Source organism: Xenopus tropicalis, chromosome 5, assembly GCF_000004195.4.
Source record: "Xenopus tropicalis strain Nigerian chromosome 5, UCB_Xtro_10.0, whole genome shotgun sequence".
In the NCBI taxonomy this organism is placed as follows: Eukaryota; Metazoa; Chordata; class Amphibia; order Anura; family Pipidae; genus Xenopus; species Xenopus tropicalis.
The window spans coordinates 35,332,190-35,476,368 of record NC_030681.2 but is presented as its reverse complement, the minus strand read 5'-3'; the positions used below and the strand labels follow the sequence as shown (position 1 = coordinate 35,476,368).

At 38.6% G+C, this 144,179-nt stretch overlaps 1 protein-coding gene and 2 non-coding genes across 3 annotated transcripts; all 3 read right to left on the bottom strand.

Moving 5' to 3' along the window:
• Positions 1-33,184: 33,184 nt before the first annotated feature.
• Positions 33,185-92,643, bottom strand: efemp1 (EGF containing fibulin extracellular matrix protein 1). Its single transcript, XM_002936826.5, has 11 exons — positions 92,477-92,643; positions 81,628-81,706; positions 78,883-78,931; positions 78,505-78,795; positions 51,215-51,337; positions 49,094-49,213; positions 46,048-46,164; positions 42,600-42,719; positions 40,543-40,669; positions 37,754-37,949; positions 33,185-35,878 (listed from the first exon to the last, which is right to left on the bottom strand). The coding sequence occupies exons 2-11, from the start codon at positions 81,703-81,705 to the stop codon at positions 35,717-35,719; spliced, it is 1,383 nt and encodes a 460-aa protein (XP_002936872.1). The 5' UTR covers position 81,706; positions 92,477-92,643; the 3' UTR covers positions 33,185-35,716.
• Positions 92,644-109,831: 17,188 nt separating this feature from the next.
• mir217 (microRNA mir-217) lies at positions 109,832-109,914 on the bottom strand. Its single transcript, NR_049614.1, has one exon. It is a non-coding gene; the product is annotated as a microRNA mir-217 (primary transcript).
• A 280-nt stretch (positions 109,915-110,194) lies between these two features.
• Positions 110,195-110,285, bottom strand: mir216 (microRNA mir-216). Its single transcript, NR_049613.1, has one exon. It is a non-coding gene; the product is annotated as a microRNA mir-216 (primary transcript).
• Positions 110,286-144,179: the final 33,894 nt, after the last annotated feature.

Below are 144,179 nucleotides of genomic sequence, written 5' to 3'. Positions count from 1 at the left end.
GACCATTGTGTTTTGGATTTCTTATTTATTTCTTATTCATGAAATTTGATAGAAGTCCAATATGAACTATTGAGGTATTGACATTTAGGCAAGCGTCACATGCAGCTATTTCATATGTTTCATAATTGCAGAGAAAATTAATGACATGGATCTATTAGTCAAGTGTCAGCTTAGACATTTAAAGGTTTGTTTATTAAAGAAGAAGTAGAGCCACCTCAGAAGTTCAGCAGCCTTATAACAGTAATGATCCATCCCTAATTTAAAAATGGAATACATTTTGACTGATTTTGTAAAAATGTTTATGCTTGGACATGTTTATTAACCATTTTTTGCTCTTCATTGACTCCATGACTTTCCTGTATTGCATAGTCAGTACAGGACCTGTTATCCAGAATGCTCTTGACCTGGGGTTTTCCGTAATTTGGATCATGACTCATTGAGTCAACTAAAAAATAGTTTAAACATTAAATAAACCCAATAGGATTGTTTTGCCTCCAATAAGGATTAATTATATCTTAGTTGGGATCAAGTACAAGGTACTGTTTTATTAAAGAGGAAAGGAAATCATTTTCAAAATTTGAATTATTTGTATAAAATAGAGCTTGTATAGAATTTGGAGCTTTCTGGATAATGGTTTTCTGGATAACAAATCCTGTATTGTGTGCGTTTTGTCTTTATTCAGTTTCGCTTTGTAATGGGTTAGGTATGTGCCACTTTGTGGCATAAATTTGCAAGGTGGCAGCAATTCCACTGATTTTCAAAAATCAACATAGCATGTTTGTAAAGTGTAGGCCTTTGCTCAGAAAAGTAGTTATGAACCGGAAATTCATTTATTGCAGGCTTCTCAGAATGCAGGGCAGGACAGACCAGAGTAAACCAACCAGGAAACTCTCACAAGTCACACGCACACTTCACACAGTGTTTTTCACCTGAAGCCTTCAGAGCCCCTGTGTCTTCTACAGTGCACAAGCTTCATTCAGTGTGCCCTCTATGAAGGAATATGCAGGAGCACCTTTTCACACAAGTACTGCCACAAGGTGCAGTGCTGTGTTAAGTAACAGCCCCTCCACTGCTACTTGGAGTGAAAGTACTAGCACATTTTGGTGCCATAATCTTCTCCGTGTGTCTGCACCAGCCCGATGCAGTGTCTCTGGGTGCAGACACACCTGAGAGAAAATTGGAGTGGAAACTGCCTTGTGTTTCAGTAGGCTAATTAATAATTTTTTGAGCAACTGACTGTGGCAAATTTGCTCATACACAGTTGCACTTGTGCTTTGTAAATAAGCCATGTTATATTCTCCAGTTCTATCTTGTTTCTGGGACTTACACAAAACAGGGGCAGGGACTCACACAAAAACTCTCTGGTTTACCCATAAATACAGTTCTGTCTACATTTGGCACTGTGTTTGACAGTGCTACCTCAATAGTCGTCCCCCATCCTGCCCGCTATCAGCTCCCTAACTTGCATGTCATTCAGAGGGCATCTTTGAATGACAAAGATGCCCTCTAGTCTTTGGAAACCAGTTTGCGCTGGGTTTTCAATAAAACACAATTGCAGTGCTTGAGATGTGCTGAGCAAATGAGCACTAAGAGGCACAATTATGCACCCCTTAGTACACTTAACACTTGCATCAAGGGTATTGGTATATATTTGTGGTGATAGTTTATTGTTAGTATTATGCTTTATAAACACTGTAGCCTCTAAGTGTCACTGTTTAGCTATCACAGAAATGTTGCAGTACTGAGCAGTGCATTATTGTCACCTTGAAGGATTTTCTCATGAGAGAGAAGCACAGGAGGAGAATATTAAGGCACTGGGAAAGAATAAAAAGATTTTAAAAAGCCAGTTAGCCCAGGGGCCAGTTAGCTTCTAGGCAATATCACTTCACTGAAGGAACTGAGTCTGCTAGAAGTGCACTTTGTACACTCAAAAGGCCGCTGTGCCTGGTATTTTATAAATATGCTGCAGGGTGCAAAAGGGCCTACAAATGGGTCTCCTGTAATTGGCAACTGTCTGTCTTCTCTTTTTTTGACCTGGCTGACTGGTTGCCCTTGATCTCAAATCAACTTTCCGGCCTTGACTCATAGCCAACAGGCCTGACCGTAGACTGCCTTATTTTCTTTACTAGCCTTCCCACTACTCTCAGTAGTACAAAAATTGTATTGTTCTTCTGTTCATTTTCAATGAATATGTAAAGATTTTACTACTTTAGAAAACCGATTGACTACCGAAGCACAACATGTTTTATCTGCCAAAATTTTACATTTTTTTCATTGGTTAATCTCAAACATTTGTCTTTGGAAAGGTCGAATTTGAAAAAAATATTTAAGAATCACAATTTTTTGCCATAATTGTTTCTGAATAGTGGGAAAAAAACATGCATTTAAAAAATGGGCAAGAAAGAGAAGAACTAAAAAAAACCAAAAAACTTTAATTCCATTTAAATGTATATATCAGAGAAAACAGGATATAAAATGATTTTTCTAAATCAAACAGTATTACCATGTTCCTCGATTTGAAACATGAGAACACTTGTATGAGCATCATGTTTTGGCTCATTGAGCTTACAATACAGCTTGTGCTGCTCTTTCTTTTTCATCTTGTTTTCTTTAATATTACAGGAGCTGGAGTTCCATAAAACTGATTTGCAACCAGCCATGTTAAAAGTTATTCTCTGTAGGTGTGACCTCTTTACGCTTGGGGTGGTTCCACTGTGTAAACTACTAATTGTGAGCAAGTAACAGTTGAAAGAAATACCTTTGGGCTAACAGGACTATAATGGCACCAAAACTAAGCTATAATCGCTGAAAAATATAGCCATGGAAAACATTCAGGTAAAACAAAGGTTCTTATTTCTAAGGCCTCAAAGCTATTTACTGCAATACTTTTTTTTTTTTTTTAATCTGAGGGGCCCTTATACTAAAAGGCCAAAATGTGTTATACTGTTTATTTATTAAGAATGTTTTTCAAGGGGTAATATGTTTCTATTTAATTTATTTTTTCTTCATTGGATGATTTTTTTATGCTAAGTCCAAAAACAGTGAAAGCTAATATTTTTAGGTCCTACTCAGACCTAGCATAATCCCGTTATAATCAATGGAATAAATATTATTGCACATTTTTTCAATAATATGTTTTTTTGAGAACAAAAAGCACAGACAATATATTCTTATCCAATAAGAACAAGAAGAAACACAATCAAGTTGTATTATAGACAAGATCCAAACGTTATGATGATGATTAAATATTATTACAATTTTAATTTTTTATCAAGTTATCACTTTAAGAGAACTTGATATTTTCATGTTTTGTATTATTTTTTTTCAAATTTCTTTCACAAGAACATTAGACCACAGTAAATCGTTTACAGTTTTGGTGGGAGAAATCTAATGAAATAAGCTAAGGAAATAAGTAGAGAGATCTGTTGCTGTAGAATGATGTGCAAGTTAGGGGCAAGTAGGGGGCAGAAGGTATGGATGTCTGTGCGCCTCCCTCTGCCTTCCCCTTTAGAATCAAATGCAGGCCACACTCGGTTCTAGACACAGACTACAGGTCTCTGCTCCAATGCCCCCATGCAGTATGGAAAGTGCAAAAAAATGGCAGATTGCGGCTCTTTATTGCGCTTTGCACACTGCGTGGAGCATTGCGAATGCCCCATATAGTGCATAATGAACATATGCAATTTCCAGGCTAAAGAAGTGTAGAGGGGATGTCCAGGGTTGGACTCCAGGGTCAGACTTGGTTGGAAAAATTCCAGTGGGCCCAGAGCCTGTTCGACCCTGCCATCTGCCTGCAAGTCAGCTGCCCTTAGATACCACTGCTCCCTGCTCCACTGCTGTGAGTTCCACTGTGGAATGCATGGCCATCTTTATTTCTCATCAGTGAAGTAAGTAGCACAGCGGGCTGGGAAACAGCAGTGGATGGGTGGTGGGCCCTTCGGTGGTTTCTGAAGTACAACCAGCAACATATCAAGAGAAGAATACTGCTGGGAGCTGTAGAGCACCAGCATCAGGGATTAATACTTACAGCAATGATGTTCAATAAAGCTTTCCCCTCACTCTCTGGGTTCTGCAGATAAACTGTGCATTATCTATAATAAGTCAGTATGTAATCATTATTGTAAGTTTCCACTAACTTAGTGTAAATCTAAAGAAGGATACTAAAACCATAAAGCTAAGGTGAAACTGATGTTATATGAAGAACTTCCTTGAAATTTAGTCTTCATCTAATACAAAGAAATCATTTATGGTTTTCCCAAAATGAACTTATACTACAGTGTACAATCCTATCAAACTCATATAAAACATGAATTACAATGTGTTGATTTAACTATTGGTCCTGGGAAAATCAAGTTGGTTATAGTTGGTGATAACCTCTAATGGACCAATTTATTACACGTTTATTTTTAAATTGGATCGCAGCATATCTTGGCAGACTTTAGCATAGCAAATGTTATTTGAAGTTTCCCAGGGCTCTGCAAGCAGCAGAGGGGATAAAATTAAGACTCTCATTATAGAAAATGGGGATTTAAAAAATGTTTCTTGAAGAAATGAAGAACTGGGTACGATGCCAGAGAGATGCAGAATCTGTAAGTAATATTTAGCACATTCCTAGATGTAAAAATATTTCAGACAAAATTTTGGTGAGATCCACTACTGACCGCAACCGCAATCTTATCTTGTCCATGACAGCAATTCAAAGTGAAAGTTTTCAGATATACAGTATCTAGTAGAATTAAGTCTAAAACAACTGGACTTTTCTGAGTTTTTCTTGAAAACGTTTCACCACTCATCCGAGTGGCTTCTTCAGTTCAAATGACTGGTAGGGAATTCCCCGGTATTTAAACTCTTGATGGTAGTAGAGTCACAGACATCCAATCACAATGGTTCCATTGAACTTGTTCAGTTAGGTGTTAGCTGAAACTGACAGGTGTAAGAAGGTATGATCCAATCACAATGGTACCAAGATTCTCATTGATGAAGGTGTTAATCCTTCAAAGTACATGACTGGAAGTGTGAACTGTTGTGAAACTGCCGGGGTAAGGATGTCAACGCGCCATTGTATGTTGGTGACAAGCGGTGTCTCAGGCCCCCTCCTCTGTTCAGGGATGGTTTTTCCAGGTTGGCATAAATGGCCTCTTTCACACCTCTTTCAAACCATCTGTCCTCTCGGTCCAAAATATGCACGTTACTGTCCTCAAAAGAGTGACCTTTTTCTTTGAGGTGTAGATAGACCGCTGAGTCTTGTCCTGAGGAGTTTGCCCGCCTATGTTGGGCCATTCTCTTACAGAGAGGTTGTTTTGTCTCCCCAATGTATAAGTCTGAGCACTCTTCACTACACTGGACAGCATAGACCACATTACTTTTCATGTGCTTGGGTGTTGGGTCTTTCGGGTGCACCAGCTTCTGTCTCAGGGTGTTGCTGGGTTTGAAAAACACAGGAATGCGATGTTTGTTGAAAATTCTCCTAAGTTTTTCTGATGTTCCAGCAACATATGGAATGACTATGTTGTTTCGCCTGCTGTGTTCCTCCCTTCTGTTTGTAGGTCTGGTCTTTCTGTTGGTCTTTGATTTGGTTTTGATGAAGGCCCAGTCTGGGTACCCACAAGTTTTCAGAGCTCCTTTTAGATGTTTATATTCTTTCTCCTTGGCCTCTGCATTGGATGCCACAGTTTCAGCCCGATGATGTAGAGTCCTAATTACACCCAGTTTATGTTCCAAAGGGTGGTGGGAATCAAACAGCAAGTACTGGTCTGTGTGGGTGGGTTTCCTGTATACTTCAATATCCAGGTCCCTCCCCTCTTTGATAACTATAGCACAGTCCAAAAAAGCCAGTTTGCTGTCTTTCACATCCTCCCTTGTGAACTGCTTGCAGCACCTTGAGAAGGAAAAGGTCATCAGTCCAGCTTTGTATCGTCGCCTTTACCCAGGCGAAGCCACTCCATGCCTATATGGACTCCCAAAAATACACAAAGAAGGAGCCCCTTTGAGGCCAATTGTCAGCAGCATTAACTGTGTGACTTATAACATTGCTAAATACGTGGCCAACATCTTAGCCCCCTTAGTTGGAAACACAGTACATCACATTCAGAACTCCATGGACTTTGTCAAAAAAGTGAAGGAGTTAAAGCTGGAGATCGATGATACAATGGTGTCCTATGACGTAACATCTCTGTTCACATGCATACCCACTGCCGAGGCAATTGATACAGTGAGGAAACGGCTGAAACAAGACACCACCCTCAGCAGCAGAACAAAGCTGACCCCAGAACAAGTTTGTTCCTTACTGGACCTATGTCTCAATACCACTTACTTCAAGCACAAGGACGTTTTCTATAGACAAAAACATGGCTGTGCCATGGGTTCGCCTGTGTCTCCAATTGTAGCGAACCTTTACATGGAAGAAGTGGAAAAGAAAGCCCTGGACACCTTCAAGGGAACAACACCAAGTCATTGGTTCAGATATGTGGATGACACCTGGGTCAAAATTAAAGAACGCGAGGTTCCAGCCTTCACCAAACACATAAACTCGGTGGACAAAAACATCACGTTCACAAGGGAGGATGTGAAAGACAGCAAACTGGCTTTTTTGGACTGTGCTATAGTTATCAAAGAGGGGAGGGACCTGGATATTGAAGTATACAGGAAACCCACCCACACAGACCAGTACTTGCTGTTTGATTCCCACCACCCTTTGGAACATAAACTGGGTGTAATTAGGACTCTACATCATCGGGCTGAAACTGTGGCATCCAATGCAGAGGCCAAGGAGAAAGAATATAAACATCTAAAAGGAGCTCTGAAAACTTGTGGGTACCCAGACTGGGCCTTCATCAAAACCAAATCAAAGACCAACAGAAAGACCAGACCTACAAACAGAAGGGAGGAACACAGCAGGCGAAACAACATAGTCATTCCATATGTTGCTGGAACATCAGAAAAACTTAGGAGAATTTTCAACAAACATCGCATTCCTGTGTTTTTCAAACCCAGCAACACCCTGAGACAGAAGCTGGTGCACCCGAAAGACCCAACACCCAAGCACATGAAAAGTAATGTGGTCTATGCTGTCCAGTGTAGTGAAGAGTGCTCAGACTTATACATTGGGGAGACAAAACAACCTCTCTGTAAGAGAATGGCCCAACATAGGCGGGCAAACTCCTCAGGACAAGACTCAGCGGTCTATCTACACCTCAAAGAAAAAGGTCACTCTTTTGAGGACAGTAACGTGCATATTTTGGACCGAGAGGACAGATGGTTTGAAAGAGGTGTGAAAGAGGCCATTTATGCCAACCTGGAAAAACCATCCCTGAACAGAGGAGGGGGCCTGAGACACCGCTTGTCACCAACATACAATGGCGCGTTGACATCCTTACCCCGGCAGTTTCACAACAGTTCACACTTCCAGTCATGTACTTTGAAGGATTAACACCTTCATCAATGAGAATCTTGGTACCATTGTGATTGGATCATACCTTCTTACACCTGTCAGTTTCAGCTAACACCTAACTGAACAAGTTCAATGGAACCATTGTGATTGGATGTCTGTGACTCTACTACCATCAAGAGTTTAAATACCGGGGAATTCCCTACCAGTCATTTGAACTGAAGAAGCCACTCGGATGAGTGGTGAAACGTTTTCAAGAAAAACTCAGAAAAGTCCAGTTGTTTTAGACTTAATTCTACTAGATACTGTATATCATGACCTGGATGAATGAGAATCTTCATAGACATATTTTCAGATATAATAATTCATGTTATATTGTTGCGTGGTCTTATTATAAAGCACCCAGCCTATGTAATAAGGATAGCAATCAACTTTGTATAAATAAGCCTATTCCTTTCTACAGCTTCAGTAGTGTGTGTCTTAGGTTACTAAAATATCCTTAGGCCTTGGTGGCAACACCCCTGGCTCTTAGTCCTGTTTAGCACATACACTGTCATAACCCTAAAATTCTGCACTCACAAAACAAGAAGAGACTGGCAAACAATTATTCCCTATTGTAGTAAAAGGATACAGGGTAAATTGTGTCCTTGGGTGACATTGATTCATGCAAGTTTGGTGCACTCAGATGACGCTCAGACACCTCACACTGGGGTTGGGTGCATACATAAGGACACTGCTATAGATTATTACTCAGTGTTACTCTACCCAGCTGCTGTGTGGCTTTGTAAAGTATTAAGGGAGTTGTAAAAACTCTGGTGCAATAATTGAACGATAAAATATAGTGCCTCAATAATGATCATGAAACTGACTTTGGAGGCAACACCCCTGGCCCTTTTTAGCACATGCACCTCCATAACCCTAGAAATCTGTAGCCACAAAGTATTCCACAATTGCAATGGACAAAGCACATTTAGAAGCTCAATTGCAATGTTTTTTTGTCCCATAATGCAGTGCCCTTCCCCCCAGAATTCTGGTGTCTGTGGTCACATGGGGGTGATGCTCTTGACTGCAATTTGGGTCTGATTCACTTGCATTGACATACCTGGCTTAATTTAAGGTGTTCTGTGTGTGTGTGACATTTCACCCTATTCTTTTGGCGCAACTGAACTGCACCAATTGATGCAAAGGTTCCCCTCTGTCAATTGCAGCACTTTATTCAGAAGACAGGAAGGACTAAGCGGCATAAAGCACCACCATATGGACGTGCAAAAAGCTCATTTGGCGCAAGTACCCCACGGGTATGAATCAGATTTTAGGGGATTATGAGGGTGTTGAGGACTACTTTGGAAAGGGATCATTCTCACACTACTCTGGCAGGACTCAGAGACTGCAGGAAAGTGCTAGACATAAACTCAGATATAGTCGCAGTACTCAGTTCAGGTGGCAAGGCTAAAGGCTAATAGTCTGGTTATGATATTAAGTTAGGAGTTGTGAAAACTGTGATGCACCCAGTTATAGTAGGAAGAGATTTTCCATTGTTTTGGCACTTGGGGGGTTTAGAGAATGAACATCTAAGGGAGTCTTCCCTTGATGTAGAGGAAACCAAGTTGTCCCTAGACCCTGCTGATAATACTGAATTAGGCAGCAATTTGGAAGTCAATCGCCAAAGCTCTAAAAAGAAAGATATGTGGTGTGTCTTTTGGTAGCCACAGTCAGTGTCCCCTGACAACCAGGTAACATTTTATGGGCGGTTTGAAACAGGTAAAACATGAAGTCTAATAATTCAGAAAACATACAAAGTAAAGAATGAAGACCACTTAAGTGGCTTTGTTTAGATCCATCTATAACCTACTAAAAGTTAAAGGGTTGTTCACCCTAAAATTAACCTTTATTGTATTGTAGAGATTGCTATTCTGAGACAATTTGCAATTGGTTTTCATTTTTTATTATTTGCTTTTGTTTATATTATTTTTTTTATTATATTAGCTTCTTGTTCATCAGCTCTCCATTTTGGAATTTTAGCAGCTATCTGGTTGCTAGGGTCTAAATCACCCCAGCAACCAGGCAGTGGTGTTGGTGTGAGAGATTGGAATATGAATAGGAGATGTTCTGCATAGAAAGATAAGTACTAAAAAGTAACAATAACATTTTAACCCCAAAGAGTTTTTGGCTGCCAGGGTAAGTGACCCCCATTTGAAAGCTGGAATGTGATTGATAACACCAATGCCAAACCCTATAAGGGATGAATGTATATAGGGGTTAGTAAGAATATACTGTAAAAGTGACCCCATATTCTTTTGGGGTCTGTTTTTTTGCAGTATAATGTGTATGAACATTATTATTATTATTATAATTTATCATATATTGAAGCATCAACATATTCCATAGCACTGTACGTTAAAGGAAGGCTACATCAAGCATACAAATTACATACAAATACAAAAAGGGGGCCCTGCTCAATAGAGCAAAAGAACATGTTTCTAAAGCTAAAGAGAACTATAACCTGCAGAAAAACTAATCTCAGAAAAACTGTATTATATATTTAGTATTTTTAAAGTATAAACTATAAATCTTCATTTTAGTAAACAATCGTTATGGTAGCCAAAGGTTTTGAAGCTGTAACCAGGAGTTAATAATATATTTTGCACTCAAGAATTTGCAGAATGTGCAGAACCGAAGGATGAAATTCTTTATTTCCCTGCCAAGTAGCTCAACTTTATTATTACTTTCACTGCTTTATATTAACTGACATGTTTGTTTCCTTTTAAAGGACCACAATGTGTTAAACTAAGATTTGCTTCTGTTACCCTAGAAAGGGCTTGCTTTATGGGCCACGTAACAAGTCAATATTTTCCTCACACTTATGGAAATTTATAGTTATTTATACTAGTCAATCTAATTAACCTTTTTTTCACCCACAGAGTAAATTCCCTTTTGTCCCAATCTGCATTCCTTTACGGATGGATGAGTTTCATTGCTATAAAGAATGCTCTGCCTAGAGATATTTTTATTGTACAGATGCAGACAGTGTGTGTGTGTTTTATACAAGAATTGTTGGGTTGTGGTTGCACCCTAGCTGTCAGCCTGGGATCATTGTGGGACCTACTGCCTAAAATGAAGAATTGACTATTTTCACCCGAATCAGCAAGTCAGGCTTACTAGACTTATGTTACCAGATCATTTAAATAAAAAAAAAAATCAGGGACATGGCTACTGAATCTTTTTTTGGGGGGGCTAAACTGGTTTCAACTTTGAAACATTTAATTTAAATGCAAGCAGTGCAGCCCTGCTTGCTAGAGTTTTTAGAAATGTCTGTTAACAGTTACCTAAAGGTTACTATGCAGATTGCTATACTTATTTTTTAAATGAGTAAAAAGCTAGGGTTCACTGCTTTGGTGCCTTCAGCTGCTATTATCCTGGCCACAGCTGCCCAGTGTCTGCCTTCAGCCTACTTAGCCCCCTGCTCTGTACTCACTCACTACCCCTTATAGGTCAAGTTTGCTTGTCCCTATGTTCTCTGGTTCCTTTTCTCATGATCCTGTCCTTTGTGCTGATTCCTTTGTTTTGACAACATCTTGTTCCTGATTTTGAGGTTGTCTGATGATTCTATGGTTATTTGGTTCTAACCCAGCCTGCCTATGTCCAGCTCTGTCCTTATTGACACTGGCTGCAGTAGTTGAGAGCCAGGCCAAAAGCCAAAGGCGGCTGTTATAGGCAAAAAAACAGTGCCTAGACGGGAATCCACATACTCCCCTGGGGTCTGAGTTTGCCATACTTGACTGGGTCCCTGGGTTTCCATGATGTTACTTAAAAACTTTTTATTGCTGTTTATTTAAACTCTGCTGCTTTCTGCCACCCAGTCCACTTTGTACAATGAAGCCCGTGTGAACGTGCAGGTTCCCATAGCTACATACCCAATTGTTCCTCAACTTAGGATTCTTCCTACATTACAGGCAGATGCGGGTTCACTGCAATGGCATTTCAGCAGCTACGATATATTTATAATGTGAAGCATGATATTATGTCCAAAACTAGTCACTGTATGACTAACCCCCATCTATCAAGTATCCCGGCTTATTATTTTGGGCTAGAACCAACTGTTGCGCTTTATTGGCTCTCAGTGTAAGGAATTTTTGCACTCCAAACCTCTAACAAAAGTGTATTATGTAGTAGGTATAAAGTCTTCGTGAAACCTTGATTACCAGTCCTGGAAGCTGGCAAGCTTTTAAGCGTGTTTTCTAACTGTTAAGTATTTTGGAAACACATCTAGAATAATGATTATGTTATAAGCTCTTTTTTCTGCTGTGGCTGGACCGGTGCTTTCACTAAAACTGAAGTAGCTCTTGACAAAAAGTGTACATTCATTTTAGTAGTAACAGAATTAACAACTAATATAAAACTGAACATTTAGAGAAACTGTAGGAAGTTGCCTGAAAAAGATATGATTAGGCATGGTAATTATTTGCAATATACTTCATTAAAATTAAAAATATTTACTGTGTAAATGTTTGCAAACTGAATATACTGTATATACAGTATATTCCTAATATGAAGGGTGCTGTCTTTTGGGCCTTTTAATATCTGTCCTTGGGTGTAAAGCTCCTGTCTTACTAAGCAGGGCATCACACTTGGGTTGCCACCTTTTTTCCCCCTAACACCAGATTTCAGTTCTGGTTGGGGTGGGCCATGATGTCCCTTGGGGCAGAGCTTTGACAAATGGTGCATGAACATGGAAGGCTGGGTGGAAAGAGGTGAAAAAGAAGCCTGTGGTTATAAGGTGGTGATTGGCAGTGGTGAAGGTCAGGGAAGGATTTATAGGACATACATTTTCTGGATAAATTTGTTTTACCAGTGCCTGCCCCAGCTTGTGATTTACCAGCAAGGTGGTGGATGTTTTCAGCATTTCCCACCCAAGGTCAAGATAGCATAGGGGAAGGTCATGTGCAGGCTACAATGGTTGTATATAGATTAATATTACAAGGGATTTAGCAAATGCATCTTATATACAGATCGTAAAAATCAGTTACATACCCAACTCATCGGCTACGCTGATTTCTGAACACAGGTGTAAAAATTACACCAGTGCAGTTACACTTAGCAACCAGTGAGTAGGCTGTTCAAAGCTAATTATAGATTGGTTCTCTATGTTCAATTTAAGAAATGTTTGTAAATCAGCCTTAAAAAAGAGCAAAATGCACAAACATTGTGCAATATGCCATGTTTTTGCTCAAAATACAAAATTTGTTCCCGGGACTCCAGAATAACTGTCTATAACAGTCAGGCAACATTATGCACCCAGTACCAGAGACACAAAAATTTGGGCTGGTTAAAAAATTGCATGCAGTATGGTCCTCGACCTGACAGGAAAATCAAACCTGGCCGATCATCATCTGGCCAATTTTACGTCAGATATCGATTGGGCAGACCTGTTGGGGGTGCCTACACACAGGCATATACCTGTAAGCTGCCGAATCTGTCTGAAGGACCTGAATTGATAGCTTTAATCTGTTCATATATGGCCAGGTTAACGCCCCTTGCAGCAAAACTACTGGCAAATTAGGGCATGGCACTAGGATAATTGGGCACAAGTAGGAACAAGTGGATTATGTATGCCATTTTATTGGTGCCTAATTGTAAACAATTCCTTATGTTTCTTACATCTGAATGCTGCTGGATGTAACAGATTTGAGACACACGTCAAATACCAACATTTCCAGGTCCTAGCATTTCATTCTTACTTGGGGTCGAAGGCAATAGCTAGTTGCAGATGTTGGGATTTGTCTCATAACGCATATTTATGGACCCAATGGGAAAATTCCAGTGTTAACCTCTACAAATGGGATCTCTGCTTCACTACTCGGTGTCAAAATTCTAAACACTAATGTCACAAGCAATGAACATTCTAACAAGTCATGTTCTATTGTTTGGATTCAGTTATCAGTGCAAGTGAGGGGGTTAACTCCCAGGTGTGCAGTTATTACATGACTTAGCATGTGCATATAATTCAAAAAATACTACTAAGCTAAGAGTTCTCTGTGATTAAAAAGCCACGGGAATGGAATCCTGCAAGACGGCTGTTCCAACACGTTTGGGAGATTGCTGAGCGGTTTCCCGTTGTACCTTCGACCTTTTATTTTTTTGCATGTATGAAATCTGAGATCAAATTATTTCATTCAGTTCAGAAATAAGATTTGTATTAACATTTCTGCTTTCTCATTCCTTTCAAAGTTTTTTTTTGTAATTCCCAGCTGGACAGAAATATTTTCCAAGTAGTGATCAATTGGCAATGCTAGTGGAAATTATTAATCAGATACTTAGCTTTAGTGTTGTGAACTGATTAATAGTACAAGTATTCCCCTTTCTAAATGTCAAATAAAATATTGGTGGAGTTTTCCCTTTTCTAGTCTTGTGCAGGGATAAAAAAAAAAAAAAACCTGCAAATGAAATGACCGTCGATTGTACTTTGTTCTGAAAGGATACAGATGATCCCAGAAAATTCAACAGCTGCATTGTTCTATTTTTACCAACAATCGTGGGAATGAAACACATAGTATTTGTGTCTTTCATCCTGATATTAAACAGAATACATAGAAATTGAACTATAAATAAAAACATCATACACAGATTAGGTTGTTTCTGTTTCAGTTATATTGATAGAGATGCTCAGGATAGATCTCAAGGCTATATAAACCCTTGGAATTTACCCCATCTTTGAGTGTAGGGGTTTTAGCCATAAATGTTAGATGTGGTAACTAAGCTGTGGAATAATAATGTATGTTTATTTTCTAAGCAACCTTCTATTGCGTTAAAAAAAAAGTTTGATGTCTTCAACAATCCTGTTAAACTTTTTTACAACCCCTGTTTAACAAGTGCCATCACCCTCAAATTGTCAGAACCTTTGGCAGTTTCTGATTTAAAGAAAGGTCTTAAGCTGTCTAAATCTATTGTGAGCTGTTATATTTGGGCAGATATTTGGGCAGATATTGGATATTAATATGAGCATATGCAGAGATCTAGAAGAAGATATTTATATACTGAATAAGGTCTCATAAGCCCAGTAGAGGTAGGCATAAATCATTTTGCATAGACACCATTTTTGTCATGGACTTATAGGGGCCAATTCACTAAAGTGCGTTTAAACGACCACTATTTATAGCATGCGTTAAAAATGTTATCGCTTCTTATTTTTTGCGACTTAACGCATGATTCACTAAAAGGACAGGCATCATAATTTAGATGCAATGTTCTTTGCGTTATTTAACTCGCGATGAGCGTTTTTCTTGCGTTATTTTCTGCTGCATGCGATATATTTTACCACGTGCTATATTAGCGCACGATTTTACGCAGGTAACCATTACTTTCGGAAAACTACTTTTCTGTAAAATACCATTTCCCTGAAAACTAGAGGATGTATCACTCTAGGGCGTTAATTTTCGCACAGACTAATGCGATATTTAGGGCATTTAACACTTCTTATGTGTTTGTGAATCATGCGTATTGAATCATGAGTATTATACCCTGTTTTCCCGAAAATAGGACATCCTCCAAAAGTAAGGCACCCCCCCGATTTTTCACCCCCTCGGAAAATAAGGCACCCCCCGAAAATAAGACACCCACCCAAACGATGGAATAAATGTGTACTGTATTCTTCTTCATGGAAAAATAAGACAGCCCCTGAAAATAAGTTCTAGTGCATATTTTGGAGCTTAAAAAAATATAAGACAGTGTCTTATTTTCGGGGAAACACAGTATATATGCGAGAATTAACGCAATGCGAGGTAAATAACGCGTGCGTTTTTTTGTGTATGCAATATGCGTTTTAACGCATGCAAAATGACTTTGATGAATCGGTACTTCTTTATCGCGTGCTTTTTAACGCAAAAAAACATGCGATAAGCGTTATCGCACTTTAGTAAATCGGCCCCATAGTATTCATATAATAATATATTAATATAATTACAATGATATAATATTATTTCAACAAGTACATTGAATAACAAAATAAAACATTCAAATTAGCAGGAAGCCTCTTTCTCCTTCATTTTACTTCTTTTCTTATTAAACTGGGCTGGATCAACATGATTATGTTTGGAAACCCAGAACTATGTAGATTAGAAAAGTAAACACATTACAGCAATAGAGCACAAACATTTCAAGCACATGCTCCTTACTAGCTGTCCCTTGGGGACCTTAAGACAACGATGACTTTAGCAAATCATAAATTCAATTGCATGACATGTTACTGTTATGCAATTTGCTTTGGCTCTGAGTCAAATGAAACAAATTACAAAATTGCCATTTAAAGCATTTCTTTAAAGGCATATCAACTGATAACAATTGGAAATTATTGTTAAAGACCTAAAATAATATTATTAATGTATTATTAATAATATTATTTCAAACATCTTATTAGTTGCCTTCAGCCACTGGGATCTTTAACTTAATATCAAGTTGCTTCTTCAGTTGTAACATAGGGACATCAGGATTAGTCAACTGCATTCATTTGTCTTTCTGTAATGTGGTTTTAGGCTTTCACTGTTCAGTAATTGAATCTATGTAATTGAGTCCATCACATCTGAAGCCTGGTTTGCTATAGATCTATTATTAAGTCATTTGGCATCAGGACAAACAATGTGTTATTTCAATATATGACCAGTACGGGGGTCTATTTATAATGATCGAAATGGTTAGAGCAGTGATCCCCAACCAGTGGCTCGTGTTGCTCATCCCCCCTTTGATGTTGCTCCCATTGACCTCAAAGCAGGTCTTCATTCTTGATTTCTTACTTGGGGTCAAGTTTTGGAGCCATAAAGACTATGGGTACTACCAAACAGAGCCTCCTGTAGTCTGCCAATCCACATCGGGGCTACAAAATAACCAATTACAGCCTTTTTTGGTCACCCCCAGAAACTTTTTTTCATGCTTGTGTTGCTGTCCAACTTTTTTTCATATTTAAATGTTGCTCACGGGTTAAAAAGGTTGAGGCCCCCAGGGTTAGAGATTGAAAATAGCTGTAAAGGGGCAGTTCACCTTAAAAGTATCTTTTAGTGCTGAAAATACTTGGCAATGTTTTTGGCAGCAGTCTTTTATCAAGCCTTCACCCAATGCTACACAAAGGGGCACATTTACTAATCCACGAATCCGAATCCCGAATGGGAAAAAATCGGATTGTAAACAAAAATTTTGCGACTTTTTCGTCGCCACCGTGTTTGTTTCGTATTTTGAGCGATTTTTTTCGTCGCCGTCACGACTTTATCGTATTTTGCGCAAGTTTTTCGTCGCCGTCGCAATTTTTTTGTATTGAGCAATTGTAAACAGCGGAAAAACCAATCCGATTTTTTCGCGACGGCGACGAAAAAGTCACGGAAAATATACAATAAAGTCATAACGGTGACGAAAAAATCGCGGGACATACGAAAAAGTTGCAACGGCGGCGAAAAAGTCGCAAAAATACCGATCATTACGAAAAAACGCGTTCGGACGCTTTCGGCCCGTTCGTGGATTAGTAAATCTGCCCCAAAGTGAAATATAGTGAAAGCAATTTTCTTTTTATTTTTAGTATGAATTATGATCTACATAGAGGAATTGAATGAAAATTGCTTAATAATTTTCATTTCTTATATTTGTGTTTTTTTTTTAATTATTTACATTTTGGTTTTGTAGTTGACCAGCTTTATTACCTTACAGACCAGGTATCATTTGAAAGACACAATGAGCAATAAGCCTAAACAAAAAGGTATAGTAATAGAAAATAATAATATTGATAAAATGGAATCCTTACAGTAAATAGTTTTTTTGCATTCTGCTGTCCATGACAACTAGATAGCATTATAATTTGCTGACCAGAAAGTAGCAGAAAAGAACAAAAATTCATCTAAAATATACTAAGGGGCAGATTAATTTACCATCAAGCATACATGACGGTTGATGAAAAAACATATGATTTTTCTGATCACACTTAATTTAAATTACATTTTTTCCCACAAGTGGGATGACAAAAAAAAAAGTGCCTTTAATTTTTGTCAGAAAGTTGTATATGAAAGAAAGATACTTGTTTTTTTTAAATTTCATTTTTGAGCATGCCAAGAAGCACTTAATTACAGAAAAAACAGGTAAGGAAATCAATGTTTTATAATCAATCCATTGCCCAACCATGGGTGCTCGAAGGTAGGTAAATCTGCCCCAAAATGTTTATTTAAAGCTAAGCTTCCCCTGTTGTCAATTAGAATTTGTCTTTATCAACAACTCTCTGATTAGGGTTGCCATGTAGTTCTGGCCTTACTATCAAATGACACAAGTTGCAGGGCCAGGGCAGAGTTGTGATGTTTTGGGCGGAGTTTGATGTTTCATAGGTAAGGTGTGATGTTTCGTGGGTGGAGTCGTGAAGTGACTTTTGATTTGGTAAGTAGGCAGGGTTATTATACATTTACTGGCCCTGGCCTATGCTGATATTTTACCAGCTAGGCCAGAGAAATACCAGCCAGGTAGCAACCCTGTCTCTGGCTTTGAAGGAAAGCACGTCCACCATTCATTGCCATTTTAATACCAAAACTAGAACTATAGCATAAACCTTCTGCAGGCTGTGCCAAGGCCACAAAAGAAGCAGGGATTACCGGGTAGGTATGGGGGCATGTATGTGTATAATTCTGTATGGCCTTAAATATTCTCATTTTTAACTACTGATGTTTTGATGTATACAAAAGTGACAGGGGACATACCATCTTTTGAAGCATTAGATGTTCCTGAATATCCGGTATTGACCAAGGGTATACTATATAGGGCCATCAGAGAAGTCTTGAAGAAAAAAAGGGGGCAAAACAGAGACTGCACTAATAAACATGTTATTTATCTGGGCTGAGCTTCCAGTTAGGCGTAAACAGGGCTAATTCTGTAACTATGATAGTCAGCTGAGGAAATGTTATGTTTTGTTAAGTGCTATGAATAAGTCCCCAGGCTTTGTGTGTGGCTGCAATAAACCAGATTATCTCTTTGCAATGACTCACACTTTCCTTTGCTTCTGCTTTAGCCACAGATATTTACATCTGATTCTGCGAATAAACCAATGCTAGTAGCAGGTCAAGCAGATAGTGCTAAATGTCCATCTATTGGTCATTATTTTTGAACAGTAAATGAGCAGCTGTTTCCACCTAAATAAACTAGTGTCACACCAGAAAGTTTGTCCATATTTTGTTGCCACTAATTTCTTGGGTAAGTAATGGTGTTAAAACGGGTGCAGTTGTTACCTCTGATTCCTATAAACATCAAAATGGGTGCAGTTGTTACCTCTGCTTCTTATAAACATTCCAGCTGCTACTTTTCCCTGGAAAGATAACTGCTCCTAAATTAACAATGTGGCTTTAGACTATCATGCCGCATTGCTTATAAAAATAACAATTAGTATTGTCTATTATCCAGAATTCACATGACCTGGGATCTTATCCTTTTCAGATAAGGGATCTTTCCAAAAATTGGATCACCATACCTTCTACCAGTCTACTAAAAACATTTGAACATTAAATAACCCCAACATGATTGTTTTGCCACCAATAAGGATTCCTTGTACTTTATCCTTATTAAGAGATAATTAATCCAAATTGGAGGCAAAACAATCCTATTGGGTTTAATCAGTGCTTACATGATTTTTAGCAGACTTAAGGTATGGTGAACAAAATTATGGAAATCTGGAAAACCCCAGGTCTCGAACAGAAATTAGAACTCTGTATCAGATTTTACCAGGAGTGGCGAACTGTCAGGGGAACTACAGACTAAGGGAAATATGAGGGGTGGGGGTGGCATTAGGTCTGCTGCCCCAGCAGAGAAAATAGCAAAGGACAGACAAAAACTACTTTTAATTGCAACATCATTTATAAATACAGGTATGGGAACTGTTATCTAGAATGCTCGGGACCTGAGGTTTTCCGGATCAGGGATCTTTCTGTCATTTGGTTTTCCATAACTTAAGTATACTAAAAATCATTTAAATATTGAATAAACCCAATAGGATTGTTCTGCCTCCAATAAGGATTAATTATATCTTAGTTGGGATCAAGTACAGGTACTGTTTTATTATTACAGGGAAAAAGGAAATCATTTTTAAAAATTAAAATTATTTGCTTATAATGGAGTCTATGGGACATGGCCTTTCTGTAATTCGAAACTTTCTGGATAACAGGTTTCCGGATAAGGGATCCCATACCTGTATCTTTAAAATAATTGGAAACTTTTAATTAATGTCTCTTGTAGGGGACCCCAACCTTTTTTAACCGTGAGAGAGTTGGGGAGCAACACAAAAGTTAAAAAAAGTCCATGGGTTGCCAAACAAGGGCTGTCATTGGCTATTTGGTAGCCCCTATATGGACTGGCAGCCTACAGGAGGAGGAGGATCTGTTTGGCATTATGCCAGATTTTTATGCAACCAAAACTTTCCTCCAAGCCTGGAGTTAAAATATAAGCACCTTTTTGGAGGCCACAGGAAGCAACAACCAAGGGGTTGGTGAGCAACATATTTTTCCTGAGCTGTAGGTTGGGAACATCCCCTTTAAACCTAGAGGTGAAAAAGCTATTGTAATATTATAAGTGTTTGGCCCATACGACTGCTCTGGTGGTCACTTTTTTGTAAATAAAATCTTGACTGAATAATTAGTAGAGAAATTAAATCTTATCTGAAATCAGATTTTTCTGCATTTTAGGTATGTAGCTAACCCTTTCTTTCTCCACAGAACTTTTAAGTGTGATTCAAGCAGGTGTTACTCCAGCTGGTAATTGTGGGAAGTCACCGTCGAGCAGGGATGATGCTGGAGGTTAGCAATGTGAGGGCGTAAATATCATTTCAAGTGTTAACAGTGGACTTAGTCCCTGGTGGGCTGTGTAGAAAAATCATGTCATCAGTTCAACAGCTGTTCTGTATTTTTTACGATAGTTTGAGAGCAATAAACATCCATAACTAGCGAAAAGTGAGCTCTGTTTGTTGTTAGAGGGAACAGTATTCTCTTATGAACTTCTATTTTTAAACCTTTCTTGTTAAATTATCCCTCTATGACACGCTGAATCCTTGCAGTTTATCAAACTCTGGCTGAGCAAGGCTACATGCAGCTATTTTGTTTACTTCTAGTAAATCCTGTTTTTCCAGAGTAAAAAGGAATCCATATGTAGTCATGAGGGACGCTCAGCTTATCACGAAAATGACCTCCAAGCAGTTCTGCATCATTTCTCTGTCATTAAAAAGAAAGGAATTTATAACATCAGTAAATGATTCCATTTGTGTTGTAGGAGGATTCTCCCCAAAGAACAGATTAAAGTTGTTTATATCAAAGGAACATGTCACTTATAAATGAGTGTGGCAGAGATCACACAGTCACATTTCTATAGAAGATCATTCTTTTAAATGCAAACAATAAACACCCAATACATCAAATGGATAGGAAGTACTGTATGCAATCCTGTTGGGTATCCTGGAACTTGTATCAGAGTCAGGTTAAATGCCAGTTCTTGAGAAAAAATTAGGACAATGCCATCAGCTAAGCCATTTCCATTAATGTTTTTGAGAAGGAAAGAACTCCTGCTTACTGTTACTTCACAATGGACAACAATAGCTTTATACTAATGATAGAAATATAACAACAGAATGGAAAATAGGCTCTGCTGGTCTTATTTTGTTTATTTTTAAGATTTATAAACCCTCATTTTACCCCTTCCCTATTATAGACTTTGAGCTACTGTATATATATAGCTTATATTAAATTTTGCTTTGTCTCTGCCCCTTCCCTATATTAACCTGTCTGCCACTTTCTGTTTCCTCTGTTGAGTCCAACTCTGCCTTTGCAATTATATATGTGGCCCTGATTTGTATTTCAGGGTTATTTGCAGAGTCAGACTGGTCTACCCGTGGCCCACCAGGTACCCAATTTAAGGGCCTACCCTTCAATGGACACTCCCGCTCCATTGTGGCTGTGTGTTCAGCAGTAGAATGCACGGCAGCAGAAAAGAGAGCATTGGTGGCTGGGGGCAGTTGGCTCGTGGGCAGGTGTTAGGGCCCAAAAGGCTCAGGGCCCACCAGGACTTTTCCTAGTCTTCCTGTGGGCCAGTCCTACCCTGGTTATATGAAGCTCTTCATTTTATATGGCGCTTTGAATCATAAAGCTGGAATATGAGGATTTGTATTGCACTCTTGTGGTATTTGTGGTTCTCCGTTATACATCTGGAATTTATAGTACAGTATAGTATATTATAGTATAGTATAGAATTTATCATAATACTGCATTATATGAGGCTTTGCATTAAAATGAGATGAGAGGCAGTTTACAGGTTTAACAACTGTTAATTTAGTAAACATAAGTTGCCTGTAGCTACCAATTAACTTGGAATAGTCAACAAGTAAGGCTAATGCCACACTGCCGGTGTATGCACCCAGAGGCACTGTGTCAGCCTGCACAGAGATGAATACTCACACACTTTGGCACCAAAATCTGAGTGTCTGCACCCAGGCTGACACCGTGCCTCTGGGTGCAGACACAGGAGAGAGAGGATGCCAGAGAATCAGTTCAGTGTGGCATTAGCCTTGAAAAATGCAAGCTGTGGCTGGTTGCTATAGGTAACTCCCACTGGTGCAATTTACCACCTGTGTTCATAAATCAGCCTTCATGTACCTGTAGGGATTTTTACTTCAACCAATCCTTATAAAACCTAATTGAGTTCCTCGTGTAAAATAACAAAGACTGTTCCAGTTTGGTACTGAAAATGCTGAATCATCTGATGTCCGAAAGTGATGATCAGAAAGTGAGGGATTGAAACAGGGAAAGAGAGAGCACAGTTTTGCTGAAGATGAAAAGAAACAAAGAATGCTCAACACTTGCATGGAATATGTCCAAAATAATGGATTTAAAAAACCTGTGGATGGAAATACAGGGGAAATGAAAAGCAGCAACACATTTAAGGATTTTTTTGTCTTATTTGTTGCCATCATTTTTACAGTTGATCAATCTTCAAAAAATTTTTTTTAAATAAAAAGAAACATTGGGATTAAACTGAATGGCTATTCAAGTTAACTGTCTTTGCCCAACATTTAGCATTTTTTTGTAACATTCTTGGGGGTTGTAGAAACCATCTTATTTATTTATTTATTTTTTAAATAAAACTCATTTTCTTACTTTAAAGATATATATGTGTGTGTGAAGAGATACTAAGCACCCCCATACTTTCTACGCCCCCTCACTTGAGTCTCCTGTAACAGTACCATATCCCTCATGTTCTTGGCAAAGGCAAAAGCCTCTGGACATTAGTATGGTATAGTAGAAATGGTTGGGTATGTTCCAGAGCTGGGAGCTGGACAGAAAGCATCAGGAGATGTCAGCAACCATTGAAAAGGACTCAGAGAAGTGGTGTAGCTCCAGTTTGTGCAATTAAAACTGGGAGGAGTGGGAGACTTGGTGACATCTAGGGGCTGATTTACTAAGACACGAATTCGAATCCGAATTGGAAAAATTCCGATTGGAAAACGAACATTTTGCGACTTTTTCGTATTTTTTGCGATTTTTTCGGAAATTGTTGCGACTTTTTCGTAGCCATTACGTTTCGCTCGTATCTTGTCGCGACTTTTTCGTATTGAGCGCTCGTAAGCGGCGGGCGAAACTTTCAGACTTAGCATGATTTTGGAAGCCTCCCATAGGACTCAATGGCACTCTGCAGCTCCAACCCGGCCCAAGGAAAGTCTCCCATAGGGCTCAATGGCACTCTGCAGCTCCAACCCGACCCAAGGAAAGTCTCCCATAGGGCTCAATGGCACTCTGCAGCTCCAACCCGGCCCAAGGAAAGCCTCCCATAGGACTCAATGGCACTCTGCAGCTCCAACCTGGCCCAAGGAAGGTCTCCCATAGGGCTCAATGGCACTCTGCAGCTCCAACCTGGCCCAAGGAAAGTCTCCCATAGGGCTCAATGGCACTCTGCAGCTCCAACCCGGCCCAAGGAAAGTCTCCCATAGGTCTCAATGGCACTCTGCAGCTCCAACCTGGCCCAAGGAAAGCCTCCCATAGGGCTCAATGGCACTCTGCAGCTCCAACCTGGCCCAAGGAAAGTCTCCCATAGGGCTCAATGGCACTCTGCAGCTCCAACCTGGCCCAAGGAAAGCCTCCCATAGGGCTCAATGGCACTCTGCAGCTCCAACCTGGCCCAAGGAAAGTCTCCCATAGGGCTCAATGGCACTCTGCAGCTCCAACCCGGCCCAAGGAAAGTCTCCCATAGGGCTCAATGGCACTCTGCAGCTCCAACCCGGCCCAAGGAAAGTCTCCCATAGGGCTCAATGGCACTCTGCAGCTCCAACCCGGCCCAAGGAAAGTCTCCCATAGGGCTCAATGGCACTCTGCAGCTCCAACCTGGCCCAAGGAAAGTCTCCCATAGGGCTCAATGGCACTCTGCAGCTCCAACCCGGCCCAAGGAAAGTCTCCCATAGGGCTCAATGGCACTCTGCAGCTCCAACCTGGCCCAAGGAAAGTCCCCCATAGGGCTCAATGGCACTCTGCAGCTCCAACCTGGCCCAAGGAAAGTCTCCCATAGGGCTCAATGGCACTCTGCAGCTCCAACCTGGCCCAAGGAAAGTCTCCCATAGGGCTCAATGGCACTCTGCAGCTCCAACCTGGCCCAAGGAAAGTCTCCCATAGGGCTCAATGGCACTCTGCAGCTCCAACCCGGCCCAAGGAAAGTCTCCCATAGGGCTCAATGGCACTCTGCAGCTCCAACCTGGCCCAAGGAAAGTCTCCCATAGGACTCAATGGCACTCTGCAGCTCCAACCTGGCCCAAGGAAAGTCTCCCATAGGGCTCAATGGCACTCTGCAGCTCCAACCTGGCCCAAGTAAAGTCTCCCATAGGGCTCAATGGCACTCTGCAGCTCCAACCTGGCCCAAGAAAAGTCACCATACTGAAGCTTGAATGAATCCGAATGTTTCATACTCGGCACGAAAGCTGCGAAAAAGTCGCAACTTTTTGCACAAGTTTTAACGCTATGAAAAAATCACAACATTTTGCGCAACTTTCGGAATGGCTACGAAAAAGGCGCGACTTTTTGCACAAGTTTTAACGCTATGAAAAAATCACAACATTTTGCGCAACCTTCGGAATGGCTATGAAAAAGGCGCGGCAATTTTCAGAAAAATCGCAAAATACCGATCATTACAAAAAAAACGCAATCGGACGCATTCGGCCCGTTCGTGGGTAAGTAAATGTGCCCCCATGAATAGTCCTGGAGAGTAGGGATTTTCTGTTCTAAACTGAAGGCTGGGTTATATAGAGAAGAGCAGTGAGACAGCACAACGGAAGGCACTTGTGTGAGACACTGAATCATGGGTAAACCTAAAAGCCTTGGAGGAGGACTGTGCTATTAGGGATGACAGATCTTGGAATTCTCTGAAAGGAATGGTCCAAATCAAATTTGTGGGTGTTGCTTCAATGATGCCTTATGCCTTACCTTGGAGAAACAGGAAATAAGTTAAGAGTTATATATTCATCTTTTTATTTAAATGGACTTTTTGCTATGAATATGCTGAAAGGATCAAGTAGGTCTCATTAACTCACTATGCATTTTAAAAATAGAAACATTAATTTTTAGAATAAATTTGTTACATTTAGATAAATTCAAATAAATAATGTATGTAAATGTATGCAGAGTGGTCCTTAGCAATTTGCATTCATTTTTGTATTGATTTTATGAGATATTAGCAATTTTGATTTATAATAGCAGGATTTTAACTCTTTTTGAAGATCAAAGTGCCAGTGACCCAAATTGAAATTGTGCACTTTCTGTATTCAGTTAACCTTAGGGTTGCTCAGTGGGGCAAACAATGCCTGATATTAGTCTAAAAATACTAATATCTCAGAAACCTTCAAAAATATGTAGCCCACTTTATGATTAGATGTGGCACTACCTGCTGATATATCACTGTACTTGGCGCTTTCAGGAGTCCTGAGCCCCGCTTACTTTGGGGAACAGCTATGTTTATACTTTGGCGTGCCTCCACCCAGGATAGGGATAGAATGAACTATAACTCCCCTCCTGAGAACTTAATACTGTACTGCTGTGTGGGGACTCCCAGCACTCCTGGCACCTTGCCCCCTCCCTGGGGTAGTTGCTTACCCGGCAGTGTGGATCCTCCAGATATGCAGAGACAGGACACTGGATGGATGTTTAACCAGTGGAACTTATTTACTGTCACAGATGTATCAGACAGGCAGGTTACACACAGGAGCAATGTTACAGTCAGGGTATACTCCCTCTTCCTTAAGAGACCCTCTCTCCACGAGATATTAGCAGTACTCCCGCCAGATGATTCCCTTTAGGGGTTCCCTCCGGTACTTCTCGCCAGAAGCCCCTCTCTAGGGCACTTCCCGGTACTACACGCCAAGCGGACACCCCCTCAGCAGACCTCACCCCGGTACTTCCACTTAGATACCCCTGGATTAGGCAAATCTCCTATACTTAGCACTTTGTTCCCTGACTCCAGCTATGAGTGCTGGTGGATCTTAATCCAGTAATTCTCCTGTCGGGGCCAAGCTGCCCAGCTAGATAACCTGCCTACCACTCCTAGAGCGGTCTATAACAATTACTCACTGTCTAACTCTGACCTGTTGTTAACCTCTTCTCCAAGAGGGGTCCCAGGCTGAAAGACCTGCAGGCACATGGCTGCACAGCCTTATATACTGTGTGCACCCTGTGGCCTAACTATTGAACTGCAGGGAAGCTAACTCCCTGTTAACCCTTATAGTGCCAACCACCCAAGGTGTCCTACTACTAAAGTACTACCCTCCCTTGGGGTCTTACCTGGGGGCAACCATCCTAGGGGACCCAATTTTGGGGAACCCTACATTCTCCCCCCACAAGAAAAATGTCACCTCCCGGCTGACATACCTTTTACAAAACCATATACATTTTACCCACACAAATACTTCTACCAAAATCACTTCTTTCACAGTTCCTCACGGTGTCTGCGCAGAAACCTGTATTACCTGGGAAGGAAACAGTAAACACAATTTTACCTTTCCCACCACCCCCAAAGTCTTGGTATAAGTCCCAAAAAGTTCTTGTCCCTGTAAGAAATTGCACACATAACTCAGAAATGCTCAGGACAATTATTTCTCAAAGAACAAAAGAATTTTTATTGAACTGCTCCTTGTTACTCCCTCCTCCTCCTTGAGGAAGTCCATACCCCCGGGTGGTCAGCACCTCCTGGGGTCTTCCACCAACGGGTGGGTACTTCCTTAACACAAAATGGCGGCTCCAGCCGGCAGCTGCCAAGCCCTCCTTGGGCTATAACTCGGGGGATCTCCCCTTAACTGATGAACACTCCCCTTTTTGGGAGAAGTGGCAGGCAGTCCAGGCCTCCACTTGTTTAGACAGACAAGGCAAAATTTTCCTTAGGCACCCCCTTCACAGGTGAAGCGCTGCTTAACATCCTCATAAGGGGTATAATACCTGGGATGAGGTTTTTCCACTGTGCGACCACTCTCCAGAGTGTCCTCTATACTGAAATAGCGGGGCTTGGGGTTGTACTTCCCACAGCTCTGCACCGCATGTTTAAGAACTGTGCGGCCCCACCACCACTCCTGTTCAGTGGCCCGCACATACTTCCAGGCTTGCCTGCGCTTGGCTCTGTCAGAGCTACTTAAAATATTGAGGGGCATTTTCTTTTTCCTTTGGATCTCCTCCACGACCCACTCTTCCAGCATATGCCCCATCCTCTCGTATACCCACAAGGGGGCATAGGGCATGTAGTAGCCCCACATCATATGCACCCTGAAATTAATCACCCGCTGGATCCTGGATACCGAACGGAACACTGCTGGGTCTGCCTGTCCAGGCAGCACCCAAAACTGCTTTTCCTCCTGTGGACTTATTTTAGGAGGTGCCACAAAGCTGGAAGGGGAAGCAAACATAGGGCCCACGTCTGCTGTGGCCTCTTCCCCAGAGTCATCACCCCCTGGGGTGTACTCACTAGATGAGTGAATCCCTCCCCTGTGATAGGAAGATGGTCGCCTGTCATTTGTGGCATCCCTCAAGGATTGCAAATACGATGGGGGTGCAAGGACTTCCTCCAGGCCTGTCTCAGAGGGCGCTGGTGATGGGGGCCCCATGAATTCCTCCCACTCCTTGTCCCTAGTGCCTTGGTAGCGGCCCCTCCTGGGTCCCCGCCGGTTCTTCCGGCCCCTGGGGAAGGTAGCCTGGGTAGCATCCCCCCCAGCCAATACATCGGGCCTAACCCAAGAGTCACTCAGGGTCCCCTGGGTACTCACCGCCTCGGCTGCAGCTTCCACCGCCCAGTCAACAGTGGCGGGAGCGCTGGCCCACTCAGACACCGCCTATGCAGCAGCTTCCTCCGGTTCAGCCTCTGGGTGGGTTATCTCTCCCTCCGGTTCGGCCGCCGGATCAGTAGCATCCCCCTCCTGGGTGGAACAAGGGAGGGCAGCGGGGCTTCCCCGCGAATCCGCCTCCTCCTCATCACTGAGGGTGATAGCGGCATAGGCCTCTTCCACGGCCTCAATCTCTAATACCTGCTGTCCACGGGGGCCTGCCCCAAACGGGCCGCTCCAGTAGGGTCGGTCACAGGTGGCACACAGGGCTCCAGGATGCTTCATTGATCCAAAGGACTCGGCTTCACAGCCGCCACAGAGGGGCACCATCCAGTGCAGGGTGTCGTGCACTTTCATTTCAGCAAAGCTGCCGGCCCAGATGTACCGCCGACCGGTGTCCTCCATCCGCACCGCCGGTTTCTTGGATGGTTTAGGTAGTGTTGGGGATCCAGACCCCGATGACATGGGCTTGCTAAGATTAGGTATGCTGATGGTTCTCTTCCAACGCGCAGCTCCTTCCCTTAGCGCTACCACACACGATCTGCTCAAAATGGCCGTGGTGACGTCACCAGCCAATTCGCGCCCTCTCAGTTTGGCGCACTTTTTCAGCCACTCGGTTGGCTAGTCGCTCTAAGGGGCGGCTCCAACAATCAGGAGGGTCCTGTCTCCTCCTCCTCACGGGGCCTCCCACGTTATCTCCCGGGTCTGTTTGGCGCCACTAGCCTGCAATCTGATTGGCCCAGAGCTACTCCTCTGCTCTTTTGGCGCCAATTTTTCCTCTTTGGATACAGATTCAGGGTGCCCAAAATTTACCCATACGGAGGTCAGGCTTCCCAATTCACACTAGGCCCAAATGCTGTTATGGCCCTTCTGCACTGTACTTGCTGTTCTTTTTCTGCTGTTTCGAGATCTCAGCAGTGCCTCCAAATGTAGCCCACTTTATGATTAGATGTGGCACTACCTGCTGATATATCACTGTACTTGGCGCTTTCAGGAGTCCTGAGCCCCGCTTACTATGGGGAACAGCTATTCCTTTATACTTTGGCGTGCCTCCACCCAGGATAGGGATAGAATGAACTATAACTCCCCTCCTGAGAACTTAATACTGTACTGCTGTGTGGGGACTCCCAGCACTCCTGGCACCTTGCCCCCTCCCTGGGGTAGTTGCTTACCAGGCAGGTGGATCCTCCAGATATGCAGAGACAGGACACTGGATGGATGTTTAACCAGTGGAACTTATTTATTGTCACAGATGTATCAGACAGGCAGGTTACACACAGGAGCAATGAGACAGTCAGGGTATACTCCCTCTTCCTTAAGAGACCCTCTCTCCACGAGATATTAGCAGTACTACACGCCAGATGATTCCCTTTAGGGGTTCCCTCCGGTACTTCTCACCAGAAGCCCCTCTCTAGGGCACTTCCCGGTACTACACGCCAAGCGGACACCCCCTCAGCAGACCTCACCCCGGTACTTCCACTTAGATACCCCTGGATTAGGCAAATCTCCTATACTTAGCACTTTGTTCCCTGACTCCAGCTATGAGTGCTGGTGGATCTTAATCCAGTAATTCTCCTGTCGGGGCCAAGCTGCCCAGCTAGATAACCTGCCTACCACTCCTAGAGCGGTCTATAACAATCACTCACTGTCTAACTCTGACCTGTTGTTATCCTCTTCTCCAAGAGGGGTCCCAGGCTGAAAGACCTGCAGGCACATGGCTGCACAGCCTTATATACTGTGTGCACCCTGTGGCCTAACTATTGAACTGCAGGGAAGCTAACTCCCTGTTAACCCTTATAGTGCCAACCACCCAAGGTGTCCTACTACTAAAGTACTACCCTCCCTTGGGGTCTTACCTGGGGGCAACCATCCTAGGGGACCCAATTTTGGGGAACCCTACAAATAGAATCAATTTTGTTTTTTGTTTATATTCCTTTTAAGGCATATGTGGCATATTGATGGCTGGTCCTCTGGAACTTGAAGGATTATTTGGGTTGCTGTGGTGGTAAATGTTAGTCATACGACTGAAGTAAGTTTAAATGTTTACTGAATGGGTTAGTGGCTAAACAACAAATAATATACAGAGAAAGAGACCATCTAATAGTTATGTCTCACAGATAGGTCCTGAATATAAATATAATTAATCAACAAATTTAACAGTGAAGAAGACAACCATTTATTGGCTCAAATTGTTAACAAAAATACAAAAAGCAAATCATACTATACCAAACGACAAACAGGTGCTTCCCAATGCCTCATGGTCCCCATACTCCGCCCTCCTTACGTGTTTTGCACCATTGGGTGCTTCATCAGAGGAGGTCAATGGGTTAGTGGGGCTCATTTACACATTCATCCTACTAGGGGTAAACACCATTATTTTAGGCATTGGGGATGGACCACCTACATGCGGAGTGGTAACGGTTCATTCTCTAAGTAAATTTCCTCAGTGCGTCTCTGAAGCCTAAGGTTTAGTATATCTAGGGCTGCATATGGAACTCTTTTTTTCTTTATTGCATTTAATCTGATAAAAAATGTTAAGAATGCGTGTCTCTGTGATCAGCAATGTTTTAATAATTATACTCTCACTCAGTTGGCATCAATGGGATTATTTGCTCCAGAGTTTCCTTTCAAACTCTCTTATTGCTCTGTTACTTGTTGTGATATTCCTGTTGGTCATTATCTCCTTTGGCTTCTATCTCTCTGTACTGATAATCGCACCCACGCAATACCATCAGTTCTGGTAAAAGTCACTGATTTCCCTTCTTTTACGGTTTGTAGTGAAAATATGTTCAAGATGAGGATTTAACAACCCCTCCTAAACACAGACATTAAAAATCCTTTGTTCATGAAACACGTGAATACAGTACAATATACAACCAGTAGACCCTTTAAAAGACTTTATATTAAAGATTTTATTAACTTTTCCTTGCAGATAAAACCAATGCACTTTTCAGAAACTGCTTAAACAAATATTTGGGTGTACATTTTGCACAGGCAGTAACTTGCAGGGTTGGACTGGGCCCGCGGGCCACAGCCCTCATGAGCCCCACTGACCCAGACCCAGTCAAAAGCTCCCCCATTGACCTCCTTCCTCACAGCAAGGTTGGGAGGTTGGGTGATCGGTTGGTGGGGGCCTCTGGGGTGGCAGCCCTGGTGGGCCCTGCACACCCCAGTCCGATGCTGGTAACTTGTTAGGGATGTAGGGCTAGAAAGTACATTAACACTTAACTTTTAATCTACTGTATCTATAATCAGTTGCCAATAAGTATATATAAAAACTACACTTCTCACATTTGGGGGTGAATGAATGTTCCCAAAATAACTAAAACTGAATTAGGTAAATGTCTGTTGCAAGCATCTTGTAATGGTATTATAACACCTTAAAAGGGGATGGGGAATAATAAGTAAAAAGTGGACATAGCCTAAAACAGTGGCAGCTTTTCCAAGACTCAAACTGCAAACTTTCATTGAAACTAGGTGACAAAAGATAAATTAGATTATTATTAATTTACCTATTTCAATAAAAGGAAAGTTAGAATCACTGGGGGTGGGGGCAATATGTGACCCTAGTAACTTACCTCCTACCTCAGTGCATTATTTTGAAAAAATGGAGTGCCAACCCAGTGTACTTTATTTGTGGCCCCATGCCTCCATTTTCATAACAAGTGCAGTAAAGAAAATGGCAAAAACATTATGTACTGCACTTGTCCATGATGCTGCAAGGAATGCCCACAGGTGGCTCTTGCAACTTCAGTATGCTAGGGCCAGTGCATTATTTTGAAGACTAGGACATCCAGGAAGAAATTCTTACTTAATATATTCAGGGGGGGCCTCCTTAATTTAGTATCAGTCAGTGGCTACTAAAGCAAGTGGGATGAAAGGGATCATTTGAATTCTTTATAGATCCTTGGTAAGGCCTCACCTTGAGTATGCAATGCAGTTTTGGGCTCCAAAAAAAATGCTTTACTAAAGAAGTAGGGCAGAAATGTTCTACATTATGTTTTTAGATTCTGTACCAGCCCAAGGCACCGCAGCCCTTTAATGGGGAAGATCTGTTCCTCTGAAGATGCCCCAGTAGCCCCCCATCTTCTTTTCTGCTGAATCCCCGCACATGCTCTGTGCTGCTGTCACTTACTGAGCTTAGGGACCCACTCCCAATATACTGTATATACTGAATATAAATGTCACAATATAAGGCTCATTAGTACTTACCACAGATAATGACTACATGGCAGCTCAGAAACCAGTGCAATTACCATCAGAATTGAATATTATCCCTGTAGCATCAGCTTATATGACAGGCAAACCTCATTTTCTAGCTGATAATTTGCGACTACCCCTAAGCTTAGCTTCTCAACAGTTGCTCAGAGCACACGGGGCATTTGCGTGTTGCAGACACTTTCCAAGTCCTGGATCACTGCTGCTAATGAGATGCTGAAACTTTAGGCTGGTGCGGTAAGTTTAGTATATAACATACGGCATTTTTAGCCATATTCATTTTTAGCTTTGTGTTCTCCTTTAAGAAGGATATTGAGTTGAGTTGCAGAGAGTGCAATTAGACAGGTGAAATGGAACTTTCTTTTCTAAAGAGGGCCAGTCTTAATAAATTGAAATTTTACTTAAAGCAATGAAAATGGGTCTTTAAGTTGAGGCTAGGGGCTGTGGGATAACCTGTCGGGGGATACTATTAATGCTTTTAAGAGGTTTTGATAACTTCTTGGACAAGTCAACTAGAGCTTAAAGGAACCGTAAAGAGTTTTAAAGTAAATGAAATATAATGCACTGTTGCCCTGCACTGGTAAAAGTTGTGTGTTTGCTACAGTAACACTACTATAATTTATATATAATAAGCTGCTGTGTAGCCATGGGGGCAGCCATTCAAGCTGGAAAAAAGGAGAAAAGGCACAGGTTACATAGCAGATAATGGATAAGCTCTGTAGAATACAATAGTGTTTTATCTGTTATCTGCTAAGTGCCTGTGCCTTTTCTCCTTTGAATGGCTGCCCCCATGGCTACACAGCTGCATTCTTTATATAAACCATAGTAGTGTTTCTAAGGCAAACACACCAGTTGTACCAGTGCAGGGCAGCAGTACATTATATTGGAATTTCTTTCATACACTTGAATTTTTTGGTGTTACTGTTCCTTTAAGATCTACAGTTTGTTTAGTATAGTTTTTCTGGAAGGGGTTTAACTTGACGGACTTTAGTCTTTTTTCAGTTTAAAATAAATAAGCGATATACAGTATCCTTTGTTAAAACATGCTGCATAAGAACAGCCGCTCCCCACAGCCTTCTGTACCTAACATTCACAATAATTTGTTTAACAGTGTATACTGTGACACAGGTTAGAATCACAACATCCCAAATCTTACCCAAGACCGCTTCACCTACACAACAGCTAAATAATTCCACATTTTATTTAAAATAAAAAATGTTTTAATTAAAAAGTATTGACCACGTAAGTACTTTATAGTTTTACATTTATTTTGCTAAAAAAACTTTGTACAATAAAGTAAAAACAGCAATGGATTTTACAATGCCCCACCAGTGCATAAAAAAATGTAATTGCTTTTCATTCACAAAACTCAGTAACACTGTAAATAATACAAAGTAATGAAACAAACTCTATTTTGTTATAAAAAGAGTGTAGTGCTTAAGGTATTTTGTTTAACAGAATAATACGGTACTTGAATGTTGAAAAATTATATATATATTTTACTGTTAACATTAAGAAAATATATTTTCTTTGCTATGCATTAAAACAAGGATATTAAAACCCTGGTAAAAAAATCCAGCTTTTGGCATCCTAAAGCTCCTATGGATAGAAATTTTAGATCAGAAAATAGTAGTTTTTTTTTTTTTGTTCTTTTATTTTTAAGAAAACTAAAGTTTTTTTTAAAAACGGGTTAACAAGTAAAGGGAATATAAACTGAACATACAATGTATGGTTTCCAAAAGGATGACAAAACAAACATTGTCAATAAATTGAAATTAATGTATCAATATTAACAACATAATATTAATAGAAACCAGAGGAGGAAAAAAAACAAAGAGAGAGAGATAATACAGGTATGGGACCCATTATCCAGAATGCTCGAGACCTGGGGTTTTCCGGATAAGGGATCTTTCGGATTCCCCTACCTAAAGTCTGCTAAAAACATTATTTAAACAGTAATTAAACCCAATAGGATTGTTTTGCCTCCAATAAGGATTAATTATATCTTAGTTGGGATCAAGTACAAGGTACTGTTTTATAATTGAGTCTATGGGAGATGGTCTTTCTGTAATTTGAACTTTCTAGATAATGGGTTTCCGGATAAGGCATCCGATACCTGTAGTAAGTAATACAAGCAATGAAGTTAGTTTGCACAGAAAATCAGGTTAACTAAGATGAATATCAGGAAATGTTTACTAACTAGTATAAGGAAATACTAAAAAACTTGCACATAAATAGTTACTGTAAAAGATCAGCTAGGCATAACAGAAACTGGGGTTTTGAATTTTGTAATAGAGAGTGCTATTCTGAGACAATCTGCAACTAGTCTTCTTTTTTTATTATATGTGTTTTTTTAATTATTTAGCTCTTCAGTTTGGAATTTTAGCAGCTATGTGGTTGCTAGGGTCTAAATGAAACTGGAATATGAATAGGGGAGGGTCTCAATAGAAATTTAAGTAATAAAATTGCAGCCTCAAAAAGCAATGGTCATTTAAAAGCTGGGAAGATTCAAAAGAGAAAGGCAAATAATTCAAAAGCTATAAAATATAATATTAAGAACAATTGAAGAGATTGGCCATTCTATAACATGCTAATAACAGTTAAGTTAAAGGTAAACCACCCCTTTATTAGTATTTATACAAAAACTATTATTATGATCAAGATCATAAGCAGCAGAATGATAGACAGTTAAGTCTAACATCAAAAGCTGTGAAATATTTTGAAGGACTTTCAATATATGCTTTTCAGAAAACATTATAGGCATTACATGATACTGATAATTAATTCATAAATATTCACTATCAGTACTACTTTGCAGCACTGGCAGAACCGGTGCAAATGGTACCCTCTTATAACCACAGAGAGTTATCTAGTAGGTATTGACCAGTAGGTGCAGAGACCCACAGTATGGTGTTTACTATGTGTCCTGGCACCTATAGTATAAATAAAAGGGATATGATGCCAGACCCCAACTGCCCAGACAAGCTTCTAAACCTCATTGAAAATAAATTGAAGAGTAAAGTAATCTTAATAAGTTGGGGTTCCTCTAACTACAAATTTATTAGGCCTACAATGCAATGTGCTTCAGACCACCCTTACTACAATAGCAAAGTACATTGACACATGCTGAAATGCCAACCCAATACATTCAAATACCCTGGACATTGCTTGGATTTGTTGAGTGGATTGGGAAACCTTAGAAGCCATTGACTAAAAGCTTTTCTCTTTCATATTCAGATATGCTACTTGAAAATGCATCAAATAATGGGGCAGATTCAGTTCAGTGAGAAAAACTGTATCATCAGAAATCATGAGAAAACCCATAGGCAAGATTCAATTCAAGGAGGAAAAAACTTTTCTCCAAATCCAGTTCCAGTTTTTTCATGTGATAAGCCTTTTTCTCACTGAACTGAATCTGGTCCAATATGGAGAAATCAGTATTATAAAAACCTCCTATACGTTCATTAAGTACAGTATAGAAAAATCATAACAAAATTAGAAAATTCAATTAATGTAGTCCTACTGGCAAGCTATTTACATAATAAAAATATGATATTGTTTTAATACACTTGATATTTTTGTAATTAGAGCCCAGTTATTATAATGCTGAACGCAATTAAGAAAAAAAAGCCAAAAACATGTATATTTTTGTACATTATAGCTTTTTTTTCAATACTTTTTCTAATCTGAGCTTAGATTAATGTGTTTCAATGAAATGTATAAATAATATAGTAGTGATGTACCATAGATCATAGTATTTGGCAATTCCCAGTACATATTTAAAATGAGTATGGTCCCACTACTATTGTTAACCTCAATATGGAGCTTGACCGATAATTCATTAAGCTGTTAACCGTCACCATTTCCAAATCAACAATATATTCTCTTGGTCCAGTCAACGGTTTCACCATAACGAGCATTGCACTGATTCCACTTGTATGCTGCAAAACATATAATAATGTATGGATTTACAAAAAGCAATTCAATATCTTTAAGTTCATCCTTTAGATTATCTCCTGTGAGCTTTTATTGCCATCACTGCCACCTGTTTATATTAATAAGAACATTCTGGACCCCAAGGGTTTTAAAGAAATGTGTTCCAAGGTTTCCAAAAAGGCAGAGTTCAATACAAGTATATTATCCTATGCCCTACAAAATCCCGCATGTGATGTTCAACCTGCTGTACCACCACAATCTCATGGCTACTAGAAGTAAATTTACACCCACTGGTAATTCAGTGAAGACTTCATAAATGTTTAACTTGTGGTGTGAACATCTATTGTGCATCGTATTGGGGGTTGTGTGTATATCTATTGTGATCATTCTGTTGTCTTCTGCTATTCATGTCTAGGAGCTAAAATCACATTCTGGTCATAATTTGGAGTATGATGTATGGCAATGAGGCCACTTGGGGTTGTTTGAAGTTGTAGACACTGATGGAGTGACAAGATGTGGGCAATAAAAATAATCAGGTAAAGGTAGAGGGCAGCATTATAGAAAAGAGAGGGGGAACAGAAGTACAATAAGGCAGGGTTAATACCTGTACTGAAAAAATGGGAAAATAGGCTTAGTGGAAGAGAGGTAGGCAGAGAGTGGGGAATTCTTGTACCAGAAAAATATGAATACACAAGGAGAAAGAAAGTGGTAGCCAATACCTCCAGAAATAAAAAACAACACCTGCTGGAAAATACTGATTTTGCTCAAGCCCACATCTTGTTTATCCTCCCAGTTTTCTAATGTGCAGTACCCATTCTACCTCATATATCAGATTTTATTTGTATGTAAGTATGATTTAATATATATACTCCACACCTATTGTGCGGAGCTGTGGAATATGTTGGCACTTTTTGAATACCTGTTTATTATATTTATTATATTATTATTAAAGAACATGTAACACCCTCCATACAAAAATGTAATCAGTGAACAACCTCTTTAAAATCTTTATCTACCTGCCACTCTGGTTGTAATAGGCAGCAGCATCCCTTTAATAAATTGGGATTTCTTCTCCACCTGTAACTCACTTTGCCCCCTCCATTAGGAAATGACTTTGGCTCTTAACTAACTGAACATTCACAGTTGTCGTCAACTCAGGTTACCAAACATGCCCTCCAGTCTAGCAGCCAATAAAGAGATGACACTGCTGATTTCCATAGCATCTTCTCTCTAGCTGTGCACTCTGCTGGAAAAACATGTTTTTTCCTCTAACCTCCTGTCCTCAGCTCGACCTGAGCTTTAACCATTACAGGGCACAATTCAAGCAGGACTTTTTATGAAAGTAAGTTCTGCCTGTGTAAGCCTGCATTCTTTATTACATGAACTTTACAGCACACATGTGCTGTTTGTAGATGTAAATGTCACTGAAGATGTGTGAGAGGAAGAATGACAGCTGGGTGAAAACTGCTATTTGTTTTAGAAAAATGTGATGGTGCTGGCAAACGGAGGCGATATATGTGGTTTGGGTGGGGGAAATGTTCCCAACTTAAATACATGGTAGAAAAATGTAGGGTTTACATGCCCTTTAAGTATCTTGTTGTTTTGTGGGAACCCTAGATATTCACTTAGGGGCAGATTTATCAGTTTAATGGTTTGCAGTAAAAAAAGTGTTTTCTTCCTCTGTTTTTTTCTGGAATACCGTAAAAACTCAATCTTGTATTTCAATTAATTTGCCATAAGGTGTTTATATTTATGTCAGGAGTGATCTGTCACCATCTGTTATTCTCTTTAAAACCTGGTGCAACCTTTCTGCTATTCTCACATTTGTAAGGAACTGTGTAATTATTACTGTATTTGTGAACCATTTCAGGAACACTTACCCGCAAGTAAAAATCTTGATTTTCATTTCCAGATTTAATCCTGAATGTGTTGATTGTATTTGAATAAATCATGGTAGCCTGAATTTGGAAGATATCAGCAGGAACTGGTCTGTTTGAGTGAATGCTCATGTATTTATAGAGAATGCTGTATGGCTGGTCTCGGCAAATAGGATTTGCAACAGGGCAGACACACCGACTGAAAAAAAACAACATTCAGTATTAACACTTTGCCTTTGTGTACATTTTAAAACTTGCATCTTCAATGCAAATTTACCGATAAGGACAAATTGCAAATAGTTTTAAAATGCCCCAACCTACATCATACTATGGGGCAGATTTACTAATCCACAAATCTGAATCCCGAAAGGGAAAAAATCTTATTGGAAACAAAATTTTGCGACTTTTTCGTCGCCGTCGCGATTTTTCGTATTTGTCGCGACTTTATTGTATTTTGTGCGACTGTTTCGTATTTGTCACGACTTTATCGTATTTTGTGTGACTAAATACGAAAAAGTTGCGGAAAATATACGAAAAAGTCACAAAAATACCGATCATTACGAAAAAACGCCTTCGGACTGTTCGTGGATTAGTAAATCTCCCCCTAAAAGTTAATTTTAAGGCAAAGTACCCTTTTACAAGTCTCACTTGAAAGCCATGCTCTTCAAGAAAGAATGTTGCACAAATGGTTTAATAAGGATGAAAAATACTATGTGCATAGAATATACTGCTGCAAATATTCACACATTACTGTGGAAAAAAAACATTTTCATCAGTATTCTAGCAGCATATTGCGCATATGTTTCCCCGTATTATATCATTGTCTGTGTAGTTGCTTGAGGATAGATGCAAGGGAAGAAGATGCTGGGACTTACAGAAAAGGACTGGTGGCCAGTGTCTGGTGTTTGGAATTGTATTGTCCCACTATACATCATCAAGGTTTAGCATATTAATAAATGATCATTCTGGGGATATGGCAACTAGCCTAAGAATACATGAACACCTCTGATGCAGACTCAAGCAGAGACTGCATAAAAATAGTAAATAGTACCATCTATTATAAAATATAAGGATATTAGAAGTCACAGAGGAGTTTCATTAACTGTATACATTGACCATAGACCTATATAAAGGTTATGGAACTCCAAGGTGACTTCTAATAGTCTCATAATTTTCAACTGGGGGTACCTTATTTTCTATAACTGTCAGGATTACTTACTGATTTAACTGACTGGAGCCAACCAGGAAGTTCCTGACAATAATGCACAAGTTTTACTGAGTCTTGTCACACAAATTACATCCATAATAAGCACTGATGACATCACTAACTGCTGTTTATAAGTATATATATATATATATATATATACATACTAAAATATATATATGCACACAGATATAAATATAACATGCAGGCTATAAGCTACACCAAGAATATTCTAGACCAGTGCTGTCCAACTTCTGCGGTGCCGAGGGCCGGAATTTCTCTAGCATACATGGTGGAGGGCCGCTAATGGAAGCCAGTTTTGGCCACTCCCCTTTTTTGAACCACACCCACTTCAAACCACACCCATTTTATCACAATGGTGGTAGTGCAGCAAAAACCCAAATGCTTGGTCCTCACTGCGGGGATATCAACAGTTATTCATATATGAAAGAATTATATTATGTCATATTAAGACACACCCTTAAATCCATATGCCTCCTCCTCCCCTGTGGATAGCAGAGCAACCCCCAGCAACATAATTACACACCTTAGGGACCATTTAATGGCTGTTTCCAACTACTAACAAACTCCCAGAACAAACCCCTGCCAGGTTCACCTCTCACAGGCAGCATAGGGCAGGCACACACAGGCAGCACTCTGCCTCCCTTATGCTGCCTGTGTGTGCCATACTCTTCCTGCCCCATGCTGCCTGTGTGTGCCATACTCTGCCTGCCCTTAGCTGTCTGTGTGTGCCATACTCTGCCTGCCCTTAGCTGTCTGTGTCTGCCATACTCTGCCTACCCTATGCTGCCTGTGTGTTCCATACCCTCCCTGCCCTATGCTGCCTGTGTGCCATACTATGCCTGCCCTATGCTGTCTGTGTGTTCCATAACCTCCCTGCCCTATACTGCCTATGTGCAATACTTTGCCTGCCCTATGCTGTCTGTGTGTTCCATAACCTCCCTGCCCTATACTGCCTATGTGCCATACTTTGCCTGCCCTATGCTGTCTGTGTGTGCAGCATAGTCCAGGCACTACATACCATGTCTGAGGTGTTAACAGGGGAACAATGTGGGTGATTACAGCCTGAGCCTGAGGTGTGAACCCTGCAGGGGGTGAACAATGCAGAAACTAAAAGGTGTGAAAAACACAAGGGATTACATGTTTAAACAATACAGAGGGATTACAGCCTGAATCTAAGGTAAGAACCAGGGGGGGCCAGTTAATCTCAGTACTGATACCATTTAAAGCTTACACAAAGGTAAGCCATCAAAGCAGCCAGACAGGTGGGGGCCCCACAGAGGGGGGTCACGGGCCGCATCCGCCAGTTGGACAGCACTGTTCTAGACCATCAACCTTGGAACTGTTTTTCACCAAAAATGATTTCACACAGCCTATAAATTATACAGAAACAGAGCAAACCCCAACCCATTTATCAATTTATTTGTATACTGCATTTGAACCTTCCCTTCATACACTCATCATGTTGCTTTTATGATATGGAAATTATGTTTTACTTTTTCTGCCAGTTCACAAGAAATATTAAGAGTTTAACTTGCATTTGAACCTGCTTAAAGCAAATGCTTACTTTTCAGACATGCGAACATATGGCTCTTGGCAAGGGTTTCTTGGGTAACATCGATATGCACCATAATAATTCCAACACATGGTATCTTCTCCACAATCATGAGCATCAGTATCACATTCATTTATATCTGTTTATATTACAAATAAAATGGAGTTTCAAAAAATGTTCATGGGAAATCATAAATTGGCCAGTATGGCTACGAGCTCTTGTGTATTTTTCTGTACTCTAGAGCCTGTGGCTCTGGGCATCTTGAACCTTTCCCAGCTTTACTTGTGTGCTAACATTTTGTCTTACATTTCTTCAAATTCAAATAAAAGATTCAACCTATATTTCTCTTAATAGTTCTTTATATCCCACTGCTTACCATTTTTCTCAGTTATACACCACTGTTGATCAATCCATTCCTTCTTACTTTTGTATAAGTAGTCCAAAGGCAAAAATATTAAAACAAGTTGGCACCTTAGTATCATAAAGAGCAAGTAAAGTAAAAAGTGCCCCCTTAGATAACCTAAACATTTTGTAGAGCTGACACATGCTTCATATGCTTCACTTACTCTTTCTTCCAGCCCTGTTATTATCATCATCATTGTCATTTGTTTATGTGACAAAAACACATAGACAGAGAGCAGGAATATTACAACAAAGTTTGGATTACTAAAATAAGCATTGGAAGTCCTCCAACTGCCAAACTGCAAATCTAATGTAGTGGTACTACCAAACAAGAAATAACAAGAGTGAAAAAGAGAACCACAAACACAATAATGCAGCACATGATGACATTTGATAACAGAGATTATACATTATCCACATCAGTTCCTGCTCCAGTGGGGTTTACAGTCTAGGGTCCCAATTACATTTATGGGTTAATTTAATCAGAAGCCAATTAACCTGCCTGTATGTTTTTTTTGGAGTGTAAATGAAAACCCATGCAGACATGGGGAGAACAGAAACCAAATTCAGCACTCCACAACTGCAAAGCAGAGGAGCCCTTACTTTGTCACCATGCTCAGTGAAAAATGTACAGGACAATTAATCTCTTTTAGGCATCCCCATAAATATTATATTTATATTGTAATCCTTTGAGACTACTAGGAAAGGGATTCTCAGATTATTGCATAATGTTCTTCAAGTTCTAATTTAGATTAGGCTTGGGAAGAAGCTTTATTTAGTCTGAGTCTGAATTGGACATTCTCATACAGAGAGAAAGAGGAGAGGGAGCTAGGGGGAGATTTACTAATCCACGAATCCGAATCCCGAAAGGGAAAAAATCGGATTGGAAACGAAAATTTTGCGACTTTTTCATCAGCGTCGCAATTTTTTGTATTTGTCGCAAGTTTTTCATTGCCGCCGTGACTTAATCGTATTTTGCGCGACTATTTTGTCGCCGTCATGATTTTTTAGTATTGAGAGATTGTAAACGGCGGAAAAACCAATCCGATTTTTTCGCGCAGGTGACGGAAAAGTCACGGAAAATATACGAAAAAGTCGAAAAAATACTGATCATTACGAAAAAACGCATTCGGACGCTTTCGGTCCGTTCGTGGATTAGTAAATCTCCCCCCTAGAGTAGTTAGAACTACTATTAAGGAAATTGTAAATAGAAGCTTGGAGGAGAACCACAACCTAACCTTTAATAAGGAAATAACTCAGTACTCAAGTGCAAGTGCATTTGTGTGTCTAGGGGGAACGGAACCAATTTGCACATTTAGAAGCAATGATCTATTATACTTATTGGTCATCTTGGGTAGAGGAGCCCTATGGTACTTTAGATATAACTTTCAACAGCCTGCAACCCTTGGTTTCTTCTATAAATCATCTCCACATATTGTATGATATCAGTACACAGAAGCAAGTATTATTAGGCATGTTTGCAGCCACTACTTTAATGGAACTGAAAACATAAGGTATGTGTGATTTGGAAAGCCGCATCTCAAGTTGTATCTCAGTCTTAGCTTGGGCAAAATGTAATAAATCAGTACTGTAGATTACCAAAGTCAAATTTTACATATTTCATTATCTGAAGCAATACAACACCATTATTAGGTGATCAATCAAACCTTGACATGTTCGAGTTCCAGCAAGTTGATAGCCTTCTGGACATATGCAGGAAAACCTTCCTGGTTCATTGACACATTGATATTGGCACAAATAACTAGATGTTCTGCATTCATCAATATCTGTAAAATAAGACACAATACAATACAATTTAGAGTAATGTTTAATTGTCATACTTGTTAAAGCAGATTTTTTTGATCTACAGTTAGCAAAAAAAAAAGAAAATCTGGAAACCAGGCTGTTGACGAAAATTATATTCAAAGAGAGGGGAGAAGTATAGGAAAGAAATAAAACTAACATCTTAGTGAATTGACCACTAGTTCCAGGTTCTGTGATAGGTTTCATGGAAGATATCCAGTCAACAATTTCCACTGATAAAACTCGCTTATGTACTCTGTACATGTACAGGTAGGGAGGAAGCGGAGATTATAGAAAGAAAAGGGTTGTTCTTTTTTCCCATAAAAAGGATCAGCACACCAGAGGCCACCCATTTAGATTAGAGGAACAGAACTTTCATTTAAAGTGTAAGTGGTTTTTCATGGTGAGGGCAGTGAGGTTGGGGAATGCCCTTCCGAGTGATGTTGTTATGGCTGATTTTGTTAATGCCTTAATGAGAGCTTGAATGATTTCTTGAACAAGCATAATATAAGGCTATTGTGATACTAATATCTACAGTTAGTATTGATGTTGGTGTATATGGTTTATGGATGTGAGTGTATAGATAGGTCAGTTGAGGGTTGAACTCTTTTTTCAACCCTATGTATGTTCCTTGCTCCTGGGTGTTAAACCACATTTGGAGTTATCCAGTGTGAAGTTGGCCTTAACAAAGTCTATGATTATTGTGTTATAAGATGGGAAAACATCCAGTAGAGCAGGAGAACCCTACAAATCCAAAATACCTCATGCATTCATGGTAATTAAGAACCTGTGTAAAGTCAGCCTATTATAATCTGAGCCAGTGATGTCCAACTTGTCCAGAGTAGTGTTATGATCATTAAGTATCAACCATGGAAGCCTGTGGAAGCAGGATGGGGGCCTTGTCCACCTAGTGGCCCTTTGATTCTTAAGCCAACAGAACCCTACTTTTATAGCCCATTGGATTATCATTCTTTTTGTGTAGAGGGTTAGTTCATCATAGTTTATTTTGAAAATAATTCATTGTAATGATTGTCGAGATGGTTGTTTGTAAACTGCACAGAAATATAACACAATACTAAGAATATTATGTCTCAAAAATAAGAAAATGCAGTATATCAAACCTTTGGGAACATGTTTTTCACCAGATAAATGATGTATTGTTATTCTTTAGCCACCACAATTACTTTAAGCCTTTTAAATGTCATGTTTTCTCTAAATCAAATGCTGTATATTCCCTGAACATATGCTCTGTAAGCTAAAATGCCTCTTCAGTTGAACACTAAATTGGGTGATTTAACAACATTTGCCGAGACTATGAAAATATTTACACTTTAAATAAAATATCTAATTCTGTCAAACGTACTCCTTTCATGCACAATAAGAATCGCATTTGTGCAAAGAAAAGTCACTTTCAATCGCTCAAAAGCAAATAAATCTTACAGGACTAGCAAGTTTAACCTTTATTTGACATTCCAAAAGCTTCCAGAAGTTTTGTAAATTGGTTACCTTAATAAACTTTGTTTTAGTTATCATTGCATATGTATAAAAAAAAACTATTATGATAATTATGGTATCAGATATAAAGCAGCCAATAATGGATTAGATAGGCATTTTATATAGTGTAGCTTTTAGATTTATTATTTAGAAATACCAGGTCTAGATATTGACCTAATATGCCAAAAATCCAAAGCAACATAAACTGAAGCCAATATTAGCTGTAAGTGACACAATCTGTGACACATGCACAAATTTAAAAATTGTACTTAACATTTAGATTGTATGTAATATAGGCAATATTGCTTTAATAAAATATTGTGTAACTATGGAGAGCAACAGAGTACTACCACCAGATGAACCTCAGATTACATCAATTTTTGACACCAATAGAATAGGCATAGCCCAAATTTTGGCTTCCCTAAAAATGTACTTTGCTTTTAGCTAAAAGCAAAGATGAGTGGGGATGAGCGAAATTATTCGCCAAGCATGGATTCGCTGCAAAATTGCGTGTTTCGCCATTGGCGGATTTTTTGTGTGAAACAGCTGTTAAAATTCACTGGCTAGTGTAAAAAAAATTGTTGCGTGTGGCAAAAAAAGGTCACGTGCGTCAGTTTTTTGCTGTGCACATCAATTTTTTGATTGTCCCGTGCATTGTTTTTTTTTGACATGCTTCATTTTTGATGTTTTGCAAATCTTTTCAAAGATTCTTGAATTTTTCAGCAAAGTGAAACAGGACAGATTTGCTCATCACTAAAGATGAGACAATAAAAATAGTAAAGAATACATTAGCTGCTCTTCTGGTAAGGGTTGGCTGCTAGGAAATAGTGTTGATAATTATGTTGTTCATCATCATGTTGTTCTATCACAATATTCATAATGTTGTTTGTCCTTTATATACTGGATTCATGGTTGCCATAGTTTGTTGACTTATTACCATGAGGCCTATCTATCAAAATTTGTAATTGTATAATGTGTTTTGTTTTACTTTTGCCTAAGCAGCTCCCACTAATTTCTAGATGTCTTTGAAAGCTTTCAGATGCTACATTAGAATTTTTGCTTAATGAATATCAGAAATTTGTGTTTTTTAAACAATTATTCAAATTCCTGATTTTTAGTGCAAAATCATGGGAAAAAATACAAATGTTGACTAATAACTCCCTAAGTGTATAATATTTATGGGGTGCTGGTCTTAACAATTTAAGTAAGTCTTCATTATATAAAACTGTAATAAGAGACAACTTTTTTATAGCAGGGTTTATCTTCTATTCAAGCTAAGAAACCATCTTCTAACTGTAACAGTGAATAGGCAAACTGGAGTATAAACTAGCTAATCTAAAGGTCCCCATACAAGGGCCGAGTATAGCTGCCGATATCGGTCCCTTGGACTGATTCGGCAGCTAATCGGCCCGTGTATGGGCAGAACAGAGCTGCCTGGCCGACCGATATCTGGCCTGAAATTGGGCAGATCTCGATCGGCCAGGTTAGAAAATCCGGTCGGATCAGGGACCGCATCGGCTCGTTGATGCGGTCCCCAAACCGACTGCCCCATAAGCTCAAATGTAATCCGATCATTTGGCCCCAGGGCCAAACGATCGGATTATTTTTTTTTAAAGTCCCTTGCTACCCGATATCGCCCACCCGTAGGTGGGGATATCGGGTTAAGATCCGCTCGTAACTGGAGGCAGATACTGATACTTACTGTATATACTGTAGTAATTGCAACTATGCCTTTTAAGATGACCTAGAATATATAACTGATGATTTTAAGTTTAATTTAAACTGAATTTTGAAACATTTTATGCTTAATCATCTTACCTTCACAATTAACTCTATCTCTGCTCAACTCATATCCGGCGTTACATTGGCAGAAGTATGATCCAACCATGTTATAACATTCCTGCGCACATGGACTACTAGCGCACTCATCGATATCTGAAAGAAATGTTAAATAGTTAAGTTCCTGATAACTTTTAGGAATCACTATAGCTGGGCCAATAGATTTGTTAAATTCTTGAATTCTGTGCTTGTTGGATTCCTGACATTTGGTTCTCAGCATGCAGCGAGTAACAGAAACAAAAGCTGTTTGTCATGGTAATCTGCAGTTCTCAGGCATATGTTGCGCTAATGTGTTCGGTGTAATATCTCACTTTGCAAAGATCATGATCTTTTGGAACAAGTTATTCACAATATGTTATGATTGATAACATAATGTAGAAATAAAAGAATAATGTTTATTTTACTTTTACTATAAATTAAATATCTTCTGATCTTGGGAACCTGATATAATGGGTCATCTGGCACGGAAAGTGAAATTAAATTAATGTGAGCAAAAGTATTTTTGATTAAGGCTAGCCAAATTATGGCATATAAATACTTAAAATGGTGTTGAGCCCCTTTTCAGGCTACTTAATATTCTGAATATACCATTTTTTAAATATTTTTAGAGTACAGAAACATGTGGAGAACTAGATCTATAGGCCTATTAGTTTGATATCAGTGGTAGGAAAGCTTTTGGAATCTGTAAAAAGGGATACCTAAATACGCTGAACATAACAATATTATGAGTTTGTGCCAGCATGGTTTAATACCCAATAGATCTTGTCAGTTGAGCTGGAACTAGATTCTCGGATGACTGTGAATGTGATCAACTTAGACTTTGATAAAGCCTTTGATTCAGTAACACACAAGTTTACTGGTTACATTAAGGAATAATGGTCAGAGCATAATATTTGTACTAGGATAGACAATTGGCTGAAGGAAAAATTACAAGAAGTGGTTGTAAATGGAGCATTTTCTTGAACCAGTGGAGTTAGTGGAGTACTGCAGGGGTCTGTCCTTGGTCCTTTGCTTTTTATCTTGTTTCTTTATGACCTGGAGATTGGCATTGTAAGTACTGTCTCTAGTTTTACTGATAATATTGAATTGATCAATGTTGCAAGTTTATGCACTTTGGTAGAAATAACATAAATGCAAGTTATACACTAAGGGCTCTGGCACATGGGGAGATTAGTCGCCCGCGACAAATCTCCCTGTTTGCGGGCGACTAATCTCCCCGAGTTGCCATCAGAGAGCCGTCAGTTGCCATCCCACCGGCGAACATGTAAGTCGCCGGTGGGATGGCACACGCAGCGGCGCGATTTCGGCAAATCGGCGAAAATGCCTCGCGAGGCAACTTCAGCGATTTGGTGAAATCGCCTGCGCAGCGTGTACCATCCTTACATGTTCGCCGGTGGGATGGTAGTTCGGGGAGATTAGTTACCCGTGACAAGGGAGATTTGTCGTGGGCGACTAATCTCCCCGTGTGCCAGAGCCCTAAAAGGCAGTGTGTTAAAAAGTATCTGGGGATTTTTGTGGATAACAAGCTCTAGACAGATTCATTCAGTGGCTAAAGCAAATAAAGTGCTGTCTTGTATAAAAAAGGGCAGTAACTAGAGGAATAAAAACATAATTTTGCCTCTTTATAGGTCCCTGGTAAGGCCTCACCTTGAGTATGCAGTGCAGTTTTGGGAGTCCCTAATAAGAATATTAATGAGCTGGAGAGAATGCAATGCGAGATGTGCAACTAAACTAGCAAAAGAGATGCAGGATTTGAACTATAAGGATTGACAGTCAAGGTTGCAGTTGTTTTCTCTGTAGAATAGACCCTGGTGAGAGGATATGATTACAAGTATATTAAAGGACATTGTAGCGAAATGGCAGGGGTATCTTATTTCCCATAGAAAAAAAATCAATGCACCAGAGGTCACCCCTTTAGATTAGAGGAATAGAACTTTCATTTGAAGCAGCGTAGGTGATCCTTCACGGTGAGGGCAGTGAGGTTGGGGAATGCCCTTCCTAGAGATGTGGTAATGGCAGATTCTGTTAATGCCTTTAAGAGGGGCCTGGATGATTTTTTAAACAAGCATAGTATCCAAGGCTATTGTGATACTAATATCTACAGTTACTTAGTTGGTATAGCTTTTGGTATATATAGTTTATATTTATAAATGTGTATCAGTTGGTTTGTATAAGTAGGTGCACTTGGGTTTCATTTGACGGAGTTCTGTTTCAACCCAACTATACTGTAGAACTATTTTGTTAACTTTGGAATTTTATTATAATAAACCAACTTGTATATGAGAGGGACATTTAAAAGGGGCAGTATACCCCCATGCTCAGTAATTTGGGAATGTTCTGAACATAATTTCTGCCTATTGTTTTGATCACAACAAATCTATGGGCCAAGCAGGGAAACAAAAGCTGCTCCATAGTTGGTCCTAGTGATGTAGACTAATAGATTACCAGTATACAACCCCTTCTTTCCCCTTTGTTGTAACTGTTTTGTTAGCAGGAGTCCATTATGTAGGAAGATTATCTATGCACTGGCAATCTAATTTTCTACCTTACAAGTACCAAATATAGAGTATCTTCAATCTATGCTATACTGCCAACACTAACTAGAGTTGTATGACAATTGATTTAGGAAATCAAGATGCTGCAATGCTGGTTAGCAATTACACTTGCAGACTGCAAGAATTTCTTTACAGCCACAAAATATTTAGATTAACTGGATTTCATGGGGTTGCTTGAAACAAACACTTTTTTAGATTATTTGTATGCAGTTGTTCGCACAGTATACATATATACTAATATTCAAAAAGAAATGATCAGACTAGACCACTCTAGTTGTATTATCTGTAGATACGTTATGCATCTAATTGTAATTAAAACAAGCATATATTTTATAGCTAAATATGTTTTTCAGGTTTTTAAATATTTCTCCTTGTAAAAAAATAAACGGTCATACATAATGTATTCTTTGTGCACTGACATTTCTTTCCAAAAACTATGCATATTTAAATGTAAATATATTTATACTCACCTGTGCAGCTATAGTTGTTGGCTGAAAGCTGAAACCCAGGATTACACTGGCAATAGTATGAACCAAATGTGTTAACACAAAGATGATGACAATATGACGATAATGCACACTCATCAATGTCTGTTTAAGCAGGAAAATAGAATCAAATGCAGTTGCTGTGCAAAACAAATCTGATGTCATGGCAAGTTTTGTAAAATATAACATGTAATCACTATTATAACTCTTTAGTCACCTTGCCAAATCAGTGGCCTATCAAGCACTTTCTAGCACTTTCACCATAAAATTTACCTACTCAAAAGCAAACAAGTTGCAAAGTACAGAAGAGCCATTTTAATTCACTTAAACTCTATGCCAGTTTAGATAATAGAGTGCTTCTCATTTTTAACAGAATTGGTAACATAATTGTAATATATACTGTAAATATATATGTATTAGATACAATTAGATATTAGGGTATTTGAGATTAATTCCACACTTGACTCATTGAAAGAGTAGGGCAGAATGTGATTTCACAGTATACGAGTTGTTTCTTCAAATTTTTGTGATTAAGTTTCTGAGTTCTGAGGGTTTTCTAAAATCAGCGCATACTTGAGATTTGATGTTTTTTTTAAATATTTCCACGTTTAAAAAACCTTGAAAATGTGAATTATGATAAATCTTACTGTATAATACATTTGTTGTTTTCTTTTAAAGTTGTGTATTGTGTATACAGTACAGTATCTATAGTTGTTGTAAGTACAATACTGTAAAATTTAACTACAGATAACTATGTTTTATATTTGGATATAAAATAAGACAGAGAAAAGGGAAAGGGAGAGGGTGTTATCATGGGTACAAAAACCCATGGGTAAAAACAAATGAACTGGTCAAGAGTTTGTACTTGTGATGGAATACAAATAAACCCAAAAATAAGTCAAGGGCAATGCTGGGTTTGTTAAAACTAATGGCAGTTTTAACAAACCCATGGGTATAAAAAAAGTTGAGGGATATTAGTTAAATTTGAGGTTTCATCACTGTAGACATGGCACAGAAAAGTCATACTGTCAGAGATCATGAGCTCAAGGAAGGATTGGTAAATAGATGAGAGGCTGAAAGGAAGCTTTATTGATAGATGTAAGGAGAGGTAAAGCTCAACTCATGAAGTGGTGATAGATAGTTAGGCGGGGATTAGTTGTAGTGATGAGCAGATTTTTTATCAGGCATGGATTAGCAAATAAATTCTGCATTTTGCCATTGGCAAAACTAGAGCAAAATTTTGCAGCGAGAAAATTCACAGTCACTTCAAAAAAGGCCCAGGCACGGCAACAGTCGTTTAAGAAATGGCAGGGTTGTGACAAAAAGGGTGCGGTGGCGGAAAAGAGGTGCAGTCGTGTAAAAAAACTTGTGCGCTTCAAAAAAGTTGTGCAGTAGCCACATTTTGCAAGTTTTTGCAAGTTTCTGGAATTTTCATGTGAGGCAAAATACAGGGATTTTGATTAGGGATGAAAGATGAGTTGCGTAAAACCTCCACAGAATCAAGATAAAGGAGGCAGTGGATAAGATATGAACAGGCTTGTATCTTCCACATCAATACTGTATAAAATTTAAGTGGTTAAAAAGGTTAAGTGTAGTAGATGACAAATGCAATTTACTATTAAAAAAATAATAAAGAAAGTGTGAGTAAAATTACTGGAGACAAGTATTTTACCAGGGAAATTAAAACAACCCTATTGCTGCATTAGCTGCAATAGATGGTGTTTCTCAACCAGAAGAATGCTAAGTAGCATTATTATTATTAAGGTGTCTACTTTTGGAGCACTGCTGTGATTGAAATACTACTATATACTATTAATGCCATGGGTGTTCCGTTGAAGGACTCTTATTTCTGGAAATAGTACTGTGTGAGTTGATCTAATGAAACTAATTCAGCAGAGTTTGAAATTGAACATCTAAGAATGTAAGATCTGCTGGTGCCAGTGCTGGTCTGTCCTGGGGCTCCATATTCACCTTCTTACCATGCAACACTGCTTACTGACATCTTACATATAATTTGCAATTTAAATATTTTAGTGAGTAAATGTTTAATAAATAGGCTATTAGTTTCTGTACAATTTACTCTTTTTGCAGCAATGGCACACTCACCAATACATTGGTCCCCTCTTCTTTGAAGTCCTCTGGGACACTGGCAACTGAAAGAACCTCTCAGATTGGAGCATACTTGATCAGATCTGCAATTGTGGGTGCCTGCAGCACATTCATCTATGTCTGTTATGGAAAATATAATAGAAGTTATTCATTTTGTTCCATATCAGAAAATTCTAAAATATTTATGACTTCAGGTCCAGTTTTATATGCCACCTCTTTATATATATTATATATACAGGTCCTTTTCAAAAAATTAGCATATTGTGATAAAGTTCATTATTTTCTGTAATGTACTGATAAACATTAGACTTTCATATATTTTAGATTCATTACACACAACTGAAGTAGTTCAAGCCTTTTCTTGTTTTAATATTGATGATTGTGGCATACAGCTCATGAAAACCCAAAATTCCTATCTCAAAAAATTAGCATATCATGAAAAGGTTCTCTAAATGAGCTATTAACCTAATCATCTGAATCAACAAATTAACTCTAAAAACCTGCAAAAGATTCCTGAGGCTTTTAAAAACTCCCAGCCTGGTTCATTACTCAAAACCGCAATCATGGGTAAGACTGCCGACCTGACTGCTGTCCAGAAGGCCATCATTGACACCCTCAAGCAAGAGGGTAAAACACAAAAAGAAATTTCTGAACGAATAGGCTGTTCCCAGAGTGCTGTATCAAGGCACCTCAGTGGGAAGTCTGTGGGAAGGAAAAAGTGTGGCAGAAAACGCTGCACAACGAGAAGAAGTGACTGGGCCCTGAGGAAGATTGTGGAGAAGGACCGATTCCTGACCTTGGGGGACCTGCGGAAGCAGTGGACTGAGTCTGGAGTAGAAACATCCAGAGCCACCGTGTACAGGCGTGTGCAGGAAATGGGCTACAGGTGCTGCATTCCCCAGGTCAAGCCACTTTTGAACCAGAAACAGCGGCAGAAGCGCCTGACCTGGGCTACAGAGAAGCAGCACTGGACTGTTGCTCAGTGGTCCAAAGTATGTCATTCGGAAATCAAGGTGCCAGAGTCTGGAGGAAGACTGGGGAGAGGGATTGCCAAAATGCCGGAAGTCCAGTGTCAAGTACCCACAGTCAGTAATGGTCTGGGGTGCCATGTCAGCTGCTGGTGTTGGTCCACTGTGTTTTATCAAGGGCAGGGTCAATGCAGCTAGCTATCAGGAGATTTTGGAGCACTTCATGCTTCCATCTGCTGAAAAGCTTTATGGAGATGAAGATTTCATTTTTCAGCATGACCTGGCACCTGCTTACAGTGCCAAAACCACTGGTAAATGGTTTACTGACCATGGTATTACTGTGCTCAATTGGCCTGCCAACTCTCCTGACCTAAACCCCATAGAGAATCTGTGGGATATTGTGAAGAGAAAGTTGAGAGACACAAGACCCAACACTCTGGATGAGCTTAAGGCCGCTATTGAAGCATCCTGGGCCTCCATAACACCTGAGCAGTGCCACAGGCTGATTGCCTCCATGCCACACTTCATTGAAGCAGTCATTTCTGCAAAAGGATTCCCGACCAAGTATTGAATGCATAACTGAACATAATTATTTGAAGGTTGACTTTTTTTGTATTAAAAACACTTTTCTTTTATTGGGCGGATGAAATATGCTAATTTTTTGAGATAGGAATTTTGGGTTTTCATGAGCTGTATGCCACAATCATCAATATTAAAACAAGAAAAGGCTTGAACTACTTCAGTTGTGTGTAATGAATCTAAAATATATGAAAGTCTAATGTTTATCAGTACATTACAGAAAATAATGAACTTTATCACAATATGCTAATTTTTTGAAAAGGACCTGTAATTCCAAACCCCTAAATCATCTGCCAGAGGTTTTTATTAATATCATCACTACCAGAGTGATATTAGCCATCTCAATTTCATTCAGGTTTGTGAAATAACTGTACAATGTTAGATTGCCAATATAAAGGGGCACATTCATTACAGTACTACAGGTCCAATTACAAAAAAATTCATATTTTTTCAAAAGTTTACAACTTTTGCGTATTTTCTGCGATATTTTTCGTACTTTGTGACAATTTGTGAGACAAAATCGTATTTGTTGCAATGAGTACGAAAGTTTCAGATTCATTCAAGCTTCGGTATCGTGACTTTCCTTTGGCCAGGTTGGAGCAGCAGAGTCCTATGGGAGGCTTCCAAAATCATGCACTGAAGGTTCAAAGTCAAAAAGGTTTTTGCGCCATTTACGATCATTCGGATATAAAAATTCTGTCACTTTAGGATCATACCATGATATTTTTGTCCAAGCACGGCGCAACTTTTTCGCAAAATCAACGCACATCAGAAATTTTCGTATTTAATGCCAATATTCGCAAATCGTACTTGTAATTCGTAATTAAATGGATCTGGCCCTAAGTGTAATCAAAATGCAGCACGGTGTTTATAGTGCTATTTAGGTGTTCAGCGTTTGAAGATATATATATGTATGTATAACTTTATTTGTAAAACGCTACAAGGATACGCACCTGTACAATCTTAAAAAAAGTACAAAAGTACACACAGGAAGGACACGCATTATTATTCTACTAGATACTGGACACGTATTATAATAAATTTAATGAATAAATAAAACAAATAAGTATAAATACACCATGTGGTATGAGACACAGTAAAAAGGAGGTCCCTGCCCTGTAGAGCTTACAGTCTAATATGTTAAAAGTCCCTGGAGATGAAGAACAGGAACTGAAGTGTACACAGAGGATTTTTACAGGAGCAGCCTATATTAATTAAGCCATTGGCCCTATATAACTGGGGAAAGGTTTTTATCAAGGTGCTGATATTTGTAGACTTTAGAAGCCAGTGGTGTAACTGGTATATAACTGGTTACATGGGGATTTATGCACAGCCCATTAGATATGTGGAGTGGACAAAAAGTAAGAAGAATGTGTTTAGGCAAACCAACTTCCATTGTACAAGGAAACCTTTGCTTTTCAATCTAACAAATAGGCTAAGCATGACTTTGCAGTACAATTTTTAATCTGGAGGAGATGGCTTTTTTCATGATATAGGCATGTGCTAACACTTACCTTAAAGGAACAGTAACACCAAAAAAATTAAACAGCTTTAAAGTAATAAAAATATAATGCAATGTTGCCCTGCACTGGTAAAACTGGTGTGTTTGCAACACTACTATAATTTATATAATAAGCTGCTGTGTAGTCACGGGGGCAGCCATTCAAGCTGGATAAAAGGAGAAAAGGCACAGGTTACATAGCAGATAACAGATAAGTTCTGTAGAATACAATAGTGTTTTATCTGTTATCTGCTATGTGCCTGTGCCTTTTCTCCTTTGAATGGCTGCCTCCATGGCTACATAGCAGCTTATTTATATAAATTATAGTAGACTTTCTGAAGTAAACACACAACTTTTACCAGTGCAGGGCAGCAGCACATTAAGTTTTAGTTACTTTTATACACTTTCATTTTTTGGTGTTACTGTTCCTTTAAGGTTTGATGCAGCTTTGAACTACCGCTTGGTACAAATACGGTATACGGTCATGGTGTTAATGGAACAGTAAAGTTGACTTTGGTTTTGGAATTTTTTAAAAAGTTTTTACTCAAAGGATGCTTTTTCTTGTGCAGCTGGATTCAGGATAATAGTGCTGCTAGTTTGGTTGAGAAAGGAGTGGGATTTGCACTTATTTATGACAAGCAGGGGGCGTTGGTTGACTAGGGCGATACAAGGGCTGGGCTCTGCCTCAGGCACCCTTGCTATCTGGCACGGGACTGTGAAAAGCAAAAGTAACAGGACTATAAATTAAGCAAATTTTCAGCTGACTAGAGCGGCTATAGAGGAAGCAGACCCCGCTGTCTGGCCCCCCGGTCCCTGTTGTTATGCTGATGCAAAGCACAAATACACCACTTCTTTTTGGCTGTAATCAGAGAAATGTCCAACTAGTGATAGAGCATGGGATGCATTGGAATCCCTTTCCACAGGATGGGCCTTTGCTATGTGGAAGAGTATATGTATAAATGGTGATGGTGAACTACACCTCCCACTGCCAAAAGTTCTTATGCAGCAAACTCAAACAGAACCAGTTTATTGTCCAAGAGAACGCAATGCAGGGTATAGCACAAATAGTGGCAGGTTCAATGCAGAGCAAGCAGAATAAGGATGCACCACTGCAGAGAGTAGCATGGGTAGAAAAAGAATGTCCTTAGGGTTTCCACCTTAAGTGGTCCAGACCCCAGCACCTCCACAGGGTCCCTGCACCCCAACTTCTCTAGCCGTGATGGATTCCCCTAGGGCTGAACACTAATGGGTGTTGAGGATCTCAGGCTTCCTGAAGCACATCCTTCTGGTTTTGACCCGACAGCTCAGTTTTCGGAAGGACTCTCCAAAACTGACGAGGTGATCGAACAATCTCTGACCGCATGTCATAGGCCCACCCCCGTGACGGCACATCCCCACCCCCTGTGACATCACACCACACCCACTGACATTGCGTTGCCACCCCCTGCCCGATCTATGGCCACGCAAAGGTGGCAACCCTACACACATCTCGACTGCTGATGGCCAAGAAGGAAGATCCACCCCTAACCAAACACCATATTAAATTGGGGCAGGAAATGGTCATAACCTATGGGCCAATAATCATAGCTATATGCTAATAGCAAAATAGATACATGGGCATCTGCCTAGTAACAATGGAAGAAAGGAAGTGTAGTGTTTAAAACCATAGGGGAATATTAACCTTAAGGGTCCCTACTTTAGCATTTGTGGTTGTGGTTCTATTTTGCCTGAAATAGAAAATAAGATTAAAAAGTTTGCCTTTATTGCATTTTGTAGTGCATTTATACTTAATCTAGTACAGCGCAGTGGTATGTATAAATTCTTAAGTATTTCTGGCATCATCTAACATTTTTCATCTAAAAAAGTGCTGGAAAAAAGAGCCAAGGGGTTAGCACAAAACCAGCAAAAGGTAACAAACATTCAACAGAAAACATGTGAAAATGATTTTTGCAGTTAGTTTAAGAGCAAATTCCTGACATTTTTCACCTCTCCTTTCTGCAAATCCCAGATCTTTTTCAGTCCATGTACACAGATTAATCTCGAAAAAATTGTGTATTGGATTTGTTACAACCGTATCTATGGCTTTACTGCAGCCAGGTGTGATTTTTACAACCATGTGTGACAGAATTAAAGGAATAATCAGGCCTTTATATTGTCAGGTGCATGTTTTTTTAGAAACATTTATTTCACTTTATTGTTCTTATCTAGGCAGTCTGACAAATCAGGGTCTGTCATGGGGAGAGAAACCAGAGCACGTAATGAAAATGTTTGCGTTTACCTTGGCATTGTGAAGGAGTACTGATATGTACCATAAGCAGCTGCTTTATACTATTATAAAACGTTTATATGGTATAATGTACCAAAAGTCAAACATTCAATCTAAATGAACATCCTAAAACTTATAGTAATGACCAGATAATTATTTTAAAACAATACATATTTGTGGGTATTCCTCTGCCAAATAAATCATTGCTACTCCTATGTATGTACTTTGTTCCACAACTTTTCATCATGAACATTTGGCCAACAGAGATAACTCATTCTGAGGGAGGTTACCTCCTAAAAGCAGTCATGGCTGGTTCCATTCATATAAAACAAACACATGTATGTTAACGTGCAAAATAAGCAATTAATATATTCACTTATTATAATTTGTTTTAAGCACATTTTGGGGCTAACACAAAACAAAAGCTAACAAAAGTAAGGAGTAGGTATATGTACAACAAATGTATAAACCCATGTATTTAAACCAGGGGTGTCGAACTCAATCAGAGAAGGGGCCAAAATCTAAAATCCAGCCTAAATCGCGGGCCGAATGGTTTACTGAACCCCCATACAAAGTACCCCCAATTGCCCCCATAAACAGTGCCCCCAAAAATAAGTACCCCCAATTGCCTCATCATACACAGTACCCCCCATAGACAGTAGCCAGCCCGCACACACAGAGCCCCCACAGAAAGTACCCCATACAGACCAGTGATGTCGGCGGCTCCTTCTCTCTTATGCCGCGGCAACAGGCACTACTATAAGGTTGCGCCTCATCGCTGACGTGTGACGTCATACGCATGGGCGCAACCTTATAAAAGGGCCTGTTGCCGCGGCATAAGAGAGAAGGAGCCGCTGGCGCTGACAAAGAAGGTATGTTTTTGCGCGTGCGTGCAGTGATGACAGCGCGGTGCGGGCCACATTGCAAGGCCTGGCGGGCCGGATTTGGCCCGCGGGCCTTGTGTTTGACATGTATGATTTAAACGATGGAACCTAAGCACATGGGCCTAGAAAAAGGACACTCAGCATTGTTCTTAATTGTTGTTAATGTTTCATTTAACATTAAACAAATATATTGCAAACATTGCATTCCCAGTCATTGTCATTGAATGGGTGTGAACTGAACATTTTGGCAATACGATTAGTTACCAACAACATGTTTGCTTTTAAAAAGCAGAATAGTAAATGACACCTATATTTGATATGTGTTATCAGACCTGGAGTGAACCTTGCTCTTGTTTCCCCAATAACCTGTAAATGTCAGTCAGAATCTCCCACATACTATACTTTCTGGAAAATCTGCTTGTGGTGTTTTTTAGCCTTACTACAAAGAGCACACACTGAACAACTCCTCAGGTTCAAGAAACTGTTCTGGTTTCAGGGCTAGTAACTGTATTATCACCCTGAATCCAAAGCAGGCCACTTTTTAAAAAAACAAAAAAATTACAAAAGCTTGATGTAATAGATTACTTTATTATAAAGGCTTTATACATAGAACCTGAGTAGATACTGTAAGTTGTATTCATATTTGTCAACCAAACTAGGGATGCACCAAATCCAAGATTCGGGTTGGGATTTGGCCAAGATTTGTCTGGGATTCATCTGAATCCATGTTTCTGGGTGAACCGAATCCAAATCTTTAAAATCATTTGACTTTTTGTCATATAAACACTGAAGTTTTTTTACCACACTCTTCAGATTTAGTTCAGTATTCGGCTGAATCTTTTGTAAATGATTTGGGGTTTGGCCAGATCCTAAAATAATGGTTCATCCCTAAACCAAACACATATGATTTTCATCAAGAAAAGGTCATTGCCAGTACTAAAATAACGGGTTGTGTATAGAACCCATATGTATATAAAACTACTACAGTTATAGCATTCTCTATCTGCAAACCTGTTTTTTAGAAAGGCCATGTCCCAAAGAGTCTATTTCAAGTATATAATGGGTTATTATGCATACCCCCAGCATTCCGCAGTTCTGGGATAAAAGAAAGTGAAAGAGAGGCTGTTCCAATTTTTTTGATTGCTTTATTCAATCTGCATATTGAATTAAGACCAACTAGCTGCAATCTGCCTTCTATATAAAGTTTGCATAGAAGGAGAGTCCATTGCTAAAACTATAGTGAAAACTAGAAGTTCTGCTTATACATTTAAGGGGACATTAACCTTCCCATCTATGCACTATATTTCTCCAGAAGTGATAACAAAATTATTTACGAATGCAAAAGGATTCTCCATTGAGAATCATCCATAACAGCACTATATCAGTCACCTTGTATTTATATAACACAATGAAATTATCATCTTTACTATATGGGTCACCTTGCATTTCTATATCACCCTTATTATCATCTTTATTGGCTTGCTGAATTTACTCTGTAGCCAACCATAACAGAAGAGTTATTGTTTTAGATGGATTATTGAATATTCATTAATGCTGAATGCGGAAAAATATGTGATATACAATATATGTTTAATTCCTTCTGCAATGATTGCATGAAGCAAGAAAAAACAAGAAGCTGAATGTACACAGGGATCTCATTGGAGAATCCTCTTGCATAAATTCCATATCTGTCCCAGGAGAGCTGGGAAAACATTTATTGGATAGTATCACTGTAACTCTACTTCTGTATGTTATATGACCTTAATGAATATAGAAATATATATATGTGCTAAAATAAAGCTGAATGGTAGTGCAAAAATACAATGGTAGTGGCAACAATGCCATAAATATGTATAGTTTAAGAGAGACCCTGATTTATATAGGTCAAAATTCTGAACTAGAAATAAGTATAATTTGGATTGTAAGACCAAAAATGACCCCAGTAAACAATATATATATATTTGGAAATTACAGATTTTGACAAAGTAAAAAGGAGTAAATTGATTCTAAGCCAAGATTTTCTAACTTTTATAGAATATGTGTTCATTGACTCAAAGCTTGCAATTAACAAGAACTTATCACACACACATCCTAGGTACAAATTTTGTGTCACGGTCGGCACCCTAAACCAGAACAAATGCCAAGTTCCTTGGTCTCGGCTCGGCTTCACCAGTAATGTGACCGCCTTTGGCTTCGGGAGGAGCCCTCAGCTACTCAGATGCCACCTGGACTTAACGAGAGGAACAAGGCAGGAGTTCTGGCAAGCAAAGGGGCACGACTGTAGATAAAGTTAGTTAGGCCGAGATCACGGTACAAACAGGGTTTAAACAAGTTCGTCGTCAGGCAGGCTGGGTCGAGGCAGGCGGAAAACAGGGATCGTCAGACAGGCAATGGTCAACCAGATAATCAAGTAGCGGGTTTAGGCAAAATCGGAGTCAAAAGTACAAGCCGGGGTCAGGTTACGGATTTCAGGAAAGTCAAGAGCAGGCCGGGTCAAAACAGAAGAAATACTATCAGAAATACAGGAACAAGAATGCACAAGGCTCAGGAAGGCACCAGGAATCGAATCCTATCACGGGCCACAAAATGTAAACAAACGTCCCTTTAAATATCTTTGAAATTCGCGCCATTGCGCGCTGACGTCATCACGTCAGCGCGCATGCGCCTTTAAATGCGGGAGCGCGCGCGCGCGCGCCCACTATGAGGAAGCCGGCGCATGAGGAGGACGGCGCGGCGGGCGTCCCCGCTGACGGCGGCGCGGCGGGCGTCCCCGCCGTGCCGGTAAGGCATTTTTTGTTACATTACCCCCCTCTCTAGGGGGGGCCACTGGACCCCCAGGTTTCTCAGGAAACCTAGAATGAAATTGCTTCCTGAGGAGATCAGCTTTGATGTCATCAACTGAGACCCAAGAGTTCTCCTCAGGACCAAAGCCTTTCCACCTGGTAAGATATTGTAGTTTACCTCTCACCAGGCGGGAGTCGAGGAACTCCTGGATCTCGTACTCAGGCTGACCTTCAACCAACACCGGGGGAGGAGCAGACAGACACCGAGAATTAGAAGCAGGTTTTAGAAGAGAAACATGAAAAGTATTAGCAATTTTGAAATTAGGAGGTAACTGAAGACGGACAGAAGATGGGTTCACTATAGCACTGATGGGATATGGACCGATGAACCTAGGACCCAGTTTGGGAGAGGGAACCTTCAACCTAATATTCTTGGTTGATAACCACACAAAATCCCCCACCTTGTACTGGGGAGCCTCCCTACGGGCTTTGTCAGCAGCTTTTTTCTGGGCTAGGGAAGCTGCAGACAATGAATCATGAACTGAAGACCAAATTTCCGAAAATTTCAAAACAGAAGAATTGGCAGAGGGTACAGAGGAGTTAGGTTCAGAAAAAGAAAATGCTTTGGGGTGTAAACCATAAACAATAAAGAAAGGAGACCTCCCTGAAGAGGAGTGGGTAGCATTATTATATGCGAACTCCGCCCAGGGAAGCAATTCAGACCAAGTGGACTGATTATCGGATACATAGCATCTGAGATACTGTTCAAGGGACTGATTAACCCTTTCAGTTTGACCGTTAGTTTGGGGGTGATAGGCAGAGGAAAAGGACAATTCCGTACCAACCAGGGAACAGAAAGCACGCCAAAATCTTGACACAAACTGGACCCCCCTGTCAGAAACAATATTCACAGGAAACCCATGAGACTTAAAAATATGAGTAATGAATAGATCAGCCAAGGTCTTAGCAGAAGGGAGGTGTGGGAGAGGAATGAAATGAGCCATTTTACTGAATCTATCAACCACCACCCAAATCACTGTCTTACCCTGAGAAGGGGGTAACTCCACGATAAAATCCATAGAAATGTGGGACCATGGCTTCATTGGAATAGGTAAGGGATTTAACAGACCCTGGGGCCGCTGATGAGATGACTTAGACCTTTGACAAATTGGACAGGAATTGACAAAAGTTTTAGCATCCTGCTTGAAGGATGGCCACCAAATATGGCGGGACAACAAAGAAATGGTTTTTACAACACCTGGATGACCTGCCATTTTAGAATCATGAACCTCTCTTAATACTTGTTCCCTAAGCTCCTCAGGAACAAACCATTTACCAAATGGAGTTCCAATAGGAGCAGAAGTTTGTAACGGGGACAATAAGGAAGAGAGGTCAGACTCCAAGGTTGCAACAATTAACTCCCTGGGAATGATGGGAGTGCACTCACCAGAGTCGGGGAAAACAGAATTGAAACTCCTAGAAAGTGCATCTGCCTTAGTATTCTTTGAACCAGGCCTAAAAGTTAGAGAAAAATTGAACCTTGAAAAAAATAAAGCCCACCTGGCTTGTCTTGGATTCAGGCGCTTAGCAGATTCGATATAAAGTAAATTTTTATGGTCCGTATAGACCGTCACCAGATGCTTAGCACCCTCTAGAAGATGGCGCCATTCCTCAAAAGCTAATTTGACAGCCAACAATTCCCTGTTCCCTATATCGTAATTTACCTCTGCGGGTAAAAACTTTTTAGAAAAAAAAGCACAGGGATGTATTTTGTTGGTTATCGGGTGCCTTTGAGAAAGGATTGCCCCAGCTCCCACCTCAGATGCATCTACCTCTACAATGAAAGGGAGTGCAGAATCGGGGTATTTAAGGATTGGGGCAGAACTGAATTCTTTTTTGAGGGTTTCAAAGGCTTGCTCTGCCTCAGGAGACCACAAGCTGGGATCAGCGCCCTTCTTAGTTAAATCTGTGATGGGGGCTACAATAAGAGAAAAATTCTTAATAAATTGACGATAATAATTGGCAAATCCGAGAAACCTTTGTACAGCACGTAAAGAAAGGGGTTGTGCCCAATCCAGGACAGCTTTCACCTTGCCTGGGTCCATTTCTAGACCCTTACTGGTAATAATAAACCCCAAAAACTGGACAGAAGAGACTTCAAAGGTACATTTCTCTAGTTTTGCATACAGATTATTCTCCCTTAGTCTCTTTAAGACTTCACAAACATGATTACGATGTTCCATTAAATTAGAAGAGAAAATAAGAATATCGTCAAGATAGACCACTACGAATACCCCCAGCAAGTCACGAAAAATGTCATTGACAAATTCTTGAAAAACTGCGGGGGCGTTACAGAGCCCAAAGGGCATTACCAAATATTCGTAGTGGCCGTCCCTGGTGTTAAAGGCAGTTTTCCATTCATCCCCCTCTCTAATACGGATGAGATTGTAAGCACCCCTAAGATCGAGCTTGGTATAGATTCTGGCGCCTTTAACCTGATCAAATAGCTCGGAAATCAGAGGAAGGGGGTAGCGGTTTTTAATAGTGACCTTGTTTAAACCTCTGTAGTCTATACAAGGACGGAGACCACCATCCTTCTTACCCACAAAGAAAAACCCTGCACCTGCAGGAGAACTAGAGGGCCGGATAAAACCTCTTTCGAGGTTTTCCTGGATATATTCCTTCATAGACTGAGATTCAGGTAGGGAAAGTGGATATGTACGACCACGAGGGGGAGAGGAACCTGGAATCAGATCAATGGGACAGTCATACTGTCTGTGTGGAGGTAAGGTTTCGGCAGCCTTTTTGGAAAAAACGTCAGCATAAGCTGAATAGGCTGCAGGTAAACCCTCAAGTGAAGTGGCTGCTAAAACTGGGGCAATACAGACATTTCTACAACTAGGACCCCACTGAGAAACCTCCCCTGTAACCCAATTAATCTGAGGGTTATGAACCTGGAGCCAGGGTAACCCCAAAATGAGTGGAGAAGAGGCTCCTTCAATAAGGAAAAAGGTTATCTCTTCAACATGAAAATCGTTCACACATAAGGATAAAGAAACAGTTCTCTTATTTACCACCCCTGTCCCTAAGGGTCTTTTATCCACCGTTAATATCCTCATGGGGACACTCAGGGGAACCACCGGAATACCATTTTTGGCTGCAAACGTGGCCTCAATAAAATTACCCTCTGCCCCAGAGTCCACGAAAGCGGACAAGTTAATGGAGCCCATAGGCCAGGACAATTTAACTGGTAGCTGAACCTTGGAGGCAAATTGGGGAGAGGAAACGCCTGCACCCAAATGAAGCTCCCCTTCTTCATTTAGGCTGGGGCGTTTCCCGGCCTCTTAGTGCATTGCTTCAGAAAATGACCCTTGTCCCCGCAATATATACATAACCCAAGGGTCCGCCTGCGTGTCTTTTCCTCAGGAGAGAGGTGGAATAGACCTAGTTGCATAGGTTCCTCCTGAGATGTAGACACAGGGGAAACCAAAGACTTGACATTGGGCACCACGTCAGGTCCCTTATAAGTAACCCCAGAAAAATTAGCATGACCCCTCTCAGCCCTTCTCTCCCTCTGTCTCCTATCAATCTGGATGACTAGGGACATGAGATCATCTAGACTGGACGACAAGGGGTAATTCACCAAGCTATCTTTAATAGGGTCAGATAGCCCGACACGGAACTGACTGCGCAGGGCCGCATCGTTCCACTCCGTCTCTCCTGCCCACCGGCGGAACTCTGTGCAATATATCTCTACCTCCCGTCTCCCTTGGCGCAGTTTACGAATCGCCGAATCAGCTGATGATGCACGATCTGGGTCATCGTAAAGAACTGCCATAGTATCAAAGAATACATCCAAGGAAAAACGGGCAGGATCAGAGGAAGACAGTCTAAGGGCCCAAACTTGGGGATCCCCTACCAGAAGGGTCATAACAAATTTTACTTTTTCCACACCAGAAGGGAAAGAATGAGGGAAAAAGCTAAGATACAGTTTACATGCCTCTTTGAAGACGAAAAATTTGGACCTGTCCCCAGAGAATTTCTCAGGAAATGCAATTTTGGGCTCCTGGGGCCTGAAAGTGTTACCCCCCAAAACGAACGAACCCACAGGAGGGGAAGAACTAGGAACAGGTTGCTGCTGCGGAGATTGCGTAGTCTCCAGCTGACGGGTTAGATTGTGAAAACCCTGCAGGAGATAATTCTGCTTTTGCTCCTGATCCTCCAAGCGCTGTAGCAGGGCAGTAAGAAGCGCTTCAGTAGTAGCAGACGGAGTGGGAGGAGCAGCAGCGGACTCAGCGTGATCTTGGTCCTCCATGGCCCGTGATAATGTCACGGTCGGCACCCTAAACCAGAACAAATGCCAAGTTCCTTGGTCTCGGCTCGGCTTCACCAGTAATGTGACCGCCTTTGGCTTCGGGAGGAGCCCTCAGCTACTCAGATGCCACCTGGACTTAACGAGAGGAACAAGGCAGGAGTTCTGGCAAGCAAAGGGGCACGACTGTAGATAAAGTTAGTTAGGCCGAGATCACGGTACAAACAGGGTTTAAACAAGTTCGTCGTCAGGCAGGCTGGGTCGAGGCAGGCGGAAAACAGGGATCGTCAGACAGGCAATGGTCAACCAGATAATCAAGTAGCGGGTTTAGGCAAAATCGGAGTCAAAAGTACAAGCCGGGGTCAGGTTACGGATTTCAGGAAAGTCAAGAGCAGGCCGGGTCAAAACAGAAGAAATACTATCAGAAATACAGGAACAAGAATGCACAAGGCTCAGGAAGGCACCAGGAATCGAATCCTATCACGGGCCACAAAATGTAAACAAACGTCCCTTTAAATATCTTTGAAATTCGCGCCATTGCGCGCTGACGTCATCACGTCAGCGCGCATGCGCCTTTAAATGCGGGAGCGCGCGCGCGCGCGCCCACTATGAGGAAGCCGGCGCATGAGGAGGACGGCGCGGCGGGCGTCCCCGCTGACGGCGGCGCGGCGGGCGTCCCCGCCGTGCCGGTAAGGCATTTTTTGTTACATTTTGACATAAGAATTTCACGGGTCTTATGAACATTTTGATACTCCAAAATGAAAATAGTGCATATGAATTTTAGTTCATACTTTGATGTCTACTGCAAAACAAGCCTACTGCTTTTTTATGATGTATGAGCCCCTAACAGTAAGTTAACCCCAGAAAAACATATATGTTTAAAAGTATTCTTACAATTTCAGATTTAATATGTCTTTCTACTCCAAACTACCTGCAACTGCAAATATAACTAATAATAAGATAAAGTTAGTGGAAATGGCATCAAAGCTTGTACTTTGCAGCATTTTAGCTCCAACATGTCTTTAGGAACATAGATAAAACATTATAAATATAAATGCAAAATACTTTCTCAACAGTTTGATACTAAGGGGTACATTTACTAATCCTCGAATCCGAATCCCGAATGGGAAAAAATCGTATTGGAAACGAAAATTTAGCGATTTTTTCGTCACCGTCGTGATTGTTTCGTATTTTGTGCAACTTTTTAGTCGCCGTCACGACTTTATCGTATTTTGTGCGACTTTTTCGTCGCCGTCGCGATTTTTTCGTATTGAGCAATTGTAAACGGCGGAAAAACCAATCCGAATTTTTTGCGACGGCGCCGAAAAAGTCGCGGAAAATATACAATAAAGTCATAACAGCGACGAAAAAGTCGCGGAAAATACGAAAACATCACGAAGCGACAAAAAAAATCACAAAAATACCGATCATTACGAACAAAAACGCATTTGGACGCTTTCGGACGTTCGTGGATTAGTAAATGTGCCCCTAAGTGTACATAAGAGTACAAAACTATGTTGCAAGTAGAGACCCCAACATCAAAGTTTGCACATATTTTTTTAATGGGGGAAAACTAGTAACTAAGAACAATACACAATGCAATATAATCACTAAAAAGCCAATAAAACCAAAAGCAATAAAGCAAAATGATCACACTGAGAGATTGCTGGTCAAAATCCTAGTTGTCTTGGTGTGCAGTGAGCGTTTAACAAGCAGTATACACCAAAGTGATATTAAAAAGGCAATAAAATTGGTAAAAATTCAATAAATCACTGAAATACAATAAACAAGTAATTAAGCAGTCTGTTTAAATCTTCCATGCTAGTCACAAAGGGCCTTATTTTATCTAGAGCAACAAAAAAGAAAGACTAAATACAAAAATGGAAAAAGTACATTTTTATTGTGTCTGTGAGTGCTCTCACATATTAAATTGTGTTTTGTATGGAGGAATTTGTGTGTGCTGTAATTAACAAAAGGCATTGGTAGCAGTATTAGAGGCTTATTTATCAATGGGTAAACATTAGAGTCTGATAAACTTTGCTTCTGAAAATTCCATAGAGAGTCAGAATTTAATTTTACACTGCCCCTTGATTTCCAGTTTTCTTTTTCTTCTTAAAAATCGTGGTTGCATTGAAAAAGTCACGGTCACCTCAAATAAGTCACGGTCACATCAAATAAGTCATGGTCACATCAAATAAGTCATGGTCACATCAAAAAAGTTGCGGACGCGTCAAAAAAAGTTGCACATGTCAAAAAAGTTGTACAGTAGCCGTTTCATGAATTTTTCAGCAGTTTCTCAAATGTTTGGGTGAAACAGGACGGATTTGCTTATCACTAGCTATGTATGGTTCTTGTGTATTATATATAATGTATACAGTGATAGGCTCTCCCCAATACATGTGTTATAACTGAGAGATTATTTTTTCCCTGATCATATATTGTATACACAGATTCCTATGATAAAATGAGCTGCATGCAGAGAATTGTAAGAGTATTATCACTTCTAATTTCTCTGTGTGCAACATGAAAACTCACTTGTTTATAACTGTTTGTCAGATGTTAACAAATTTAACTGTCAGAAAAATAAACCCATGAGCTTTTTCTGGGGTTTTTCAAAGCAGTGTTTTTTTTGCCAAAGCTAAATGTTTAAAAATGTCTGTATGACTAGAAATATTCTATGCGAGCCTCCCATGTATTCATTACTTGGGTTCTCCTGTTTTTTGATAGGTACAGGCGGTTGAATTAAAATACAGTATGTTGTGTTCTTTAGATTGTGATGTAAAAGAAATGTAATTATATATTTTCAATGTTTAGTAATCATAACTGGCAGGGATTCTGCTTCTGGACAGGTTTTATTTGATGTATTATGAATTATGTCCTAGGGTAAAAATGGTGCAAAATCTTATTGCAAAATAGTGCCCCCCCCCGGAGGTCCATTTCCAACACTGATTTTTTTCCCCCCAATTTGGATTTTTAAGAGCTACAAGTCGCATAAAAAAAAGTTGCAAATATTTTGAGATTTACTGTGCACAAAATGGCTAAAAATCAGAATATGACAATTTGACAGCTAAAACTTGCCAAGATCATGTAGAAGTCAATAGCAGATGTTCCTTTGATTCCCTGGATGTTCCTTCTTTGCTACGAAGTAGAGGTTTTTAGTGTAATAAATTGAAAAATTCATGCTAATCCCACAACCCTTCTCCTACTCCTATGTCTTCATTATGAAGGGCCAAATGAATACACATTGTCATCACTGAAGCAGTTATAGGCATATTAGAAGTAATTATCTCCAAAGCAATGTCATTAAAAGTCTTTGAAATCAAATAACCAATAGAGAGGCATCCAAGAAACACCTACTGGTACTATAATGGTGTTTAGCAAGTCATGGAAATTGCAAATTTGAATGTGGTAGTGACTGATTTGAATGAATTTCAGTGCTTACTGTCATGCTTGGGTTTTCAATTAGACAAGGTCTGCTTCTGCTGTTATTAATCTGCCCACAGCTGCTCTGAGTTTCCCACCAGCTTCCATATATAATCCCTTGTTAACAGGTCTTTTACAGCCTGTTGTAAGTTAAGTCTGCTTGTACATAAGTGCTCTGATTTCTGACTCCTGCAGTTTGGTTCCTTATTCCTGTTCCAGCCTATTCTTGGTTATGGCCTCAGCCTGTTTCCTGTGCTGAAGTTAGCCTATTTCTGGTTCTGATCTGGTCCTTCTGACAATGTTTTGCTTTCCTTACCAGCTCCATCCCTGAGCTCTAACTTTGGCTACTTTGCCTGCCATAGTTGAAGTCTCTGAATTCTAATTCAATATGATTTGCACCTGAGTAACTGAGGGTCCTATCTCTCACTACATAGTCTCTTCTCCTCTTTCCCCAATTTCCATGCCTTCTACCCCTCCTGTCTGGTGTTTTCCTGATCTCCATGCATGCTTCCCATCCTTCGGGTTGGGGGGTTGGATTTTATGGCATTTGGGACAGGGCTATGCCATAAGGGGCGGGCAAATTGGCGGGCTGGGCAGGGGATACATAGATGGGGACCATGAATGGATGGAATGGGCCAGATTATAGGAAGAGCAGAGGTGGGCCTCTGATTATTAATTGTGTTTGGCAGTGGAGAGGGTCAGGGGAGAAATAACATTCACCTAGAGCTAAAATTAGCAGAACTGTCAGTAAGCAGCTATGCATCACTTTGGGGTTATATTGGAGCAAAACATATTAGGACATATATAGTATTGATACACACATCAGAATTGCATCCATTATAGTGGCATAAGCAAAATGCTTGCACTTATCTATACTAACTCCAAGGCACCAATATGCTGGTTGCTCCTCCCTTGGTGCTTGATACACAAGGCTTGTGTAGGTTAGCAGTAAATTTCAGTATTGACTCTAGAGAAGGCACAGTGTTAGATTAATATCTATGGAGATCAATACAAGAACACTCCAGGGAACTAACCAAACAGGAAGCAGCTGCCACAGTTCAAGAGGTACTGTAAATAAAGGTTTATTGGGAATTCTTCACTTAGAGAATCAACAAAGTATATCATTTCAGGCTCCCTGTGTTAAAAATGATTACATTGTAAGAGTGAGCCCATTCATGATTTCATTAGCACAGGGAGATCAAAGTGATTTAATATTGTGAGACATGGAACACTTGAAATGAGAGCCTGTGAATATTGCTTGGTCGCAGGATGAAATATTGTACAGTGGTGCTGCTGAGCATAACAAAAAATGTTAAAGGGATTATATCATGTATCTGTATTTAGCACCGTGAATGAATTCAGATAATGGCTACAAGTGAAAAAGACTAAGGATGTCCCCTAAAAATTCTATCATAAAGCAGGGCGTCCCTTTTAATGCAAGATTGCTGGACCCCTTCTCCAAAGGGTAAAAATTACAGTAATCAGGGATGTCCAACCACAATGTCCGCTGTCATCAAACTACAACTCCAACATTCCTGTTGATGCTAAATGTTGCAGTTTAACAGTTAAGGGATTCAGTATGGACATCTTTAAAGGACAAGGAAAGTCAAAATCTATGAAGCACACTATTAAATAGTACTGCTATTGCTGTGTAAAAACCCTATAATTCTGGCTTGCCTAATGAAAGATTTACAGAGATACACCTGCTACATTCTACATACTTGTGAACGGCGCCGCCATTTTGTCAGCACCCCCCCCTCCTCCTCTCAATCTCTCTCTCCGGTCTGCTCCCTCCTTGGCACTCCCCCCACCAGCACCTGCTTGCCGGCTGTCTCACACCACCCGCTCGCTTCGCGTTTTGTCAGCACACATCCCCACACACCCCCGTCCGCTCGCTCTCTCTCTCTGGTCCGCTCCCCCCTTGCCTCTCCCCCCACCAGCACCTGCTTGCCGGCTGCCACACACCACCCGCTCGCCGCTTGCCTCTCCCCACCTTGCCTCTCCCCCCACCAGCACCTGCTTGCCGGCTGTCTGTTCTTCTTCTGTGCCGCTGCATACACGCCATGGCAACTGGACACTAGGGGGGGTGCGCATGCGCCGCCTACAGTCCCAAGTCGCCAAGTCTGGGCAGGAGCGAGGCATTATGAGAATCTTCTCTACCCTGCTCAGCTTTTTTTCTAACTGTTTGGCTTCAGATCTTCTGAATGGGAGAAATATGGGGAGACTATTGAGACAACTGAAGGTATGCCTGCAGCTTGAGATTAACTCTTTACTAGCCTTTCCTTCTCCTTTAAAGGGTATGACCACATGCGGAAATATGTTGGTGTAAAATAATTCTAGGGTAAACATGTAGGGTTCAAGAAAAATATGTGTATACATATAGAAAGCTCAGTCTCTTAACCAGTTCTTTGCTTAATTTTTCAACAATTAATACACACAACTTGTGGGCTCCACTCTTGGTCAGAAAAAATAGTTTTTCCAGGCCTAATCTCACCCTACAGAAGATTACTTCTCTCCCTATCACTGACACTACCAGAATGGTCACCCTTCTTCCACTTCTTCTTTCCTTTAATCCTTTTTATTTCAATCCACTTCATTGCTTTACAGTTGTCAGAAACCCTTCTCTGGGTTCACCTCAATAACATTGCCACTAATTATATTACTGAAATAGCTACCTTTTTTCCTTTGGGTCTAAGCGTAATGGTGCACACTGTGTTTTGACCACTGCTGCCAAAAAGGTGTGACATCAAGGACTGGCTGGGCATTTTCCTGATATTCTGGCAGGTCAGTCCAACTCTGAACCTAACTGGTGACTGTTCGCAACAGGCTACAGAGAACACTTTCAGAATGGCTGAAGTCTGAAATTGCCAATGAATTTTATATTTAAACTTTGCTTCAGGTAAAACATGCCTTTGTACTCTATGAGCAAACATTGAACTTACAACTCTAGACCAGCAGACACGTTCTGCCCACGTTAGATCCCTGAATTGACATAAATGGTATTTTTTCACTTGTAATATAGCCACTCCCAAAGAAAGTATTACTCTATTCCCCTCTCTTTAGACTGCAAATAGTCTGGGGTCTTCCGAAAAATAATCTCCATACCTTAAGTCTGCTAAAACATTAAATAAAGCCTATAGGATTGCTTTGTAACCAGTATGGATTTATGCAGTTTAGTTACCATCAAGTACAAGGTACTGTTTTATTATTACAGGGAAAGCAAATAATTTTTAAAAATTAGAATTATTTGCAAATTATAGACTTTCTGGCCTTTCTGTAATTCGGAGCTGTCTGAAGGTAAGGGATCCCATACATGTGCATAAAATCAGTTTCTGCACCCTCCTTGCACAACTTAATGAGAGAGAGAGAGAACAATAGATGGTGTGGACTTAATTATGAATGATCAAAAGGAAAAGGAGAAGATAGGAAAATCCTGAAAAGTACCCAGCACAAATTGCCCTACCACTAGCATAGTAATTAGGAAAAGGAATGCACCATGTTAAAATGTTACTTTTAATTAATTACAATCACTAAACCCCATAATAACTAATTAAAAATAGCAAGAATTATTAAATTATGCATAGAATGTAAAATGCATTGATTGTGATAGCGAGTGTGTGGGAAAAAGCCATTGCCATAGAAAGAAATGCATATTAGCCAACTAGGAATACCTTCAAATCTCTCTATCCCTCAAGCAAATTTCTGCCAATAATCCCAAACTCACTCACCATTGTGCCCTTAGCCAAAACACAAATTCCCTCCCACTACTGGAAATGAACTCTTAAATCTAAATAAGATGTTAAATGTAAGCTAGAAGTTAAATATAACAAACTGCCTGACCTGCGTTTCACTCTGATTTGAGAACTTTTTTAAAGGTAAGGCAACTTTTTTCAGGATTTTCCTTTATGTTTTGATAATGAAAGAACATGCTAATAAAGAATTTATTATAAAGATATTCAACGTATTAAATATCCATAACAGTTTAGAATCAGGTTTCTTGCTATTCAGGTTCTCCTTTCAGAGGAAATCAACAAAATATTCCTATTACTACAAAATATGCCCAAACGATTCTGCAGACAGGCCAAGAAAGTCAGAGCTTTTGTTTTCTTCAGGATTAGATAAAAAGCTTCATGTTATTTGCCCCTCTGGAACAAACACTATTCCTTAAAGGGACAGTATACCCCTCATTCATGTCATGCTTGCCCTTTTTAGCTCAAGAAATACATAACCCCCCCCCCCCCCCCCACAGATTTTCCATGATTAAAATAATTGGCAGAAAGGGTGCTCATTGCCCTTATGTTCAACAGGGGATATGCTGCCCCTTTAGTACATGCTAAAAATTGATATCAGACAGAATACAGTCACCACAGTAGCATGCCATTTCCAAACAATATAATCAGCAATTACATTCATGCTTGTAGGTTAAACACCTGTTCAAATGCACCTTAATTTACTGCTTCTTTACTACAGCTCCCTACATGCCTTAGTAATTTGGTAAATCCTAGTGTAATTTATGAGAGTCATTGTCATTGCCAGACCTTATGGCTCACAAACATATATAGGGTTATGTCATGTGGGCATTTTGGCCACCACTACTGTCTAATAGAGAAATGCCTGGGAAGATACGTGTCCCTACCCACTGACTGCACTGAATGAGCTACAAAGACACTTAACCTACATTTGCCCCCTTTCTACTGCCATATTTGGTCTTTGCCCAATTTACCCAATGTCCTCTCTTTTTCACTTTCCATCCACAAGCTTTAGCAATTTTCACTTCTGTATTCACCGACCTCTTGTAAAGAGCATTGGTGTCAGTGGGGCCTGACACCAATAGGGGAGTATTTTTTCCTCATACCAAGTATGGCATAAGTTCAAACATAAATATGCACTATCCTCTACTCCATATGTCCTCCAACCACTTAAACAGAACCCAGACTTTCAACCGAGCCTGGATGGCAACTACAGAAGATGGCACCGCTACAAAGAGAACCCCACTAAAATAAAAGACTTTGTTATGAACAACAAAGTAATCTCACTAGCAGAAATACAAAAAAGATGGGGACCCCACCCTAGAGATGCCTGGAACTATCAACAAATTCACCACTATATTCAAACCAAACAAGGAACAGACTGGAACAGACCTTTAACGAAATGGGAAACCCTACTAGTACCCCCAAAACCAATAGATAAAATCATTTCCACCCTGTACAAACTTTTACTCAACAATGCTGAGCACCCCAACAGATATTTCTGCAAAGAATGGGAGAGAGAACTAGAAATGGAAATAACAGAAATAGCTTGGAGCAGAATATTCAAAGCCATCCACAAATCCTCAAGAGCCGTAAGAGTTCGGGAAATGAACTTTAAACTAGCCACTAGGTGGCACTACACCCCCACAAAGCTAAAAAAAATGTACAAAAACACAAAGGACACATGCTGGCGATGCGATAACGACTCAGGAAATCACCTTCACATATGGTATACATGCCCTCAACTGCAAGCATACTGGCACAAGATTCTAGAAACCATAACACACATAACCAAGTTCACAATTAAAGAAGACGAAACTTCCACCATACTCCTAAACCTAATTCCCAAGAAAAACTGCGTAATACCTGATACTCTCACCCAACACCTACTGAATGCAGCAAGAACCCTTATTCCAAGACACTGGAAAGCCAAAGAACCCCCCACATTCCTAGAATGGGTATACCTAGTAGAAGAAGTTAGAAAACTCGAGGAGATAACTTTCACTCACCAAAACAACAGCACAGTATACAAGAGAGTGTGGGAACCCTGGCTAACATTTATTAACAATTTTCATACACAAACCCGTTGACATAAGACCCTATAAAACCACTACTCTAAAAAAAAAAAAAAAAAAAAAAAACAAACTAACAAACCACTGACGACATGTCTTATCTTTTATTTGCTTCTATTCTCTCTCAAATGTATTTAAAATTAAAAGTAATAACTTTTGTTACTCCTGACCTCACAACCTGTTTGTAAATGTAGATCATTTCAAATGTCCTTACCCTGTTCCCTTCTTTTTTCTGTACCCCATTTTTTCTGAAAATTCAAAAAATAAAGAATATATAAAAAATAGGGGAGTATTTTTTAACATTGGAGACAAATATCACCGGTGATGTTGCCAATAGCAACCAATCAGCAATTAGATTTGAACAGTCACCTACAAATTAGAAGACAAAAGCAAAGATCCCTCCTCAATTTATCAACATTGTAGAGATTCCACCCTCGGAGCTGTTTTCCATGGAAAATCGCTAGTCCGAGTTTTGCCCATGCATGCGTTGGCCGAAGTGAAGTTTGCACATGCATAATGCTCCTAATGTAGTCAGCAGAATTCACTGCGCATGCACAGTGGGCAACTGGGGGATTTAAAAATGCGTCGGGAAACCAAGGGGGGGGGGGGGGGGAACCGGGACACTCCTGAAATTTTTGGGTAGGTTGACACCTCTAATCAAAATATCTTAGCATCTGTGTGCCTGCCTATGTTTTGCACCAAATATGTCACTATATTGTGTTCCCAATTATAAATCCAGCAATACAGCCCCCCCCCACAAAGGCACTGCCCTTACTCACCCCCCCAAGTATATCCCCTTTTTTTATGTTCTACACTTGTCTCAGCCTATCCCACCTAATAAGTGCTCCCTTCCTGGGAAACTATAAATTGCCTTTTTTCAGGACAAGCTAGTTTTTGAACCCTTTCCCAAAACAAAATCTGGGTTAGGCAACGCATATTTCCTATAGGTTGGCCTTAAACCTGGAAATGTAGGTACTATGTCATTGGGAGGCTGTCACTTGCACTTGCTTGCCAATGATGTATCACCCAATGTACTGTAGGTGTTTTACAGTGCTGTCCAGGTTAATACATGTAGTGGCCAATATATTTGAGGGCTGTATGATTTCATACAGTGAAGTCTATAGAGCTTTTGAACAGACTGGGGCCCATAAAAATCCTTTGGAGGGTCAAATCCGGCCCACGGGCTCCATTGGACAGCCCTGAGCTACATTGGCAGTCAAAGAAATAAACCCGAATTTTTGTATGACAAAATAAATGATTCTACATACCTATACATTTAAAAAAAATGACTTATTATATAGAGAAATAAATCAAAACCATATTTTATTATACACAAAAAATTACAAATTATTTGAAAAAACACCATGTCTCCTGAGCACTCTAATACCAAATATGTACACTTTCTTAGAGAGTCATAACTAGATCATATACCCACAGCAGTACAATTCTGAATCTTCAGTTGTAGCAAAAATAAGTGTACCTAAGCCAAAAATACCCCTAACAGTAACATGACCCCAGAAAACCAACCCAGAACCACAGTACATTAGGGCTGATTAGAGCTACATTTGGGGTGAATGTTTATTTCCTTACATATACTCCTCCACTTACAGACCTGACATTTTGGTGCTTCAGTAACGACCAAACCTCTTACGATGATGGAAATGAAATCAGCCAGGGCAAACAGTAGTAGTTCTTTATTATTGGTATATAGCCAAGTAGGAAAAAGAGGTTAATTCACACAATACACTACCTCATACTGTCTATTTAAGGTAAAACAAACTCAAGATAAGTTTGGTTTATACTGAAGTAGTTTTGTTTATACTGAAGCAGAGTACTGCTGAACCCATGGAGAGAGAGAACACTTCTTAAAAGCTTCTACAAAAATCACTGCAGTGCTGTAGAAAATATATTTCCTAACTCAAAAGAAGGCATGAAGTGGTTTTAATATGATCCCTATGCAGAGTTCCATTTATTTTTAGCCAAAGAAAATTGTGTAGTGTTTACATGATCAGCCCTAAATGCTTCAGCGCTCAGAAGGGAGTGGACAACAGTACCAAAACAGAAGGCCCTTTACATTAGTGTTCAACATGATGTCAGTAAGAGTGCAGAGTTACAGCCCTCCTGAGTCAATTATTATTTTTAAAGTAGGTCCCACAATATCACACTGATTGTAAAAAATAATTTAATGCCGCTGGAGTGGAAAAAAAATGTCATACATCTGTGGGTAATTACTCCGAGAGCACATCGTGTTTTGATTAGCTGCGTAATATAATAAACCCTAAAAGTGACTCTCGCTACATACGTGCTTGCGTTTATTTCCCCAAATGTGTAACACCTTTATCAGATAAAATAATGAAATCGTATGCTTCAAAATAATGGGCTGAACTGCTTTTCACAATCCATCTCTAGTTGTTCTTAAGTGTTTGGTGATACCATGTACAACTTAAAGGGGAAATGTCTCCTCCTTTGACAAACAAATGTTCTTATGGCTAATTATTATGGGGGACTTGCCCTTTCTTAGACTCGCTTCTTTGACTGATATCTTGCACACTAAAAATACCAATTCTCACCAAGTTCTTTAGGTAGCTGCCTATAGGCTGCTATAGAACATCACCTCCGGTGATGCTTTGTTTTCTTTTAGTCAGCCAGACTTTTTTCCTCCGCGATCGACTGATGACCGGGGAATGCAGAAGAGCGGCGTGAATGCGTATGTACGCGCCGCAGAAATCCTCGGGGGAATTGACTGGTGGACGGCGATCGACGTATTGGCCACCCCTGCTTTACAACATAAAAATGGTATATTTTTCCATAACTATCTAGCCCAGGACAATGCCCAAACTTTTGTACACTTTTGCTCTCTATTTGTATCTGTATTTTATTCACCTACTCAGACTGTAAGCTCTGTAAGGCAGGGACCTCCTTCTTATTTTGTCTCTTACCACAGTGCACTTTATCCCTGTATGTTTATACAGTATATATTTATTAATGTATTATTATGCTTTGGTCTCCAATGCTCACACAAGATATTAAGGAATCAGAGTGATTCTAAAGAAAAGGGTATACGATGAAAGGGTTACAATGAAAGAATTGCCAACTTGAGGTTGTTTACGATAGAGAAGAGGCACCTAAGTGGGATATGATAAGGGCCATTTGACTATATAATAAACTGTTTAATGCTTTATTTACCAGTAGACACAGGGCATTCATTTAGAAGAATGGAGGTTCCATCATAATATTTGCAAAGGGTTTGTAACAGTGAGTGCTGTGATGTTGTGGAAGACCAGTTGTACCGGCAGATACATTAGATAGCATTAAAAAGGGGTTTTAGAAAGTGAAAAAATAGAGGGTTATAAATAAGTAACATAAGATGAGATTTATATACAGTTGTTGGTCAAAATATTAAAACTTTAATAAGACTATATCATACAATGGCATTAGACAGCCATTAACTGTACCTTTAATACAATCTGTATTCTAAATGGAAAAGAGTCAGCTGTTCCTGGGGAATTATTTTCCATTTCTTAAGAAAGACTACTAGATCTTCGAGTGATGATTAAGGGGAAAGGGAAACTCTTCTCTTGATTAATTCCAGATTTGACTATAATTTCAGTATACACAGTCAGACTTCTGATAACTTTCCCATTTTAGGTGTAGGTGGTATGTTATTCAATATACACCTATTGTAAGTATGATGTCATAGTGATGGCATATGATCATTATTTTGCTTTCACAATTTATAACAATACAACAATGTGCTCATGATATACATCCTCCCCTTTACTCTTTGTGACTGTATTCACTGCTTTGACTTACAGATAGACAAAAGTGCATTTTGCAGGGGGGTTTTCTGTGCACTGGAATCTAATTATCTAACTCGCAAGAACAAATCATAGAGTAGCTTTGGCCGTCTCAGTGGTCGACATATGAACCATAGGGCCCTTGTGTAGCTGGGCCACCCTGTGTACCAACACTAATATCATGGCAGGATTATCAAATTTTCCATTTTTGGTTGATAAATGATAGCATTGATCCATGATGCGTTATATCCAAATATATTCTAATTCTAACTTCTAAGCCTGGAGCATTGCATATCTCCTATAGATTGTGTATTATGAATGCAAACAGGCATGTATAGTAATGTGAGTAGGTGTTTACTCTTAATAACTTGGTCAAACAAAACAGTCCACTATACTCACAGTTTTCTCAGTAAATATACATTTCCAGGGTGTAATTAGGATCATATGGAAAGTGATGTCACCTGCTGTACATTGCTACACATGGGAACTCATGGCACATGAGGCTGTACATGTAGGGTGGAGTTACTGTTGAATTGGGGTATTGTGAAAATGGTTTGTAGTCTCATAAAGAGAACTGAACTGTGGAGACATTGCTGCTTTGGATCAGTGCTTGCCACATATTGATAGCATCCTCAGTATGGCAGCTACTTCTCAAACCCAAGCACTGCAAACAGATGCTCATTGATGAACTTTATTATGCTATTATTCCCTTTCCCTATACAATAATATCAGTACAAATATCTGCCTTTGAACAGATCTAAAACTTATCCAGTGGGACTCTAAATTATACCTACAACAACAAGCTACGGCAACATGCCTTCACCCATGGTATTAAAATATACTGTAAATGTGATTGCAATGAATAACCGTGGTTTAGTGTAAGGCAAAAACCTGCTATTTCATTGCCATGCCGTATTAACATTCCAGACCCAGATAACAATATAATTGCTTACCTTGGCACATATTTTGTGCAGTTGGTTCATAGCCAGGTGCACACTGTATTCGCTGCGGAGCATTTGGAACCACTTGTTGAACATTAGGGGGGTTATGGACCTCCACTGCCGTATTCTGCCCATTAATTTGTTGAGAGCCAGCAGGCTCCTGTGGCGTGTTAGGGCTATCATCTTGTCCATTATTAACCAGTATTTGGGCAGTTCTTGGTAAGCAAAGATACCCTCCAAAGTGGTTAACACATTTCATTCCACCCTTACATGCATCATGTACAATTTCACATTCATCAATATCTGTCATAAAAAAAAAAATACTGAATTTTAGTCTTCACTGCATTAAAAAGTTTAATTTAAGAAACTTAAATAGAAAAGTTGCATTACCTTTGCATTGTTGTCTCATTGGGTCCCACTCATAACCATCAGTACATTGCTGGAGAGAAATAAAAAAACATTTCATGAGCAATGCAACAAGGCAGAAAAGATACAGTACTGATTGTTTATATCAATATTTTTTCAAATATTTTTTATCTCCTATTTATTTGTTGAAAAATATAAAAGAAAATGTGGGATAAATCGTAATATTTGCACAGAAAACATTATAGTAAAGTGTTCTGTTTCTGAAAAGGAACTCCTCCTGTATCTGGCACACAGATGTTGGACACTGCTAGGGTATGAGCTTATTGTACCTTAGGGAGATGTTTAGTAAATCAACCATTTTATTGCCGTATTTTGATGTGTATTTTGTATCATGTCTTGATTTATACAAACCTGCTGCATGGAAACAGAACCTACAAATAATGCATTATTCTAGTACAGTATTTGTACAGCTTTCTACCTCCACACAAACCATTTAAGAACCAACCATTCTGACCATTTTAACTCTGCTTATTAAATAGTTTAATAGATTGTCTTTCACTTTCTGTCAGAAACAGAGGCTTATAAAAATATCAATGTATAGGAGAAATAATGGAAACATTTTTCAGAAAAAATGTTTTGATATCATACAGGCCTACATAAGGTTATATCAGTGGTTCTCAACCTTCCTAATGCTGCAACCCTTTAATACATCATGTTGTGGTGACCCCCAACCATAAAATTATTCCTTAGACCAGTGCTGTCCAACTTCTGTGGTGCCGAGGGCCGGAATTTCTTGCGCATACATGGTGGAGGGCCGCTAATGAAAGCCAGTTTTGACCACTCCCCCCTTTTAAACCACACCTACTTCAAACCACACCCATTTAATCACAATGGTGGTAGTGCAGCAAAAACCCAAATGCTTGGTCCTCACTGCAAGAATATCAACCATCATTCATATGTGAAAGAATTATATTATGTCATATTAAGACATACCCTAAAATCCATATGCCTCCTCCTCCCCTGTGGATAGCACAGCAACCCCCAGCATATAATTACACACCTTAGGGACCATTTAATGGCTATTTCCAACTGCTAACAAACTCCCAGAACAAACCCCTGCCAGGTTCACCTCTCACAGGCACCTACTTGTGTGTGCCATACTCTGCCTGCCCTATGATGCTTGTGTCTGCCATATGCTGCCTGTGTGTGCGCCATACTCTGCCTGCCCTATGATGCCTGTGTCTGCCATATGATGCCTGTGTGTGCCATACTCTCCCTGCCCTATGCTGCCTGTGTGTTCAATACCCTCCCTGTCCTATGCTGCCTGTATGTGCCATACTCTCTCTGCCCTATGCTGCCTGTGTGTTCAATACCCTCCCTGTCCTATGCTGCCTGTTTATGCCATACCCTCCCTGCCCTATGCTGCCTATGTGCCATACTCTGCCTACCCTATGCTGCCTACACACAGACAGCATAGTCCAGGCACTACATACAATGTCTGAGGTGTGAACAGACAAACAATGTGGGTGATTACAGCCTGAGCCTGAGGTGTGAACACTGCAGGGGGTGAACAATGCATAGATTAAAAGGTGTGAACAGTACAGTTGATTACATATTTAAACAATACAGGAGGATTACAGCCTGAATCTGAGGTGAGAACCATGCAGGGGGGGGCAGTTAATCTCAGTACTGAAACCATTTAAAGTTTACACAAGGGTAAGCCATCAAAGCAGCCAGACAGGTGGAGGGCCCGCGGGCCGCCAGTTGGACAGCACTGCCTTAGACCATCGGAAATATGTGTTTTCCGATGGTCTTAGGCCACACCTGTGAAAGGGTCATTCGACCCCTAAAGAGCGATCCTCTTCCTCCTTCTGTCTTTGCGCCACTATTGCATGCACAGCAGAGCCAAACTTTAACTGCATTTTCACCCCACTGCACATGGGCCGGCCCCGGGATTTAGAGGAATGAAGACAGACAGAAGAGGATCGCTGTCTCAGTTTCCCTGGGCTGGTGCGGTTTTGTCCTAACAGAAACACCAACCCGGGGTACAAGGTAAGCGATTACAATCACTGAGGGGGTGCCTAACATTTTGACACCCCCCCTCAGTGATTCTACCTTTCCTTCTTCATTAGGAAATGGCTATGAAGCAAGTAATATTATACCCTTCTTACTTTCTTCCAAGTATGGAAGATACATTCTGTATAATGTCTAATCTTCTCCCCGTGTATCTGGCTCCCTTCTATCCATTTTGACATAAGACATATACAAGGTATATTGTCACTATACAATATCCTCCTTTATTTTTATTAGATTTCATTGTAAGAGTTTCAGAATAAATATTTTAGAAATGTACAGGTGCTTCTGTTTATACATCCCAGCTTTGTTATTGCTTTTACTTTTATTGTTGTCCAAAATGAGCGCCAGCAATGAAGTAAATATTAGAACATTAGCACACGGGGTAAGGTTGGGTGCTTTGAATGCCATGTTTTAAGTAGCCCAAGAGGGAACCAAGACACCCTAAATGGTCCTCCATTGTCCTCTATAAATGACTTGATAGCAGAATGCCTTTAAGATGAATGGTATTTTATCCTGCTTTGTCACTAGTTTAGATCCTTGTGCAAACCCAGAATCCCTGCTATAAAGCAAAGCAAGACTATAGATGTTTGTCATATAAGATGTAGAAATATTACTTGCATACCTGGAAATTAATGCTCAATTTAAGAATAAAACATGAACATATCTTAGTGTCCTACTGCAGTGTCTACTTACAGTGTATGTTATTGTCTCTTCTGTGTCTTGTGCACAAGTGAAATGAACCAAAGTCGTGATAAGCAGAATCTTCAACATGCTGAAATAGTAAACAGATTAGCCATTTGAGTTTACAGGAAGAAATATATATTTTACCAGCTCTGTATATACATGCTATTATAGTGTGTGTGTGCACAACTAATTTGCAAATCTTATTAGCCACTTGTTGGTAAAACTGAAATCCTATTTTTATTACACCAAAAATCTAAGCTTTATTTTAAGGCACATGTGGTTCGGCCATACTCTAGCTGTATCGCACCTCATTGCTTTGTATTGCCAGCTGAGACAACTTTTTCTCATACAAGATCATATAACAACAGGATTGAACTCTAGGTTATTTTTTATGCACACCAGACTATAACAAATACAGATCAGTTTTATATTTATAGACTTCTAATATTGCACTGACAGTCTCTCCACATAAGGTCCAAGTTTGTTGTGCAGGTGTATTTGGCTACATATAATGTGGCTACAAATAACTGGCTTTATATCAAAATGACATTCACTTTTTGTTAAAGTGATGGATTTCTCTTGTCCTATGTACAAGCCTTTTTCCAAAATGTAAATTAAAAAGTGGATGAGAAGATTTGCAAATCATTTAAACACTATATTCAATTAAAAAGAGTACAAAAACAACTTATCAGATGTTGAAGCTTAGAAAATATATGCTCATTTTGAGTTTGATGGCAGCAACATGTTTTACAAAAGTTGGGCGAGGGGCATGTTTCCCACTGGGTTGCATCACCACTACTTTTAACGCTCTGTAACCATTTGGGAACGTAGGAGACCAAGAGGTGTAGTTTTGAAAGTAAAACGATGTTCCATTCTTGCCTCATATAGGATTTCAGTTGCTCAATTTCAGTTCAGAGTCTGTTGTATTTTTTATTTTATAAGGTGCCAGATGTTTTCAGTGGGAGACAGGTCTGGGCTGTAGGCAGGTCAGTTTAGCACATGGACTCTTTTACTACAGAGCCATGCAGAATGTAGTTTGGCATTGTCCTGCTGAAATAAGCAAGGCCTTCCCTGACCTGTATATACAGTATGGTTAAGCATTAATAGGGCCTTCCTAGATGTGCCAACTACCCATGCCATGTGCACTAATGCACCCCCATACCATCGTAGATGTGCCAACTCCCCATGCCATGTGCACTAATGCCCCCATACCATCGTAGGTGTGCCAACTCCCCAGGCAATGTGCACTAATGCACCCCATGCCATCACAGATGTGCCAACTCCCCATGCCATGTGCACTAATGCACCCCCATACCATTACAGATGTGCCAACTCCCCATGCCATGTGCACTAATGCACCCCCATACCATTACAGATGTGCCAACTCCCCATGCCATGTGCACTAATGCCCCCCATGCCATCACAGATGTGCCAACTCCCCATGTCATGTGCACTAATGCACCCCCATACCATCACAGATGTGCCAACTCCTCATGTCATGTGCACTAATGCACCCCCATACCTTCACAGATGTGCCAACTCCCCATGCCATGTGCACTAATGCACCCCCATGCCATCAGAGATGTGCCAAATCCCCATGTCATGTGCACTAATGCACCCCCATGCCATCACAGATGTGCCAACTCCCCATGCCTAGTGCATTAATGCACTCCCATGCCATCACAGATGTGCCAACTCCCCATGCCATGTGCACTAATGCACCCCCATGCCATCACAGATGTGCCAAATCCCCATGCCATGTGCACTAATGCACCCCCATGCCATCACAGATGTGCCAACTCCCCATGCCATGTGCACTAATGCACCCCCATGCCATCACAGATGTGCCAAATCCCCATGCCATGTGCACTAATGCACCCCCATGCCATCACAGATGTGCCAACTCCCCATGCCTGGTGCACTAATGCACCCCCATGCCATCACAGATATGCCAACTCCCCATGCCTGGTGCACTCATGCACCCCCATACCATCACAGATGTGCCAACTCCCCATGCCTAGTGCACTAATGCACCCCCATACTATCACAGATGTGCTAACTCCCCATGCCTGGTGCACTAATGCACGCCCATACTATCACAGATGTGCTAACTCCCCATGCCTGCTGCACTAATGCACGCCCATACCATCACAGATGCTGGCTTTTAAACTATGCACTGATAACAAGTCAGGTGGTCTTTCTCCTCTTTTACCCGGAAGATGTGTGTCCAATTTCCAAAAATAATTTCAAATTTTGCTTTTGACCACATCGTCTCAATCCATCTTAAATGAGATTGGGCCCAGAGAAGGCAGCAGTGTCTGAATCATGTTTTTATAAGGTTTCTTCTTTGCATGCAGTGATTTCCTCTACAGAATCGTGTCTGTTTTTAATGCAGTACCGTCTGAGGGCCCAACTTCAATTTGAGCATATATTTATTTCATAAAACATTAATTTCAACATTTGATATATTGTCTTTGTACTATTTGCAGTTAAATATATGGTTTACATGATTTCCAAATCATTGCATTCTGTTTTTATTCATAATTTACACAGTGACCCAACTTTTTTGGAATAATACTTAGTTAATTGTAACTATGAGGTCTGTAGCACTACCGAGAGTGTACCTAATAAGTATGAACATAGCTAGGGCTAAATCCATTCTTTTATGTTACCTCATGGGATTGTACAGTGAAATATGGTTTAGTAATACAGATAAACCAAAATTTGGGTTTGGGGTTCAGATAGGTATGGAAGGATACTTGTCTAATCTTCCCTACATTCAACATAAATGTATACTTCTCTCCTTTTATTATTAATATTATTACACAATGCCCTCACCCTATAAAGATTGTGGGTAAAAAGGTGCAAGTTGCATTACTACAATTTGTTTCTCTCTGTATAGTGAAAGAGCTCTTATTGAATATGTGGTTCTTATCCTCTAGGTAGATACCTAGATGACTGGTAGCTAGGAGAATGACACTGAATCATTATTTTCACCTTGTACGGCTTTATTCACATCGTCCAGGGAAAAAGCTTTGGTGACAAAGATGTATAATATGTTTTTAATTAGAACATTTATGTTAAGTGTATATGTATATATTCTGCTCCGAGTTCAATCATATGTACTTATCTTTTTATAGCAGACGTATAATGCTGCATTATGTCTTTTGAAAGTCCAGTTCAGCTCATTTTTTTATATGACCTCCCTTAATGGTCAACCCCATTAGGCGTGAATTGGACTAAAAAATGGGGAGAATCATTGGGTGGATCAGGGAGTGGCAGTGTGGCCTAAATCTGTTCAAATGTCAAAGTATTGGGAGTTATGTTTAACTGTTTAGTGTTTATAATCAGTTGCGCAAACTTAAATTGTATGTTCTAGTAAGGACGACGGATTTTTGCCTTAGGAATTTTTATTTCCAAATCAGTTGTTACATTCAATTTTTTTTGCTCATATGTTTGCTATATTCTGTGTTAACCTGAATAACATGATTAGTGATGAGCGAATCTGTCCCATTTTGCTTTGCCGCAAAATTCATGAAACTACCGAAAAATTAGCGAAACGCGGGTATCACCTTTTTTTATGTGACCGTGCCCATCTTGACGCAAGTGCAACTATTTCACTGTGACTGTAATAATCTTTCGACCTGCGCTGAATTTTTTCGTGCCAAATTTCTGCTGAAGTTTCAAAAAACAATTCGCCAATGGCGAAATGCAGAAATTTGCTACAAATCCATGTCTGCCGAAAAAATTCACTCATCACTAAACATTATCAATAAACTGAGCTCATAATTTATTTCTACAAGGAACTGAATTGTAAATTTTGACCAGCAAACTGCAATCAATGAATTATACAGAACAAAATGGAAAACTTACATACTAAACACATACTAAAAGTTTGCCATTGTAATATCTGCTGTACGAGAGAAGTCAAACCAGGATTTATTGGGAGAAACATACACAACTGGCCACATGATATTGGCATTTTACATTCACATTTATTTATAAAGCGCCAACATATTCCGCAGCGCTGTACAATAAGTGGGTTACATACATGGACATACAGAGTAACATATAAAGCAATCAATAACTGATACAAGAGGTGAAGAGGGCCCTGCCCAAAAGAGCTTACACTCTACAAGGAGAAAGGGTTGAGACACAAGGCAGTAACTTGCTCAACCAAACCTGTACATGTATGGCCATATTAACTGCCTTAATTAGAATGATGCATTTGTTATACATTACTAGAGGAGTAGATCTCTTCCTCATACAGTCTAATTCTGCTTTATATCAAGGGAAAAGGTCTAAAGTAATTATTTAAATACTGAGGAATAGAACAGTTTTCTTAGCACAGGAGCAGAATGTATATTCAGTATACATATTATATTCATAACACATCTTCTGGATTTCTAGATCATTTCCCACATATTTAGGTGAAAGTATACATTAAATATGTTATATCTGTAGAACTGCTGAATTAAGAAATTGGCTTTTCATTGTTTAACAGAATAGGTCCAACAGCTGGACATCAAAGATTATACCAATATTCACATTGTTTTCATTTCCCCCAAATATGTTATTTGGCAATATCTATTGCATAGTTATATCTGTTATATATAGATCACAGGAGGGGCTGAGAATCAGCGCCATGTGAACCATGACATTTATATACTTTTCTTCTTTCAGAGCCTTAATATTTAAAGTTCAGCTACAAAGATGTCTAGAGATTTTAGTTCAACAGTGTGGTAATGAGCAAGTACATTCTTGGTCTCCAACATACCAGGATGATGAAAATCTCTTAGTCTCTCTATCATCTGATGGTTTGTTCTTTGCCAGCCATGTCTTTATATATGGGAATCAAATAAATCATCAGTAGAGGACACTGGCTGGCTATAGCAAGCTCTCCAAGTGCTCATATAAGTTTAACAAAAAGTGAGGAAAGTACTCAAAACTCTCCTCATTGTGCATCCACCAATAAAAGAATTTCTCATCTACAATTCAGAGTATGTGGTTCACCTACATAAATGCCCATGGGGCAAAGCATATGTAAGACAGACACTACATCTAGTTAAGATTAGAATCAGGGAACATAAGAGATCAATAAGCACATACCCATCTTGCCAAACATTTTTTCCAAAAAATGTCAGAATGCCTCTACATTACATTTGCACATCCTACAGTGTCTAACTTCCTAAAGGAGGTGAAAGAAAAAAATTGTTACTTCAGTGCGAAACCCAAGGAACTGAAAGACTTAAAAATTGATTTTCTAGGTTTGAAGCACTAAGCTACAGCTGCTTTTTATGAGCAATCTTTATATGTTATCTTTATTTTACTTTGGAGGTTGCAAGGACTTTGAATATACAGAAATATGGACATATTTGGGACAAGTGTATGTGAGCAGATCACAGTTCCATTTAAAATATGTAATTAAATTAAATAGTTATTCATGTTATATACTATGTTATATACTGTGTATAATGATGAAGATTGATTGATTAGCCATGAGCCCACCTGGCCATGAGATGGAGCTGGTAAGCTGAATATAGTTTTGTTATTCTAAGGGTATATATACCCTATTTTTGTAGCCTTTTTGTAACACTGATCACCTGTGGAGGTCCAAAATATGTTGTGCACTGCATCTCTACAATAAAACTCACTATACTTGCAGTTCAAGAAAACTTCTCGTGGAGAACTTTATAGTTGCATTTATAAGTTCAGCTAGCCTTTTGAGTGAGGAAAGTGCACAAAACTATTCTCATTGTGTGACTATTCCAACATTAACTAATATTCATTATAGGGCAGGGGCAAATAACCAACATGGTAGTATATAGTATGCTTTTGCATATATGTTTCATGGAGGACAGCCTCCAGTTCCTCAGGGAAAGAAAAGGTCAAGGATAGATATTGTCATGACATAGGATCAGTGTCAATTTTAATGCCTACAACAGGCGCTCCTCATGGAGGTATTTTTGAATGTATTACTTATAGTTATTAACTAAAATTCAGACTGGCACTACTCTTTCTGAGGTGATCCTAGACAAAACACATAGGCAGAAGCCTTGATTATTTCTGCAGGCTATTTTATTTAGATGTGCTTAACTTACTGTATGAGTTATTTGAAGGTAGCCATTTGACATCTGTATTTCCTTCATTTATTGATTACTTTACATTAGTAACTTGCTTCCTTGTCTTACATTGCCATGTGGATGGACCATATGGAGCATTAGTCCAAAGCTGAGTGGCTACTGGATTAAATGCTCATTTGATAAGCAATGATTTGTTATTATGACTGTGAATAGGCAGACTTAGGGGAGCTGCACACTTGTGGTGGGAGTTTCTTTTTTGCCTTTCTGTGTTGGTAATTTGCCAACTGAATATTACTTTATACTGAATTTTACTTTATTCATGGATGCAGTGACAAATTGTTTTGCAATTGCAATTTTGAGTGCCATTGTCATGTTTTTCCCACAATGCAGCGTTTTCCCCAGTCACTGGGTCAGCAATACACCTAAAACAAGTGTGCCACAGCTAGCATAATAAAGTCTGATTTACAAAAAAATCCCACAACTGCACAGGCATTCTATTGCTAGTCAGACGCAATTGCACGCAAGTCCATTTGGCATAATTTCTGGGGTCTTTGGGTTCCAATGACATCTGTGCCCGATTCTTTATGCGCAAGTGTGCGACACCTATTGATGCTGGCCAGGAAGGGAAATCTAGAGCTACTGTCAGATAGGCAGAAAGGCAGACTCCAAAGACTTGGAGAGCAACACAAGCACCATAAAAGTTCATGGAGGAGCCAAATAAGAGCTAAGATTGGCTATTAGGCAGCCTCTATGCACACTATCAGCTTACAGGAGGCTTTATTTGGTAGTAAGTCTTGTTTTTATTCAACCAAAACTTGACACCAAGTCAGGAAATAAAAAATAACTACCTGGTTTGGGGGCACTGAGAGCAACATCCAAGGGGTTGGTAAACAACATGTTGCCCCTGAGCCACTGGTTGGGTATCACTGGTTTAAGAAGTGTCAGCATGTAAAGATGATGTAATATTGAAATCCCTTTCTTCCTGCTCCCAATTCATGAAACCATTACTTTGACTCATATTTTGTAATCAAAAATAACCTGTCTCAGTTAGTGCGCTTTGCACACCCCACCCTGTGAAAGGTGGTTATTCCCTGAAATAGTTTTGGGGAAACTAGATGTGGCCTTACACCTAATAAATAAGAGTTAGGAGATGCAAATTAATCTATACAGAAGATGCCTATTTCACCCCCAGTGCAGCCCAACAAAATACCAGGTGGTGCTCACATAGGGGCCTATTTTTTATGCTGTGTAAATTGAAATTTGCAGATGAAACAGTATAAAAAGATGTGCAAAATAAATGAAGGAGTTTGCTGTCCGCCAGATTTTGCGCCGCAATATTATGTAAGCTCTGGCGTAAGAAAAAACATGTAAAAACATTATGCAGACTGTACGCTATTTTTACGTGCAAAGCCTGGCAAATTTTGTTGCTGATTTTTACACAGCAAAAAAAATATGCCCCATAGTATTCAGCATGGTACAGTGTGGTACTTCCCAAGTTTTTAACATTCAAAAGAATGGATTTATAAAATGAGTCACTTTTGACCCACAACCCTTAGTAAGTGGGGTTAACAGGGGTTAAGCAGCTACTGGGGACTTGAAACTTCAACACTTGTACACTGGTTTGGATGGAAATAAAAACAATTTAATTGCATTAATCTAAATTATGAACCCAACCAACTTGACTTAGATAATGCTGTGGTCACATATAAAAAAACAAAAAACAAAAACCCCTGCAGACCCTGCCTGTAACCCAAACCTATACCTATATGTAACTTGGATTAAATAAAAATAAAGCCATTGAATTGCAACCTATCATGGAAAAAGTTCTCCTCAATGAGTGACTTCAAATAAAATAAAATTGCAACTATTTAATGGGTAACTTTTTTAGTTTCCTGTCAGTGACCTTCTTACATAACTGAGTATGATACTGGATTCCCTTCGGTTATCCCTCAAAAACAAAAGTGATGTAATGTATTTTGATTTAATTTTTAGGGCAGGAACTGACTTTTGGAGAGTCTTCAAAATTGTAATGTATTTAGAACTTTGAGATGAAGTTGGTTGTGTAATTTTTATTCTCTAAGATTGCTCAGGAACAGTAACCTGTAGCAACCAATCATCAGGTAGAATTGATTGGTCACCTATTTAAAAGCAAACATCTTATTGGTTGCTATGGACAGGGCTAGAACTAGGGGAAGGCAGAAGAGGCACATGCCTCTTGGGGGGCACTAGGCATAGGTACATACCTCTTGTCTGCCTACCCCTAGTCTAAGTGCTCCAGATCCCACTTATGATCCTCCTGCCACCCACATCCCCGCATCCTCCAATGCTTGCTTCTCTCTCCAACCTTAATGTCACGCTCGGGCTTGGGGGCAGTGGTGGAGTGAGGTTGCCTGCCGGGTTGCCAAGGATGCCCGACTGTCCTGGTCTGGCACTGGCTATGGGTTACTGCTACTAGGGAAACATAGTACTTTTTATTACATACAGGTGTTGGCTTTTTAGATTTTTTTTTACAAATAAGGCATGCTGGAGGATGTCCGTGGTAGGGAATGGGAGCCAATAATCTGTATATGACCCCTTAAAAATTACTTCCTCTGCCCCAATGCCAAATCTAAGCCCCAATAGTAATGATATATTCCTTGTACCCAATGCAAGTTGAGCTAAGCTGAATATGTAAATAAATCTGGAATGCATTTAGTTGTCATGCTCCGTAGGTACACTAACACTAATAAATGTATATTATTAATTCCTAATCATCTACATATGGGTTAGGGACTTTGTGGCCAAGGGGTTAGCAGACCCCTCCTTATATTGTCCTATAATGTTTTAGATTCTGACATGAAACATACTGGCATCAATAGCTGATAGTATGTAATCGGTTCATAAATGCCCCCATGTATTTAGCTCATCAAGCAAGTAATAAAAAAGTTTTGGCACCTAGAAGTTGTGCGAATGCAACATTTTTGGTTCAGTTCATCAAAGCACACAGGCTCTATTTCAATTGTAGCATTACAATTACAACACTAATATGTGAACTTGTGTTACAAAGTGTTCCTATAAATGTCAACAGCTATACAAAAGGAGACCTTGCAAACTCAATGGCAGAGGTTCATAATCCTTTCCTGTATCACTATGAAAACTGATATATACATACTGTTCCTATCCCCTTTTATTAGGCTTCTCCTTTCCAAGCCATGTCATATCTTAATTAAAAAAGCAAATCTCTGAAGGCTGTATTGGGTGAATGTAATTAAAATTGCTAGTGGTGGTTAAAATGGTTTTTTTTGCGATTGCTTAGCGCTGTTCGCAATGTAATACTATTCAATCAACATTTATTACATTGCAAATGTATAATACCTGCTTGAAGATGGCATAATTGTGAGCACAACTTTTTCATTAGGAAATTTTATTACATTCACTGCACACATGTGCAAACTTTGTATATATATATCATATAGCAATTGCAAACCTTCTGTCAAAAAAAAGCATCACCCATTAGTGAAACAGAAGGAGAACACCTATTTTATTGTATTAATTAATTACAATGGTTTGCAAAAAAATTAAATCTCACAATGAATAACAGAAAAAAAAGCAAATAAAGCACTGAAATGTGCTCTTTCCAAGTTATTTTGACAAACAGGAGCCTCTCGTGCTTTGAGCTGTATAAATACACCTTTACTTGCTATCTGTTTAACAAGTATATTTTTTTATACTACACAATGAATCCACTACAATGGATATATAGGGCCCTGGACTCAAATGCAACTCAAATAGTAATTCTTAGTACCAATGCACAGGGCACTTGCATTCAGGGCAATGAGTACACTATGCATGCTTTCTCAGAGTACAAATTTGGCACAAGGTACAGAGCTCAACACTTCTAGATGCAAGGCAATCTTGTACTTTAGTGATCCCCAACCAGTGGCTCGTGATTAACATGTTGCTCCCCAACCCCTTGGATGTTGATCCCAGGGACCTCAAAGTAGGTGCTCGTTTTTGAATTTCTGGCTTGGAGGCAATAGTTGATTGCATAACACCCAGTGTAAAGCCAAACAGATCCTCATATAGGCTGCTAGTCCAGATAGGGGCTACCAAATAGCTAATTATAGCGCTTATTGATACCCCCAGGAATTTTTTTCATGCTTGTGTTGCTCCCCAACACTTTTTCCATTTGAATGTGGCTCACTGGTATAAAAGGTTGGGGAACCCTGATGTACTTAGATGCCTGCCATTAGCAGGCAGAAAGGGTTGGGTTTTCCTACACCTTGCAGAGGGACATATGTATGGGGATGCCCACAAATCACTATCTCCTTTGGCAGGGCTGTATTCAGACTGGGGAGAATGGAGTATAAAGAGCTGCCCCTGAATTTGTAAATGGGGTCATGGAAATCACAAATATCATCTCAGTAACTGGTTTTAAGAGTGAGCATGACAAGCACAAGTAAATGAATAAATTGAATTCAATAATAACAATGAGAGTAATGACATACAAGTTAAATTGCTGTAAATGCCACCTAGAAATGTCATCGTTAAACAAAAAAAGGGTGGGGGGGAAGAAATAATGTGTAAAATGATTACACAATTATCTTGTAAATCAAAAGCAAAACACAGAATACAATAAGAATCACTTCTCTATGTGCTGTGAGACCCTCAAACCCTATTTCCATCTCTCCCTCTCTTTAAATGTGTTCATTCAAGCTAAGAATTATGTAGTTAGTGGAACAGAACATTCAACTCCTTGCTGGGGACAAACAACTCTGCATTAATAGAAAACGTACCTTTCTGTGAATGCTTCAGCCTACGCTCCTGCTATGAATCAGAGGAGGTTCTTGCTCTTTGCAGGTGAGGGACTCAGGAATGCGCTGCAGCCTATGCAGGGAGCAGCAGTGTGTAGAAATATTTAGGAAATCTTAGGGAGCTCAGTGAACGCTCTGCTGCTCCAGGCATGTGGATACTGTTTTGAAAAGAGGTATTCATTTCAGACAGGCTCCAAAGACACTCCTCTTTCTCTGTTGTGCATACTCCCACTATTTAAGCATATGCAATGTGTTAACTGATCCTGCCAACTCAAACAAAAACTGAATATTTCACATTAAATATCACAGGCTAAATTTATAAGAAAATATGATTATTTGTATTCGCTGATCTTTGAAGTGCAGCACAGTGTAGCATGTGTTGCTATTTTTAGTCCCAGAATTATTACCAAATCATTCTTTATTATAATGTATTTTTCATTATTTGACAATGCAAGGCATATATTAATGTCAAGCAATTTCACAGCAGGAGGTCATGAAAAGGAGGTATTGCCTAAAAGAAATCAATATATTGAGCAGCCTCTGACTTGAGGTGTACACTATATTTCATTTTTTTATAGAGTTTAAGTTGCAGAGGTTGGGAAGAAATTTTATCCAGTGTTGTTTGTGACCGAGTGAAGGATGGCGCAGCAGAAAAGCAGTTTTATTTTATAATGTATGTATCTGGTTTCCTTCATTCTTCACAGTACAGCTATGGGCATTGGCTTTCCAGATAAGGGGCCTTTCCATAATTTGGATCTCCATACCCTAAGTCTGCTTAAAAGTCATTTAAATATTAAATAAACCCAATAGGATTGTTTTGCACCAATAAGGATTAATTATATCTTAGTTGGGATCAAGTACAGGTACTGTTTTATTATTACAGAGAAAAGGGAATAATTTAACCATTAAATAAACCCAATAGGACTGTTCTGCCCCCAATAAGGGGTAATTATATCTTAGTTGGGATCAAGTACAGGTACTGTTTTATTATTACAGAGAAAAGGGAATCATTTAACCATTAAATAAACCCAATAGGGCTGTTCTGCCCCCAATAAGGGGTAATTATATCTTAGTTGGGATCAAGTACAGGTACTGTTTTATTACAGAGAAAAGGGAATCATTTAACCATTAAATAAACCCAATAGGACTGTTCTGCCCCCAATAAGGATTAATTATATCTTAGTTGGGATCAAGTACAGGTACTGTTTTATTATTACAGAGAAAAGGGAATCATTTAACCATTAAATAAACCCAATAGGACTGTTCTGCCCCCAATAAGGATTCATTATATCTTAGTTGGGATCAAGTACAAGGTACTGTTTTATAATTACAGAGAAAATTTAAAAAACTTAAAGTATTTGATTAAAATGGAGTCTATGGGAGATGGCCTTTCTGTAAATCAGAGCTTTCTGGATAATGGGTTTCCACATAACAGATCCCATACCTGTATAGACATAAAAAGTATTTTACCAGCCTGTTCTACTGTTTTACTCATATATCAGTGCTGTACAATTTATTATATGTGGTGGGCTGATTATTTCTCATACAGCATGCTTGAGGGCCGGATTAAATTGAAGTGATGATGTCACACAATGAAGTCTATGAAGCCTTTAAATAAACGGGGGGCCATAAAAATCCTTTGAAGGGTCATATACAGGCCATGGGCCTTCAGTTTGGCAGCCATGACTTATATAATGAATATATCTTTTATGAAAGGAGCATCATTACACTAAGGAGAGGGAGAAGAGTCCTGTTATTTTATCCTCAATTAAACATAAACAAAAATGTGTATATAAAACACTTATTAAAAAGCTTGAGGGAGAATGGACTTGCCTAGTAGGCTGTCCTTCTGGAAACATGGCATCTACATTTCTGAACTTATAACATCTATGGAGCCTATGTTCTCTAAGCAAAAGAAGTAAAAATTGTCTGTATCTGCCCAAACAAATTACTTACAAAATTTGGCAACTTTTTTTGGTTTGCTAACTTGGGGAATTAACCCTATTGTTTATTTACACTATGCCCAGAAACTCTTAGGGGGGCTTTTTTTTCACAATTCATATTTTTTTGCTCAAAAATACAATTGAAAAGAAAAAATACGCCATCTAAAAGCTGTCGAGATCATGTAGAAGGTGTCTTTTTTACAGCAGGTGTCTTTTTTTACAGCTGGAAGAGCTTTCCTGGCTTTGTGGTTTTAGAGGTTTTTGGGTTGTTTTTTTTACAAATGCATTCATATGACAGTTGGAAAAAGTTGTGGTTTTTCACTTTTTTTCTGTGTTTTTTTATTCATGTTTTTTCAATTTGTGGTTTTTGTGGAATTGAGTTTTCTCATGATTTCAAAAAACTCTAAAACCATGAAAATCCGAATGTTGATAAAAGTGCCCCTTAGTTTTATAGTAAAAGAGTAATTTGGTTCACAGTTTTTTCTTCCTCAGCCAATATAATTTATCAGAATATATTTATAAGCATAGATTGCTATGAAATAACTTGATAACTATGGGGGTGACTGCAGCTGGATTTTGCATGCATTGTAGGCAAAGGTAAAAGCCCTTGGTGGAAATGCCACATCGACTTTTGTTTTTTGTTTTTTTAATGATGCTAAAGTTGTGATTCACAGGGACTAAAAAGCTGTATAGATAAACAGGCAGCTTGCTGGACACGTGGAGTCAAAAATCTTCCCTACTATTCTACCAGCAGAACAATTGACATGAATGAGAAGATGGCAAGTTTCAGTGATGTCTGGAACCTCTGTAGCATTCTGAAAGGAGTCTTGCAATTTTTTTTATCTGTTTCCTTACTTACTTTGCCTAGTTATAGAATGTATGTTTTGACTTTATAAGTATAAAATAACATTATTGAAAATAGTTTTTGTTAAAAGGGACATATTTTTTAAAATTTGGAAAGTTTAGGTCCAAACATCAATACAAACCACTTGCTCATATAAACATACAGTATTTAACATTTGTTACCATTTTTCAAAAAGAAAGCAATCATTCTGTGACCTAAATGAACTTCAGGCTGTGGTTCTTACTTTAGTTTTTAAGACTCCCAACAGTCGGCTACTCTCCTGCTCAGGCAATAAACAAGAACAACACATCACAATCATGTTTTTACGAACATCTAAGGGAAAGTTCTTGGTGATGTTATGTTTGAATTTTCATTAGTATGTGCCTTTACTGTAAACCTTTCTTGCAGGAGAGGCCTGGCCTTCCTTCTCCTTTGAACACCTTTATTGTATGACCTATTTCTGAGAGTCTTTCTCTGTAGAGATGTAATTATGTCTTCTACAACGTATGACCCAATATGTTTTTCAGAAGCCATATAATGTGTCCCTTTTGCCTGCAGTATCAGTCCCATAAATGTCAGATGTGTGTGGTAGAACGTGTGTGGTGGAACGCCCTGCTATTAAGTAATGCCACCATGATGTGTGCATGTTCTGTTTATAAGGAACCTGCTTGTCTCTGCTTTATTTCTTTTAGAAGTCAGTCTGGTGCATGTTATATGTAATTTGTCTTGCTGTGTATTCTCTCTCTCTCACTCACTCTTTCTTTTTGAGAGGCCACTTGTTAGGCACCACAAACGTAAGAGGCATGGAGTAAGTTGAGAGGAAGAACTGTCTTATATGGTTTTCATAACAACTGGAAATTGCAGTCCTAGTCAACAGCTCATTGCTCTTACATGTGCAAGTAATGCATGTTTTTGCTTGTCACCTAAACTGACATTGCTTTACTAGATTTTTTAATTGTCTAACTTGATTAAGAGAAACATAAAGTGCAAAATGCTTGATAAAACAGGAAATCAAAAGCTTAGTCAATGCTTTATTAGTGTTTAACATGCAAGCAATACATATTGTTTATCCCTAACTAATATTTTTGAAGCAGCTCCTCTTGTGTGTTAGGTTTCTTCCCCTGTTCTATAATTTGGATGCGGGATAACACTGGGGAATAAAAGCACATACAAGGTGGAGAAGAAAAACACACAAGACACAAAAAAAGCCATGACCACTAAAGCGAAGCTACTAGGAAGCATATACTCTTGGGCAAATGAGAATGACCCAAAACACATACTATTATGTGTTATTCTGTCTGTTTTTGGGAAGTTATTTACTATATAAATGTATTAAATATAGTCAATAAAATAATTAATACGTTAAGTACTGTTACTTTAAAGTTTAAGAGCTAAGTGTCAGTGAGAAGCCCTGTCCTGTGGAGTTTACAGTCTAAGTGAAAGTGAATATATATCACACAGAAGCACACACAAACACACATACAAAACAGTTTCAAAAACAGTTTTATGTACTTGGATGCATTTGTTAACTATAGTTATTATAAACCGAGGGTAATCATTCCCATTTGTGGTTATGCAATATGTCCTGGCTAATTGTGATTATTGGGAAAGACTTGTAGCAGAATCCAAACCACTTATTCCAAAGTGGAATAAAAATGTATTTATACATACCTTCTATGACTTTGCCTCTATAAATCTGACACTGGGAGTTTATATTAGTTGGATCATCGAGGGTTGCCATTTATTTATTACTGTCATCTCTTTGTGATTAGTATCTGAGCCCTGTTCTTTGCAGAGTTAACTTGTTAGTCTGACATCAGTAGTAGGAAAGCTTTTGGAAGGCATAATAAGGGATAGGGTACTTGAATACATTGCAAATCACAATACTATAAGTTTGTGCCAGCATGGTTTTATGCAGAACAGATCTTGCCGGACTAATTGAATTGCCTCTTATGAGGAGGTGAGCAGGAACCTTGATGCTGGAATGGCAGTGGATGTCATCTACTTAGATTTTGCTAAAGCGTTTGATACAGTACCTCACAGAAAGTTAATGATAAAATTGAGGAATATTGGCCTAGAACATAATATTTGCAATTGGATAGAAAACTGGCTGAATGATAGATTACAAAGAGTGGTGGTAAATGGAACATTTTCTAATTGGGCCAGTGTTGTTAGTGGAGTACCACAGGGGTCAGTCCTTGGTTCTTTGCTTTTAACTTGTTTATTAATGACCTGGAGGTGGGCATAGACAGTACTGTTTCTATTTTTGCTGATGATACTAAATTGTGCAAAACTATAAGTTCCATGCAGGATGCTGCCGCTTTGCAGAGCGATTTGATTAAATTGGAAAACTGGGCAGCAAACTGGACAATGAGGTTCAGTGTTGACAAGTGAAAAATTATGCACTTTGGTAAAAATAATATAAATGCAAGTTATACACTAAATGGTAGTGTTTTGGGAGTATCCTTAATGGAAAAGGCTCTGGGGATTTTTGTAGATAACAAGTTGTCTAATTCCAGGCAGTGTCATTCTGTGGCTACTAAAGCAAATAAAGTGCTGTCTTGTATAAAAAAAAGGCATTGACTCAAGGGATAAAAAAATATAATTTTGCCTGTTTATAGGTCCCTGGTAAGGCCTCACCGTGAGTATGCAGTGCAGTTTTGGGCTCCAGTCCTTAAGAAGGATATTAATGAGCTGGAGAGAGTGCAGAGACTACAACTAAACTGGTTAAGGGGATGGAAGATTTAAACTATGAGGTTAGACTGTCGAGGTTGGGGTTGTTTTCTCTGGAAAAGAGGCGCTTGTGAGGGGACATGATTACTCTTTACAAGTACATTAGAGGGGATTATAGGCAGATAGGGGGATGTACTTTTTTCCATAAAAATGACCAGCTCACCAGAGGCCCCCCCTTTAGATTGGAGGAAAGGAACTTCCATTTGAAGCAGCGTAGGGGGTTTTTCCTGGTGAGGGCAGTGAGGTTGGGGAATGCCCTTCCTAGTGATGCTGTGATGGCAGATTCTGTTAATCCACACTAACCAGCACAGCCTGGCCTTTCCACTCTGTTCCGCCTGGTGCCCAGTATTTATAGAGACTTCGACACTCTCCACCACGTTCCAAATAGCACAAAAATACTGGCACAACAGGACTTGTTTAAGCAGGATATACCCTGCCGATTTTTAACAGTAGCAAACCATATAACGTTTCGGGGGCACACCCCTTCGTCAGACATGACGTCAGATTCTGTTAATGCCTTTAAGAGGGGCTTGGATAAGTTCTTGAACAAGCATAATATCCAAGGCTATTGTGATACTAATATCTACAGTTAGTATTGAGGTTGGTATTTATAGTTTATGTATGTGAGTGTATAGATAGGTCAGCATAGGTTTGTGTGAGCTAAAAAGGCCAACTTGGAAGGGTTGAACTTGATTGATTCTGGTGTTTTTTTCAACCCAATGTAACTATGTCAACTATGTAACATTTTGCAATGTAAAGTGAGGCAAGTGTAACACTGATAATTTTAGGCTAATGCCAAATAGGGCTTATTCTAGGCCTGCGGATAAACATATACTGAGAATCAGCCCCTAAGTTGGCATCAGCCTTACCCTGTTACTGTGGACTATTGTCATAGACTTAGTATGTATTTCTAAGCTAAAATCTGCTCTGTGTGCCTGCAATTGCTCTAGGTTCAAGCACAGGGAAAGGCTGATGTGCTTATCTGAAAGCCAATAATCAGCCCCATGTGCCATTAGCCTTAAACCAGCATAGAGCTTTTGTTAAATGCCTGCAAGAAAATGGTTGTCTGTTCATTGTGCATTAGTGCACACTACAGTATGCAAAATAATAATAATGAAAATTACACTCTCTATAGTAAACTCATCACAGATTTTTTACCTTTTACTTTTTATCACAACTATTCATCAATGCCCATTCCTTCCTTAAATATTTTTTAAGAATGTAATGCACATTTTTTATTTGCCTGAACAACGATAATTACATACCTCAGTAAATAGCTTGTGATATGAAGGGCACAGTGATGAGAAGCATGTAATAAAAGTTGTACTCGGAATATAAATTCACAAAATAAAGAGTGCAATATCACATTTCTTAGGTCAGTATGAATCATTTGATGGCTACTGCATCGCGCTTAAAATTCACAGTGTAATAACTGTAAAAACACTACATTGCAAAATTCAAACTTTTATTATTACGTTTTGCAAATCACTATGAACACCATTTATGTGTTCTTACATTCCTCCATTAATGTTTTAGGATGCTGTGAAACTGCTGGAATTCTTACTGGTGATTTTGTGCAAATAAGCCCCAATTTGATGTGCCTTAATAAGGGTATGGGATCCCTTATCCGGAAACCCATTATCCAGAAAGCTCTGAATTACGGAAAGCCCGTCTCCCATAGACTCCATTGTAATCAAATAATTTAGAATTTTAAAACTGATTTCCATTTTCTCTGAAATAATAAAACAGTACCTTGTAATTGATCCCAACTAAGATATAATTAATCCTTACTGGATGCAAAACAATCCTATTGGGCTTAATTAATGTTTTATTGATTGTTTAGTAGACTTAAGGTATGGAGATCCAAATCACGGAAAGACCCCTTATCCGGAATACCCTTGGTCCCGAGCATTCTGGATAACGGGTCCTATACCTGTACTTTAAAAAGATCAATCTTTGGTCTATAGGGCTCATTTACATCTGCAAGTGCAGTTGTGGTCTCTGCAATCTACAATCTCCCTGGCCCTGGAATACTGGGAAAAAACACTGCATTGTGGGAAAAAGCACGGCGATTGTCATCTAAATCACACTTTGCTCACTGCACATGTGAATGTAAATGAACCCTTTTGTCATACATTGAGAACCAGCAATACTGAATGTGCTGTGTAGTTAAAATCTTTGAGGCAACTGGAGATACATTTACTAGCTTAGTGTACTTGACTTTACTTGCTTGTTGCAACCACTATAGTCCATCAAGGGTAGTGGTGTAACTGGTACAAACTCTACTGCTTTGCATGTAAAAAAAAACCTTCCTAAATGACCTGACCTTTCTTCTGTGTTTAATGGTGTGACCATCTGCTTGTTTGCTTCTGTTTCCATGATGCTGCCTTGTCTTATTCTTCAAATTATAGGAAATAGTGAGAAAAACATTGTTGGTTGTAGCCAACTGGACAACCTGAAAATATTTATTTGTTATAAACGTGAAGCTTGCCCTGTATAACAAAATCCATGTTGTCCTATCTGACCCATCTGTTGCTACTTTACACTTGAAAGAGCATGTTACGTAATCCACTATCCCAATAAAAAGTTCCTTCCTTCAACTTGTTTCTCGATTGGCATAGCTAAATTAGAGGTTGGCAAATGATACTCCAGAGGAAGAAACCATACCCAATTCTATTCTCTATAGTCAATAGCAATTCCTTTTTGGTGGATTTGCTACATCTTTGCTGGTGTCATGTATAGTCCAGTTCCTTACCTGGCTAAGCTATTAAGTTCTGTGTCAACTTTAACTGGTCTGTATCTTCAATTTATCCTCCTTTTGTTCTTTTTGTTTCATTAAATGTAATTTAACCATATTTGAATGTTTTAAGTCTTAACCAAAACTTACAGTAATCCTTACCTTAATGATAACTCATTGTTAATAATGTAGTAAACATGCTTGATAATTTGTGAAAACCCCTAAGCTTAGCTTCTCAACAGCTGCTCAGAGCACATTGAGCATGTGCAGTTCATCAACACTCCTAACAAAATCCAAGATGGGGAAATTCTGTGACAACTTTGAAGACCTGGATTACTACTGCTATAGAGATGCTGAACCTTTAGGGCTCTGGCACACGGGGAGATTAGTAGCCCGCGACAAATCTCCCTGTTCGCGGGCGACTAATCTCCCCTAGGGTTTAGTTCTCTCTCTAGGGTTTAGTTCTCCTTTAATTTTAATGGTTTATATACAGTATGATATATTATCTATCGAAAGAACATTTGTAATTCTAGGGGTGAAGGACTACCCTTTCAGTTAATGGTAAGATTGTTGTTGTAGCGAAAAGATAGAATCCTCAGCTTAATACACTGGTTTCAAAATCAGTTACAGAAAAGAAGAGATTAGCAAGAGGCAATTAAAGGCATGTAATCACAGTTGTCTCGTTGAGCAATCATTGTGGAATGATAGGGAGACTGACTAAGTAATCCTGCAGCCAATGCTTAGAGAAGACAAATGGAAAACATTATGGGTGCATGAGAATCTGCAAAATCAGCCTTCGTGTTACTTTAATGTAGAGTGAATCATAAGAAACTTGTAATTGACACTGAGCAAACGATAAAAAAGATAAAGATATTTCAAAATGCAGTTAACATTTGCAAACATTTGTAGGTGGTGGCGTGTTATAATGAATAGCAGCTGAAAAAAATGCAAATGGAACATTATCTGGCTGCTTTGTTAGGTCTGTAAACTTAAGCAAGTCAACAATAAAATAATAAGCTCATAAAATAATAAACTCATAAAGATCAAAAGGATGAAAAGTGTCTATAGAATACTTGTCACATTTAAGAAAAGACACAAATTTAATACAAATGCAACAGCATGTCCAATAGTGATGTCGTAAAAAGCAAAATGGCAGAAGGAACAAATGATAAAGGGATATTGTTATCAATGTTTTCTATATAACTTTATTCCATGACATGCCATTTCCTAAATAAAGACCCAATCACATTCCTGTAAAGCAGACCTTTCCGAAAGTTTCCCCAAGTCTTTGCAAACCAGGTCCTAATGGCAACCAATCTGAAGATAGCCTTCCATGGAAGTAAAGATATAGGATCTCTTATCCTAATAACCAGAAAGCTCTGAATTAAGTGAAAGACTCTCCTATGGTCCATTTTTAGCAAATAATTCTAAATTTAGAAAATTATTTTCTTTTTCTCTGTGATAATAAAACGGTACCTTGTACTTTATGATGACTAAGTTGAATCCATATTAGTGGTACAACATTCCTACTGGGTTTATATAATGTTTAAATATTTTTTAGTAGACTTTAAATTATGGTAGTTCAAATTATGGGGAAAACATATCTGGAAAACCACAGGTCCTAAGCACTCTGTGCCCCCACCACCCACTTTAGAATGGTTAAACCCAAATTCATTTGTTTTTTTCTAAATTTACACTTTTCATTAGCTTGTATCTCATATATCCTGAATCATTGAGAAGGTTCTACTCTATTCATCTTTCTTTTTTTTCTCATCTAAATCCTGTTAAGACTTATGAAATTTTGTTTGGTGAAAGCGAGTATTTAATGATTATTTCAATTTGGTGTTGAGAGCATCTAACTTTTGAGCCATAACAGGACTGATCTTTTTACAAAGGGAAAAAGTCAAAGTTCAGATGGCACCAGTATGGAAAGCAGCTGGTGGTACATTGATCTCTCTTGATATTAGAAAGTAAGGGTGAAGCATTCCCCTAACCTTTTTTACCCGTGTAAAAAGAGTTGTAAAAAGAAATGTAAAAAGAGTTGAAGTAACACAAGCAAGAAAAAGGTTCATGAGGGTGCCAAATATCGACTGTAATAGGCTATTTGGTAGCTCCTGTGTGGACTGGCAGCCTAAGTGAGGCTCTGTTTGGCAGTACAAGTGGTTTTTATGCAACCAAAACTTGCCTCCAATCTAGAAATTAAATAAATAAGCACCTGCTTTGAAGCAACTGGGAGCAACATCCAAGGGGTTGGGGAGGAACATGTTGCTAACGAACCACTGGTTGGGGACATTACCACTGAAATAGCCTGATCTAATGTAGCTTATTACAGTGTGAAGTAAGCTACAGCAAAGTAGCTTTAGGATGACTTAAGTTATATTGGCAAGGAAAAAATAGACTCAAAAATAGATGTGGCTCAAAAATAGATGTGGTTAAATGTTTTGGTAAAATGGTGTAAGGCACCAGAGCCATTAATTGAAAAATAACTAGAGTTGACAGGCCAAGTCAAAGTTATAGTGTAGGCTTGATTATCTACCCTAAATAAGCTGCAGCTATTAGTGTCAACCATTATACCTGTACTCTCTTGTAATGCTTATCTTATTCTTTAATGAAGTGCCTTAGTAAGAGGCTGCAATTTGAGGTTTATAGCCTTCTCTACACCTCCCTCTAACAACAATGCCCGAAGTGGGAACCGAAATGAGTTAGCGGATTAGTGGCAGAAGTGCCAAAAACAAAAGATTAGAACTGAGAGAGTTTTAGGATTTAATAATCATTTGATTGAAACTCTATGGAACAACTGTGGACAGGGCAGCATATAATCAGAAGTGAGAGACAGAGCAAAAATCGGGACGCAGGGCTGGCACTAGGGGTAGGCAGAAGAGGCACCTGCCTAAGGCACAACAGTGAGAGGGCGCTAGGCATGTACTTCTGTTGCTAACCTCTAGTTCGGGATCTCTTACCCCCACATTTGATTTCCCTGCATATCATCTGTGCCAGGCTCCCCCCTCTACAGTGTCCATGTGCATAAGTGCTTGCATGCATGGGGGGGTTATAGAGGGGGAAGCGGTGGGAGCGAGGTGGCCGGTCGGGTCGCCTAGGGTGCCCGGCCGACTTGGCCCACTTCTCTCAGGATGGGTAGTACTGTTTCACAGTCAAAATTAACATGCTGAAGTTAAAAACATGAATCAAATTCACAAACTTTTAATTTGAAAGGGTTTTAGAGTTTTTATTAGTCTATTCTTTGAATAAACTTACAATTGAAAAAATATAAAATAAAGTAATAAAAATAGAATAAAATAAAAACTTTCAAGTTTTCTTAGCTTAATAAAAACTTGATTATAGTTATAATTTGAATTTGAAATTTAAGCGCAAAAAACCTGAATAAAGATCTGAATGTTGAAAAATCTGCCCTATAGGGGCGCACTTAGCAAAGTTTAAAATCAGAGCTCACCACAGTAAAATTCAGAACTCTAAGGGGGGACAATTTACTATCATTCATATTTTTTTCCATGATTTTTTTTGCACCAAAAGATTTTTTCTTGCAAAAAAACTACAATTTTTTCACCATTTGTTATCCCTCAAAACTGTGAAAAACGCAAATTTAAAAATACGTCATTTAAAAGATGTTGAGATCATGTAACCATCAATGGGAGCTTTCCAAGGCAATATTGGTTGTGGTTGTTTTACTTCAAAGTATATCATTTTTTTGTGGAGCTATTAATGCTATATAAGTGATGTAAAATTCTCTTTTTAAGGTTTTCATGGTTTTTTTGTTGCAGTTTTAATAAATAAGGAAAATTTGTGAGTTTAGTTTTGCTAGTAAAAGCCTCAAAAACTACAAAAATTCAAATTTTTATAAACCTGCCTCCACTTTTCACTTATCAGTAAATATGCTAATATGACAAAACACGTACAAAATAAGATACACCTCTGATATTCTTATTTTGCTTATATAATTATTGCATTAATTTATGAGTGAATTTTTTCTCCAGGCATGGATTCGCTGTGAAATTCTGCATTTTGCCATTGGTGAGTTTTTTTTGCAAAACTTCTGCAAAAATTTGGTGCAACAAAAAATTTGCCAAGTGACAAAAGGAAAGTTGCGTTTGCATCAATAAAGTGTGATTTTTGTGAATTTTTGCAGCAGTTTTCAGCAAAGCGATAATATATATATAATGAAAATATTTTACGCAGTTACACTACATGGAGCGGAAATAAAATGTTTGTGCACTTCTGTCATGGTGATCACCAAGCACCCGTGGGATTATCAAGGAAATTAAATAAGTTTTGCTGTTTCTAATTCATGTTTGAGTTACTAATCAGGCCACTTTCTGGCACAGGACAGCACTAACTCTTCCAATTCATTCACAAACACATTGAGAATACACATGCTTTGACATCTGATATTCTTTATTTGCAACACAATTTCCAATGGAAATACAATTTTGGCATTATTTAATTATATACTGTGCTTTCAGCTGTTAATCGTTCTAAATGACTGCTGACTTCTATCAAAAACGTGTGGTAAATCCCCACATAGCTAATGATTCACTTTGTGCCACAGGGACTCCAAGATTTATGCTTAATCAAATCCCTGGAAACCAAATGATTAGATTTTTGGATACCTTTCAGAATGACTAAGCGAACAAATGGCAGTTGAGTAACATTGTTTTAGCTTATATGAAAAAACATAGATTTATTCCAGTTGGTGGTATAACTATGTTTAACTATAACTTACGTGGAAAAGCTAACATTATGCGAGTATGGAATTCCTTATCTGGAAATCACTTATCCAGAAGGCTCCAAATTACAATTGGTGGCAAAACAGTCCTATTGGGTTACAGTGATCCAAGTTATGGAAAGATCCCTTATCCAGAAAACCTCAGGTCCCAAGCATTCTGGATGACAGATCCTATACCTGTACATGGAGGACTAAGCTTGGCTAATTATCTGGACTCTTCCAATACTCCACTGCTGGGAGGTGGCAAGATGGTTACAAACAAGAATTGGAAGAGGTGACTTATTGTAAATATCTATATGGCGTTAGAGGCAGGTGTCAAGCTTGGGAGAGATAGTTTGGTTTGGGCGGTGCATAAATATTAAAGGGCAAGTTGTAACCTCACAGTTCTACAGTGAAGCAGCATTGAATTATGTTCTGCAAGACTATGTAGTCAGAAGGTATGAATACTCAATTATAATTTTATTGTTTAAAGGGGAGTTGAGTTGGCAGCAATTGGTCTTCATTTTTGCTTAATGTTTTGTTCTGACGCTGTACCAGGCAGTAGAGGGAATGGCAGAGAGAAGGTGAACAGGAGAGCATCTAAACAGAAAGTTATTAAGAAAATAATAATAACAATAGAAATCAGCATCAAAATAAACCAGATGTGATTTTAGATTTCAAGTTATGGAAAGGCACAAATAAAAGGGAAATCATTCAAAAATATAAAATTAAACAACAATTACAAAGTATCCTGAAATCCCACTGCCTGCATCATATGCTAAGTTAATTTGAAATTGAAAACCTCTTTTTAATCATTTCTAATAGTTACGTTGATTGGGAGGCTTGATGCTTGTGGAAATGTAACATTTTTATGACCCATTGATCAGGAATGTTGCATGAACTATATCTGAAAGCAGGACAGAATGCTTTAATAGATGTAAAGACATTGATAAAATGCTGGAGGCTTGACTACCCCGTGTTTCCTGGGGAACTAATCCCAAACTTTCCTTTCTCAGTTAATCGTATAACTGCTCTTTCTAACTAGCCCTGTCTAACTCACCTACTAGACTGTGCTGTAACAACAGCTTGACTTATACCCCTTATTAATGGGGTCCCTGACTTCCACAAAGCTGCTTAGGCCTATCTAAGGGTTTCAGCTTCTGTTTACTGGGCCCTTTAGCACATCCACCCCCTTCTTCCCCCAAAAAGAAAGAACTGTGAGATCCCTACATTTTATAGACTAGGGGGTACCTATAACACCCACATCCACATGGTTTACACTACACACAGTAGGAAAATGTTAACTCAAGGTAAGGATTTTAGACCTTTTTATTATATGTCATTAACAAGCCAGGTCTTTATTTTGAGAGCTCAGTTCAGGTTTCAAAGACTATGCAGTGTACACAGACGATTGGTCTTTCTGTCACAAGGGCTTACGTCATTAAAATGTCAAATTTTTGTATATACTGTAGATATTTTGTATTTATCAGAATTCAGATTTGTGAGTTTTTGCTGTACCCTTCCCCTGAAAAACGCTTTCCAAATTCTTCCATTTTAGTGAGCCCACACAATACATACAAAAAAGAACAAAGCATCCACCAGTACTTTTATCAATAAACAGGAAACATTTACTAATTACAATACTGTTCCTGTTTGAAAGCAAACCTTCGATTGGTTGCTCAAGTCACTAGACAGGTGCAAACTTTGAAAGCCTTGTTTACAACTACAAGTGCAAAGTGCTAAAATGCGCACTAAAAGCATTCCTTAAATATACAGTACTAGCTCCCTTTCATGCTCTCAGTTGGTTCTGTCAATAGGCACTACTGTATGTATGGCAATGCTATTATCGACACTCTTTGGATGTGACAAATTGGGCCAGACTCAATTTGGTGAGAAAAGCTTATTATCTCCTAAGTCAATTCCAAATTTTCCCATAGAACCTGATGCAATTCAATGAGAAAAAAAAATCTCATTGTTTATCACATGAAAACTTTATTGAAGTCTATGGGAAAACTGGAGTAAATCTTTTTGTCCTCAAATTGAATCTCACCCATCCAAGTTTTTACATGATAAACCATAAAATAATGTTTTTTTTATGGAATTTAATCTCACCCATTGTAACACAAATACTGGGGAAATTGTGCTGATCACAAGTTGTGAATGATTTTTGCACCTGTATTCTGCTTTGCAACTTTTCTTATTTTTAATTATCTTGAATACAAAACATTTTTAATGTGTCTGTATTTAGTTACTGTATTTATATAAACTGAGTAAAGCAGGGACTATATATATGAGCAAGTTGAAAGTACTTCATATGAAAATGTATATAAACCTGTTTCCATTTTTGGTACTGCTGCTCCCCATGGCCACAATTGTGGGGGGGGGGGGGAGAGGGGGTACAGTGAAATCTTCTTCGTAAAGGGGCCCAGTCGCATTGCAACATGCAATTTAGAAAGCTTTGCAAGGACAAACTCCACTGAATTAATTAATTAAAAAACTTAAGGTAAATTCCACTGATCCCCAATGAACTGACTGATTTATTAGCACATTAACTATTCACTATTTATATGAACTGCTTATTATAGAGTATCATTCGCTGTTTATATTGGGATCTGTTTACTGAATTATATCAGCATCTTCTAAATGAACTTTCCAGCAGGGGAATGACTGGTTATTGTGCTCCACAGCAATATCATTGGGCCCTGAAACTTATGCAGTTTATGTAACTTGTGCAAAAACTTATGTAACTTCCATATCAAGCAGTGACAGCACAGAGCAGGAGCAGGTAGGTGGAAAGGGGTTAAACTTTGGGCAAACTCCTCTGACCCCCAATGAACCGACTGACATTGGCACATCTTTATATGAGCTGCTTTTTAAAGAGTAACATCAGCAAAGGGGTATGGCCAAACTTTCGGTACTGCATGCTTGTGTTTATGAGGGGCCCCATATATACTGTATATAAACTGTGTGGGGGCTCAAAGTTTCTGATGGCGGCCCTGCTGCTTCCTTAACCACTGTGCTTCTCCATTTGCCATTTTATAACATGTACATCTATCTATCTATCTAAAACGAAATAGTCGAATGGTGAAGTAAATAAGTTAGCTTGATTAAATATTTGTTCTATGCTGTGGATGTTCCCCGTGCCGTTCATAGCTGGGCCTAACACATGATGAGAGCAATTTAGTATTTAAATCTGATTTTAATTAGGAAATTTTACATGGCTTTTTCCAAAGTAGCGCTTGTGTTAATTAGCCACAGTAAGAAGTAATCTGCTAACAATGCCTTGTTTTTTTGTGATAAATGGATCCAATTCAACAAAACAAAGCAACGTTGCAACTGCAAGTTAAAAATGGAGTGTGAGTTAATGAAAATTAATAGTCTTAAAGACACTCATTTTGAATTCCACTAAATATCTTGTTACTTTGTTCTTCTCCTTAAATTCTTAAAAAAATGCATACACACAAGCATTATTCATGCTCCATATGGCTTTCCTCAGGTTACACTGTTTAAGTGTTTCATTATTAGGAATTTGTTTTTTTATTTGTAGAATTAATTGTTATTACATTTCATAAGGATGATAGAGGTTACTTATTTAAATTATTTGACCTTTATCCAGATCAAAGTAAGATCTATCTCTCCAGATAAACTTATTCCCAGAAATCAAAACTACCTCATACTTTATTTTCTAATGTCATCATCTTCTTACAAAGTTTTCCATGCATTTTCTTTTACCAATCTCTCTCTTACCCCACAACTCATATTTTTACTTATTTCTAGAAGGTGACACTCTAGTAATTGGTAGACCTTGCGGAGAGGGAGCAGGGAAGGGGGCAATGAATGGCAGTCTATGGGGGCGTTTGCTTATGGGGGGGGTTAGTTCTCCTTTAAAATAAGGCTGGCTACAAAGATTGAGAAACAATGCACTACTTGGTTGTCCTGCATGCCTGTGTACTTGGCTGCTGGGAAGAGCCATGAAGTTTGGGGATACGGCATGGTTCATGATACTTGATTTATGAAGGAGAGTTAAAAGCTATAAAAAAAAATTAATAACCTGAAAATATATCCCTATAGACGTGGCTTTGTTATATTACCACTAATACTTGGTGCTTAGTGTTTTCACATGACAAACTCACACTTGAACATTATCAGAAATAATGTAGCATGTCCTTTAATATATAAGGAAATTAGAAGTCACCTTAGCCTTCCATGACTTCCATGCCTGAAGCTATATGCTTTTATATGTCACAGACCCAACTAATATCCTTACAGCAGGGGGATCATTAAAATCTTTATAAAAGCACCCACACACATTTGTGACCGGCTCAAAAAAATGTGTCCCTTAAACAGACTGATGTTTGTTTAGATGCCGAAGGCAGTGCATTAGGAACTGATGGCTGCTCCCTGGGATCCAATCAGTTCCTGATGCAGTATCTACAACATCAAAATAATTGCATTTCACCTACATACAGTAAGTGTATTTTAGTAACAAAACTAGATATAACACACAGCTTGATGTGTCTTAGATAAAGTGCAGATAAAGCTGGGCATAAAGCTCTCAATGTTTTGACATCTATAAACAAACCATTTTTGTTTCAAGGAAATGGATGAATAAAGTTGACCAATTAGAAACGTGCAAAGCTCATATGCACGGTATTTAGTCATTACTGATTGACACGCTGATTTAGTAAACTGCGCGGATGTATTGATCCATAAAGCAAGAGAATTGCTGTGTTTAGTATAATCCCAGAGACCACTGTGAGATAATTTATTAACTGCTCACAGTTGCCAGCTGAGATTAAGCCAATTCACAGCCATTTAGCTTAGCCGTGCAAGTGAGTTCTTGTCAGTTGCGTTCCTTTTCTAAATTCCTCCGTTAGTGGGAATGGCTTCATTCCACACATAAAAAAAACACCTGGCAACTGAGAAGATATGCAAACCTTTTAAATCCTCATTATTGATGGGCTTCATTTGAGAAATGTAATCAAGCAAAGTATTCCCAGCACTAACAGCCATTCATTTAAAGTGCAGATTGCCCTTTGTAATAGAAAATGATAAATGCCACTGAAAATCTTTTCTGTAGAAAAAGTCTGTTATGAGCTAAATTCATATTCTAGGCAGATATTGGGAAATAACTACTCCTATTTTTCTATGTTATTGCTAAACTGACTGAATCAAGTAGGGAATAAGTAACATTGCTTTCATACTTAGAGCCCTGACAAGCACAGGTTTTTCAGGGGGAAATCCTCATTTTCTCAGTAGTCAGCCTACATATTTGCCACTTATGCCTTTGAAAAGTTGAATATCACTGTTCTATAAGGAGGACGCAGAACTAGTGCCCAAGCACCACCACAGTCTCAGTGAAGCTAATCATTCATATAATCCTATTTATCTGCCTCGATAAGGGAATTGCAGGCTTGCCTGTGTTAAAGTACTCACTTTCCTTGCTTGTAAGTAAGGGCATGGCTACAGAAACAGCAGACCCTATGGCTGCCGGAGGGAGTGTTGGAAGTTTCATATGAAGAGCAAGTTAGGTACTTAGGTATGGGATACCTTACCTGGAAAACTGTTATCCAGAAAGCTCAGAATTATGGGAAGGCCATCTCTCTCAGATTCCATTTTAATCATATAAATTACATTTTTATTAATGATTTCCTTTTTCTTTATAATAATAAAACAGTACCTTGTGCTTGATCCGAACTAAGATTGGGTTCATGTAATGTTAAAATGTTTTTTAGTAGCCTTACGGTATAGAGATCCAAATTAAAGAAAGATCCCATATCCAGATCCTGAGCATTCTGGATAACAAGTCCCATATCTGTAATTACTAGACACTTTCCAACTTTCAAAATGTCATGTTCCATATATCTTAGATATCATATCAATACAGGTATGGGACTTGTTATCCAGAGTGCTCGAGATCTAGAGTTTTCCCGCATAAGGGGTGTCTATTAAAAAAATAATTGAAACATTAAATAAACCCAATTATTTGCCTCCAATAAGGATTAATTATATCTTAGTTGGGATCAAGTACAAAGTACTGTTTTAGTATTACAAAGAAAAAGGAAATGATTATTAAAAATTCCAGTAATTCTGAGCTTTCTAGATAACAGGTTTCTGGATAACTGATCCCTAGAATTTGTAAAGTCTAATAGAATAGAGGGTTTTTAGGCTGCGGGCACACAGGACGGGAAATCTATCTCCTGCCACCTTCTATTGAGTTGAGTAGAATATGCCTGGAAACCCCAGCAATGGTGCCATATCAGACTGAAAACATGCACTAGAGAACTGCAGGCTGAAAACCTCAGTGTAAAGAAGTAAGAGATATTTCAGATACTTCAGTGCTGACTACAATGTACCCCATGTGCCTTTAGAATTTAATTAATCCAACATCCACATAGTTTGCTAAGACATTATAATATATATAATCAAAATGCCAGCAATCCGTGCAGATATGTTGTCTGGAAATATGCTAGCATTAGATTTCCCTTATTTGGAACAAGTTATGTTAAGGTTAATATGGTTAAGTGCCATACTTTAAATTCTTTAGAAATCTGTGATGAAAGTTCTAATGCCTGCTGCAACAAGTTCAAATAGAGATTCGTTTATAAAGCAACCATCTATTAGATTCCCCAAGTCTGCGTTATGAAACCTACTGATCTGATTATACATGAATCAGACTGGGAAATCAAATTAAAACATGTAGATTTTGTTTGATAAAACAGAGAAGAAACAAGGCATAATTAGTCTTGGTGTCTGTAAAAATCTACAGTCAGTTATGTAATATTCAGCAGATTTTATAAAAAAACACTCAATTATGTAGAGCACTGTTGCAATTAGACTGTCCCTGCACAAGACATATGTCTTATAATTAAATCATTTATGTTTGAAGGTATCTAAAAACAGAGGTACAATTAAGGTGAGATATGGACAGGATGCATATTGGCCTTCACAGATACCTACTCAGCTAAAGTGTCAGTTAGGGTGAGATTTGGGGTTACGAGATATTTTTGGAACTATGGTTCATGCACCAATGTTTCCCTGTATGTTTCCCCTTGTGATGAGCTAATGGGAGCCCCAAACTAAGGTTGGTCTTCCAAGGGTGACACCCACTCTCTGAGATTAACACTATCCATATCAGTGGCCATCACACATATTAACCAAAACCTTTGTCTCACCCACTAATCTCACAAAACCTTAGTCTCACCCACCCATTGATGTTTTAGTGGGTGAGACTAAGGTTTTGGTTAAAATGTCTGATGGCCACTGATATGGATAGTGTTACTCTCAGAGAGTGGGTGTCACCCTTGGAAGACCAACCTTTGTTTGGGGCTCCCATTAGCTCATCACAAGGGGAAACATACAGGGAAACATTGGTGCATGAACCATAGTTCCAAAAATATCTCTTAACCCCAAATCTCACCCTAACTGACTCTTTAGCTGGGCTTTTAGAGGTATCTGTGAAGCCAATATGCATCCTGTCCATATCTCAACTTAGTTGGACTTCTGTTGCACAAGCATAGGGAGACTACCTAATCCCATGGATAAACACTGAATTATATTCTATGACAGAAAAAGAGGCAATGCAAAATATAGATTTTGATAGATATAGATTTTCTGTGTGCCCACCTAGGTCACCACCTGTGTTATCCTGTCAGTAATTTTAACCTGCCCTGGGGGACTGGTAAATGCACAGGTAAAGTATATGAATATCCATGATGTCCTACACGATGGTGGCACTGACCAAGTCAGATAAATGAATGAAGCTCATGGACTGATATCTACATACTTCTTCATGTTTAATAATATTGTCTTCTTAGATTTAACACCTCTGCCTTGCTCCTCATAAACATTTAACGTTGGTTGTCTGCCAGAACTGATGAATACACCAAACAAAGGTGAAGGATAGATGATTATTTGTATTCAAGCAGACCTGCAATAGCACAGCTTGAACAAATTGTTGCAACATGAATCATTAGTTTATGAGGTTTTCTCTACTTTTCAGCTTAATAGTCAAAATCAAAACAAATGTTAAATGAATATATATGTTGCCCTTTTCCATGGCCCATTTGCTAAACCACAAGTTGTTTTACTTCAGGCAAATTTTCTGTAAAGGTTGGGTAATTACAGTAAGTACATAATTTAGTTTTTGAAAGGATGTGGATTATTGTGGTTAGGCAGGTTTACTTTTAGCCATCATAACCTCCTAAATCTACAGTTATGTGTTATGGTTTATAAAGATCTAAAAACTGCTATTCACATGCCTTTATTATTAATGCATAAAGCATCACAAATGTGATACAAATATCTGTATGCCAAGGGCCACCATCAGAAATCTGGGGGCTAAATGGTTACCTCTGTTCCCTGTGAGTAGTGCAGCATTGTAAGCATCACTGTGGCCCATGGCCTAGATATTGCAATACCTGTCTGGGAGTGCAAGTGTGTCTTCCTACTTTTACCAAGAGCTTACTGGGGTCTAGGTACTGTAGGCCCACCCTGGGTTGCTGGTTCCAACTGTCTACCACAAAGGTGGCCCAGAAGCACATTCCATATCAATATTTATTTAGAAAGTTTTTGTTATACCTACATCATTTCAAAATGTAATGATTGTTAGTGGGTTACTGGGTTATTTTTTTTTTTATTTAGCGAAAGTATTATGCAGATTTTGTACCTGGAATCACAGCATTTAGGACATTTAACAATCTGACCACACATGTATTGCACTGATCAGAGTGATTATAATGCAAAATGATTGTTTAGGCTGTCATACTGGTTTGTGGTTTGTCGTCCCAGTTTTGTACAACTATTGGGGGGGGGGGGGGGGTTAGGTCTATAAGTCTTTTGTGTCTCCAACTTTAGACATGTTACTTTCTACACACTGTACCAAGGAACATAGTTTAGCTGCTGTTTCCACTAAGGAAGCAGCAAACACTCAGTTGATGAGGCATTTTGGGGTTGGATGGAAGATAAGCCCCCAACTGGCCTGTGTGCTAATTTATGAGCACTTGATCAAGCATCTAGCAATATGATTCATAAGCTGGACATACATTAGAAGATCCGCTTGTTTGGCAAGGCCACTTGTTTCAGTGATTCAGTTACTGGAGTCTGATTTAGGGAGTTCTCAGTTTAATTTCTGAAGTGAAATCAGTCTTGCTACTCTCCTTGTATGTTCTGTGCCTCTTCACCATTGATCTATAAAACATCTATTTACTGTTGCCTACTAATACATTGTACACTGTTACATTTAATTAGTAACAAGTTTTGATCAAAGATATGGGAAACGTTAGCTAGTGACTTGATGACATTCTTTGGACTTCATGATTTGTTTTTTGTGTCTGTGATCATACAGTCAGAAATTGTTCTGGGTATTAAGGCTTTCAAAAGAGAAGTGGCAGACTGTCCCTGTTCCATGGCGGTGCGGATGTCTAAGAAAATACTGCCCCCCCCATACTATGGATTTAGACAAGCAAATCACACCTTCTGCCATACCAGAGTCTCTTTAACCAAGAACATAGTTTATGAAATCCTGTAAAAATACAAATTTGCCCAGTAGCAGTAACCCATAGCAACCAATAAGATGTTTGCTTTCAAACAGGTGACCAGTCAATTCTACCTGCTGATTGATTGCAATTGGTTACTGCTTCAGACAAATTGCTTACTGCTCCAGGCAAATTAGTGCCTTTTATTACTCCAAAAATCTAAATAGCATAGATAACTCACCATGCCTGTAAGTCGTGCAGATTCTAATTACTTACAATTACTCTTGGCATTTAAATAATCCATATCTATGAAACTGAGCACATTGTTCACATTTGTGAAACATATACATGATTTTGGTCTATTTAGTATCTACAGTATATATCTGTAACTGATCTAGTGAAATGACATAAACACTTACCCGTTACATCAATATTGACACTGAGACTTTTTAAAAAAATATGTAACAAATGCGATTGTGTAAACTGTCAAAAATTAGAGCTGAGGAATGTAGGGAGATGCCACATATTTGGCATTGTTTCTTAAGGGCAGAGATCCGTTTGTCAGGTTCAGATGGAAGCCAAATTATCCACTTGTTGGAATTCAATCTTCAATGAAAGAAAATGAACATAGAAAGTGTGTTATGAATTTAGTTCAAATCAAAAGTATAATACAGGTAAATCTACTCCAAATCATCACACAAACGTTGTACGATACCTCCTTCTGTGAGAAGCAGAAATATTTAAGATATGCTGACAGCTTAATATCAGTTTTAGCATTTGTGCCAAAAATAAAAGTCTAATCTTCTAAGTGCAAAGTGGGAGTAATACAGATTGCTCACATTTTCATTTAGATTTATACCAGGGAGAAACATCTCTGATTATGCAATTTCCCTCCCAAAAAATGTGTTGATATTACAGGGATATTCCTCATGAATACTTTAAAAGACCACTATATTCCCAGATGTTTTACGGAACTGTGGTTTGTTATCATTGAATTATGTAACCATTTTAAGAAACCCTATTGCTTTTGTACTGACTTTAGTGTGAGGATCCCTCACAGTTTTTGCTCAGCATTCCCTGTATGGTATTTGGGAGACTTCATCGATTCATGCTGCAGATGAAGAACATAAAGGTACGGGTTTATCCAGAATGCTTGGGGCCTGGGGATTTCCGGATAAGGGATCTTTCCATGATTTGGATCTCCATACTCCACAAAATAACTATACTTCTGTTTGTGTCTACACCTTGTAAAGCACTGCGTACAATTGTGGTGTATAAATATATATAAATTCATTAGAACCCTTCCCTATAATTAATGAAGCTTCGGGTTATTACAGGTAAGCACAGAGAGCCATTGTAAAAGCAAGAGGACCCAGTTTTGAGTCCCAAACTATAAGATATATAACCCTGAAGTAAACAAAGTCAGTCATTCAGATATTTGTTTTAATCAAACAGGGTACATATCAATGCCAAATTGGACAATGTAGTCATCCATGGCAATATCTGCAGTAAAACAACAGAAAAATGATGTGTCCAGTGACAAAAAATCTTGAAGGTGCAATACTGATTCTGGGCCTACTTTCGGGTCTATCCATACCTGAGGTGAAATCACTCTGTGCGTGACCACCAGCAATAGTAAACAACTGGGGTCCATTTTGCCCCTTGTCTAGTTTGTGGTACTGAACAGAACACTGTGGATTAGCTGGTAGATAGTTTTGGGTGGAGGCTGGAGATAAGCTTTGCTGTGGTGCAGAACTTATTTTTACCTCCAAGCTGCCCGCCCGCCCACCTGCCTCAGCTTTTGGAACTGGAGTGGAAAATTCCCATTAGTTCCAACGCACATGAACATCCTGAAAGTACAGATTAGTCATCATTTAGTACAAGAATGGTAGGCAGGGATTGTTGATAAAGGGGAGATAAAAAGATGAAAGGAAAGAAAAAAACTTGGGGTGTAGGAAAGGAAGGGGGTAAAGAGTGAAAAAGAAGAGAATAAATGGGTTATCAGAAGCGATTGAAGGGAGTGAAAAGTGTTTATAGAGGGATGGGGTCAGGGATAGAGAAGGGGGGCAGTAGAATCTTCAAATGCTTTTTATCGTCTCGTCAAAGGGTCAGTGGCCTATCTGTGAATTTACTAGCTCTATAAGTATTCATATTTGGTACAGCTGTTAGTTTGTTACAGGTATAGAAACCATTACCCAGTACCCCTTATCTAGAATGCTCCGAATTATGGAAAGGCCAAAATGATTTCCTTTTTCTCTGTAATAATAAAATTGCACCTTGTACTTGATCCCAGCTAAGATATAATTAATCCTTACTGGAGGCAAAACAATCCTATTGGGTTTATTTAAGGTTTCAATTATTTTTAGTAGGTTTAAATAACAGAGATTTAAATTACACAGGTCCCAAGCATTTTTGTTAACAGGTCCCATACCTGTACTAACTTACATGAAAATACACAACTATAGTCTACTCCTGGATGCCTACTTGTTATCTACTTCTGCCTTTCGCTGCAGTCAAAGTATAGAAGTAAAAAAACCATAGGGCAAGATGGAAGAGTAGGTTAACCATAAGGCAGTGGAAGAGCCAAATTTTGTAGCAACACAAATTACAATTTATATATTATTATTGTATTTTTTGAGGATGATTAATATTTACTATTACATATTAATGTGAAATAAATCTAAATATGTGCACATTTTAGGGGAGTGAATTTGTACTTGTTATTCATGTTGTCCTTTTGTCAAACCAAATAAACTATGTAACTGTAGGTCTGTGTTGCTTTATCCTTTACTATATACCTCTCAAATTACCCCATGTGCTAATATAAGTTTTACGTTCTGCACCAAGGGAAGTGTTCAGCATCATGCATACTGTACCTTCATGTAGCAATACTTAAGTAATGTCAAGGTGTCTTGCCCAGGGTGATCTAAGCTGCAAGTTCCAGGATTTTCTGCATTGCCAGGGGGTTTCTTCTTCCATAATTCTACCATGAAGGAAAGACCAGACATTATTTAGAGTACTGTAAGGCCCTCCTGCTACATCTTTACGACATGAGATGGTTAAGTTGCTTGATTCTTTGCCATAAAACTACTTATCTGCCGTGCCTTTTAAGAAGCATAAAGGAGACAACATATTTATTGTCCATATACGTCTAACTGGAATATTACAGCACTTTGCATGTTGCATTTCCCAGTTTACATGGAAGGAATCAGGGAGCCATGCCAAACTGGAAAGGCAAAAACTATTAAACAATTAAATATCTGCCACATGAGGTTAGTTCATAAACCACAGAGTCTCACAGGGGTTTCAACTCATATTTCCTGGACTAAAATGACATACAAATTCCTGGCACACAGAGTTGAGAAGAGAGAAAAGATATTTTTGGCGACCCTTTTCATCACGAACATTAAACTTTTAATCCGGTTGTACTTATAACATGCTAAAAATAAACACCTTCACAGTCTTTTCTTTATTACTTTATCCTGTAGTTGCACTCTCTTAATAAACTTCCCTGGTTCTGATTCATCTGCAGGCGACAGAAATTGGTTGTTGCCTGCTGAATTATCCTATTTCCCAAAAATTAGTGATGTGGAAAATATTAAAATAATTTGCAGCATAATTAGACTCATATGAGAGGAAATATAAATGTTATTCAGGGAAATATAGCTATTATATAAATTGTAGTGTAGTTCTGTTGACTACAGGATGGTCTTCTCCATTATAACTGCATTACTGGAAGTGAATATGGTGCCAAAACATCTGGGAAAGGTAATGGATGATGGAGGGTGGGCAAAAGAGGACGGGGTAGGGCAGCAGTGCAGCAGTGACATTATGGGAATGTTATGGTAAAATATACGAGTAAGGGGTCTTTACATATTTTAGAGAAAGGCCAATTAAAAAAAAATCTACAAAACTGTAGTCTATGTTTTTATAAGGAAATAGGCAAGCATCATGGTGCTTGTCTCCATTAAGTCCCTCCAAATCCACTTTTTATTTGCTAAGATGACACTGAATCATGCAGGACAATGGCACACAAGACGTTTTGTCACCCATGGTAAATCTATGCCACCATGGGCAACAAAATGTTAATCATTGTGAAAATCATATACCTTGTAAAGGAGCTCCAAGTTATCTTGTGAGGCAACTTAAGGCTCAATCGGAAAGTGGAAGTGTTTCAACACCAGCAATTCACTTTACTGCCAGTGGGAAGAAAGCTAGAGATGTTTTGTCATCTGTGGGAGCTCAGATTTACTACAGGCAACAAAATGTCCTTTGCCCTTACAGGTGCTCCTGTTTTATTCTGATTACATTTTATGATGAAAGAAGAACAGTAGGCAACATTCTACCACTGTAGGCTTAATTGGTAACACAACATCAGTGCTAATAGAGCATGGTATGGTATAAAGAAAGTGGCATAAGGTAATATGCAATAAATGTGGGTGATAGGCAAGGGGCTGGGTAGTTAAGTGGTAGGAAGAGGGCAATATAAAGCAGAAATAACCATGAACAATAGCTAACGTAGTCATTTATAGTATAGTCAAAATGTGGTACTGAAAATGATAGAAGGGTTAGGATCAACAGGCAGGGACAGCAGGTACAAAATTGTATTATACAAGGTAAGCATAGATAATTGCCAGCAAACAAAAATAGTCAGGTAACAGAAGAAGACAAAAGCCACCATACAATGACAATGAGGGACAAAAGACAAGGATAGCAGAATGCAATAGTTAAAAGGTAAAGGACAATGTGCAATAAATAATAATTGCACAATTTTTTTTTTCAAGGAAGCTAGTATACTTTTACTGTCTTCCATTGGTAAGATATGCAGTACTGGAAGACATATTATGTATGTGAGGTAAATATATCGCCTGAAAATTCTGATGTGGCTCAGTGAAGGTTAGGGATGTAGCGAACCTCAAAAAAAAAGTTCACGTTCGCGTTCACGAACTTACGCCAAAAAGTGCGAAAGTTCGCGAACTTTGCGAACACCATAGACTTCAATGGGAAGGCGAACTTTAAAACCTAGAAAAGCCATTTCTAGCCAGAAAATGTATTTTAAAGTTGTTTAAAGGGTGCCACGACCTGGATAGTGGCATGCAGGAGGGGGATCAAGGGCAAAAATTTCTCTGAAAAATACGTTGTTGACACAGCGTTGCGTAAAAACGCAAGCTATTCCTATGTATACGCAAAGGCAGCTGGCAGACCTAGCGGAAATACGTGGCGTTTTTTGCTATTTCGCACTATTAGCACCATGGAAACGGGATTTGCTGAAAAACGCCATGTGTGGCTTGTGCGGCGTTTTTAGGCCGAGAAAAAACGCAGCGGAAAAACGCCACGCGAACCCAAATTACGAACATGCGCGAAAAGTTTGCGAACTTGCGAACACCCGATGTTCGTGCGAATTAGTTTGCCCGCGAACAGTTCGCTACATCTCTAGTGAAGGTAAGCAATCATTTACAAGCAGTAAAAAATACTAAAATAAAAAATATAGATTGTAGGGAAAGCCTGTTGTGGAATACTTGTCTCATCTCACAGTGTTTATAGTCTCTTAATATTCCCATCAAATAAGCACAACTGCCTAAGGTTTTATGGTTGATAAAGGCTTCAAGCTGATTGTTTTCAATTGTTTTCCCTTTTTAGTTTTTAATAGAAAACTATGTTGGTTTGACAGTTTGAAGACCACCCACTACCAGGCAACAGTTTCCTTAACAGTAACAGTTAACCAACGTGTTGCTCCATTATTGTTGTTTTCTCCCAGTGTCTTTGCATGTGTGAGGAGCAGCAATTCACAAGAAGAGCGGTGGACCTTGAATTTGTATCTTGAATCAGAAAATACAGAGTAGTTTATAACCCAAAATGGACAATGTTGTGTCTGTTTAACCCTTGGAATTAGTTTGAATTATCAATTATTTTTGACCACACAACGGATGTCTAAAAAATGTGGAAAATGATGTTTACAAATATATTTTTAATTGTTATAGGGAAATGTACATTTTGCAGGGTTTAAATCTAAAACTGAATTATAATGGAAGGTTATATGAAGTCAAAAGGATGTGTTATCATTTCTTGGAAATAGCTGTGAAAATGATGTCGCAAGTGAAGTCTTCATTAGAATCAATTCTACAACTTGTTTTTTTTGTGCACATTAAATTCTGTGAATGAGCCAACATACTTTTTCAATTACACCAAGTACAGGACATGATATTTTAATCCACCCCCCACCAATTTTCTTTATGAAAAGTAAAATGCTAATAGTTAGTCATCGTGGGTGTGCTCTCATTGTATCTCCACACCAGGTCAAATACCACATGGTGGAAAGTAAAAATGAGACATAATCCTCTGCTTATTTATTATGGGCTAAATATATCTGATGATTAATATTCTCATTAAAATCTACCCATGATGCCTTATCATATCACATATCTTTAATAATCCGCACCAGTTATCTTATTTAGTCACTAGGGGGAAATGTGGTTATAACACAAAGTGCTACGTTGCATAATGATAAGTTCTATGTTAATAGAGTCAAACACACAATTATCAGTGAATAACCCTACTCCAAAGTATCTCACTCATAAGCACTACAGTAAAATATATTGCCATTAATACATGTATGAATTTATTTTACAGCATATTCAGACATTTTAAATATTTGGGTTTGGTGTAAATATCTTTTACCATATCAATGTTTATACTGTAGGTAAGTAAATATATTAAAATAAAGTCAAAATGAGCATCTCTGAGTATTTATTTTATCCCACAAACAAGAAGGAAATTAGAGCTTCTAAAGAACAGCCAGACAGAATAGCAAAGTCATCTAGAGACAGAAACAGTTTTTGGGGCGTATTTACAATAGAAAGTCTTTTGCTAAGGGTAGGGCACGAGCATTCTTAGAAGTCACTCAAGATTCTTATTCAGAGCAATACTCTTTCCAAAGGGAGGAAAGACAGAGAAAAAAAATGTGTTTTATAACCAAAGGCTTGAGGGTAGAACCGTAAAAACAAGGATCTTGACATTGGCAGCAGAATCCAGCTTGAGCCAAGTCATATTCCTGGCAACAATGTTTGTCAGCAGCAGTTTTACTTCTGATGCCCAAACACCCTAGAAAGCGCAGCATGGACTATGAACCAGATATCCTAAAGATAGGAAACAGATTTATTGCCAGCAGGAACATCATCATCAGGGCCAGCGTCTGCAGGACCTCTCTTTCAGTGATTATGTTCCTTTAGACAGTTGTAAGCAATATGACCTGTTTCACAGTAGAGGCAGAAGACATCTATTTTAGTATTACAAATATTGTTGTGGATAGCTCTTGCATAGCTGTTGAGCATACCTATCCCTTCTAAATAAATCAAGATGGTTGCTTCATCCTCCGTAATGAGGCAATAGTTTCGGCACGACTGTGTGACAGGTATATTGGGTGTACTCAACTAACCAGAACATAGCCAAATTGCAGACAGGATAGGATGAATTTAGTCTCCCTACAGGTACAACAAACTATGTGCACTGCTCATCTCAGGGGAAGCCTCCCAGGGATAAATTTAGCCTAGGTCCATTACCACACTGAGTCCTAAACTTGGTGGGTATTACATTGGGAACACTAACTCCATACTTTTTCTCCTTGGTAGAACAAAAAACTGCTGTCAATAACTTATTCTGACTAACTTACACCCCTGCTATGACAGGAGCTAGTCTATCACTGCTACTGGAGGTCTTGTTCACAGAGTCTCTGTATCCCCTGCTTTACTAAGATAATGGTTATCTTATGGCTTGAACTTCTCCTGATTATTGACAAGCGAATCTGTCCCATTTCACTTTGCTGAAAATTTGCAAATAGTGATGAGTGAAATTGTCCTGTTTTGCTTTGCTGAAAAATTCCTGAAATGGCAAACATTTTTTTGACACAAGCCAATGGGCATTTTTTTTACTGTACAACTCTTTTTTGCAGTCAATGGGCATTTTTTCAGTGAAACCTAAAAAAACTAAATTTCAGTCATCATAATTTATAAAATGCATTAAACTCAGTAGATGTTTTCTCATGGTGAGTCTTTCCATTCTGAAATCAATGAATGTTTTCTTGTAGTGACTTGTAGTGACTTTTTTTGGCCGTGACTTCTCCAGTTCTCAAGTCTATGGCCTTTTTTTGCACTACTCCTGATGCCTTCCTCCATCTCAGGCCCTTCAACACATCCACCCATTGTTTAGAGATTGTCCAAAAGAGTGACTAAGCTCAAGTTCCCTTCCTTTTTATGTACCATGAAATTCTTTTAGAGGTGATAAACTTTGCCACCCTAAAGGTCTTACTTAGTACTTGGTATTTACTTAACCCATCTTGGGTTTGGATAAAGCTGGATTTTTTTAAATAAAAAATTTCATATAGCCTGAACTATGATATGACTGGCCATATCACAGCCTTCTATCAAGTCAGCAACCAAGCTTATATAAGTCAGTTCATTAGCTTTTTAATTTCACCCCTGGAGACAAAGGCTACAATTCTGTTATGAATATTTTTAATATTTTTCAATTTATAGTAGTATTTATTAATTAGTAACCTGTTTTGTTACGTAGATTATGAAATGTAGACTGAGGGATTCATCTGGCTATGCCGGACTTTCGTGGGCTTATTTATCAGTTTTCAAGTTTGTGAGTTTGAGTTTCTTTTTCTCAATTGAATGAAATTACATATCAAATGTTCCCTTATTTATTAATGAAAACATTTTTCAAGTTTGTAACTCAAAAAGACTTCAAAAATTTCTAACTGAAATAGGGCTTGACTTTGCCTAGGACAACTCTCATTGACCTTTATAGAAACTCACAAGCTTTTAAATGGTGAAGTTTTACATTTGAGTTTTTTGAACTTAATAAATACCAGAAATTTGAGTTTTTGAACCATAATTTAAATTCAAGTTTTTTAGCCCATTTTTTTGTGAAAACAAAATCAAACTCGAATGTGGATAAATCACCCCCTTTGTTGTTCAACAGTTACTAAAGAACTTTATTAAAGAGCCACAGCTTTTAACTTTTCTTTTTGTATTATGCTGGCATAAGTGTGTGTCATTCTCTTGACAAGGGATTGCTGTAGGGTTTTTTATTAACTGATGATGCCTCCAGCAATATTTTTTTTGAGCTACTAGATATTGTTCCTTATGTGATTAGTAAGAATAACAAGCCTTAATAAGGTCAGTGGCTTATTTACACAATTAAAAGGAAGACAAATACCATTAATCAATATATTAGTGGTCCCTATATTGCTAATATAAAGGGTCACTATAATGGTAACTCACAAGATACACAAGCAAAATAGATTATAAACTGTTCATTTTCCTGTTGCTTTGTAACTATGGATCCATTCTTCAGCACTTGTAACAAAAAGTGTTCTCTGCTTTTGTATTATTATGACAAAAAAAAATCATTAACAGCATGCTTATATAGTCTTACTGAACTGCAAAATGTTTTGTCAAGCTATAATAATATGTGTGTGTTTGAAGAAGAATCCATGGTGTTCAATGTAGGGCCCCAGGCTATGGTTTATATGATTAAAAACAAAATGTTTTTGTGTGTGTCCTTGGACAATTAGCAAGCCACACAGGTAATGTTGTTTTCCCATTTGCAAACGTTATTTGAATATTGGACTTTTTTGCTTTTGTTGAAATAACAGCTCCCTCTTCTGACTGCTCAGAAATACAGAACCCATGCAGATTCTGTAAAGGGTTTTGCATTAAAATGCAGATACATTTAATGAATTCACATCCTGGAAAAGGCAGACTAGGAATCTAGTTTTGCTTCACTTTAATATTCTAGCATCCTTTCCAAGCAAAAGATTACAATATTGCAGTTAAAGGGGATCTTAACCCAAGAAAAAATATGAATTGGTGTAAACAGAGTCTTCCTCTGAGCACTTTTACAATTCACATTCATTTTCTATTTTAGGTAGATATAAGAAGTTTTAAAGAGTTTTATACTGCTGGACAGGCTTCAGCTCAACAGCTTTTAAAGCCCCAGTCATTGCAGTTTTCACGCATTTCCTGGATTCAGTTAACTCTTGGGTTGCTAACTCTCAGTTGATCAAATATTTCAGAAACTGCTAAAAATAGAAAACAAATGTAAATTGCAAAAGTGCTCAGAGACAGGAGCGCTTCTCAGCATGGAGCCACCCTGAGGCCCTGGCAGGTCTATACAGGACTAATAGATTTAGCAATAAAGGCCAGTACAAGTGCTACATCACATAGTGAACAGGCCCGGATTTGTGGAGAGGCCACAAAGGCCGGGCCTAGGGCGGCAGAAGTTTAGGGGCGGCATGCCGCCCCGCCGCAAGAAAATTTTTAAATTTAGCTCCCATACGGAGCATCGGGACCTCTCCCCACTGCTCCGTATGGGAGTTTAAAGAAGCATTTGCGCATGCGCACTGGGGAGAGGGCACGTTCGTGCATGCGCACGGGGGTTGCATTCGCGCATGCACACTGGGGGGCGCGTTCACGCATGCGCAGAGGGGGACACCCACAGGGGCGGCCTCGGGCGCCTCAGAGAGAAATCCGGCCCTGATAGTGAAGCTCCCATAAGCTTTCTCACTATCTTCTACCTCTACCTGGTGCATAAGTCCCAATGTCCCTTACCTCACTGGGGTTTTTTTAGGTATACTTTTAGATGACTTAAACATAGGTGGTAAATGAGGTCCAGGAAGTAGAAAGTTACATTTTTATCATCTGTCTTCCTTGCAGTGTTGTATGATTTGTTATGCATTTTCATTTTTTTTCATTTGTCAACACAGCTGGGCATTAGAGACTTCTAGAACTCACATATTGCATATCTGATATATTCTGATGTCAGAATAAATATGTTTTGTGTCTTAGCCTTATCATAAATGCAAATTTCATAGACCATATGGTCAGAATAATTCTGGTTGAACCTTCCTTTGATCACTCTTTGCATGACAGATTTTTGCAAAACCTCTCAGATGAGTGCTGGGGCTTTGTTCATTTATTAATTGCTCCTGTCCTATTAAAGGGTAAATAATATTTACCAGCAGAATTTCACTATGGCTGTACTGGCAAATTATGTGCATTTCCTTCTGAACATTTCCTGTTGTTTAATCATTTGTAGCTACCTAAAATGTGAAATTGGACCCTGCCAAGCTCAAGAGTTTCATGGACTAGTGACGAGCAAATCTGGTAAAAGATTTGTGAAATACTGCAACTTTTTTTACACAGCCACAACTTTTTTTTTTTTACTTTTTTTATCAAATACATTAAAGTCAATGAGCATATTGTGCCAAATTTTTTGTCACAGCAAATTTTTGCAACAGTTTCTTGAAAAGATTTGCTAATGGCTAAATGGGGAATTTCGCAGTGAATCCATGCCTGGCAAATAAATTTTCTCATCACTATCATGGACTTCTTTGGCTCCCAAACATCATACATAGAATATTCTGACCCAACATGAAAATAGTTGGAGAGCACTGACTGTCCAGCTCATAAATCATCTGCTGACCCTGCTTGTGTGACGCATGGTTTTTCTTTACTCTGCTGTTTATCTTCTGTAATCATTCCCCAAGATCAATATCTAATTATGCTAAACAATTATTTAGAATTAAATATTTAGATATCAACTAGGTTCTTAAATGTTGATTGTGTGGAAACTAGGAAAGATAATAGTACAGTTTATAATATTCTTAGAAACTGATGGCATATAGAAACATATTGACCACAAGAGGGAGCAAGCCTTATATCACCAATTATTTTGTACACTAACCTACTACAACATCTGATTCAGCAATAAAGCTAATTGAATGGGTCTGTTAGTGTAATGGAGCAGGTGAATGTGCCCACCCCTCTCTAGAATTTTCATTTATAATTAAATATTCTTTTAATATTTTGCCTGTGCTACAGCATTTCTAGTTACTGTTTTTTGCTATCAATATAAATAAGCTTAAAATATATATCTGCAGATCTGAAACAAGCTATAAAAAATTCAGTTTTGCAATGATGCCTTTTTGGTGTAAAACATGAGGATGGATTTATCAATCATAAGGGTTCACTTAATTTATAACTAAAAAAGCGGATACTCTTGAAGGACTATTACTTCTGCCTTGTTCACTAGTAAAGGGGTATAAAATAATTTATAATTATTAACGGTGTGCTAGATAGCTGGAAATGCTAGATTGCTGAAAATGTCATAGAATAGAATAGTCCACATGGGCTTAAAGTTACTTATAATACAGGCATGGTTACCCAGAAAACTGGTATCCAGAAAGCCCCAAATTACTGGAAGGCCATCTCCCATAGACTCCATTTTAATAAAAAAAAAAAATCACATTTTTAAAAATGATTTCCTTGTACTTGATCCCAACTAAGATATAATACATTTTTTTAGAAGACTTAAAGTTTGGATATCCAAATTACGGAAAGACCCCTTATCCAGAAAACCTCTGATCCTGAACATTCTGGATAACAGGTCCTATACCTATAGTACATTAGCTCTAATCTGTGTGGTAACTAAAGATAACCTACATGGCGTATAATGTGGTTCACAATGTCTTGTATAGTACAGAATATGTTCCCCTAGGGACAGAAGTTATCCCACAATAACTGAATAACTCAGTATGCTATAGTATATAAGTGCGGCAGTGTATTAAGTAGTCTAAGTAGTCACAAAGTAGCCACACCAGCAATACTATGCATAAGGTAGCTCATGAGGAACCCACTGTGCCTAAGATAGGCACAACACTGACACAGCACATAAGGTATTACACAATACTCCACAGATATTAAGGTTTCTTATAGTAATAGACACTTCACTTACCAAGATTGGTGTCTGGTTTCCTATGGCTTAGTAGGGGACTGATCAGGATGACAGCCCATGTTTTCATATTCCCTCTTCCAGGGAAGATAACAAATGGGTGATCAAGACAAGTCTGGGGCACACAAAGAAGCAGGTAAGAAAGGACACAACCATGGTACCCAGAAGGCAGAAGAATTGGGTGTGCAAGGTAGAAGCACACAGTGCATCAATGCCAAAAAGAAATACCAATACCAAGTCATCTCCATGCCAAACCCTCTAAACAAATGTTTGACTGATTACAATTTTAGATACTTTTCAATGGGTTATGAATTCAGATTGTTATTATAAACTTTCTACAGTATATATTGAGAGTGTATCCACCTGTAAAGTGGGCAGAGTCACAATCAACTCATAGCCACAGAGAATTCAAATGTCCTCATGAATACACAATCTTCTCATTATCCAGAGATGGTAAAAGTTGAAACACAAAGTTTGAATGAGCTAATAACCAAAGGTAACACTGGGGAATCTAACCTGAGGACAACCATATAACCTGAGAGGTACTAGACCAAAATTCTTAGTTATTTGGACTTCATCAACTACAAAAACTTAGTCATTCTAACTATATTTATGAAACTGGAATTGTTTTAATTAATGTCCACTGCAACCGACCACAAGCATCTAGACTGGTATTTGTACCACTGCTAATAAGAGAAAGTACAGTTGCATACTTTTACCCATTAGCCTCAAGCTACAGATCATGTGATGTCAACATTTCTCCAAACCTAATCTGTTAATTAAACAGAATAGCACTTCCCACAGAATGTTACTGGGTGTTATTGCTCTTTTTCTTTGATGCAATAAGGAAACATCCAGAAGGGCAACCTCATATTTAGCCCTTTATTCCTAGTTAATTGTAAATAAATTCTGCCTTGCAAATATGTTAAAAGTTACTTGTATTATTTTTAATCATTTATTGTACTATATATATATATATACACACACACACACACAGATGCTCAGGATGCTCAGGACCTGGGGTATTCTGTATAAGTTGTCTTCCTGTAATTTGGATCTTCATACTTTGGGCAGATTTACTGAAATTCTAACTTTTCTCATTTTTTTTCTTTTGAAAAATTCGAACAAACTCTTTTCCACGAATATCTGACATTTACTAAAAAGTCTGAACTGAAAAAGTATGTGCAGGAAAAAGTCACAGAAAAGCAGAGAAACTTAGTTGTACAAAAACCAGCGTCATATATTAGAAGCAAAGAAGGATCCTCCTGGGAAGGGGAGGGGCATCTGCCATTGACTTCTACATGATCTCAGCAAGTTTTAGCTGTCGCATTGTCAGATTTGTATTTTTAGCAGTTTTGTGGCATAGTAGATCTCGAAAAAATGTTGACTTTTTTTCCGGCGACTTTTAGAGCTAAAAAGTCTGAATCGGAAAAATATTAAAATCCAACTGTTAGTAAATAGTCTCCTAGGTATACTAAAAAGTCAATAATCATTAAAGTATTAATTATATGTTAGTTGTATTATTACAGAAAAAAAGGAAATATTTTTAGGAGTTTTTTGTGTAACATGTTTACGGACAACAGATCCTATACCTGTATATATAAATTAATTGTGCTGTCAATTAGACATATGGATATTGATCATAAAACACACCACATGGTATTTAACACATGGTTAGCATGCATTTACTGCTTGCTGTTCCCCTATATTAATTTTACAGCTACAATAACATCTTCAGAGAGATTAAACAATGTCATATAATTCTTACCTTCTACCTCTTCTTCAGTGATCAATCGTTTTTCTGTTGCTGTCTCTGATATTTTCTGTGCTGGAGCTCAGGGAGGAGGATACAGAACCAAGCAAATATATCTGGAAATGAAGACAGTTTTGTATCTGAATTAAACTGCCAGGCAATACTTTGCCATTCAATTGGAAGACAGAGTCTTTCTGACAGGCCAAACCTTGTAAGCCATTGCCCTGCTGGGCACAGCAGGGGTCCAACGCTGAGTACCATCTGTCAATGCTTTAGACTTTTTTTGCATCCACACCTTTAGAGCAAATTGTACAGAACCACACAAAGAAATATCTCTCTGTAGTATTAGTTGATCAGACTAGTGCTTAATTGCATTCATTTCTCACTATGTTAACATAGATGTGTAACTATATTTTTTTAATTAAAAAAAATCTATTTACCCTATAGCTGTAAGAAACTGGGGCAGTTACACAAACGTTCAACATTTATAAAGTGCCACCATAAACCATATTTTTTTGCAGTAGTTATATTGGAAGAACATTGCAGTTTAAAATGTTGCCAAGGAGACATGAACAATCTTCCTTGACATAATTAATGTGATTTATGGGAATTGCCTTTCAAACTGTACGCAGAGGCAAAACTAAGAAAAAGAGTTTAGGGACATTTAACTAGTGATGAGTGAATTTTTTCGCCAGGCATGGTTTTGCAGCAAAGTTCCGTATTTCACCATTGGCGAATTGTTTTGCGAAACTTCTGCGAAAATTCGCCACAGAAAAATTCATTGTGCAGAATTTTTTCAAATTAGGCGTGGCTGTGTCAAATCGAGCACGTCCGCATAAAAAAAAAAAGGCGCAGCCGCATCAAAATTGGACAGTACGGGACAGTAGGGGTCATTTATAACCACAACTGCTGGGAGCAAAGTGCAATTTTGAGCACCATGGTTTTTTTCTCACAATCCAACATTATCTCCCAGAATTCCTGCATTGTTGTTGTCAGGGGGATTTGTGACTGATACAGTTTCAACAAATGTGTCAAAATTATTGCATTTCCATATGAACGTTTTCTAAGCCTGGATGATATCACATCCACAGTTCACTATAAAAATGACATCTGACGCAATAGACGCCAAAGTTTTTTTCCTAAAGTCACAGGGCACTGCTCAGATCTGGAACTCCAAGGGTCCACTACATCAATAGGTGCATAAGGCAGGTGGAAGGCAGCAGAAGTTCAAGGAGCCCATGTTGACGCAAATACTTTAATGAAGGGTTGTTTATTGACATCTGACTACCATCCACATACTATTCAACATGTAGAAGCCAGAGCAAACAAATTTAATGCTTTTGTATTGCCTACTAGTTATTCTCAAAATAAGATATGTTTAATACAAAAAAAGCTGTCAAAATATTAATTATTTTGCGCTGCATTTTCAGTATTGCTGTAGTAGGACAATACTTGAATCTCAGATATGTGCCCTTATTTTATTCAGCTGGAAGCAAAGGTGCAGCCCTATTATTATTATTATTATTATTTTTATTATTAATAATTCCATTACTAGTCAGGTGGCTGTTTATGTTGTGTATGACAAAGTCACATATATTTGGTTAAAAACACATAAAAGGAGAAATGGAGACACAATACCTAAACCAAAGGAAATCTCATGACTAAACCAAAATGAAAGTACTAACATTTCAAGGAAAAAAGTATGTGCTAATTTTTTTTCCCATAAAATCAATACCATTTTAGGCCCAATCAGATGGATCCTGTACATTAAAGAACAGGGGACAGCTTAATGACAAGGCATTGCAATAATTGTAATCTTTATCTACAGACCCTGTGCCGCCATTTTTCTTTAAGTCTCTGCGATTCTCACTGTTGCCCTCGGTGGTGCACATGAGCAGTAGTGCAATATTGAAACTAAAAGGTAGGGTGTTGGCTCAGTTGTGCATGAAACTAGAAGCAAGATAGCGACACCATGCTTGGTGCCACAATACCCTGGGCCTGTGCATTTTTTAGCAAAGCAGAGCTCTAGTCTGGGGGTCTAAGGTTATAATAACTCAGGGGTGCCTAAAAAATTGTCACTCCCCCCCAGTAATTAAGCCTTTCTTATACCAAGGAGTATGCATTTGCATTAACACTATTAGGAACCCCCCAATTTAGCACAGAACATTTTAATGTCCCTTTATACAATGCACCTTTACTGTAATTGCCTCTGTGTATAACCACATTGTACTCTGCATAATAAAAGTAAAAGATATTAGGGAATAAAAGCTCCCAACTCTCTGAATTCTCACCACAGACTGTGTGTTCATCATTTCTGCAAGTAAATTATTCTTGTGGTTCATATATCTGGTACCTGTAATGCTCACTATTTTACAAAACAGATGTTAAACTCGCTGCTTCTTAATAGCCTTGTTAGATTAAACCCAGTGCCAAAATCAATGATCCTTTAGCACTTAATAAATAGACCCAATATCTTATCTCTCAAAGCTCTTTTTTAAGAGCTGCCCTTCATCTTTCTTCCCTCTCGAAGTTAATCCCAGGATCGTTTTTATCTAAGTAAATAATTTTATAGAAGGAAAAAATGTTCTATCATAGCCCAGAGAAGCAGATATATATACTGTATGCCATCAGATTTTATATGTCCATAAAATTAAATGCTGCAGTAATTTCAGATTTATTGACTAAGATTCATCAAATGCCGCCTTTTAAACCTGAGCACGTTTAATCATAACTAGAAGCCAATATTGTACATGCTATAAATGCTATAAACGGCGGAATCTTTTTCTATAGAAATATTGGAAATGTTTTGGAAGTCCAAGGACCCAATAGAAAACAAGACTGTCAAGAGCATAACCAGTGTTTATGTGGCATGTAAAGAATTTCTACAACAGAAGGGAGGAGAATTTAAAGCCCAAACCTCCAATCACAGGTCACAGACAACTATTCAATAGGAACAAGGGTGAGGGGATAAAACAAAGTAAAATATACGGCTTATTGCACTAAATATTTCTGCAAAGCAAAGCAAAAGTTTGTTTACCCATTGAAGTTGATGCAGGTTTTTGGGTGAGGTGCCATTAGGCGGAAGGGAGACCTTTACGTAATGCCTTAGATAGGTGGTTTTGGGGGGATACACGCATACCCCTCTCATACTGCCCATTCTAGGAGTGCCAAGATCCGCACATACAGGGTGCAACCTGCAAAAAACAGGAAAATAAATTATGAACACCCTAGAATCAATTCATGCATTGGCTTCTCCTGAGCTTGTACAAGTCATGCAATCCCACCTGTACACCAGGTATCAAATTAAGTGAATGAAATTGCCTTGTAAAACTAGTTTTCTACAAGAGTTGAGATAATTACATAATATTGCTAAAAATAAGATAAAAAAAAAAGCAGCTATACGTATTTGTTAAATTCACCTAGAATGACATTTATTTTCTGGAAAGCGTTTCCCTAATTGAGTGATTCAGGATCCGCTGTAAAGTGGCATTTCTTAAAGCTGGAATTTATGGAAACTAATTCCCTGGTAAAACATGTGCATTTTTAAACAGCCCTTAAGGCTCTATATCATGTAAACATCATCCTTTAAAAAGTAGCAGTTATGTTAAAACTTTTCACAGCTTTAGGTTTCTTGATTTCTCCTGTATTTGCATTTTCACGGCATAGTGCAAATAAAGGGACAGTGTTGTATTTATTAGGGAGGCCACTCTGTTACCTGCAGGAATAAAGGAGAACTAAAGCTTAACTAAAACAGTAGGCTAGAAATGTTGTACATTATATTCTGGGCTTCTGTACCCGCCCAAGGCAACCCCAACCCTTTAGCAGGGAAGATCTGTGCCTCCAAAGATGCCCCAGTAGCCCCCCATCTTCTTTTCTGCAGATTCATTGCCCATGCTCTGTGCTGCTGTCACTTACTGAGCTTAGGGTCCCACTCCCAATAAACTGTATATATAGAATATACATGTCACCATATATGGCTGGTTAGTAATTACTACAGATAATTACTACATAGCAGCTCAGAAACCAGTGCAATTAGCATCAGAATTTAATAATCAGCCCTGTAGCTTACATTACAGGCAGACCTCATTTTCTGCTTGAAAATTTGCTAAGACCCCCTAAGCTAAACTTCTCAACAGCTCCTCAGAGCACAATGAGCATGTGCAGTGTCACTGACACTTTTCAAGATAGTGACCCCCTGTGACAAGTTTGAATTTGAGTTTTTCACATTTTGTGCTCTTACTAAATATTGAGCTTTTCAGTTTTGAAAACCATAAATTGAATTTGGGAGTTTTTGCTCACAGAAATTTGAATCACTGAAAAAAAAATGAAATTTGAAAGTTCATAAATTAGCCCCTCAAAAGGGATACTACACTAAAAACACTAATTTTTATGACCTATAGGAGATGCTGATCATTTTTAGTAAAGATAATGTAAAAAAAATTACATTTTGGCATCAGTATCTCTTTAATATCAGCTAATTCCTTTATTTTATACCAGTTTAGATATAGCACTTGATGCTAACTAAGCTAGCGCATATCCTATTGGTTTTATAATGTTTAAACAGTTTTATCATCCTTAACACAAAGTTGCCCAGGATTACAGTAAAATCCCTTAACCAGAAAACCACATATCCCTAGCATTTACAGTATTTGCCTGTAGCACAATCGCCAGTTATATTCCCCAGCTGTGCACTTGTATGTACATACCCTTTAAATACAGTAGTTTGAAAATAATATTATAAAAATGTAAACTGAATAAAGATATGTATTGCTCCTGTACCTTCTAATGCATGAATGCACCATAATTGAATATGGCGTGCCTGAATATTTCACCTGCTGCAGGCTGCTTGTGGCTGCTGCTGTTACGCCATGTCTTGGGAAAAAAAAAGTCTGAGAATGTGCCAGTTGCAGTGACTAATTGTGCAGATGTCCTGCTTCACAGCAGTGGGCCTTGGATTACAAGATCTTTAGCTCTTGTCAGTTCATTGGGGCATTAGATATATTAATAATGCTTAACTAAGACTGACTGGTTGCTGCAAATCTGCAGAGACATGTAGGTTTTAGCAAAACACACTGTAAACATGGAAAAGTAATAGAGGCAAACTTTAACCCATTAATAATTGCCAGGTATATATATATATATATATGTATAAGAAAAAATTAAGAAAGCACTCACAGTATACTGAAAATAGAGGGAATTATTTAGGGAATCAAACACATATTGACATTTGGCAGTATGTTTCTGATTCAGTAAAGAATGCTTTTTTTCCCAGTATACTGTGAGTGCTTTGTAATCTTTTCTTTTAAAAAAAATTTCATTTGTAGCACCCAGTCACATCAAGTCCGGAAGGTGAATGCTGGTATTTGCTACATGTTTATGTATATATATACTGTATATATACACACACACGCACGTACAGGTATGGGATTCATTATCCAGAAAGTTCTGAATTACAAGGCCATCTCCCATAGACTCTATATTAATCAAATGATTCAGAATTTTTAAACACATTTGTTTTTTCTCTATAATAATAAAACAGTACCTTGTACTTTATTTCAACTAAGATATAATTAATCCTTATTAACTCCAGGTCCCAAACAAGTGCAATGCTTTATTTTATAAATATTTGCACTCACATTTCTGGGCAAAAAAAACCCCAAAAAACCTAGTGCCATTGAAACTGCCCTGTAGGGACAAGAGAATTAGTAGGCAATTGGCACTTGTCAACTAATACATAACACATTCTTGTTTCACAGGAATGCCCAATGCCCATATCTGGCCTACAGTAGCACAACCAATCACTGTGAGTCTGTTATTTAAATAAAAAAATATAGCTGCAAAATGTTTTGAATAGCTAAAATGAGGTGGAGATTACTGCCTCTTTTTTTTTTTTTTTACAAAATGTGAGGAGGGTAAGGATTTGTGTTTTTTCAATGTACGAGTGACCCATGATAATGCTCTGTTCCCTGATAGGTGCATTGTTGTTTTTTGCAAGTATTGAATACACACCAATAAGTTGATTGCTCGGGGTCACACAATAAGCTTGCAAGCCTAAAGCTAATTCCGACTAGGAGATACAGTAGATACATTTTGAGTGGTGAGCCTGGATGTTATCTCAGGGGTGATGGGGGGGGGTTGAGACTAGATAAAAAAAGCATGCTATAAAAGACTGGGCTACTATAGGTATGGGGACCTGGGATTTTCCAGGAAAGAGGACTAATTTGGATCTCCATACCTTAATTCTGCTAAAAAATTTAAATACTGAAAAAAAGAATAGGTTTGTTTGCTTCTAATAAGGATTAATTATATCTTAATTAGGACCAAGTACAATGTACTGTTTTATTATTAAAGATAAAAAGAGAATAATTTTTTAAAAATTTAAATCATCTTTATGGAAGATGACCTTCATGTAATTTGGAGCTTCCTGGATAACATGATTCCAGATAATGGATCCATACCTGTATTACGTCAGTGCAATTACCAATAGTAACCAATCAGCAATTAGTTTTAGTCCAACTACATTGCTATAGGTAATGTCATTAGTGCAATTTAGCACCTACATTATAATGTATTATCCTTTCTACAAATACAAAATTCTTCACATCCCCCTGTCTCACATGCTCTATGAGTATTTATGTGGAGACACTTTGACATTACAAGTAAAAGCAATGTACTTTTGAATATTTTAGTTATGTCGGTTATGTGGTTTATTCTGATGAAGGAATGAGGGCTTTATAGCGGCTGGAGCAAAATAGCATGAAAGATACATGGGGATCTTGTAGACTGAATTATGAGCATATGATGCCAAGCAGCTCTAGTTCAAAAATGTTTATTAGGAGCCACAATAAATATACATTTATTATTACATTTACATTGAAAAAGTAAGTTTTCACTTGCTAGAACAATGCGCTCCTATCATCCCTTCCACCTTTAATTTAGAGAAAGTATGGAATAAAGGCTTCTTACAAATAGAGCTTACATGTGTATTTATTGACCAGGAAGATTAAGCAACACCATAGTGATTTTCATCTATTCTTGGTCAGTAGACCAACTTCACTTATCTACTTCTACCATGGTAAGATCTTCTCCTTTGGTTTAACCCAAACCATCACTTGAAGAACTTCTGCAGACATATGGGTTGCTGCTACTGCAGGATGCAATTCTCTGTTTGTATTTCTCGTTTAATCTAATCAATATCTGGTAAGTCCTGATAAGATGCTGATTGGGTAGTGCATTATTTTGGGCCCATACATGAGCCAATAGGCTTCCAACTTGGTCAGGAGTGTATAACATTAAAGCTTTCATAAAGTCCTATTTACTTATGATCAAAATAAAATGAACATAGCTAAAGCCATAATAGTCTAAATAGCATTTAGTAAAGGCACCAGCTGCTCTGTAACTCTCCCAGTATCTGTATCACTAAGAATGATTGGCTTAGAGATTTGAATAATTTAAAGTGGGTCAGTCAGCATATTAAGAGTATATTTAGGAATATGACTGTTTAAATATTCCCTAAGTAAAATGAATTCTAGTAATGTCAGAATTGCTGCTTGCATACACAGTGCATACAATGTAATAGCCCCAACTGGGAGAAAGTTTGAACACAAAAGCCGTGAAACAGCAATCCTAAGGAAAAAAGTGATTATGCAATAAAAACTGCCCTAAAAAAAGTTACATTTTCTCTTAAATGCAAACATTTATTATCCACAGGGATACAATGAATTTATTAGCTTTAAATTGGTATTTTGCAGATAAGCAGAGCTGTACATGGTCATAATAAGGAGAAAGTGTTCTTTTTACATAGACAGCTTGTTATTTGTATTCATTGTCAGTAAAACTGATGATGCAGCTTAAGAAAAGTTTTTATCCCATTTACAAATGAATGAAAAGGGGGTCATTTGCTACATGCAGGGCAAAGTGCAAAAACAGGTGCAATGTGCCATGTGCGCATGTAGATGGGGTCACCAAAACAGAGTGTAGAGACTTACATTTCCCCAATGAATACAGTCCTGTCTGCTTTTGCCAGTGCTGTATTTATGAGGGGAAGGGGAGGCACGTAGGCGTATAAGACCATTGGAAGCTACAGACGCAGCTAGGGGTGTCCTGCCCCTGCACGCTACACAATGCCATGGATTTTTATCCACATTAGGTACAGATTGCAGCCCTTTATGGAGGCACTGGAATAAGCACTGAGGGGTGTGATTTAACATAGTAACATAGTAAATGATCATTAAAAAAATACCAAAGTCAATCATTTTCAGTTCCTTCCAATAAGCCCCAGTTCTAATATATACGCATACTAATATTGATCTCTTTATGCACTGACATACATATTTACACATACCAATATCTATACTAACTAACTGTCCAATAGACAGAATAGAGAATATTGTGCCTGTGCTCTTGTTCTTTTATCCGTGTTCTACGTAAGTGACTCTTGTCTTGTTTACCTTATATTACTATCACGTTTGCCTTATATTTTGAATTAACACACCAGTATCAATAGCTTAACACCTTGATGACTAACTCTGGGTACTTAAATGTTACTAGACTATAACAGAGTGGTCAGCTATCAACTGTTGTGGATCAAGGGATTTGTGTCACTGCAATTTTTGGGAGCGTGGCCTAGTGATGTGATTTGTGATGTCATTTTAAAACATAGGTTGACTGGGGGAGGGACGCCTATATCGGGCAACTCCTGGGATTATTGGGGGAGTTGACATCTCTGCTATAACTTCCAAGTGTATTAACCTTGGTTATATGTTGAAGAATGGGATGCGTAGTCACCCAGCATCTGGGGGCCCAAGGGGCCTAACATTGTGGCTAAAAGATAACTGTGCATTTAATATCTTTCTCTAAAATGATTGCACCATTACAAGTACAACAACAGCAGTTATATCTGAAAGTAAGAACATTAGGAAGTAGGACAACTTTAAAAAAAGTGTGATAAAACATTCACTAAGCATTGCAGGGCATCGATGCCATGGGCATCATATTTGCCATTCTACAAAACAAAATTACAAAGCAGTGCAACTAACAAAAAAAGTTTTCCATCTCTGCATGTAAGGTCAATATATATATTCACATACATTTATCCACAATATCAATTGGGGATAAAAATCATGCATATTTGTATCCTAATATTGCACTGCTTTTGCAAATGACTCATGGGGGCTGATTTACTAAGACACGATTTCGAATCCGAATTGGAAAAATTCCGTTTGGAAACGAACATTTTGCGACTTTTTCATATTTTTTGCGATTTTTTCGGCATCTTTACGATTTTTGCGTAAAAACGCGATTTTTTCAGCGTCTTTCCGATTTTTGCGTAAAAACGCGAGTTTTTCGGCGTCTTTACGAAAGTTGCGCAAAGTCGCGATTTTTTCGTAGCGTTAACACTTGCGCGCAAAGTCGCGCCTTTTTCGTAGCGTTAAAACTTAAAAGGCGCGATGTTTCGTGCAAGCTTTAACGCTACGAAAAATTCCGACTTTGCGCAGCTTTCGTAAAGACGCCGAAAAACTTGCGTTTTTACGCAAAAATCGTAAAGACGCCGAAAAAATCGCGTTTTTACGCAAAAATCGGAAAGACGCTGAAAAAATCGCAAAATATACGAAAAAGTCGCAAAATTACCGATCATTACGAAAAAAACGCAATCGGACGCATTCGGCCCGTTCGTGGGTTAGTAAATGTGCCCCATGGAGTTACAGTGTTTGGAATAGACACAACTGATTGGGCACTCCTACTTTACATTTAAGATATATGAGAAGTAAAAAGTTTTGCCTGCAGTAAGAATTAAAATATAAATCAAGTACAAAGTACTGTTTTATTATATTACATAGAAAAAAAGAAATTCGTTTGAAACATTTTAATTATTTGATTAAAATGGAGTCTATAGGAGATGGATTTCCTAAAGCTTTCTGGATACTTAGATTGTAAGCTCTACGGGGCAGGGACCTCCTTCCTACTGTGTCTCATACCACATGGCACTTATATATATATATTTTTTTTTTTTATTGTATTTATTTATTATATCACTTGTCCTCCCTGTGTGTAATTTTGTATTCTGTAATATTGTACAGCACTGCGTACCCTTGTGGCGCTTTATAAATAAAGTTATACATACATACATACATAGAAGGTTTATGGATATTGGATCCTACTCTCCATAATATACCGTATATGTACATGTACATAGCCCATTTTTACACTGTTACATTACTGGTACATATGGAATGCAAACACGCCTTTACTGCAAATGGGATTATTAGGGATTTTCCAGATACTGGAAATGGATCTTTCCATAATGTAGAACATCATGCCTTATGGCAACATCAAAAATTAACAGGATTTGTTCCTTCTGATTTGAACATGAATTAATAATGCTAGATTAGTTAGCATCAAATACAAGGTACCACTTTGATTATTCCAGATTAAAAAAAAATCAGTCAGAAATGAAGAATTCCTACTTTAAATAAAACACTGCCATATTTTGGAACTTTCTGGATAATGAGTTTTAAGGTAATATATCCCAGAGCCACAGATCCTTAAAATTAACCAAATAATTAAATTTTTCATCCTACCTTTTCTTGTTGAGTCACAACACGTTTGATGTTTTGCCCGGTAGAACTTACAGAAGAGCAGGGCTAGTCATTCAGAGGGGAGCTTGCCCGTTGCTGAAAGAATACACACAAGACTGAAACACTGAAAAGCAGGTTAATAACAACCCTAGGAGACCCCGCCCATTACCCTCAAAGGCCACAATTCTTTATCAATGTCCCATTATTGATCTTACTCAAACCAGAGTCCCTGGGTAATTAACCATTCATCTTTGCATTTGATTATGTAGCTCTTGGAAGAGTTGTCACATTTTCTCTGACCTTTTAAAATATTTATAACCAACACTCTACAATAGACTTTATACACTGCAACCTATAACAATCTCTGTACAATTTGTGTGTATATAGAATCTAATGCATAGAGAAATAACATTTATTTTGCTAAAAAAAACTTTTTCAAAAAACAACAAGTACAGTGGGCAGTAAATATTTAGCAGAGTAAATGAACTGATTCATTTCTGAATACAGATATCTGTTACCTCCGCCATAAATGTTTTTTTTATTCTACTGATTAGATGTAATCTGTATGTGATGTTTAATTCGCAAACAATGATGATACATATATTTTTTGGTTTGTTATTTAAGATTGTGTGGATAGACAGTATTTGAAATGACCAAATCAACCATTTTTTAAGGGTTTCATAATGGGAGGGGGAGACCATTTAAGAGCTGACTGTGTGCAAGGTTTGGAAATGAGAAGGTTATGAACATGAGAGAGTGCGTATGTGTGTCTGAAAATATAGGTATGTATAAAATTGCCAGTTAGTATTTGAGTATATGTGTATTTAGGAAGGTTGGGTATGTGAGTGTGTATGTTAGGGTGAATATAACAGTAACAAAAAAAGCAGAAAAAAACTTAGCAGTGATCAATGCTCAAAAATGTAAAGTTGCACATAAACAGTCATGTCTAGTATAGAAGTAAATTAATAGAAAAGACCCACAGTTCACCCCAGTCTATGGGTGGATGGTACATAAGTTCAATGAGAAAAATTGTGGTCTTCCAAAAATGTAAAGGTCAAAATACCATTAAAAACTAATTTATTAGGACACAGCTTAAGCGTAACATGTTCCCTGCCTATTGGGGCCTATGAAGAAGTGCCCCAACAGGCATGAAACATGTTAGGGTTAATCTGTCCTAATAAATTAAATTTTAACTTTATTTTGACCTTTACGTATTGGGAAGCCTGTACTTTTTCTCATTGAACTTATGAATATAACAGTAAACCTGATTGTGGAAAAGTGAATATGAGTCTAAATGGGAGCAGGAATTAGAGTGCATAAATGTGTCTCCATGGCTTGCAAACACCTGCGGATGCAGGGGGTATCCTGATATCAGCATGTTGCATGCAGGCTGCACAATCTTTGTAAAAATGAAACAAAAATACTCGGCGCTCTTCGTGGTCTTTGTGATCTGTATATAGTTAGTGTCTTCTTATGTGAATATAGGTGATGTTGTTTGCAGCCTCCTCACAGTAAACCACCTTTGATTGGGTCTCGAGTGTATCCAAAGAGCACATATTGGAAGTGCATAAAAATATGAATAAAATAATCAAAATATAGTGCAGTATGTTTTGGATAATATACACACCTTAAAGTGCACTAATCAATGAATATGATGTGACTTAAACTTAATTAAGTGATAGCCGAATAAAGCCGAATTATTTGGCTATGGAGGAAGCGTGACGTTAATTATGTGAAACGCGTAGAGCTTGGTACTGTTATTTCTGAGTTTTACTACAATCATGTAAGTAGCCTGTATCTTGCAGTTTTTTATTACAATAAACGGTATTATACTATTTTTTTCTCTCTCATTTGATCATGGTTTGAGGATTCGTTCATCACTGCCATCAACATTCTGCAGATTTGTTTTAACTTGCTGTTCCTTTGAGTCTGGTAAGTATTTTGACTCACCAAACTGAGTTGGTGGTGGACACCTGTCACCTGAATAAAGCCAAATAATTTGGCTTTATTCGGCTATCACTTAATTAAGTTTAAGTCACATCATATTCATTTATAAGTGCACTTTAAGGTGTGTATATTATCCAAAACATACTGCACTATGTTTTGATTCTTTTATTTATATTTTTATGCGCTTCCGATATATGCTATAGATATAGATGTGTTAAGGGTCCTTTTTTATCATGCCTTGCAAAAGGTATCCTAAAATTGTGTAAAAAGCAGAGTAAAATATATGGTAATTGGGGCTTATATTCCTTTACATTGACTGATCGCCATATTAAATGCCTCTGTTTTTACAGCATAACCATTTAGGTTGATTATACAGCCAACATATATGCAGAAACATTTTATAGAGAGAAAAGCAATACACAGCTACATTTTGGAACACAGACACCTGTGGAAGCCTCCATGAATGCGGTGCTGCCTGTGTCAGTTGTTTTCATGATGGGCGGCACAGGCTTGGCACAAAGGAGTCAGAAATAAATTTTACTGAAAAGTTTTTTTAACCACAAACTCATTTTCACAGAAACCACAAATGTCTAGTCTTAGGGGCACATTTACTAATCCACGAATCCGAATCCCGAATGGGAAAAAATCGGATTGGAAACAAAAATTTTGCGACTTTTTCATCTCCAGCGTGTATTTTTTCCGTATTTTGTGCGATGTTTTCGTCGCCGTCACAACTTTATCGTGTTTTGCGCAACTTTTTTGTCGCTGTCGCGATTTTTTTTGTATTGAGCAATTGTAAATGGCGGAAAAACCAATCCGAAGTTTTTAAACACAAAAAATTTAGTTTAAGCACAATGAAAACCCACAAATCGCGATAAAGATATCAACATTAGTAAATGGTCCCCTTAAAGTTTGGAGATCCAAATTACAGAAAGATTATTCTAGATAATAGGTCCCCTAACTGTATCTTTATTTCAGCTAATTTTGGGACTCTTTTAACTTGTTTAATTACCTGTATATATACATTGCTGCTGAGACTGGTGTACTTTAGAACGTATTTTGTAAGTCTCTTTTAAAACAACGACTAGTATCTGACTTCCTGACATCACCAGATGTGAATATAAGAAACTTGCTTATCTATTTTCAGAAAAAGACCTTGGATATGAGAGCAGAATGCACATTCCATGTGCTGAGTATCTGAGAGAAATTCAGCATCTGTAGAAACAAGCTGACTCTGATAAAATCCTGCACTTTGGGTAATGATCACTTGGAATGTTTGTATTTTTAAACATATGCTTATTTAAACTATAATAAACTATTGAAATGTAGATTCTATATTCAGATGTTGCTTTGTGTTTTTTATCAGTAAAACACTCGGCAGCACGATTCCCATTTTGCTGAATGCAGGTGCAGGAAATATTGTTGAAAAAACTTCTGTGCCACTAATGTGAATTAATTAGCTGTTAGCATTTATATAATCAAGGCCACATTATTTGTGCTTCACAAAAGGTTTCAGTTTGATGTAACATAAATGTATAAGTCAGGCTTTTAGGAATGTACTGTGTGTACCCAGGTTATGTTTACAGTCTGCTTAAAAAAAAAAAATAACAGAACGCTCCACAAAGTGAACATTTAGGGAATAAGGAATAAAAGAAGTACATTTTGCAAATGAAAAAATCAGCACTGATTAATCCACTTTATTTATATAATTATGTGGTACTTTTGTAATGTTTTAAAACATTTTTAATAGAAATTAATCAGATTAAATTTATTTTCACTTGACCCCCCCACCCTGTCCCTGTGTACTCTATACATGTTTTGAAATGGACACAATCTTAATTAAATCACTGAACACAATAAAGAATATTCTGCCTATGTTTGGTAGAGCTCTGGTTGCACGGATGGGTTTGCGCTAGCCTTAAAAACAATATTCATTTACTGCAGTGATCCCCAACCAGTGGCTCGTGAGTAACATGTTGCTCCCTAACCCCTTGGATGTTTCTCCCAGTGGCCTCAAAGCAGGTGCTTAGTTTTGAATTCCTGGCTTGGAGGCAAGTTTGGTTGCATAAAAACCAGATGTACTGTACTGCCAAACAAAGCCTCCTGTAGGCTGTCAGTCCATATTTGGGCTACCAAATAGCCAATAACAGTCCTTATTTG

What these genes read in the sequence shown, in the direction of transcription:
- efemp1 (XM_002936826.5), bottom strand. Translation starts at nt 81,705, where the DNA reads ATGTTGAAGATTCTGCTTATCACGACTTTGGTTCATTTCACTTGTGCA. An exon ending in TATGTTCGCATGTCTGAAAA is followed by an intron (nt 37,950 to 40,542) that starts GTAAGCATTTGC and finishes GTTTTTTTTCAG; the next exon opens with TCGGTGTGTCTGCCCTGTTG. An exon ending in ATCAAGATTTTTACTTGCGG is followed by an intron (nt 35,879 to 37,753) that starts GTAAGTGTTCCT and finishes TATGTTTTGCAG; the next exon opens with CATACAAGTGGAATCAGTGC.